At 46.2% G+C, this 144179-nt stretch overlaps 1 protein-coding gene and 2 pseudogenes across 2 annotated transcripts; all 3 read right to left on the bottom strand.

The window, feature by feature from the left end:
- Positions 1–69379: 69379 nt before the first annotated feature.
- On the bottom strand, positions 69380–112493 carry LOC146204093 (transmembrane protein 170A). 2 transcript variants are annotated; one of them, XM_084589092.1, is made up of 5 exons: positions 112187–112493; positions 108883–108954; positions 106441–106593; positions 88576–88746; positions 69380–75385 (listed from the first exon to the last, which is right to left on the bottom strand). In XM_084589092.1, exons 3-5 carry the CDS (start codon positions 106532–106534, stop codon positions 75255–75257), a joined length of 396 nt encoding a protein of 131 aa, XP_084445218.1. In that variant the 5' UTR covers positions 106535–106593; positions 108883–108954; positions 112187–112493; the 3' UTR covers positions 69380–75254. The 2 variants fall into 2 exon arrangements, with proteins under 2 accessions (XP_084445218.1, XP_084445217.1); XM_084589091.1 differs by lacking the exon at positions 108883–108954 and having other exon boundaries at positions 69381–75385.
- LOC146204094 (protein GVQW3-like) lies at positions 99051–99941 on the bottom strand (annotated as a pseudogene).
- A 16428-nt stretch (positions 112494–128921) lies between the features above and the next one.
- On the bottom strand, positions 128922–135112 carry LOC146204092 (uncharacterized; annotated as a pseudogene).
- Between the last annotated feature and the right edge of the window lie 9067 nt (positions 135113–144179).

Below are 144179 nucleotides of genomic sequence, written 5' to 3'. Positions count from 1 at the left end.
CAGAAGAGGTATGCGCAAATTCTAAGCTGAAGTAAAAAATATTGTAACGTTGGCAAACAAGCATGTGAAGGCCGCAGAGCCGGTAACACAGAGAGTCCGGTGTTGGCATAGTCCAGGGACGTACCGTCCGAGCGCGAGACGGGAACTTCGTCGTCCTCTGCTTCTCTTCCTTGTCGTTTTCACACTGGCATCATTAACTCCCCCGGTGAGGAATTCATGGCAATTCACGGACTCACATGGAAAACGTCCTCGCGTGATAAGGTTTGAGGCGAACGACGTGGACCATCTCTGGGCGTGCGGCACGACTTGATCGTGGGGCCTTGTGAGGAACAACTTTGTAGTTGAGAGCACCTACGTGGCGCAGAACTCAGTAAGGACCGAAGTAGCGACTCAAGAGCTTTTCGCTAAGTCCGCGTCGTCGAACTGGAGACCAAACGCAGACAAGATCACCCGTCTGATATTCAACCTCGCGGTGCCGCAGGGTGTAGTATCGCGCATCCGGCACCTGCTGTTCACGGATGCGCAGCTTAGAGAGCTTGCGGACATCTTCGGCACGTTGCAAAAAGTACGCAGCAACATCATTGGGGTAATCTTTGACAATCGACATGGGGCAGCATGGCGTCGAGTGTTGCGGTGACTTGGCGGCCATAAATAAGGCTAAATGGCGTCATATTGGTCGTTTCTTGGATGGCTGTATTATAAGCGAACGTTACGTAAGGTAGGACTACATTCCACGTTTTGTGCTGAACGTGCACATACATTGAAATCATGTCGGCAACCGTTCTGCTTAAACGCTAAACGTCCGGTTAATCCGTTTGTTTGGGGATGGTAGGAAGTAGTCCCGCGGTGACTTGTGTGACTTTAGTCAAGAATATGCTGCATAAGCTCAGCAGAAAAGGCAGAACCTCGGTCCGTGATCACAACCCGAGGAACACCGTGGCGCAGGACGATTTGCAGTACAAAGAATTTTCAAAATCGTGCAGCCAGTCTGGAGTGATAAATCAGTCCTCTCGAGGTCCTTCTGGTCTACCTCGATTTGCCAGTACCCAGATTTGAGGTACATGGAAGAAAAATAATTGGTGTTGCATAGGCGATCTAAAGCGTCATCGATTCTGGGCAGGGGCTAAACATCCTTTGTAGTTATATTGTTCAATCGTCGGTAGTCAACACAGAACCGTAATGTTCCGTCTTCTTGACAACGACGACAGGTGCCGCCAAGGGGCTCTGAGATGGTCGACTAATGTCGCAATCAGGCATGTCCTTAACTGGAGTGATAACTGCGGCACATTCTTTATATGAAACGCAATAGGGTGACTGTCGGAGTGGTTGTACAGTATCGTCCGTAATAATACGATGGTTTGCAAGGTGTGTTCGACCGACGCGCGGCAGCGACGCGAACGCAGTTCTGTAGCTATTGATGAAGTTCCTCAGGATATCTTGCTCTGTCTGCTGTGGTGCCGGGTTGATGTCGTACTTTAGGTTAGCGACTTCCTCTTGTTCCGGTCGCGAATCACAAGTTAAACTGCGCACGCACTGTTTCAGCGATGGCATCAATATAAGCGACTATTGTTCCCTTATTGAGATACCGGTGTTCGTTGGTGAAATTGGTGAGAAAGTAAGTCGACTTTGCCATCTTCGAGGATGACAACAGCCCGGGCAACAGCAATGCCGCGGTCGCGAAGCAAAGGCGGTTTACTCTCGACCACACCTTCAACTCCCCAGAGGCTGTGCGCACCGACGATCACCATTACACTGTAGCGGGGAGGAACAGCCAAGTGCTTGTCGAGAATGTGGAGCAGCGCCGGCAGAGCACACTTAACTTCGAGGGCATTCTCTGTCGAAAACTGAACCGACTGAGATTGCAGGTCGATGATGGCGCCGTTTTCCGTCAGGAAGTCCATACCCAGTATAACGTCCCTGGAGCAATCCGCTAGCACAACGAATGTTGCCAGGAAGGTTCGCCTTTGAAATGTGACTCGCGCTGTGCACGTTCCTCTAGGTGTAATCAAATGTCCTCCAGCGGTACGTATCTGTGGGCCGTCCCAAGCTGTCGTATCTTTCTGGAGTGCCACGGCGAATGATCCACTGAGCATGGAATAATCGGCCCCAGTATACACCAAAGCGGTTACGGCGATGCCGTCAAGTGACAGGTCTAAATCGGCTGGCGGTGACGTCTCGCTGCGGCAATGTCGAGGTGTCTGGTCTCGGCTTCGATGCGTTGAAGAGGTGCGGTGTCGAAGAGAAGCAGTCGGGCTACGCAGTTGGACGGGTTGTCGGCTTGCCGTTAACTTGGGCGGCTCGGTAATCGTCGTTGTCATCTCTGGGTTGTTCGCCGTCGGCGAAGTGGTTTGCGCCGCTGGAGGGTCTTGTACTTTTCGTCGTCGAGCAGCCACACCTCCAGAGGCTGCAGTGTCTAGTTTCCCCTACGGGCATTTCTAGACTGGTCCCGCGGCTCGGAGGAATCGTAGCGGCGGGACGGAGGTGATTGGTGGCGCTGGACTGAGTACGGGTTAGAAAGGTAGTCAGCAATCTCCCGTGGGCGCTCTTCCGACTACGTGCAGTGAGCACCGATGGGGCACCCGCGAAGACCCATCTCTTTGTACGGGCAGTGACGCCAGACATTCCCAGCTTCGCCACAATGGTAGCACAGCGGCCGGTAGTCCGCGGTTCGCCAGATTTGTTTGGCAGCGCCTGGGTGGCTGGTGGAAAGTCGACTGGGAAGGTGGCATCTGGGGAGCGGCCGGCACAGGCGCTTCGTAACGTGGTGTTGAAGGCGGCCTAAAACGGCTTGTGACGGCGGCGTAAAAGGACTTGCAAGGACCGGTGAGGCACCCAAAGCTTGTTGCACTTCTTCGCGAACAACATCGGTGACCGATGCAACTTGAGGCTGCGCCGGCGTAGGCAAGAGTTTCGCCAGCTCTTCGCGCACAATGGCTTGAATGGCCTCACGCAGTGAGTCTTCTGATGACACGGTGGATCTCTCGGTACATGTGGACAGCATCGACACAGTTGTGCGCTCGTACTACCGTGCCCGTATGTCAAGAGCTCTCTCGATGGAAGTAGCTTCCGTGACCAAACCATCTACGGTCACTGGCGGACTGCGAACGAGGCCGGAGAAGAGCTGTTCCTTCACACCTCATCAATAATCGCATTTTCCGCTCTTCCGACATGTTTGGATCTGCGCGGCGGAACAAGAGCTTCATATTCTCCGCGTACACCATCACACTTTCGTTCGGATGCTGGATGCAGTTCTGAAGTAGAAGATCGACCTTTTCTTTACGGAAAGTGTTAATAAATGCCTGCAATAATTCTGCTTTGAACTTTGCGGGGTCCTGCGCCACATATCTTTAGGGCTCAAGGCGCTCAAGTCGATTCAGCGATCTCTCCCCTGGGAAGGCGAGCACGTAGTGGCACGGTTTGCAACCGACACTACAACCTGAGGACCAGGTAAAACCAGTGCCTCTTGTCTAACCCCCTCTCTGCCCCTCACCCAGGCGGTATCCCAGCGCCCCGGTCGTGGGCGCCCGCCAGGTGCACGAGCCACAGAGGCTGCCTGGAACGAGTGGGCGCGGTGCCCATCGCCACCGGCCTGGAGAAGCACTGGAGGAGCCCCCCTCCCAGTTATGCGGGACACGGAAAGCGTTCAGGAGGCCCACCCCCGGCCCTGGAGCCGCAGTCCAAGCGGCGGACTGTGCGGCATACCGCCACCTGGACCACGGTCGCCGACGGGGCGGCGGTCGCCTACTGCGCAGGGTCCAGGTGGCGAGACCAGGCCAGGCCTCTCCGCGGAGAGGCCCAGCAGTCGGTGCCCCTGCCGTTCCGGGGCCTTACCTTAGAGGACCGGGACGACGAGCCCCCGGCCCACTGTACAGAAGAGGAGCGCGCAGGCCTGTGCGGTCTCTGCGGCACCCTGCTGGTGTGCCGCGCCATCCCCGAGGCCGGTGCGCTGCATAGGAGCCGTGCAGAGGCGGCGGAGCGGCGGCACCGGGCAGTGGTCGCGGCGACCGCTTTGGCAGCCGGACGGCCCGTCCAGAGCGGCAGCCCGGAGGAGGCAGCCCTACGCCTCCTTCAATCGAGCCGGCCCGAGCTGCTGTCTACGGCGGCGGAGGCCTTCATCGCCCAGGCGCGGGCAGGGCCCCCAGCGCCCCCTTCTGTCTCTACGGACGCCATCCCGGACCCGGACGAGTTGGATCGCCTGCTGGCGGACTCCGGGTCGGACGCTGAAGGGGGGGGGGAGATGTAGGGCCCTTGGCGCGCCGCGCATTCAAAGGCCGCGCCACTTCCCAACCCTCCCTGCGCGCTGCCTATTTCCGTCTCCCCGCTCGTTCGGGGATAACCGGTCCCGCGCGAGGCGGTTATATAAAGGAAGGCACTCGCCGCCATCTCGGGCTCTTCTCTACCGGACGACCCGCGGATCGCTGCCTGCCCGCCCAGACGACGACCCCGATGACCTGCCGCACCACCATGGACTTCCGGACGTGAGATTTAAGATGTTTATTACACGGCCCGCTGTGTATTTGTCTTGCGTATCCCTCGGGCAGAGGAATCGCCCACAACGTGTCCATTCTTTGCAGGCGAGACTCATGATTGACGTTGTTGTGCCGGTGGGGTTATCACACAGTAGCCCACCGTCAACAGGGTTGTGCCAGTGGATCCTGCAACTGCCACCAATGTTGTGCCGGTGGGGTTATCACACGGTAGCCCACCGTCAACAGGGTTGTGCCAAGGATCCTGCAACTGCCACCAATGTTGTGCCGGTGGGGTTATCACACAGTAGCCCACCGTCAACAGGGTTGTGCCAAGGAGTTGGTAATGCAGCGCTCGTCACCCGTTTCGTGAACGAGGGCTGTCAGCTTCCTGGGCGGTAGCGATGAATCCGAGTCGGCGTTGGTGAGATGAAGAAAAGGCTTTATACACTATTTACAGGTATTTACAAAACAAGATCGGCTCTGGGGCCGAAAGCTAACATAGCCATACGCGACTGTTCTCGCGCAGCGACGGCCGGGGAGATTCCGCCGCGTCCGCACTGTCAGGGGGCGAACTGCTCCCGATGGACGCTCGTGACGAACTCACACACTCGGAGTCTCGAACGGAAGCACTTGAGACTCCGTTGCCGAGAACCGTTGACGCTCAAAATGGTCCAATCCGACGGCAGCACTTTCGCAGGGCCAATGGGAGAGCTTGCTGCGCTCTCGCTTCAAATATGCCGCGGGGCGAGAAGGGGTTCACCGTCAGGGCCACGGCGCGCCGTGCTGTCTGGACGTTCAGCGCATGTTGAAACACGTCGCTTCTGTCCCTTTGGTACGGCTCGCCTCCAGTGCATTGGTGCTTTGCAGAGAAGTATCCAAAGTTTGTGAAGGAGGCGTTCGCCGAAGAAGTTTGGCGTCCGGCTGAATTTCTAGGCGGCTTTGGCCAGGCACAACAGCACCCCCGCCATCAGACAATGCGCCGGGAAGACGAGCTGCTCGCGTGTGGCTCGGATGCCGGGCGCGCTCGTTCGCCAGGTTCCTCCAAGCTCACGTACAGTGTCCGGGCGCCAGGTAGCCTCAAGTGCCTCGGGTTCCACTCGCCAGGTCAGGATCTCTGCCGACAGCCTTGTTGCCGGGACACGCCGATCAACTTCGGCCGGGTCGCTCCGATGCCCTTGCCACTCGCCACTGGTAACGGTAGACTGTTCTGCTGCTTGCAAAATCGACCGACAACAGGCAACACCCAACTCAAGCAAGTACCCTCGGTCACCCGTCAAACACCAGACAGAGGCAAAATTTTCAAATTCAATTAGCTAAATTGTTGTCCCCTTTTTGCTCCCACTACAACAAGAGACAAGTGTATAGGATGCAGTGCACAAGGTTCAAACAACAATTTTGCACATTAATGATACATTAAATAGGATTAATCAATAATGGAAAAGAGTCTCCTTGAAATCACTTGGTCCGTAAAGCACAACTGAGGAAGTAAGGAGGTCATTCAATTTTACCCCGGTCTGCCTACAACATTACCGTTAGCGACGAAACACTCGTCGAAGGCAGCTACGTTTCCAAAGCATGGCTCTAAGCATCCGAGTTCGCATTGTGCTGCTCTTTTCCGCAAGCGGCAGAATGCGTAGCAGTACTCGGGCAGTTTGGCTCTCCTCCCTCCGCTACAGCCTCGGCTGTCCATTTCTCTACGAGACCTTTCTTTCCACTTCGTGCGTGAAAGAACAGACGAGCAGAAGTTACTCGCTTTGTTGAACGATCTGTCTCGTTCCTTACGCTTTGCGCACCAATCGCGCATTTTCTCAGCACGGGTGCATTTGTGCCGCTGAGATCGCCGCTTCTTTTCCTTTCGCGAGCGTTTGCGTTTTCTCACCTGTCGGTGACAGCATTCTTTCATGCACCTGCCTTTCCGCTCTTTTCGGCGGCTGCACTTGAATTTTTGCTTTCTTTCTTTTTGTGCCAACACTTTCAAGCTGCCGGTAACCGGAGCGGGTATGGCGACGGCATCGTCGAAGTGCGGTGCCGCGCCTACATCGCGGCCAGCAGCGCATGACTCACTGCCAGTCGCGTCCGAACAAGGACAAGGCTCGCTCACATCAGCCCCCAAGCTAGGCATATCCTCTGCAGGCTCGCCACTCAAGTTACACTGATTCGCCGGTGTGCCGCATCGCTCAGCGCTAACCGGCGCACGATCACGTTCGTCCAACAGCTGCGGTGCTTCGGATCGCGTGAGGTCCATGTTCTCACCAAGGTTGTTTTCGCCAATATAATTGAGCGCGTCAGGACAGGAAGATTCATGGCTCCTATCTAGTCGCTCGCTGTCGACTTCACAGGTGTGGTTCTCGACAGCGTCCGCGTCATGGGTTTGCCTTCGCTGTTCACCACTCGTGGGCTGCGCAGTTTCCATGAACGGCACGTCTTTCTGTGCGTCATGATCTACGACAACGCTGATTTCGGAAATCACCCATTTGTCGTCTCCTAGCCTGACTACATCTCCGCCACGTTGTACAACTGCTGCTTCTGAGTTGTCAGGCGGTTGATTTACTGCCAATTCCCCACTCTCGATTGGTGGAATCGGATTGCTTACAGCTACGTGAGGCGGCGTGCAGAACGGTGTCACTGCGGATTTCTCGCCGATGGAGTCGGCTCCAACCGTCTCAGCTGCCAGTGGCTCGACCAAGGTAACCCTAGACACTTCTGTTCGAGGCTCGATCGACTCGCTGCTGCTATCGGGTTGCTCGGCCGCTTTCCCAAGCTTGGTCTCATTCTCAGGTGGAAGTACAATTTGCTCCGAGACTTCCTGACTGTCTAGCCATTCGGTTACATCGGCTTTCAATTGATACGCCAAATCCAAGAACGTTTTGGTACAATTTTTCTCGCGCCGATACCTGTACCCAAGCTCTATTGGTGACAGCCGATGTCTTTTCAGTAAAGACTCTTTCAAGTAATCGTAGTTTTTCAAGTCAACGCCTAACACGCGCTTGATTTCTTCCGACACCTCGGCGGAGAGAAGAGCCACCAATTGTTGTGCCCAAGTATCTCGCTCGAAGCGCTTACTTTTGCAGACACGCTCGAAATCTGCCAAATACTCTGCCATATCCTCAGCAATGAGGAATGGTTGCAGACACTCTCGCGGCTTCGAACTGTTACCTTGAATGGTAAATAAAGCGTCATCCCTTTCAACACTTTTTTCATCTGCCGAACGCTCGAGCTGGATAAGCTTCTTTAAGCGGGCCAACCGCTTTTCGCGTTCTAACCTACGCTCATCGTGCTCTAGCCTTTCACACTCATCGCGCTCTTGGAGCTCTAGCTTTTTACGCTCCTCACGCTTTTGGCGTTCTAGTCTTTCACGCTCATAGCGCTCTTGGCGTTCAAGCTTCTCACGCTCATAGCACTCGAGTTCGTGCTTTTTACGCTCTTCGCGCTTTTGGCGTTCTAGCCTTTCACGCTCATCGCTCCTTTGGCGTTCTAGCTTTTCACGCTCCTCGCGCTTTTGGAGTTCTAGCCTTTTGGCTTCCTCCTTACCTTCTCTCTCTTGAATATCATCCCAGGCCTCTGCGGCTTCCTCAACCGTCACTTCCTCTGCCTTCATGATCTCAAGAATATCCTTTTTTCTTTTCGCTGAGCCCAAATCGATGCCCAACTCATCACAAATTTGGAGAAGTTCTTTGACCTTGTAACTCTCCATCTTTTACCGGCCTCTTGTTGTTTGCCTTTTTAGAATAGTGTACTATACGTTCGCTATCTCGCTCCTAGCAAGAGATGCGCAAGCCTTTCTCACACTGATTCCCTTCTCAGCATCCCCTGGTTTTCAAAACACTTCCTGTAGGCTTGAAACACGCAAGGTTAACACAATGCTACGCTCAGCCTTTCTCTAAGCTACCCTGTGTGTTAGAGAAGTCTGGCGTTTGAGGGAAACTTCAGGTACTCACCGCGCCGAGGTGCCTGACGCCGGTCAATCCCGCAGCTGCCATCCAATGTTGTGCCGGTGGGGTTATCACACAGTAGCCCACCGTCAACAGGGTTGTGCCAGTGGATCCTGCAACTGCCACCAATGTTGTGCCGGTGGGGTTATCACACAGTAGCCCACCGTCAACAGGGTTGTGCCAAGGATCCTGCAACTGCCACCAATGTTGTGCCGGTGGGGTTATCACACAGTAGCCCACCGTCAACAGGGTTGTGCCAAGGAGTTGGTAATGCAGCGCTCGTCACCCGTTTCGTGAACGAGGGCTGTCAGCTTCCTGGGCGGTAGCGATGAATCCGAGTCGGCGTTGGTGAGATGAAGAAAAGGCTTTATACACTATTTACAGGTATTTACAAAACAAGATCGGCTCTGGGGCCGAAAGCTAACATAGCCATACGCGACTGTTCTCGCGCAGCGACGGCCGGGGAGATTCCGCCGCGTCCGCACTGTCAGGGGGCGAACTGCTCCCGATGGACGCTCGTGACGAACTCACACACTCGGAGTCTCGAACGGAAGCACTTGAGACTCCGTTGCCGAGAACCGTTGACGCTCAAAATGGTCCAATCCGACGGCAGCACTTTCGCAGGGCCAATGGGAGAGCTTGCTGCGCTCTCGCTTCAAATATGCCGCGGGGCGAGAAGGGGTTCACCGTCAGGGCCACGGCGCGCCGTGCTGTCTGGACGTTCAGCGCATGTTGAAACACGTCGCTTCTGTCCCTTTGGTACGGCTCGCCTCCAGTGCATTGGTGCTTTGCAGAGAAGTATCCAAAGTTTGTGAAGGAGGCGTTCGCCGAAGAAGTTTGGCGTCCGGCTGAATTTCTAGGCGGCTTTGGCCAGGCACAACAACGTACCAGGTCCTCGCCGAGTCCTCCAGGGCAAAGGAGACATACCGCATCTTCGCGTTCGTGTCCCAAGTATTAAAGGTGGCCACCCAGTCGAACTTCTCCAGCCAGTCCTCGGCGTCTTCATGGGGAAGACCATGAAAGCGAGGGGGGTCTCGCTGGTAAAACAGGACATTGGCAGCTATCTCTTGTGTGTTCATAGTGATAGCCTGTGTGCTTGTAGACCTTAGATCAGGAAGCTGGCTGAATTCGGAAGATAGGCCACGTAGTCGCCGGCTACCCTGGTGAACAGGCGTTTCTACCCTGGAAGTGCATCCTTGGTTGCAGTCGCGGCTTAAAAGGGGCATCAGGTACATGACAGATCTACCCAGCACTTCTCCACCAGATGTCACATTGGCAAAAAGGCATGTGAAGGCCGTAGATAGATGGATTTATTGAAAGGAAAGGCAGAGACGTTGACCGGAATGATTAAAATTTGGCCTGCTGCTCTCACTGGGGAAGGAGAGGAGAAAGAAGATCATGATGGGTAATGATGTGGGAGAAGGCATATAAAATGTACACGTACGGCAGCTTGCTTTACAAGCTCGAATAAAGTCCGATGGCACACAAAACCCGCGAAGAGCCCGCACTGCCTGGAAACCCTCCCCCTTGTCCTACCAAGCGCCCAACAGCAGTTCCTCCGACAGAGGCTTCTTGTCCAAACACTTCAAGGAAGCGGCTAGCACATTTCTTTCACACGCATACACTAGGCACAACAATAATATATGGCCCACAGTCTCGGGGATGCCACAAGTTGAACATTCCGGGGAGTCCACCTGTCCAATTAAATGTAAGTACCTGCGTGTGAAAGCCACGTTTAAACGAAATTTATGTACCAAGCATGGATGATGACGCGGAATATCACGCGGAACATAAAATTTCAATGTTCCATCGAGCCTTTTTAGACAAATGTGTCGGGCGTCTGGCTGGGCCCAGTAAGCTGCTATAGCATTCTTCATACAGTTCGTAAGAAGACACATATATCTGTTTGGAAGCCATTGCTGAGAGCGCTTTTCGCTTCAACATCGGCCTGTTCATTTCCATGGAGCCCGCAGTGGGCAGGGATCCATTGAAACATTATCCTGTGGCCTTGTAGTTGGGAAGATGTGAGAAGCTCCATAATGTTTAGTGCCAGGTACTGGTAGGCAGTGTGGCGTAAGTTTTCCAAAATTTGCAATGCAGTGTTTGAGTCTGTGAATATACACCATTTTTGAGGTGGTTCCCCGCATGTGTAGCGAATAGATTCCCGAATGGCTACAAATTCAGCAGCGGTTGGTGTAGACGTATGTCCCAAAAGGAAATGTAGAGTCGTTTTCTGAGCTGGTATGACCACAGCAGCAGCGGATGCCTGTGCTGAGACAGATCCATCGGTGTTGTTACGTTTCGCCACTGACAAGTGCGACAGCTGACGCGGCCACCCCATAGCAACAGGCAGAACAGCGAACGGTTCAGCCATTTCGGTGCCGTCCAGTCGGCCGCCCAACGCTTCCTCCCGCGGGCAAGTCTCGGCATGTTCTTGCCACGCACCAAATCTGTGTGCGTGCGTGTGTGTGCAAACGCTGGCCAAGCCCGGCGCTCGAGGGAAAGTGCGTCGCCCTCGCCCGTCTGCAGGAGGTGGAAAAGATGTGGTCGCGCCACCTGCAATTGAGTCATCTCGTCTTGCCCAAACATGTAGGGCTCTCCCTTTCCCTCTGAACTGGCAAGCCTATAAAAAGCAGCGGCAGACTCTGCTGAGACAGAGACTACTTTGACGCGCCGTAGAGACGACGCTAGACACCAGCTGTGTGAGAGTGTCTGTATTCTCTCCGGGTCAGCTTCTCTGCCCATTCCTTCACGACGCTGCAGTAAAGGTTGTTTCGTTAAAAGACGCCTCGTCTTTGCTGGGACCGTTGATGCCGTCCGCCGAGCCACGGAGCCGCCAGGCCAACACTACCAAGGGGCCGCGAACCGTATGTAATAACACGCGTCAGCGGCGGGCTGAGCACGCGCAGCCCAAATGTAATAACTGGTGGCAGCGGTCGATACCTAGGCGCGACCCCCAAACCTAATAACTGGTAGGCAGCGGCGGGACGACCAAGCAGTAACCGTGGTCGGTGGGACGATTCAGACGAGCCAGGCGATACCGTCGTCCAACAACTGGTGAAGAGCGGAGGGACGACGACGACCAAGCCGTGACTGTGGTCGGTGAGATGACCAAGGCCTGACCGAGGTGCAACCTCAGGTCGAAAGAGCGGAGATATCCCAGGCGTGACCCGTGCAACAAGCAGCTGAGCGGAAAGCCGGAAGCAGTGCAACGAGCCCTGTGTGATGACTGGTTGCCGGCAGAGAAACGACTGCGTTGGATTCTTGGCTGCGAGGTTTGGTAAGTGCGGGACTTTCTTCTGAGTTTTGCCAGGCTTTTGTTAAGTAGAAAACAGAGTTGGTAATTGTGTTGTCGTTATTGTTGGGTTAATTGCAGCAAGGCAATAGTGGGCAGTAGAAGGCAGCACTCGGAACTGCCATGAATTTGAATTTGAAGTCACTGCGCAAACCGAAATTGCTGGAGCTTGCGAAGGAGTTGGGTCTGAATTTGTCAGAGAAACTCAGAAAACCAGAAGTATTAAAGGCTATTCTTGCATTGAAAACTGAAGATGACGAGCTTTCGGAATGCCTTGAGATCATTGACGAACGTCAAGAGAAAGAGGAACATGAACGCCAGGAAGAGCTAAAGAAAGAAGAACGTGACCGTAAGGAAAGGCAAGAGAAGACGAGCGAGACCGTCAACTCGCTATGAAAATGACACGTCTCGAAGTGGACGCGGGACGCGCTGGCAGTGCAAGTCGGGCTCACGGTGCAGGAGAACGGGAATCGTTCAAAATGAGTGACCTGATGCGGCCGTTTACGCTTGTAGAGGACATTGGTTTGTTCTTGATTAACTTCGAGCGAACGTGCGAGAAGAATTTTCTCGGGAAACGTGGCCACAGCGCTTGCTCACTTTGTTACCCGGTGAGGCAGCAGGCGTAATCGCTCGCTTGACAAAAGAAGAAGCAGAGGATTACGACAAAGTGAAATCGAGTCTGCTAAAAAAGTACAGGCTATCAGCAGAAGCATTCCATTGGAAGTTTCGGGAGTATGAGAAAAGCAAAAGTGAGTCGTATACAGAGTTTGCCTACAAGTTCATGTCAGATAACATGTATGAGTGGCTCAAAGAAGAAAAAGCGTATCGTAACCACGATGCTATAAAGTTCTGCAGTGTTTCGGGCTGGAACAGTTTTACAGTCGGTTACTCGAGAACGTGCGGTACTGGGTCATGGATAGGCCAGACTTTAGTACGGTGGATAGAGCCGCCGATCTAGCCGAAGAGTTTCTGACGCGTCGGGCTCGTGGAGCTAAGTACGATCAACAGGGGGAATTCGGCTCTAAGTTTGAGAGGGCGAAGTTCACGCCCTTTAAAGCCAAGGAGAATAAACGTGGTGCGGATGCGAGTGAAAGCAGTCCGGCCGACGATAAAGCGACGGTGGTAGCCGAAGTCAAACGGTAAAAGAGGTTCGAGGCAAGGCAATCGCGCGCCTGTTATACGTGCCAGAAGCCTGGTCATTTTTCGGCGCAGTGTCCAGAGACAAAACCAAAAATCGTGTTTTTGTCGTTATGCAGAAGTGACGAGAGCATGAAGCTTCTCGAACCGTACACTCGAAACCTCCTCGTGAACGGGAAAGAGTGTCGAGTGCTTCGTGATCCTGCGGCTACCATGGATGTGGTTCACCTCTCTTACGTAGAACCAGAGATGTTCACGGGTGAGTGCGCGTGGATCAAACAGGCCGTGGAGGTTAGCAGCGTGCGTTTGCCAATAGCCAAAGTGCTTATTGAGGGACATTTCGGGGCACTTGAGACAGAAGCGGCGGTGTCATCTGTGCTTTTTTTTGTACGCAAGCTTGACATAAGGCATATTATATAAACTCATGTAAATGGTTTTCCGTGAGGAACCGGAGAAGGCTCCCGCTCTTAGCGTTGTCGGTGAGCCATTTAGAAAAGTCCTCTTCCCTTGTTGTGGTTAGTCCCACTTCGTGCAGAATCTGTGTCCTTGATGCCCTTGTCCCTGCACAAGTCCATAGCAGGTGGCGAACATCCACTTCTGCAGCTGGTGCGGAACACTTCGGCTATGTGGTTGGTCCGATGTCTGCTTGCGATTCCCATCGGCATTTTACCGACGAGGTAAGGGCCGCCCCAGCTCTTGTCCTTCTAAGGGAAACCTCCTCCAATCTTGTTAAGTTACGAGGGAGTGGGAATGTACACGGGGGAATGAGGGCATGTGTACTTTTCCTTAAAGAGGATGCTGAAATGGAAACAGCGGAGCGGGCATCGGAAGGGAGCCTGGTGGGGGGCGCATCAGTGTGTGGAACTTCGTGTGTGAGGTGGTCAACTTTTCTCTGCTCAGCGTTCTCAGCATTGTCTTGTGTCCAATGTATCTGGATGCTTATCTTTGTTTTTTTTTTTGAGTGCGTAGATTTCCTGGGTAACACATAGCGTCTTCGTCACTTTCTTCAGTTGTTTTATGGAGGCTAAGGAGTCTGTATAGATGTGGGCTTCTGTTATCGAATCTATTTTATTTATGGCCCCCATAGCATCGCGGATTGCATACAGTTCCATCACAAGCGGGTCCGGGTATTCTAAAAGATATTCTTTATGTACCTTTCGTTCGCTGCGTGTTGGACTAGTAGCTGCTGTTCTACCGCCATTTTCTATAATTGATGCGTCCGTATATGCAATGCAGGTACCTGGAAGTGCATCAACCACAGGTCGAGATGCCAGCTTTTCTTTGCGACGAAGCCGAGTGGTCTTGTTTGTCGTAATAGTCGTGAATTCCCACGGAGGGGGGTCAACCATTGGTGGTGTTCGAACTGCCACTTCGTTGTACAAGGATGCTATGGGCGTAACGTACTTTCGCTTCATATTCCTTGTTGCCTATCGTTGTTCAATTAATTCTGTCAACGTATTTATCTGTGCAAACTCTTGGAGAATAGGGATAGGGGTAAGTTTTGGTAAGGCCGTGATAGTGCGCATTGCGTTTCTATTTATTGTTTCCAATTTCGCCCATTGCCGCTTCGTGAGTCTTTGGAATTGGGCCTGGTATAGTATCCTCGGCTGTAGCACTGATTGTACAAGACGTCTTGCCATGTCCGCTCGAGCTCCTCCTCCCCTAGACGAAATGCGTTTTATCAAGTTTAAGGAAGTCGCAGCTACTTTTTCACCTTATGAAGCCATTGTGTTCCTCTGCCGGATTTGTGAATTTCTAGGCCAAGAACTCTCAACTCATCCACCTCTTCCAATGCCTGATTTCCAATCTTTAGGGAGACTCTTTGCGTTGCAAATTGTTTTCTTCCATTCTTGTTGGCAACATGAATGTAACTGGACTTTTGAGGTGATAATTCCAGGCCTGCACCTTGCACGTACTCATCTATGGTATTTAAAGCCTCTTGCAGATACCGATTCTGTCTCTCAAGTTGTTTATGAACAGACCAAATCGTGACATCATCTGCGTATATCATGAACCGCACTTCTGGTATTTTAGCTAATTTCCACGCCAATGGGATCAGTGCGATATTAAATAATAAAGGTGCTAACACTGACCCTTGTGGCCCGCCTCTGTTCGAGGTGTAATTGCCAATTTGTTTTCCGTTTATCCGGATAGAAAACGTCCTGTCCTTAAGAAGATTATGTACTGCTTTTATGACCTGCAAGGGAATGCCCATACATTCCATGTTGCTAAGAATCTTGGCATGTAACACGTTGTCGTATGCCTTCGCCATGTCGGTAGCCATTACAGTGCGCACTAGGTGGCTATAAGGCAACACGTGTATGACCTCTTCAGCGAGCACCGCCAGTCCATTTTCTGTCCCAAGGTTTGTTCGGAACCCAATTTGTCGAGCATGGTATTTTTTATTACTTTCCAACCACCATGACAGGCGGGTGGCTATCATCTTTTCATAGATCTTGCAAATTGTGGGTGTTAGCGAGATAGGCCGCAAAGATTCTAGACTTGTGGGAGGTTTCCCAGCCTTTGGTATTGTTACCACCACCGAGTGTTTCCAGCCGAGTGGAATGTCTCCTCCTTGCCATACCTCATTTACCACATCCAACAAGCCGTCAACTGCGGCTCCTTCTAAATTCTTGAATACTTCATAAGGAATATCGTCATGTCCAGGCGCAGTTTTACCATTCGCTTCTTCTATAGCAGCCAATAACTCCAATATGGTAAATGGTAATGTTAATCCTGCTTTATCAACTGCATCCACTGTCGGTGAAGGCGCCGGATAATGTGCGCGGTTCGGGAAGAAAAGGGCAGCAGCCCGATCTGCAAACTCCTCTGGTGTAAGCTGTAATGCGAGTCTAATACTTTCTGCGTGATCTTTAACCTGCCGCCTCTTTTCCATGCCATAAAAAGTCCTCCAGAGGGCCTTGTTAGTCGTTCCTGAGTCCAAACGGCTGCACCACTCATCTAGTTTGTCGCGGAAGGACAAACTAGATGTTTTATGGGAGGGTCCCGCAGAGGTTGTAGAGCAGATTTCGGACACTATGTTGTTAGAATGCCGGGAAGACGCAAAGAGGTGAGAATCTACCACACCATTTTTTTTGAAACCGTACAGACAGAGGGAAGCCGTTGTGCAGCTCGCTAAATGTTCTTGAAGAGATGGAAAATGATTTTTGTTTCCCAGAAGTACAACTAGATTCCGCACTCGAAAAACTTTGCCAGAAAATTGAATGCGACGCCAAACTGGAAGATAAACAGAAAGAAGAGCTAGAAACGCTTCTGCGAGAGTTCAGAGATTGCTTCGTTGACCTGCCCGGCAGGACTAACTTGATCGAACATGATATTGAGCTAATTTGCGACAAGCCCATCCGGTGCAGGCCTTACCGGGTTTCACCCCGGCAGAAGGAAATATTGGCAACTGAGATTCAGCGGATGTTAGACATGGGGCTGATTGTACCATCCGAGAGTGAATACACGTCCCCCATCATATTGGTTGAGGCGCCAGGTAAAGACCCTCGTCCATGTATCGACTACCGCCGTCTGAATGAGATCACACGTGATCAGAGCTACCCGATTCAGAATCTTGAGGAAAGGGTTGAGGCCATAAGTGGAGCTCATTATATATCCACACTGGACCTCACTAGGGGGTACTGGCAGGTGCCTCTGGCCGAGAAAGCGAGCCGAATCGCCACTTTTATTTCCCCTCTAGGAACGTTCCGTCCTCTCGTCCTTACTTTTGGCCTCAAAAACGCGCCCTTTTGTTTTACCCGTCTCATGGACCGTGTGCTGCAGTGTCTGGGGGACTATGCTCTTCCATATTTAGATGACATAGCTGTCTTTTCTAAGAGCTGGGAGGAACACCTCGGTCATTTGAGGGATGTACTGACACGATTACGTGAGGCAGGCTTGACTGTGAAAGCGGATAAATGTCAAAGCTCTGCTGTGTAGGGCCACCCAAGATAGACAGGTCACGACAGAGAGTTCTGACAAAATGTGATTCACTGGAGAAGGTAATGGCAACCCACTCCAGTATTTCCTGCCAAGAAAACCCTATGGCCAGTCACAATACCATTAATGATATGGCGCCGGAAGATGAGCCCCCCAGGTTGGAAGGCGTCCCACATGTTACTGGGGATGAACAAAGGGCGATTCCTAGTAGCTCCATGACGAATGAAGCGGCTGGGCTAAAGCCAAAAGGACGCTCAGTTGTGGATGTGTCGGGAAGCGACCGGAAAGTCCGATGTTGCAAGGAGATATATCACATAGCAACATGGAATGTAAGATCTATGACGCAAGGTAAACTGGATGTCGTCAAGCGAGAAATGGACAGATTGAACATTGATATCGTGGGTATCAGCGAGCTCAAGTGGACCGGAATGGGAGAATTTAACTCCGGCGACCATTATGTCTTTTATTGTGGGCACGAATCCAAGAGAAGGAATGGGGTCGCTCTAATAGCAAACAGAAGAATGGGCAAAGCAGTGCTAGGGTACAACCCCAAAAGCGACCGAATGATTTCACTTCGGATCCAAGGTCACCGTTTCAACATAACAGTTATCCAAGTCTATGCACCAACCACTACTGCTGAAGAAGCTGACGTTGAGAGATTTTATGCGGACCTACAATGCCTTATAGACCCACACCATCATCAGACGTTTTTTTCATAGGAGACTGGAATGCTAAGGTCGGGAGGTAAGAAATATCCGGAATTATAGGCAAGTTCGGTCTTGGCGAGTCAAATGAAGCTGGGCAGAGGCTAGTAGAGTTTTGTCAAGAAAACAACCTGACCATAGCGAATACTCATTTTCAACAGCACAAGAGGCGCCTGTACACATGGACTTCACCGGACGGTCTGTACAGGAATAAGATCGATTATATTCTTTGCCGGCAGTGATGGAGAAGCGCTATACAAGCAGTAAAAACAAGGCCTGGGGCCGATTGTGGCACCGATCATCAGCTTCTTGTTGCCAAAATTAAGCTTCGATTGAGGAAAACGCAGAAAACTAGAAGGCCTTTCAGGTATGATCTGGATCAAATTCCATTAGAATATGCTGTGGAAGGGAGGAATCGATTTCAAGAATTAGATCTAGAAGCCAGAGAGCCCGAAGAGATTTGGACTGATGTTCGTGATATAATACAAGAAGTTGCTACTAAGGTAGTTCCAAAGCAAAAGAAATGCAAGAGAGCAAACTGGTTATCTGAAGAGGCTTTGCAAATAGCTGAGGAAAGGAGTATGGCAAAAGTTATGGGGGAAAGAGAAAGATACAAGGTTCTCAATGCGGATTTTCAGAAAATAGCAAGGAGAGATAAGAATGCCTTCCTGAACATACAGTGCAAAGCAGTTGAGGACAACAGCCAATTAAGGAACACAAGAGCTCTGTATAAGACAATCAAAGATATCAAAGGAAGCTTCTGTGCTAAGCTGGGCGTGATAAAGGAAAAACGAGGCAAGGACCTCACTGAAGCCTCAGAGATAAAGAAGAGGTGGCAGGAATACACAGAAGAACTGTACAAAAAGGACCCGAATGTGCAAACCCGACATAAGACGGTTGTGATTACTGATCTCGAGCCGGGCATCCGGAAGAGGGAAGTTGAATGGGCCTTAGCCAGCCTTGCTAAGAACAAAGCCAGCGGAATTGATGGCATTCCAGCTGAGGTGCTTCAAAACCTCAACCATGACGACGCTGTTAACATTGTGCATACATTATGTCAGAAGATTTGGACAACCCTGCAGTGGCCACAGGATTGGAGGAGGTCAGTTTACATCCCCATTCCAAAGAAAGGCAGTGCCAACGATTGTTCCAACTACCGCACGATCGCGCTTATTTCGCATGCTAGCAAGGTGATGTTGAAAATCCTGCAAGGTAGGCTGCAGCAGTATGTGGATCGGGAGCTTCCGGGGCAGATGAACTAGAGACCAAATTGCCAACATTCGCTGGATCATGGAAAAAGCAAGAGTTCCAGAAACCCATTTACTTCTGCTTTATTGATTATGCGAAAGCGTTTGACTGCGTAGATCACAGCAGATTGTGGCAAGCTCTCCAAGAGATGGGAGTTCCAATTCACCTCATTTGTCTCCTCAGGAACCTTTATGAAGGACAAGAGGCCACAGTCAGAACTGGGCATGGTCTTACTGATTGGTTTCCGATTGAGAAAGGAGTGAGGCAAGGCTGCATACTGTCGCCCTGCCTATTTAACCTATATGCAGAGTGCATCATGAAGAAGGCCGGTCTGGACGAGTCTTCAGCTGGAGTGAAGATTGCTGGAAAACGTATCAACAACCTTAGATATGCGGATGATACCACTTTAATGGCAGAAAGTGAAGTGGAACTCAAGAGACTTCTGATGCGCATACAAGAAGAGAGTGAGAAGTTTGGGCTTAAACTGAACATTAAAAAGACAAAGATCATTGCGTCTTGCCCTATCAAGTCCTGGAGCATCAAGGGACAAGAAATGGGAGCTGTGACAGATTTTCTCTTCTTGGGCTCCAAGATTACCTCCAAAGGAGACTGTAGCCATGAAATTAGGAGACGCCTGCTTCTGGGAAAGAGAGCAATGGTTAGCCTTGACCGCCTAGTAAAGAGCAGAGACATTAGTCTGCCAACCAAGATCCGTATAACTCGTGCTATGGTCTTTCCAGTTGTGATGTATGGATGCGAGAGTTGGACTGTGAAAAAGGCTGACCGCCGCAGAATTGACGCGTTTGAATTGTGGTGCTGGCGAAGACTCTTGAGAGTTCCTTGGACTGCCAGAAGATCAAATCAGTTGATATTGTCGACCATAAACCCTGACTGCTGATTGGAAGGTCAAATTCTAAAGTTAAAGCTCAGCTACTTTGGTCATCTGATGAAAAGAGAGGAGTCGCTGGAGAAAGATTTGATGTTGGGAAAGGTTGAGGGTCGCCGGAGAAGGGGTAGGCAGCGAACGCGATGGTTAGATGGCATCCTCGAGGCACTGAAGATGAAGTTATGTGACGTTAGGAAGGTAGGGAGAGACCAGAAAGCGTGGCGGGACATGGTCCATAGGGTCACGAAGAGTCTGACACAACTGAACGACTGAACTTTACCGTTTCTTGTAGAGACTGACCATTGTCCTTTGACTTGGCTTCGTAATATGTCGGCCAAAATGGCAGGCTGCTTCGTTGGAGTCTAGCCTTGCAGGAGCACGCATGCATTTGACGTGCGTTATAGAAAGGGGCGCGATAATGCTAACGCTGGTGGCCTCAGCCAAAGTTTCGCTGGGTAAAGCTCTCTGGTTGGGCTCCCAGATGTTAACTGGCTACGCATATCTTATATTTTTCTGTTTTCTTTTGCTTGCGTAGTTTTTTTGTTGTTGTTGCTGCTGCTGTTCTTACTATCGTTTACCTACCGCTCCACCTTGGGATATGTTCTCACAGGAAGTGGCCTTCTATGGCATCTTTCATGTTACGACATGGATCAAAATTTTAGCTAGCATATTTGCTAAAAAATCTTGTTTTTTTCCTTGTTTCTCGGACATGGTCTCTTTTGGAAGAGAACTTAAAATTCTCTGGACGAATTTTATTTTGTCTTCTTTACTTTGAAATGGCAATCATTGTTTGAAGGCAGCCTGGCACTTCTCATAGTTTGTTTTGCGCTCGCTGCTTGCTGTGTTTTGGGCTTTGAGAAGCTGAGTCTGCTAGCGCTGTTCAACAAGGAAGCAGGAACCAGATGGCCAGGTTTGACATTGCCAGAGCGACCAGGCTGAACCGACTCCAGGTTTCTACGGGGTGCAGCGTTGGCTGCTAACACTACGAGACCTTTTCGGGCAGCGGACGGGCTGTTGTGACCGGAGTTCCGGCCGAGGTATGCGCAGACTCCAGCAGATGACAATGGAGGCGTACTTAGCGGACGCCGGCGAGCGACCGCGAACAAATGCAGCGAAACGGCGGCGACGGCAGGTGTTTCCGGCTGCGACGACCAACCCTTCCCGCCCCCCCCCCTCTTTCAGGATAGAGACCAGCTGTCCTTCGAGCCTTAATCCCCGTGGCGCCGCGACGGCGACAACAGGGCACCTACTCTTGTGCTTAATGGGCACGAAGCGCGTCGCCGAGCAGCATTGACCCCGCTCGCCGAATGCTCGAGACAAGCAGGTGACCCCCTTGGAATTTCGCGGGGTGAATGACCACCGTCAAACGGCGACTTCTCGGACCATTTTGCTCTGGTACCGAAACTCCATCGCCCGCACAAAATCGTCACCGACATCAGGAGATTTGCCCTCGCCACCGGAAGAAGTGCAAGGAGGTTCACCCTCGGCAGTGGGCGGCACTTCGAGTGATCCCTTGCCCCCATTGATTGGATATTATCGATGAACTTTGTTTCCCCAGCTAGGGAATTGGGGATAACAAACCATATTTAACTGACGGATTTTGTTTGGACAGATAGCTCCGGTTTTCCTCTCATGACTTGTACCTTCTTCAGTATGTAGAAAGTGTATATAAACGTTACTTTTTGCCTCTTCTCCCTGGCTGTCTTCCGCCTCGATGCATCGTCGCCTCCTGAGCCCGCTGCGGTGAAGCTCGCCCCCTGAACCCGACTCACTTCATCAGGAAATTTGCACGTTTCTCCTAGGTTCATGCTGGGATGGAAAGGGATCCGTTGCAAATTTGTACAAAATGTTTTCATCTTAATTTCTCGACTCTTTCGCACGTATAAGTAACATATGGTTTATTGTTAGTTCATCTCCACACTTCTTGCATATTTGTTTGTCCTCTTTCATAAGTATGAAGCTGTGTGTGAGGTATGGGTATGTGTTTTGTGAAGATGACCTAAAATGCCCTCCATGTTGTGTTTTTGATGACAGGTTCGACAAAGTATAGTTTTAGTTTATTTCAATGTTTCAAAAATCCTGCCATTTCACTCTCACTTTTCTTTCTATAAGCTAATTGGTATCTTCATGCAGCATATTCACCATCTGTAATTTAGCATTGCGGCAAGGTAACCTGGTTATTTCTTTTCATCAGCTTTCTAGACAGCTGTTCCGATTTCATAAAGTGTAGGGTTCCTGACGACAGGAACTCCTTGGAAGTCATAGAAATAAATGAGATCCACAATCATGAGCTATCTAGAGTATGCATATACATGTCCATCGCTCAGTGGAATGGTGTCAGTACGCTGTTAGAACAGGTTTTGTGGTAGCAACAACCATTGTCTGAGGTGGTCCTTTAATGGGCATTAAAATGCCATGTAACTGCAGGTACTGACAGAACTCTTGATCATGTTATGTGATGATGCCATCCTTGCATAGGTATACATTTCAGAATCTGCAGTGTGCCGCTTGACCATTTGCCACCAGTTTGTTCGAAAATTTATTTTTCATGCAAATTATTCAGTATTTAACAGATGGACCCTGTGCACAAGCCAAAAGTGCCACGAGCCAAATGTCACGAGGCCACACGACATAGCAGGAGCAGTTAAGTCAAGCTTACAAAGTTATATTTGAAATATTTTCTGGGCCGTCTTAGCTCCGATTAAGAAAGTTTACTCCTAGGCCATGGAGGCATGTTTGTGCAGTTTGGTTAACGCGAGGCTTGCAGAGGTCAATGCCAGGTTGTCTATCACATTAAGAGGGCAGCCTACGACCGTATACTAATGAGTATGTCTGAGAACAGAGACATGAATTAAGGAATTAGTAATTAAGTTTGTAGCAAAGGGCATGTATATTAACGGGAATCCACAGTGAAATATGCAGACAAGAGCCATTAAGGCTGGAGCATCATACCCTTACAGGTGGAGATTAGGTGTCTGCCTAATTTTATTGTCTGCTCAAGGCTTGTCATTTTCTTCGTTCTTCCAGGTGAGGAAGATGTGACAATGATAGCATCGAGAATGCCAGAGACCATCGTTAACAAGGATGCTGATCCCACACCGTAAAAAGGAATTTCAGAAAAGATGGGTGACTAGTAATGCTATCAACAGTTGAAGCTAAGTGAAAAGGCATGAAACTGAAATGCAACGTATGCAGAGATATGTTGCGAGACGACCAGTCTGTGGTGTGGGACATCTGTCTCTGTTAGTTTCAAGTGACTGGAGAAAGCAGATGGGGCTTGCGGTTTTGTGATGAGTGCAGTGTAGTAGCATAGATGCAACCTTGCTCAATAACAATTGGAGTGCAGTAAGTGCATTGTTTTGTTTTTGTAATGTTTGGCCAAGTAACAAAATGCATGCCATTACATTTCCTTCTAGCCTGTGGTTTCCTTCAGAGAACTGATGTATACAAGGAAAAGTAAATAGCAAGAAAACACTAGATTTATTGCACATTATATTCGCATTTCAGCAAACATTATCTAGGAAGAACTTTCTCATGTTTGCATGGAAACCATGAACATGGTTTTATATATTATTATATATATTATATATATATAATATATATATATATATATATATATATATATATATATATATATATATATATATATATATATATATATATATATATATATATATATATATATATATATATATATATATATATATATATATATATGTATATATAGTTGTATGTACATAATTGAGGCATAACTTTTAAGGTGAAAAAGCGACTGAATGAGCCAAGTAAACGACACAGCAAATCTTCAGCACTCCCTCCGCTGCCTCTCAAGCCAAACCAGCCCGTACCTCACAGCTAGGGATAAATGAAGAAAGAAAGCAAGCGAGCATACTGCTTCAGCGAGGGCCGCTCCAAGCCGTCACTCGTTTGAAATCACGCTGTCTACGTTGGCTAGCCTGCCCGCCCCTATTGAGGGGCTTTACCCGCCCCTCCATTCAACCTATTTCCACAAACAGGAAAAAAATACAGAAGAAAGCGTGCGCGCTGTTAAGTGCGGACGCCTAGATGCTTTCCCTCCGCCAGCTCGAAGCCGCGCGCTCCGACGGCCAAGCACATTTCTCACTGCCCCAGTAGAATAAAAAAAAAAAAACATCGACAGGACACGCAGAAGTGACGTAGTAGCTCCACGTCACTTTTGTGTCACGTGATTGCGCATTCACGATCTGCAAAAATACCCTCCCGTCGCAGCCATTGAGGAAGGAAAGAACTTAGGAGAGGCCCTGGCGTCATTTTTTATAAGCCGGCGCGGCCGCGCCGCGACCGGACGCTGCAACATCTCTCCTCCCCGTTTACCCTCCGCATTCTCTTTCTCCGCGACACTCACGTACCTAGGGCCCTTAGCAACGCTGTTGCTAGTGGCCCGAGTTTTCACAGCAACAGCGTCGCCGTTGCTAATGGCCCGACTTCGCTAACCCTTAATTTTGACGTCCCTTTCGCCGCACTTTCTCCAATGCATTGGGAATGGCAAGGGCCTCTCCTAAATTGTTTCTTTCCTCCATGGTCGCAGCCAAGACCAAGCGACTAAATGCCTTCTAGGCACTATAAAGCGACCAAGCATCGTGAGAGTGGTGCCCTCTGGATAGGTCGGTTTGAGCCGCGCGCAATGCAAAATCAGGTGCTCAGCGACCTCTTCTTTCTCCCTGCACGCCCGGCCGAGGCCAGCTTGCACCTCCGGGCTTGTGTCGACGCGTCGACGGTGCACGAAGGTGCGTAGTACCCACGCACGCCTCGAAGAGGAGCCCACTGCCGCCGCTGTTGTACAATCTAGTCAGCGTGATGGATGCCTTAATGTGGACTTTCCCTACATAGCCTTCTGCCATTGGGCAGTTTCCTCATCCTTGACCCGCGATCTCACTGCCTTGGCCCACTTGAACTCACTGTCCTCCTGGATTGGGTGTGCGAAAAAGCCAAATTTGCATCTAAGTGTTTAAACACTTGAGCGCCACCGTGTTCTGATATTTGCGAGGTGGATGAAACGAAACACCCGACGAGCCCACCTTGCGCCGTCCATCATGCGCAAGAGCCCTTCGAACGCCACCTTGCTGCTGGCTTCTTTCGCCTTAAAGGAAGACCATCCTATGTCTCCTTGGATGCTTCTACAGCCACGCGTTCATGGCATCCCAGGGCAACTCGGCCAACTTCGTGTTGCCCACGCTCCAGCCACCCTCGTGTATTTGTAGCCAGACAGACAACGGCATTGGCGAAAGCGAGGCCTGGAACATGTACTGCCTTCCACATCTCGCGTACCATCATTGGGCGGTTACAGCCCCACATGCTGCGCCGTCGAAGCAGACTGCTAGCTCTTCGTGAGGCCTGGCGAACATGCTCTTCATGAGGGGCCATGATGTCGTCGGAAGTCATGAAGCGTATTCCTAGATACCTATATTCAATGGCCCACGGTATCTGTTCTCCATTGAGAAGCGTTATCGTTGTGGTCTTGTGCAACCCGGCGAAACACAGTATCGCTGATTTCTTGACTTTGAAGTCGAGGCCGAATTGTGATAGGTTTTTTGCAGCCACTGTCAGCAGTTTCTGAACGTTGGTCACATTCTCAGCGAGCAACATATAGCGGAGAACAGGAGGCCTAGCGGCGCCCATGTGTTCGGTATATACCGTCCATTCCATACGTGAAGCGGAAACCGACACCACTGTCAACAAGCGCGCGTTCCACGTCCGAGACATACATCATGTACAGTAATGGGGATAGTGGGCATTCTTGTTTAAGACCCCTTTGCATCCTCACGGGCTCAGTTCGTGCTCCGTTAAAGAAGGCAAGTACGGAGCTATTGGCGTATAGCCTGCGAAGGAGGAATATCCAGACCGTGGGCACGTTCAATTCCACCAAATAAGCGATGTACCATCTTGGCATGCGGTACGCTATCGTACGCTTCGGCCACGTCTAAAAAGCATACCAGGGGTCATCGCGTTTCCTTCCGCGCTACCTCTATTGTCTGGCAGAGGGTCCTCGAGCCGGCGGTTGCGGCGGAATCCCCTCTACAGTTGAGGGTGAATAGGTTGCCCTCGAGCCGGCGGTTGCGACGGAACACATTCTGCAGTTCTGTTAGAGCTCCGTGTGATTCCGCCCAGACGCATAGCCGCTCTTTCACAACCTATGCAAACAACCTGTAGAGTACACTCGTAACTGTGAGTGGCCGATAGTCTTTCAGGAGTCCCGAGTCGCCTCCTTGCTTGGGAATGAGAGTCACGCGCCCGCACAGCCACTCGTCCGGGATGGGATCCCAATCTATAATTCAATTACATATACCTGTCAGACAGCCCCAGATGGGCAGCGCCATCTGTGAAAGAAAAGCACAAACTAGGACGTCACCGGTTCAGCTCCCTGCCTTCGCATCATGCACCGCGCGCTTCCTCTCGCACGTGCATGCCCGCGCAGGCGCATCGCGACATACCGCCTGCATTCCATCTTGATGCTTGGGCAACCTGTCGCGTATTTCCATTGAGGAAATTTAAAGATGAGAAACTTTATTCACGTCTACACTGTAGAGCAGGCGATAGACAGCGATGAGTATACCATTGATCGTGAAATGCGTTTCCCACGTGTGCGAAAACATAGTATAGGAAGTGCATCTCGAGTCCGCTACGTAATTATATTTTCGTATATATTATGTTTGAAAAATACAAAAGTATTATCAGCACTGTGAAATAAACCGGCTCGCTCGTTGACCATCGTTTTGGGCTGCAGCATGGGTTCTATATACGGTTTCAGCATACGGGCTTGCCGTGCGCTGCAGGCGACATAACCGGCTCGCTGGCTCGGAAGGCCGGTGAAATACAAGCTTGTACTTCGTTCTTGTTTTATCTCGGTTCTTAATAAATGGTTGTGATTCATTTGTGGTAATGTTTGGTTTGCACTCACGAAGCCTGTGATGCGAGTGGGGTGCTCCGTGCGAGTATTGTCAATCGAGCCATAGCTAGACCGCTTTTGTATTTCGCTTCTGACATATTTTCGTTATGGCTGTGGCTAAAGGTACGTCGGACGGACTCGATCAATGGTCTTAAAGGTACGTCCGACGGACCCGGTGCGTTTTTCTAAGGGATACGTCGGACGGATCCAGGAAATATTTTTCAGAGGTACGGCGGACGGACCCGATCAGGTGTTTACGTCGTCGGGAAAGCCGGATGGATCCGGGAAGTGTACTGCGGACGGACCCGATCGATGGGGTTCGTCCGACGGACCCAACGCATTTTTCTCCGATATGGGCCTTGGGATCCGTCGGGAAAGCCGGACGGATCCGAGATCCCCAGATATGCTTTTAGCAACAACTTGGTAGCCATATGTAGCTAAATCGAAGTTGGTACGAGGTGTGCGAGGTGCAAGAAGTATGTACCATACTGCATGCGTGAAACGTGAACAGAGGTGGGCATTTGACCTGAAAAAGTGCAACCTCACCTCAACCTCAATAAAAATTTCCTGACCTCACTCAACCTCAACCTCACGCTTTGAGGTTGAGGTTTGACCAGGTGACCTCACCTCAATTTTTCTGATGCCACCACCGACCTCACTCAACCTCACCTCAAACTCAAACTGTGAGTTTGAGGTCGGTCGCTCGACCCCAAAAAAAAGAAAAAAAAAGGAAAGGTTTCTCACTTGAGAGCACTGACTATAAAACGTCATGGCACATGTCCTGTGCGGTGACATGCCAGAATGACGACATAAATTTTAAACAACATTGAATATGATGAGGCTTACTTGTAAAGTAAAAAAATTGAAATGAACATTTGCCAGCGGGGCTACTGATTCATAGCAGGCTGACCTAATAACGGCAGTATAATTGGTCAGTTTCAACTCTTCAAATTTTGTTTTTATTTGTTTTGATATGGTGACTTTTGACCTAATTCCCGCTGTAATTCTTGTGTGTCGTTGGCGCTGCTGGATGCGAGCCCCCGGAGGTCTGCAGTGAAACGTCGCACATATCTGTGACCGTCAAATAGTGTTTCCTCATGACAAGCAAGTCAGAATTTCTTGGTGAAGACATTTTCCTGCGATTTGAAATCGAATCGGATGACAAAATCACAAGCAATCTAATGTTTCTTCAGTGTTACGTCTCTGATACAAAAACAAAAAGTAGATCGACCACTTACGTATATATGGAAGTTGTAGTACCATAACATTCTTTTATCAAATTGACTTTTGACGTGGGACTTATCATAAGAGGCGAACAGAACAAAATGTTGCCATATGCAGAGACGCTTAGTTACGAAAAGGTAAAGCATGCTTGACTTTTGACATTGCGCTACTTTCGATAGTCCTGACGAGTGGGTTCTGCTGTATAGAACAAACGCCGTGACAAATTATTGGAAAGATTACCCTCCCTTCTACTTATAATTAACGGTGAATTTGCAGCCCCAAAACATTCATTTTATCATTGATGTAAGTTAAAGAAATAATACGTTGGATTAGGGATAATTCACACATTACCTTGAGATGCCGAGAGAAGCTCAAAAGCTGGTTTCCTTGTCCACAGAGTTTCTTGTCGCAGTGAATGCATTGCAAGTTTACAGTGCTTTTCGTTTCTTTTGCGTAGCTATTGTAACGGAAATGGCCTTCGATGTCTTTGTCAATTCGACAACTGCGCGCGCACACATCATCGGTATATTTAGATTTTTTCGCTATATCTGCCATAACCACACCTGCCATAACTGCAACCATGTCATGCACTCTCGACGCCGAACGCAACAATGCGATAGACCTCGAAGAAGAAGGGCAGACTTCAGATGGAAAGGGCGGAAACTTCCGTCACAAATTATAGCAAGTCGCCGACCACGGCATGGCTGCGTGTCTTCGCTTGAAAAAGACGGCCACGGTAAATGGCGAAGAACACAGCATGTTGTTTAGATGCTGCCTTTTTTTTTTTTGCCAATTTCGGGCGGTTCACCGACGCCGTTTGGGGGCGACTTGCAAGCAGACGTTCCAGGAACGATTGGTGTCGATGAAAACGTGGGGCTGAGACACCAGCTTCCACTCGCGACGAGAGAACCACGCCCACTGGGAGAATGCAGCGCGAACACTTAATCCATGCTACGGGAGTTGTTTCGTTTTTCTTCGACTGCACAATATTCGTCAAGAGAGGAAGACTAGCGGGTAGTGAGGAGGGTGGCAACGCGTCTACACGGAGGAAGAGCAGAGTTTGAACACTGACTAGCGTGTCCCTCCTGCGAAACGATGAGATGCCTGCATGGTCGACAAGCGACAGAGGTCCGCGCAGCCGCCGCGGTGTTCCGAGAAGCGAGAAGGGCCTGTCTTTATATTTCTTTAGACCAACAGGAATATGCCAGTCGGAGGTATAGCGCACAACCAAGAGCTAAAGAAGCAAAAAAAAGAAAAGAATGTTGCGAGAGGAAGAATCTGAGAATTGTCTCTTCTGATTTTTTTGTCTTTTTTTTGCTTAGGCGGAGGGGGGGGGAAGGGTGACGATTGGCCGTACCGCAGAAAAGCAGCTGGTTGTGAGTAAACGCGGGTGCACAAACGCGAGAGGGGCACTGGTAAGTGACCACACAAAACGAAAATAAGAAGTAAGGAAAAATAGGGGTGGTGCAAGTGTACTGAAAAACTAAAGAGAAGAGGAGACGCAGATCTTCACTCGAGCATTCACACGCTTGAGCACCGAGCACACATCTCGCTTTCTCGCCCACACTGCCACTGTCTTTGTAACTCTCGGCCCCGTTGACAGAAACGCACTTAAAAATACCTAAAACTCACAAACCCTCAGAGGCGCGCGTATGTGCAGTGGCTTACTTTCCAAGAAATGCCGAGGGGTTCCCGGGTCCGCGCTTTGTCCGCTAGTTGAGATCGGACACCGGCTGCGGAGCTGAAAGAGCAGAAGCCAGTTTACGAAGAAAAGGCGCGCCCGCCACTTTGGCTGCAAGCTGTAAAACGGAGGGGAGGCCCTCAATAAACAAACATGTAAATGAAAAAGGCGCAAGCTCACGTAGGGTATGAGAAAGGAATGACTGCAAGCAGTCGTCAGTCACCTGTCTGTTCTTCAATGATTCTTCGAGAAGGGCATATTAAATTTATCTTTTTATGTAAGGGTTAATTTAATGTCTAGTGACTAATAATAATAATAATAATAATAAAAGAGTGGATTGCACTGATACAACTACAATCTACCGTCCTATTGCTTTCTTTCGTTTTAACTCGTACCATATACAATAGCAAAAGCAGATTTTATTTACTAAAATACAGTCTTCGTGGGGTGACTTCTCGTCAAGCCATTTATCTCTCGTCTCTTCTGCATCCTTGTTCTTTCCATATGCCTCTCTGAAACCTCCTCTCTCGTGCCATCCTCCCCAAGCAATTCCTTGGTTGCTGGATCTTGCGCTTCCCTCTTTTCTACTATTCTAGCTTTTTTTTTTCGAGAAGCCGACACACCCACGTAGGTCTGGAAACCCTTCGAGTTTGCGCAGACTTTCTTTACTTCCCAAACTCGCTCGGAATGGTCGCGGGATCTTGTTTCACCTTCGCTCGAGTTTGCAGCCGTCGTCCGACCCCACTCGTTTGCCGCGTTGCACTTTACGCCCCCCCCCCCCTCCTTTTTTTTCGTGTCGAACGCAAACGCACAGACGCAAACTGTTCGTTACGTGCGCGTTGGTAGCCAAACGAGTGTACACGACAGGCATTATGAAAGGTGTTTTGCCGGCTATTTTATCGCTGTGGGAAACAATAATTTCGACCTCACAAGCCGACCTCACTAAGTTACGACCTCACTCAACCTCAAACTCACGCATGAGGTTGAGGTCTCATTTACTGACCTCACTCAAAAATATTTCAGGTGTTGCCGACCTCACCTCAACCTCACCTCACTCCGTGAGGTTGAGGTCATTTTGAGGTTGAAGTTGCCCACCTCTGAATGTGAAATTACAAAGAATAGTACAGTGGCAAGAATAGTGCCTAGAATAGGTGATAGACTGATAGACTACGTGATGGCGACATGATGATAGGTTTACGTGAGTTGGACCGCGGCGGGGTGGCAAGCACTACCAGAGCGCAAGCGCATGTAATCGCGGCGTTGACGGCCAGCCCGCGGCCAGCACGCCCGCTCATTTGGTCCTCGTTATCATGTGGATTAACGTCTACGACTGTCGTTATGTAGTTATGTAGTTCTGATTCTTCGCCTCACTTCCATCTGTGATGAGATGCGTCACGTAACGCATCGCTTTCTGCTCGCATAGAGGTTTGGTGCTGCAAGTTCTACATACCTATACAAGCGGCGCTGAAAAAGCTGGGTACCGCCGGAGTGTCTCTAGCCCAAGCATCGCGTCATTCGTGTTTGTTGTACAACTGGAGGTGTGGTTTGTGCTTACCGTGAGATGTTGTGATGTACGGATTACGTCCTACGAGAGTGCTGTGTGAGACTACGAGAGTGCTGTGATGAGTGCGCCGATGTCCGGACGGACATCAGTGTGTCCGTTTATGATCGGCGATGTTACAAGTGCATGTCAGTGTTTATTAGGTGCGGTGGTAATTTATTTACACGCGCTGTGAAACAGTCAGACGAAAATAAGTCATCGACAATTTGTTATCAGGCTGCACCACACAGCTCAAAACTCGGAAAAGGGGAATGCACATGATGCAGTTTTCGCATGTTGGAGTTGACCGAAAAATAAGTTCTCAGCCCACACCACCGAGATGCGCATTACTACAAGTGAAATGGTTCAGGTTTCTGTAAAATAGCTGCCTGGCACAGCACCTTCCTAAATGTGCAGGCTTTAATTGTACTATTGTTGAATGCCACTTTATCATTAATAAAGGAACGAATATGTTTATGTGTTAATGATAGTGCTTTTTCAATATATTATATTCATTTTTTTTTTCATTTTTCCTTAGTTTCTTTTGTTTTTCATGCTAAACAAACACAAATGGTACACTTTTAAACTTGCCAATTCAAAGTTGAACATGAATATCTGCCATGCATGTGATAGCTTTAATGCTGGAAAGGTTGACGTGTATAGCATGTACGTACATGCTGCGACATCTCAGCGGCACGATCGGCTACTTGCCCCAAGGTTGTGATGTTTAATGCCTGTGATGGCAGTCGCATTTTGGTGTAGATGTTTCCTGCAAGATGTCAACGCAAAGTACAAAGCCCGGGCAGTCAAATTAGTCTGGATCTCTCCACTACAGTATTCTTCATAGCTACATATGTCACTTTAGGATGTGAAAGCCTACATGCCACAGGTAAGATGTGATTTTTTTTAGATTTTGTAACCTCTCATATACGTTTTGCAACATTTGGCTAAGTTTAGTTTTCAAACAGTTGTTAAAGATGAAACCGAAGCAGTTCTTGGCATGGTTTCTTGCTTGGATTAATTTGCTAATTGCAGTTCTTTGAAACTTGCATCAATGCTGGACAGTTCAAATAGCAGACAGTTGAATTACAGGAATGATGTGGATCATGGATTTCAGTTCTGACAAATGGAAAGTAACGGTCCCCTCTATGCATGCATAGGTGCTCTTAGACAAATACATACTCGGGTGTGTGATTGTGACTCATATCAAGCGTTGACAGAACGCCATGTGGAGCCAGTGTGACATTCTTCATGAAGGCTAAAATAAAATTGTACAACAGCTGCTATACCATGCAGAAAAGAATTGGTCATTTTGTGTATGATTAACTGACCATGAATAGCATCTTACACAGAGTATGATGTGATATATATTATCTGGTTTAGCATCCCAAAACAACTATGGCTATGAGGAACACAGTAGTTGAGGGCTCCGGTATAACTTCGACCACCTGGGGTTATTTTACATGCACTGACACCGCACGGTGCATGGCAGCCTATTGTTCCGCCTCTATTGAAATGCCCTTGCTGTGGCTGGAACCAAATCTGCATCTATGGGTTCAGCAGCCAAGCACTCTAATACTGAGCCAGCACAACGGGGCCAAGTAACAAAATGCATGCCATTATATTTCCTTCTAGCCTGTGGTTTCCTTCAGAGAACTGATGTATACAAGGAAAAGTAAATAGCAAGAAAACACTAGATTTATTGCACATTATATTCGCATTTCAGCAAACATTATCTAGGAAGAACTTTCTCATGTTTGCGTGGAAACCATGTTCATGGTTTCCATGCAAACCAAACATTACAAACATTACAAAAACAAAACAATGCACTTACTGCACTCCAATTGTTATTGAGCAAGGTTGCATCTATGCTACTACACTGCACTCATCACAAAACCGCAAGCCCCATCTGCTTTCTCCAGTCACTTGAAACTAACAGAGACAGATGTCCCACACCACAGACTGGTCGTCTCGCAACATATCTCTGCATACGTTGCATTTCAGTTTCATGCCTTTTCACTTAGCTTCAACTGTTGATAGCATTACTAGTCACCCATCTTTTCTGAAATTCCTTTTTACGGTGTGGGATCAGCATCCTTGTTAACGATGGTCTCTGGCATTCTCGATGCTATCATTGTCACATCTTCCTCACCTGGAAGAACGAAGAAAATGACAAGCCTTGAGCAGACAATAAATTAGGCAGACACCTAATCTCCACCTGTAAGGGTATGATGCTCCAGCCTTAATGGCTCTTGTCTGCATATTTCACTGTGGATTCCCGTTAATATACATGCCCTTTGCTACAAACTTAATTACTAATTCCTTAATTCATGTCTCTGTTCTCAGACATACTCATTAGTATACGGTCGTAGGCTGCCCTCTTAATGTGATAGACAACCTGGCATTGACCTCTGCAAGCCTCGCGTTAACCAAACTGCACAAACATGCCTCCATGGCCTAGGAGTAAACTTTCTTAATAGGAGCTAAGACGTCCCAGAAAATATTTCAAATATAACTTTGTAAGCTTGACTTAACTGCTCCTGCTATGTCGTGTGGCCTCGTGACATTTGGCTCGTGGCACTTTTGGCTTGTGCACAGGGTCCATCTGTTAAATACTGAATAATTTGCATGAAAAATAAATTTTCGAACAAACTGGTGGCAAATGGTCAAGCGGCACACTGCAGATTCTGAAATGTATACCTATGCAAGGATGGCATCATCACATAACATGATCAAGAGTTCTGTCAGTACCTGCAGTTACATGGCATTTTAATGCCCATTAAAGGACCACCTCAGACAATGGTTGTTGCTACCACAAAACCTGTTCTAACAGCGTACTGACACCATTCCACTGAGCGATGGACATGTATATGCATACTCTAGATAGCTCATGATTGTGGATCTCATTTATTTCTATGACTTCCAAGGAGTTCCTGTCGTCAGGAACCCTACACTTTATGAAATCGGAACAGCTGTCTAGAAAGCTGATGAAAAGAAATAACCAGGTTACCTTTCCGCAATGCTAAATTACAGATGGTGAATATGCTGCATGAAGATACCAATTAGCTTATAGAAAGAAAAGTGAGAGTGAAATGGCAGGATTTTTGAAACATTGAAATAAACTAAAACTATACTTTGTCGAACCTGTCATCAAAAACACAACATGGAGGGCATTTTAGGTCATCTTCACAAAACACATACCCACACCTCACACACAGCTTCATACTTATGAAAGAGGACAAACAAATATGCAAGAAGTGTGGAGATGAACTAACAATAAACCATATGTTACTTATACGTGCGAAAGAGTCGAGAAATTAAGATGAAAACATTTTGTACAATTTTGCAACGGATCCCTTTCCATCCCAGCATGAACCTAGGAGAAACGTGCAAATTTCCTGATGAAGTGAGTCGGGTTCAGGGGGCGAGCTTCACCGCAGCGGGCTCAGGAGGCGACGATGCATCGAGGCGGAAGACAGCCAGGGAGGAGAGGCAAAAAGTAACGTTTATATACACTTTCTACATACTGAAGAAGGTACAAGTCATGAGAGGAAAACCGGAACTATCTGTCCAAACAAAATCCGTCAGTTAAATATGGTTTGTTATCCCCAATTCCCTAGCTGGGGAAACAAAGTTCATCGATAATATCCAATCAATGGGGGCAAGGGATCACTCGAGGTGCCGCCCACTGCCGAGGGTGAACCTCCTTGCACTTCTTCCGGTGGCGAGGGCAAATCTCCTGATGTCGGTGACGATTTTGTGCGGGCGATGGAGTTTCGGTACCAGAGCAAAATGGTCCGAGAAGTCGCCGTTTGACGGTGGTCATTCACCCCGCGAAATTCCAAGGGGGTCACCTGCTTGTCTCGAGCATTCGGCGAGCGGGGTCAATGCTGCTCGGCGACGCGCTTCGTGCCCATTAAGCACAAGAGTAGGTGCCCTGTTGTCGCCGTCGCGGCGCCACGGGGATTAAGGCTCGAAGGACAGCTGGTCTCTATCCTGAAAGAGGGGGGGGGGGGGGGGCGGGAAGGGTTGGTCGTCGCAGCCGGAAACACCTGCCGTCGCCGCCGTTTCGCTGCATTTGTTCGCGGTCGCTCGCCGGCGTCCGCTAAGTACGCCTCCATTGTCATCTGCTGGAGTCTGCGCATACCTCGGCCGGAACTCCGGTCACAACAGCCCGTCCGCTGCCCGAAAAGGTCTCGTAGTGTTAGCAGCCAACGCTGCACCCCGTAGAAACCTGGAGTCGGTTCAGCCTGGTCGCTCTGGCAATGTCAAACCTGGCCATCTGGTTCCTGCTTCCTTGTTGAACAGCGCTAGCAGACTCAGCTTCTCAAAGCCCAAAACACAGCAAGCAGCGAGCGCAAAACAAACTATGAGAAGTGCCAGGCTGCCTTCAAACAATGATTGCCATTTCAAAGTAAAGAAGACAAAATAAAATTCGTCCAGAGAATTTTAAGTTCTCTTCCAAAAGAGACCATGTCCGAGAAACAAGGAAAAAAACAAGATTTTTTAGCAAATATGCTAGCTAAAATTTTGATCCATGTCGTAACATGAAAGATGCCATAGAAGGCCACTTCCTGTGAGAACATATCCCAAGGTGGAGCGGTAGGTAAACGATAGTAAGAACAGCAGCAGCAACAACAACAAAAAACTACGCAAGCAAAAGAAAACAGAAAAATATAAGATATGCGTAGCCAGTTAACATCTGGGAGCCCAACCAGAGAGCTTTACCCAGCGAAACTTTGGCTGAGGCCACCAGCGTTAGCATTATCGCGCCCCTTTCTATAACGCACGTCAAATGCATGCGTGCTCCTGCAAGGCTAGACTCCAACGAAGCAGCCTGCCATTTTGGCCGACATATTACGAAGCCAAGTCAAAGGACAATGGTCAGTCTCTACAAGAAACGGTAAAGTTCAGTCGTTCAGTTGTGTCAGACTCTTCGTGACCCTATGGACCATGTCCCGCCACGCTTTCTGGTCTCTCCCTACCTTCCTAACGTCACATAACTTCATCTTCAGTGCCTCGAGGATGCCATCTAACCATCGCGTTCGCTGCCTACCCCTTCTCCGGCGACCCTCAACCTTTCCCAACATCAAATCTTTCTCCAGCGACTCCTCTCTTTTCATCAGATGACCAAAGTAGCTGAGCTTTAACTTTAGAATTTGACCTTCCAATCAGCAGTCAGGGTTTATGGTCGACAATATCAACTGATTTGATCTTCTGGCAGTCCAAGGAACTCTCAAGAGTCTTCGCCAGCACCACAATTCAAACGCGTCAATTCTGCGGCGGTCAGCCTTTTTCACAGTCCAACTCTCGCATCCATACATCACAACTGGAAAGACCATAGCACGAGTTATACGGATCTTGGTTGGCAGACTAATGTCTCTGCTCTTTACTAGGCGGTCAAGGCTAACCATTGCTCTCTTTCCCAGAAGCAGGCGTCTCCTAATTTCATGGCTACAGTCTCCTTTGGAGGTAATCTTGGAGCCCAAGAAGAGAAAATCTGTCACAGCTCCCATTTCTTGTCCCTTGATGCTCCAGGACTTGATAGGGCAAGACGCAATGATCTTTGTCTTTTTAATGTTCAGTTTAAGCCCAAACTTCTCACTCTCTTCTTGTATGCGCATCAGAAGTCTCTTGAGTTCCACTTCACTTTCTGCCATTAAAGTGGTATCATCCGCATATCTAAGGTTGTTGATACGTTTTCCAGCAATCTTCACTCCAGCTGAAGACTCGTCCAGACCGGCCTTCTTCATGATGCACTCTGCATATAGGTTAAATAGGCAGGGCGACAGTATGCAGCCTTGCCTCACTCCTTTCTCAATCGGAAACCAATCAGTAAGACCATGCCCAGTTCTGACTGTGGCCTCTTGTCCTTCATAAAGGTTCCTGAGGAGACAAATGAGGTGAATTGGAACTCCCATCTCTTGGAGAGCTTGCCACAATCTGCTGTGATCTACGCAGTCAAACGCTTTCGCATAATCAATAAAGCAGAAGTAAATGGGTTTCTGGAACTCTTGCTTTTTCCATGATCCAGCGAATGTTGGCAATTTGGTCTCTAGTTCATCTGCCCCGGAAGCTCCCGATCCACATACTGCTGCAGCCTACCTTGCAGGATTTTCAACATCACCTTGCTAGCATGCGAAATAAGCGCGATCGTGCGGTAGTTGGAACAATCGTTGGCACTGCCTTTCTTTGGAATGGGGATGTAAACTGACCTCCTCCAATCCTGTGGCCACTGCAGGGTTGTCCAAATCTTCTGACATAATGTATGCACAATGTTAACAGCGTCGTCATGGTTGAGGTTTTGAAGCACCTCAGCTGGAATGCCATCAATTCCGCTGGCTTTGTTCTTAGCAAGGCTGGCTAAGGCCCATTCAACTTCCCTCTTCCGGATGCCCGGCTCGAGATCAGTAATCACAACCGTCTTATGTCGGGTTTGCACATTCGGGTCCTTTTTGTACAGTTCTTCTGTGTATTCCTGCCACCTCTTCTTTATCTCTGAGGCTTCAGTGAGGTCCTTGCCTCGTTTTTCCTTTATCACGCCCAGCTTAGCACAGAAGCTTCCTTTGATATCTTTGATTGTCTTATACAGAGCTCTTGTGTTCCTTAATTGGCTGTTGTCCTCAACTGCTTTGCACTGTATGTTCAGGAAGGCATTCTTATCTCTCCTTGCTATTTTCTGAAAATCCGCATTGAGAACCTTGTATCTTTCTCTTTCCCCCATAACTTTTGCCATACTCCTTTCCTCAGCTATTTGCAAAGCCTCTTCAGATAACCAGTTTGCTCTCTTGCATTTCTTTTGCTTTGGAACTACCTTAGTAGCAACTTCTTGTATTATATCACGAACATCAGTCCAAATCTCTTCGGGCTCTCTGGCTTCTAGATCTAATTCTTGAAATCGATTCCTCCCTTCCACAGCATATTCTAATGGAATTTGATCCAGATCATACCTGAAAGGCCTTCTAGTTTTCTGCGTTTTCCTCAATCGAAGCTTAATTTTGGCAACAAGAAGCTGATGATCGGTGCCACAATCGGCCCCAGGCCTTGTTTTTACTGCTTGTATAGCGCTTCTCCGTCACTGCCGGCAAAGAATATAATCGATCTTATTCCTGTACAGACCGTCCGGTGAAGTCCATGTGTACAGGCGCCTCTTGTGCTGTTGAAAATGAGTATTCGCTATGGTCAGGTTGTTTTCTTGACAAAACTCTACTAGCCTCTGCCCAGCTTCATTTGACTCGCCAAGACCGAACTTGCCTATAATTCCGGATATTTCTTATCTCCCGACCTTAGCATTCCAGTCTCCTATGAAAAAAACGTCTGATGATGGTGTGGGTCTATAAGGCATTGTAGGTCCGCATAAAATCTCTCAACGTCAGCTTCTTCAGCAGTAGTGGTTGGTGCATAGACTTGGATAACTGTTATGTTGAAACGGTGACCTTGGATCCGAAGTGAAATCATTCGGTCGCTTTTGGGGTTGTACCCTAGCACTGCTTTGCCCATTCTTCTGTTTGCTATTAGAGCGACCCCATTCCTTCTCTTGGATTCGTGCCCACAATAAAAGACATAATGGTCGCCGGAGTTAAATTCTCCCATTCCGGTCCACTTGAGCTCGCTGATACCCACGATATCAATGTTCAATCTGTCCATTTCTCGCTTGACGACATCCAGTTTACCTTGCGTCATAGATCTTACATTCCATGTTGCTATGTGATACATCTCCTTGCAACATCGGACTTTCCGGTCGCTTCCCGACACATCCACAACTGAGCGTCCTTTTGGCTTTAGCCCAGCCGCTTCATTCGTCATGGAGCTACTAGGAATCGCCCTTTGTTCATCCCCAGTAACATGTGGGACGCCTTCCAACCTGGGGGGCTCATCTTCCGGCGCCATATCATTAATGGTATTGTGACTGGCCATAGGGTTTTCTTGGCAGGAAATACTGGAGTGGGTTGCCATTACCTTCTCCAGTGAATCACATTTTGTCAGAACTCTCTGTCGTGACCTGTCTATCTTGGGTGGCCCTACACAGCAGAGCTTTGACATTTATCCGCTTTCACAGTCAAGCCTGCCTCACGTAATCGTGTCAGTACATCCCTCAAATGACCGAGGTGTTCCTCCCAGCTCTTAGAAAAGACAGCTATGTCATCTAAATATGGAAGAGCATAGTCCCCCAGACACTGCAGCACACGGTCCATGAGACGGGTAAAACAAAAGGGCGCGTTTTTGAGGCCAAAAGTAAGGACGAGAGGACGGAACGTTCCTAGAGGGGAAATAAAAGTGGCGATTCGGCTCGCTTTCTCGGCCAGAGGCACCTGCCAGTACCCCCTAGTGAGGTCCAGTGTGGATATATAATGAGCACCACTTATGGCCTCAACCCTTTCCTCAAGATTCTGAATCGGGTAGCTCTGATCACGTGTGATCTCATTCAGACGGCGGTAGTCGATACATGGACGAGGGTCTTTACCTGGCGCCTCAACCAATATGATGGGGGACGTGTATTCACTCTCGGATGGTACAATCAGCCCCATGTCTAACATCCGCTGAATCTCAGTTGCCAATATTTCCTTCTGCCGGGGTGAAACCCGGTAAGGCCTGCACCGGATGGGCTTGTCGCAAATTAGCTCAATATCATGTTCGATCAAGTTAGTCCTGCCGGGCAGGTCAACGAAGCAATCTCTGAACTCTCGCAGAAGCGTTTCTAGCTCTTCTTTCTGTTTATCTTCCAGTTTGGCGTCGCATTCAATTTTCTGGCAAAGTTTTTCGAGTGCGGAATCTAGTTGTACTTCTGGGAAACAAAAATCATTTTCCATCTCTTCAAGAACATTTAGCGAGCTGCACAACGGCTTCCCTCTGTCTGTACGGTTTCAAAAAAAATGGTGTGGTAGATTCTCACCTCTTTGCGTCTTCCCGGCATTCTAACAACATAGTGTCCGAAATCTGCTCTACAACCTCTGCGGGACCCTCCCATAAAACATCTAGTTTGTCCTTCCGCGACGCAGTCAGTAAGAGCACTTTGTCTCCAACAGCAAAAGTTCGTTTTCGGGCGTTCCGGTCGTAATATAGTTTCGCCTTGCCCTGAGCTGATTTCATGTTAGCCACCACTAGCTCGCGACATGACTGAAGACGTTCTAGTAGCTGCAACACATACTCAACCACTGTGGGGTCCTCTCCGCGCCCTTCCCATGCCTCGCGGAGCATCTGAAGCGGGGGCCTCATAGAACGGCCATACACTAGTTCTGCTGGGCTGAAGCCGGTGGCCTCATGTGGCACGGATCTCAACGCAAACATGGTAGCTGGTAAGGAAGCCTCCCAATCTGTTTTGTTTTCATGGCACAAAGCCCTTAGCACTCTTTTCAACACGGAGTGCCAGGCCTCTGCACTGTTGCTCTGTGGGTGCCGCACGGAACTGTGTATAATGCGAATACCGCATCTCTCAAGGAAGGTAGTTGTCAGAGCGCTGGTAAAGGCGCTGCCCTGATCACTCTGCTCTTCGGCCGGAAAACCCACTCGAGAAAACACAGAAAGCAGCGCTTCGACCACCTCTACCGAGCTTACTTTCTTAAGTGGGACGGCTTCCGGGAATTTGGTGGCCGGACATATCATAGTCAAAATATATCTGCAACCTGACGTAGTTACAGGCAACGGTCCCACTACATCTACAACAACACGCCGAAAGGGCTCTGTGATTATGGGCACTAATTTCATAGGTGCCTTTCTGGTCTCGTGTGGTTTGCCAATTCTCTGGCAAGTGTCGCATGTCTGAACAAACTTTTCGACGTCTTTAAAACATCCGGGCCAGCAGAATTTTCTCAGCAGCCTGTCTTTAGTTTTTTTTATATCCAAGTGACAGGCCCAACCTTTTCCATGCGAGAGGGCGAGAACTTGAGCCCTATACTTAGACGGGACAACAAGCTGGTCGTGTTCTACTCCTTTCCTGTCCTTATACTGGCGATACCATAGGCCAGACCGGCGCTGGAAAGCGATGTTTTTGCATGACACACCCTTTTCTCTTTGGTCGCTCAAGTTTTGCAGCGACTGATCTCTCTTGCTCAGCGGCAAACATTTCTCGGTCCACCTGAAGGAGCTCGAGAAAACCCTCTGAATGTGGCAGCACCAGATTCGTCCTGACTTCCTCTCCTGGATCAGATTGAACAGTTGCACATAATTCGGGACAGTCAGTGCAGCCAGCACCGCTATCGGTGCTTTCTAGATCAGCGCTATTAGTGAGTAAATCCTGTTGCTGCTCGGCACCGTGATCCTGCACTTGGCTTACAGTTTCATGCTTACCATTTTCCTCTAGCTTCGTCTGCGCTGCGATTTCTCGCGCCTTCGCACGTGTGAGAGCCTGGACAGCATGGTCTCCAAAACTCAGCCCCTTTTCCCTGAGCAGCATGTACGAGCGATTGGAAAATATGTAGGGATACTGCTTGGGTAGGTTTTGAGAGACGGCTGCCTCAGTGTGAAGCACCCCGAACGGTCCCTCGATCTCGACATGGGCAATCGGCAGACATACGCTATTCTCCTCGACCACCTGCCGTATCCAGGCGCATTCACCCGGGAATTCTCCAGCCCTAACGTATTCAGGGTGGATGACGTCCATTGTAGCAGCGGAGTCGCGGAGAGCTTTGCATGGTTTGCCATTTACGGTCAGATCCCTAAGATAAGGCTGCAACAATCGCAAGTGTTCGTCCTCGTTATTCAGAAACGAAAGCACCACTTTTGGATTACGGCAGCCGGCCGCTACGTGCCCAGGCTGCTGGCAGCGGAAGCAGACGACTGGTTTCTTAGATTCGAAAACCTTTTCTTTCCTCGCGTCTTCCTTCGAGCTGCTTACTGCACCTTTTGGTTGTGCAACAGGGATATTAGACGACGCAATTCCCCCTTTTCCCTGTGTGTGAGAGTGCGCCCGATTATCCCTACCGACTTTCACACTAGATCTGATGCGTGCTTTCTCCAATTCTCAACGGGTCGCGAACTAGTCAGCTAATTCTGCTGCGCGTTCCAGTCTTTTTGCAGGGCCTGTCCTGAACCCATTGCCACATTTCCTCTCCCAGGCTACCGTAAAACTGTTCAAGGCAGATTACCTCAATGACCATATCACAACTGTTATAAGCCTCTTCACCTTTCAGCCATTCGATCAGATCTGCTTTCACTTTGTACGAAAAGTCCTGAAACGTCTCGCCTTGCTTGCGCGCTGCCTCTCGAAAGCGGCGCAGGAATGCCTCAGCTGATAACCGGTACTTTTTCGGAATAGCCTGATTGTTAAAATTATTTCCGACGCTCGTTGCCTCAGCAATTTGAAGATCTAACTGATTGAGTGCCATTTTCCTCTCCTCTGCTTTCTCCTGAATGAAATCCCAAGTCTCCGAAATTTCATTGCCATACGCCCCACACTCCTGAATAGCCTCAATAAGCTGTGGCCTTCTGTGGCTTTTCCTCACCTCAATACCAAGCTCTTCGCAAAGCAGAACTGTTTCTTTAACTTGCTGATGTCCATGGCCACTTTTGAACGATGACTTTCGCAAAACACTGCTGCTTCATAAGCACAAAATGAAATCTACTAGTTTTGATAAAGTCCCTGAATTATCAAACCTGGCAAATTCTCAGAGAAAGTCAAGCGCTCACCATTTCGATGCCAGGACCAAGCGTGGACGATCCCACCGCAGCCAACCAGTTGAAGTGAGTCGGGTTAAGGGGGCGAGCTTCACCGCAGCGGGCTCAGGAGGCGACAATGCATCGAGGCGGAAGACAGCCAGGGAGGAGAGGCAGAAAGTAACGTTTATATACACTTTCTACATACTGAAGAAGGTACAAGTCATGAGAGGAAAACGGAGCTATCTGTCCAAACAAAATCCGTCAGTTAAATATGGTTTGTTATCTCCAATTCCCTAGCTGGGGAAACAAAGTTCATCGATACTAACCAATCAGTGGGGGCAAGGGATCACTCGAGGTGCCACCCACTGCCGAGGGTGAACCTCCTTGCACATCTTCCGGTGGCGAGGGCAAATCTTCTGATGTCGATGACGATTTTGTGCGGACGATGGAGTTTCGGTACGAGGGCAAAATGGTCTGAGAAGTCGTCGTTTGACGGTGGTCATTCACCCCGCGAAATTCCAAGGGGGTCACCTGCTTGTCTCGAGCATTCGGCGAGCGGGGTCAATGCTGCTCGGCGACGCGCTTCGTGCCCATTAAGCACAAGAGTAGGTGCCCTGTTGTCGCCGTCGTGGCGCCACGGGGATTAAGGCCCGAAGGACAGCTGGTCTCTATCCTGAAGGAGGGGGGGGGGGGGGGCAGGAAGGGTTGGTCGTCGCAGCCGAAAACACCTGCCGTCGCCGCTGCTTCGCTGCTTTTGTTCGCGGTCGCTCGCCGGCGTCCGCTAAGTAGGCCTCCATTGTCAGCTGCTGGAGTCTGCGCATGCCTTGGCCGGAACTCCGGTCACAACAGTACGCCTCCATTGTCAGCTGCTGTAGTCTGCGCATACCTCGGCCGGAACTCCGGTCACAACACTGCATTTTTGGTTTCCTAAATTGTTCTTAAACAAGCTACATCCTAAAGAACATAACACACAAACTAAATACATTAAACCTTGGTATTGGTGCATGGCAGCATTAGTCAGTTATGCGCCATAAAAATCAACACAATGCTGTAAGGTACACCTTGGTTAGCTATGCTATATGAGACAAGCTTTCGGTCTGGTGTGGTCCTTATTCACGTGACAGCGCTGTCATGAGGGTCTATATCCCAGCGATCGGAAAATGACCTTTTCCAATAATTTTAAAAACTGAAGGCAATTTTACAAAAGACACGCGGATGTTTGGTTTCGACTGGAGTGCTCAACTGCTTTATCAGCGTCCGCCTGCTTTGACAGCCTGGAGTGAAACTGTCAAAGAGAACACATTTTGGAACATTTAACGAGTTTCTGAAGGCGTTGCATTCAATTACGGGGCCCATAAAAAGCAGCTGAATGTCAAACGTCGCCTAGGTAGGCTTTCTAGCAAGACAGCGGTGTAGTGTGAAAAATCGCTCCGCCGGTCTATCGCTGGCGCCGCTGACTTGAAAAGCGAACTGTTAAAACTTATAGCTACTGACCACACCTGAAACACTGAATTGTGCAGAATTTCTCTAACACTGAGCACTGGTAGCTATCGATTTCGCGCCCAATATTATGAAAATCCGTCCTTTCTTCGATCATTGATACGTCCACGGTTGAACCTTTATGTGCCTCGGGGTTGGCCAGCCGTGGGATCATGGATGCGTGGTTATAGCAACGATCACTTGCATGGCACACTGCAAAATTCCAAGAGTCAGCTCCTGCAACGAAATGTGCAGCACGCATTTCTACCGCGTACCAGTCCTGCGACGCATACATATCTCCCGCTCGTTTCAAAGCTGCGCGGCCGTTCAGTCGGGTCACGCTAACCTCGAGCATGCGCAGGTTTAAACTACATGCACGCAAAATTCAACGACGAGAAAAGGATGCAGGCTGAGCACTTTAGTCTAGTCTTCCCCTTAATACCAAAGAACATTGCTGTTCGTAGGGAATTCGGATCATTCGCGCTTGCGGCTTTCCGGTTGTGCACTCGTGTATTTCGGTGCAGTAGGTCTTCGCCTCGACGAATCGATGTGCAGCTCGGCGCAGTGGCAACGCAGGCCTCTAGTATATTCGGCATGTCTTCTGCCACAACTCTAGGGTAGAATTTAAACGAAGAATTTAACCAGAAACATCCTGTTTCCTCTGTCTGCATGTGAGGAACGAGCATAATGCCATTTCACATACAGATATGCATGCTTTGGGCTGCCGAATGTTCTGCACGGCGAGGTGTGTGCGTTGCGCCGGCGCTAGATCTTCGGAGGTCGATTCAGGACCTAAGACAGCGTAAATGCTAGGAATAGCTCGCTTGCATTACGGGCAGATCAAGGTGATAGTTTAGTACGAAGCGAAAGCTGCTCGTGAATGTGCGTATCTCGATGCCAAAGTGGAGCTGTGCAGTACGTCGCATCGCCTGCAGCTATGTGCGTGACAGCGATGCTTGCCGTACACAATCCTGAGTGAAGACCGTGATCTATGTTAGAACGGATGAACTCTTCGTAGCACCTCATCAAGAGTCGCCGTTAGCTGATATCATAGAGGAGTAGCAAGCTTCATGGAGGAAGGAAAGGTAGCATGCGGAATGTGGCCAATGTGGCCATACGCGCTCGACGTGCATATAGCCATGAGCCTGTATATCGATGTCCGCCGTATCTTCACGAGAATCGAATGGGTACGTCGGACGTACCTTTAGACACTTCGAATCTGTAAACGCGTCTCAGTAAGGCATGTTTTCTAACAAAAAGGCCTCGTTCCTCGACATTTTCTTGGTCGTTTTAGAACTTAAAAGGCAGGGGCCCCTTAGAGCACTTTCACACATCACCGTCGATCGCGGACGTCGCGCTCTCGATATCTGTTGATTTGGTTGGTTTCAGAGCACTTGCAAACCAGGGAGAGATCACAAAAACAGGCAAAACAAGACCCACGGGGAGCGAGACGCAAGATAATAATCCATCCCCAACATATGGAGTCTTCTACGTGGACGCCTCCGGCCCGCACAATGGCGGTTGGTGCACGGCCACAGTCGTCTATCAAACGCTAATAAACAGACTCATTTTCCGTGCACACAACACACGCGGAAGAGCTGTTGCCATCGCGCTAGCCGCCGCAGATCAGGACTGACGGGTCATCTTGACGTTGAGGGGTGCCTGTCGCAATATCGAGCAAGAATACATATCGTACTTTCCCAGCAAAAGTTTACAAAACAGCGAATATCTCGATGCCCCCGCGCATCGAGCGATTATCTGGACTCCGGCTCACACTTTCCTCGAGGGAAACGGAACGGCCGATGCCGCAGCCCGCGCGTTCACTTTCCGGGCACCAACTCCGTCTCCCACCGATCCGGACTCCGAACCCAATCCCACCTACACTTTCAAAGAAATAATTCAATTCTATCAATCCAGCCAATCCAATCTATCCTAAGCCCTGCAAGGGCCTCACAAAGGCGGGGGAGCGCATTCTCCTTCACCTCACCGAAACTTTACTGTGCCCGGCATTAAAATACTCTGACCCCGCTCTCACGGGGAAATGCCCGCACTGTGAGGAAAAGTCCTTGGACATTTTCCACATGGTCTGGGCATGTCAAAAAATACCCAATCTACCCTTAACTGCCCATCACTTCCCAGGAGGACTGGGTGGTGGCCCTCCTCAGCTGCTCTGACCTGACGGCGTAACAAGCCTTGGTCCAGCGGGCTCGAGCCGCGGCCGACGCCAATGGGCTCCCGTATGAGGGAGACCACTCAGTAATTGTAAGGGGTGGCCCCTTAAGGACCGCTCTCGTACCCTCCTTGTAAAAAAAAAAGTTTTTCATCATCATCATCCCTCAATTTCTAGGCGTGGTATTAAATCATTGTACTCTTTCGATGTCAACTGTCAACATTTCTGAGTTTGCGGAGAGGAGGTAAATTGGCTCTTTTCTTTCGCACAAATAATGCGAGATTTCTCAGTACGAGGCTATTCGGTTGGAAAGCAGGTCATGCGGAAAAGCTTACAAAGGAATCTTGAGTTTCACACGCAAATCTCGTCGTTTAGCGCTTCGCCAGCTGTTGTGGCTGTTTTGCATCGGCGGAAGCGTGACAGGAGGCTAGCGGAGCGTCTGCTCCGGCGGCGACCCGTCATTTCACATTTCCCACCACGCTAGGAATGCAGTGCTGCCGTCGCGTGGGTTCCCTAGCACTCAAATTGTCCAATTCAGAAGCACCATTGACGGTGTCCAGAGAGGTCCAATCAGTGAGTGTGCTGGTCGCTCGCTTCAAATCTCCCGCGGTGCGAAGGTGACTCGCCGCCAGGGAACCGGCGCCCGGGTGATGATGATAAACTCTTTATTTACTCCCAAAGAAGGGGAACCAGCCGAAAGACTGGTTGCACTGCTTAGAGAAGGTCAGCAGGGATCCCTTGGGACTCTGCGGCCTCCAATGCGCGCAAAATGAGCTGGCGCTGTTGGGCGAGCTCGGTGGTACGCAGGAGGGACTCCCACACATCCATTGTAGCTGTATTGTCTGCGTTGTGTCGTATACATGTCCACACCATGTGAATGAATCCCCCGTCGCCCCGCTGTGGTTGCGGTTGCATTGGCACCGCACCGAAATTGGCACAACGCCTGCAGTGTCCTCAACGCCGCAACTGTTACCACCGCAGAAGAGGTTGCCATCGCGTTAGCTCTGACCGACCCCTCCACCAAAGTAGTCGTTAGCGATTCCCAACAGGCAATTCTAACTTCGATGCAGGTCGTATATCCCGACAGGCACACACTATCCTCCGATCTCTCCCATTACCGTCTACACCTCGTCTTCTCATATGGACCCCAGCTCATGAGGCGCTCAGCGGGAACGCACAGGCGCATGCTCTAGCCCGAGAACTCAGCTACCGGGCGGAGCACCCTCCTCAGCCTGCCGCTTCCTCTGACACGCCCCAAGGCACTCATTCACGCCTTGTTACATACACGGACATCCTCCAGCATTATCGGCTCGAACGGTGTCTATACCCCCCTGCACACCGGGAACTATCCCGGCACGAGGCCGTCCATTGGCGCAAAATACAAATAGGAACCTTTCCCAACCCATGGCTAAATAGTAAAATTTTCCCAAATCTTATTGCACCTAGCTGCAAACACTGCTAACAACCGGCCACATTCATTCACATGGTGTGGACATGTACACGACACAACGCCGGCGCCCGGGTGTCTGGCATTCCAGACATGTTTGATCACGTTGACCGCCCGTCGCTTCCTGGCAATGCGCCGCTGCCTTGAGGAGCAGCACTAGAGCAGGCAAAGAGGCTAGGGTGTCAGCAGGAGAAGCCCGACGTTCGGCTGAGCGGAATCCGGGTGGCTCGTCCAGATGCACGGTGCAAGATATATAGGTGGGGACACAGCAGGCCGCCCCGGTTCCAAATAAAGTCCTTCAGTTCTTCTAAGCCGTACTAGATGGCAGTTCGCTCAGCGGCCTGTGACGTAGTGGGAGGCAATGTTTTTCTATGGTGAATACACTCTTTTTGAGAGCCATTTTCTCGTAAACTGTGGCAGATGATGACAGAAAAATATTTTTGCCGTGTTTTTTTTTGTCTAGGTCCATTATTAAGCGCAATTTTGTGAATCTGTGGCTTCGTGAATGGTTAAATAAAAGTGCAGAAGGCGAAGAATTTTTCGCGCGGAATTTGAACCTGCTGCACGAATAAGCGGCGGCACATTGACAACAAAGCATTGTTTCAATTGTTCTTTGGCTTTGCATCTTTGGTTCGCCCATCAGTGTGCCCGATCATCTTCTCGCCCTCTCGAAGCGCACTCATTTGATCTTCGGTTTGCTTCTGACTTTATTCCTTCCTTAAATTAGAGGTCCTCTAAATGGGTTCTGCTAGCTCCCACTGAACTACTGAACTTCCTCTCTACCATTACTTCTCTTAGCTTCTTTCAGGGCACAGTACGGAGGGGAAGAGAATTTCACAACAATTAAAAAAAAACACCAAGTATAATTTATTCAATACAATTAACAATAGAGGTAAAATTATGGTTAACAGCTTTCTTGAATCTACATCAGAGATTGACGAGCAGTAATTTATTTATTTATTTATTTATTTATTTATTTATTTGTTTATTTATTTATTTATTTATAATGGGATGTGGTGCGTCCAAGCAGCATATAAATCAGTTAATGAACACAAATAGATAACTCAGTGTGGTATGATACTTTTTGAGTTGGATGGAATGAATGATGATAGTTAAAAATGCGGGCATGAAATTATATAATTAATTACAGGTTCTTAGGAAATATGATTGCGAAGTGTCTAAAGGTACGTCCGACGTACCCATTCGATTCTCGTAAAGATACGGCGGACGTCGATATACAAGCTCATGGCTATGTACAGGGTGGTCCACTCTAAGCGCGAACACGGCTCCGCGTGGCCGCGCTCCGCGGAGCGCCAGCGGATCCGGCGCGTTCGCGCATCGAAGCAAAGCCGCGCAGGCGCACAGGGGCCCGGGGGAGGAGCTTCGTGTCGTCTGCTACAGCACTGGCGCGCACCTCGCTTGCATTGCTGGAAAGCAGACGACAGGAAGCTCCTCCCCCGGGCCCCTGTGCGCCTGCGCGGCCTTGTTTCGATGCGCGAACGCGCCGGATCCGCTGGCGCTCCGCGGAGCGCGGCCACGCGGAGCCGTGTTCGCACTTAGAGTGGACCACCCTGTACATGTCGAACGCGTATGTTACGCTGATATCAGTTAGCCGCGACTCTCGATGAGGTGCTACGAAGAGTTCATCCATTCTAACATACATCACGGTCTTCACTCAGGATTGTGTACGGCAAGCATCGCTTGTCACGCACATAGCTGCAGGCGATGCGACGTACTGCACCAGCTCCACCAGCTGGCATCGAGATACGCACATTCACGAGCAGCTTTCGCTTCGCACTAAACTATCACCTTGATCTGCCCGTAATGCAAGCGAGCTATTCCTAGCATTTACGCTGTCTTAGGTCCTGAATCGACCTCCGAAGATTTAGCGCCGGCGCAACACACACACCTCGCCGTGCAGAACATACGGCAGTCCAAAGTATGCATATCTGTATGTGAAATGGCATTATGCTCGTTCATCACACGCAGACAGCGGAAACAGGACGTTTCTAGTTAAATTCTTCGTTTAAATTCTACCTCAGAGCCGTGGCAAAAGACATATGCCGATTCTACTAGAGGCCTACGCTGCCACTGCAGTGAGCTGCACGTCGACTTGTCGAGGCGAAGACCTGCTGCACCGCAATACATGAGTGCACAACCGGAAAGCCGCAAGCGCAAATGATCCGAATTCCCTGCGAACAGCGATGTGGTATTTAGGGGAAGACTAGACAAGTGCTCAGCCTGAATCTTTTTCTCGTCATTGATTTTTGCGTACATGTAGTTTAGACCCCTGCATGTTCGAGGTTAGCGTGAACCGACTGAACGACAGCAGCTTTGGAACGAGCGGGAGATACGCATGCGTCGCCGGACCTAGGTACGCGGTAGAAGATGTGCGCTGCACATTTCGTTGCAGAAGCTGACTCTTGGAATTTTGCAGAGTGTGCCATGATAATGATTGTTGCTACAACTGAGCATCCATATTCCCTCGGCTGGCCTACCCCGAGGCGCATACATGTTCAACCGTGAACGTATCAATGATCGAAGAGAGGGCGGATTTTCATAATATTGGGCGCGAAATCGATAGCTACCATATGCAGTGCTCAGTGTTAGAGAAATTCTGCCTTGACCATGCACAATTCAGTGTTTCAGGTGTGGTCAGTAGCTATACGTTTGAACAGTTCGCCTTTCAAGTCAGCGGCACCAGCGATGGACCGGCGGAGCAATTTTCCACGCTACACCGCTGTCTTGCTAGAAAGCCTACCTAGGCGACGTTTGACATTCAGCTGCTTTTTATGGGCCCCGTAATTGAATGCAACGCCTTCAGAAACGCGCTAAATGTTCAAAAATGTGTTCGCTTTGACAGTTTCACTCCAGGCTGTCAAAGCAGGTGGACGCTGATAAAGCAGTTGAGCACTCCAGTCGAAACCAAGCATCCGCGTGTCTTTCGTAAAATCGCCTTCAGTTTTTTTAATTATTGGAATAGGTCACTTTCTGATGGCTGGAACATAGACCCTCATGACAGCGCTGTCACGTGAATAAGGACCACACCAGACCGCAAGCTTATCTCATATAACATAGCTAACCAAGGTGTACCTTAGAGCGTTGTGTTGATTTTTATGGTGCATAAGCGACTAATGCTGCCATGCACCAAGAACAAGGTTCAATGTATTTATTTTGTGTGTAATGACTAAAATGTTCTTTAGGATATAGCTTCTTTAGGAAAATTTCAGAAAACAAAAAATGCAGGGAATTGGCACGTGTCTCCTAGGATCATATGCTAGGATGGAAAGGGATCTGTTGCAAAATTGTACAAAATGCTTTCCTCTTATTTTCTTGAGTCTGGCCATAGCCTCCTTTATACACTCTGTGACTGGCGACTCCGCGCTCCGCGGCCGTCGCCGCCGCTCCTCCTCCGTTGACAAGTTACGCCGCTGGCTGCCGAGAGATGGCGAAAGCGACGTAGGGTCACCCTCTCCAGGCGAGTGCCGGGTGCACCGTGTTGCAAAGTGGTCCGGATAGCCACGCACTGCCGCTTTCTCGCTGTTTCGTGGACTGTTTTGCAGTGTGCAAGGTCGTGCTTCTACTTTCCTCTGCCTTCGGGTGCTGCAGAAATACCGCATTGCACCAACTGGTGCTTTGCTTTATCCTTCCGGCGATCGCTGCGAAGTGTTCAGCTGTTTTGAGGCTTGTAAAAAATAGTGACAGCACCAAACACTGTGTTTATTAAACGTCAATACTGGAATTTTAATGTTAAATGTGCACCTGTGCTTTCTGGACTGCAATGCTAATTGCTTCCCTGCCTAGCTCATCTGCGTAGTGTGTTAAATGTGCTCCTGCGAAGTTTTTTTTTTTTTTTTTTTTGCAGTATACGCTAATTACGAAATTTTGTGATAAAATACAAACACAAGATTTACCTATTGTGAAGATGTCTACTTTAAAGTGAGATAAACCAAATCGTGCAAAGCCTGTATTAGTTTTCCTTTTTAACTAAATCGCTGTCCCTCTCTAGCATCGGAAACCGCAAAACTCGTATTCAACCGCATTAAGACCCGTGAAAAATAATGACAGCACCAGAAGTGTGTTTATTACGCGTCAGTAAGGTAATAATAATATTAAATGTGCTCGTGTATTTTCTGGACTGCAATGCTAACTTCCTCCCTGATTAGCTCGTCTGTGTGGTATATGTTACATGTGCTCCAGCGCAGTATTTTTTGTTTCGCTAACTGCGCAAATCTATCAAAAAATAAAAACACAAGCTTTGCCTATTGTGACGATTATTTTGGAGTGATCGAAACAGAAAGATGCAACGCGTATGTTTGTCGATCCTTGTTTTTCAAGTTAAAAAAAAATCGTTTGTACGACGCGCTGAATCATTGAAAGTAGCATCTGATACCAAAACTGTTCTCCTTACAGATCTCAATGGACATAATGCGATGCAGTTGTTCCAATCATCTATAAATCAAGCTGGCTTCTGAAGTGCTATCAGTGACAACAGTCACCGCGAACATTTTTTCCTACTTGTGGCAACTATTCATCACACCACTTCTATATGGTACTCTTGTAGCACAATTGCTGTTGTGAGATGCGTAAATATTGCAGCGTAGACTGGCATTGTAATTTTTCTATTACCATTAGCGCTAGCGGAGCAGTAATGCAGTTTTTCGAGCCATGCGCAATTTCTTGAAACTGCCTGACATAAAATGTCATATAGCGTTGGTGATATATCCTAACAAGTATCATGATCACTTCTTATACTTAGCGGATGTCGGTCTTAGAAGGAAATATGCTGAATATGCACGATTCATGCTTAGGAACACTTATCACGCTAGCGAAAACAGCGCTCCCGCCCCGCCCCGACTTTCGTACCCGCGCGCCTCGACCCCACGTCAGTGGCACCCTCAGCGAGGAGAGCGGCAGCGCCGCGCAACTTTACCCGACGGCGCCGCTCTATTGTTCGCGCGGCGCGTTGACAGGCACAGAGTATAAAGGAGGCTACGGTCTGGCGCACGTGTAAGTAATATATAGTTTGTTGTTAATTAATCTCCACACTCCTTGCATATTGGTTTGTCCGCTGTTGTGCCGGTGGGGTTATCACACAGTAGCCCACCGTCAACAGGGTTGTGCCAAGGAGTTGGTAACGCAGCGCTCGTCACCCGTTTCGTGAACGAGGGCTGTCAGCTCCCTGGGCGGTAGCGATGAATCCGAGTCGGCGTTGGTGAGATGAAGAAAAGGCTTTATACACTATTTACATGCATTTACACAACAAGATCGGCTCTGGGGCCGAAAGCTAACATAGCCATACGCGACTGTTCTCGCGCAGCGACGGCCGGGGAGATTCCGCCGCGTCCGCACTGTCAGGAGGCGAACTGCTCCCGATGGACGCTCGTGACGAACTCACACTCGGAGTCTCGAAAGGAAGCACTTGAGACTCCGTTGCCGAGAACCGTTGACGCTCAAAATGGTCCAATCCGACGGCAGCACTTTCGCAGGGCCAATGGGAGAGCTTGCTGCGCTCTCGCTTCAAATATGCCGCGGGGCGAGAAGGGGTTCACCGTCAGGGCCACGGCGCGCCGTGCTGTCTGGACGTTCAGCTCATGTTGAAACACGTCGCTTCTCTCCCTTTGGTACGGCTCGCCTCCAGTGCACTGGTGCTTTGCAGAGAAGTATCCACAGTTTGTGAAGGAGGCGTTCGCTGAAGAAGTTTGGCGTCCGGCTGAATTTCTAGGCGGCTTTGGCCAGGCACAACAGCACCCCCGCCATCAGACAATGCGCCGGGAAGACGAGCTGCTCGCATGTGGCTCGGATGCCGGGCGCGCTCGTTCGCCAGGTTCCTCCCAGCTCACGTCCAGTGTCCGGGCGCCAGGTAGCCTCACGTGCCTCGGGTTCCACTCGCCAGGTCAGGATCTCTGCCGACAGCCCTGTTGCCGGGGCACGCCGATCAACTTCGCTCGGGTCGCTCCGATGCCCTTGCCACTCGCCACTGGTAACGGTAGACTTTTCTGCGGCTTGCAAAACTGACCGACAACAAGCAACACCCAACACAAGCAAGTACCCTCGGTCACCCGTCAAACACCAGACAGAGGCAAAATTTCAAATTCAATTAGCTAAATTGTTGTCCCCTTTTTGCTCCCACTACAACAAGAGACAAATGTATAGGATGCAGTACACAAGGTTCAAACAACAATTTTGCACATTAATGATACATTAAATAGGATGGAAAATTAATAATCAGTAATGGAAAAGAGTCTCCTTGAAATCACTTGGGCCGTAAAGCACAACTGAGGAAGTAAGGAGGTCATTCAATTTAGCCCCGATCTGCCTACAAAGTTACCGTTAGCGACGAAACGCTCGTTGAAGGTAGCTACGTCTCGAATGCACGGCTCAAAGCATCCGAGTTCGCATTGTGCTGCTCTCTTCCGCAAGCAGCAGAATGCGTAGCAGTATTCGGGCGGTTTGGCTCTCCTCCCTCCGCCACAGCTTCGGCTGTCCATTTCTCTACGAGACCTTTCTTTCCAGTTTGTGTGTGAAAGAACAGACGAGCACAAGTTACTCGCTTTGTTGAACGATCTGTCTCGTTCCTTACGCTTTGCGCACCAATCGCGCATTTTCTCAGCACGGGTGCATTTGTGCCGCTGAGATCGCCGCTTCTTTTCCTTTCGCGATCGTTTGCGTTTTCTCACCTTTCGGTGACAGCATTCTTTCATGCACCTGCCTTTCCGCTCGTTTCGGCGGCTGCACTTGAATGTTTGCTTTCTTTCTTTTGGTGCCAGCTCTTTCAAGCTGCCGGTAACCGGAGCTAGTATAGGCAACCTGCAGTGGCCAGGCGGCGCTAGTGGAGCGCAGCGTTCAGCGCCGCCAACGGCGGCGCCGAGTAATCTGAGTAGGCCGGCGCGGTCGGGCTGCGTTCGCGTTGTACGGCTGGAAGCATCTCGGCTCTCATTTTCTGCGGTTTTAAGGCAATCGAATGTCTTCAGAGCTACTTCCGAAAACCAATACTGACGAAAGGACACCGCCTGTTCGAGAATGCTCATGTTTAAAACGTGAACGGTGTCGACGTCACCGCGAAGTGCGTGCCGCTCGCGACGGAACACCCGCGCGCACAAATTTGAATTTCGCGTGAGTAGACAGAATTTTTTTTAACGAAATTTATTCTCTCAGGGCATCAGTCGGATATGTGCTGACGAATTACGAAATAATTAAATGAATGAAAAATGTTGTAAACGTAGCTTTTCATTTACCTATTGCGTTCACACCTCATACCCAAACATTGAAAGTGCAGAGAGAACCTGAGGAGAGATTGATCGCCGTTTTTTCTTTTTTTGTTCTTGCTGTTTGATTACAGCAGCATAATAATTTCCTCACGGTTTTGCTTTATAGTTTAATACCATGACGAACCCTTTTGTTCGTGGTGCACTTTTCAACAGTGCCGCGGAAGTTACAGGAGGCATGGTGCGGTACCCGCTACGGATGTGGCGATTGCAAGCACTGTGCGGTTGTAGCGTGCGTCATCAACGAAAACTGTGCGTGCCGGGGGCGGGGAGTAGGGGGTCTCCTACACCGTTGGAAAAATAAAGCTCTTAACAACAACAACAACTGGCATGCATTTTGTACCTCCGTACCTCAATCTTGGGGAAAGCCGGCGGGTAATGCTGGCACTCAACGGCAAAGCTTTCGTAGAGGAGGGTCGTTAAGAGTTAGAATTTTTTACTGTTGCTACTAATGATGAAATAGTCTATCGTCTGGGACAAGAGACTCTTGAGTAGCTTGAGCAGTCGGTGAAAGAAATATTTGGCGCGGAACGATAGAACGAAGTTCCATTCTCAGCGTACACAGTATCACGGGCCTCTACGCTCCGCCACTTCGACTTTTTCAGCACCTTAAGAACTAATTTACAGATAAATATGCTTATTGGAATCTGTAATTGGAAGTTTTTGAGGTATTTTGGCTTTGTGGTTCCGAATAGACACCGCATTAGAAATCCGGTTCACAGATCCACGAACATTTTTTTTTAATTTCGCCTCCGTTGAAATGTGGCTGGAATACAATGCTGCGGCTGCGCGGCTTTGTTGCTTTTCTGGACGTATGCCACTCGATCTTGCACAGCATATACCAGTACACGCCAAATTTTACAGCGCGGAGCGCATACTGAGTAGTGTGCCCCAACCAGCGTGCGACTCCCCGAGTCAGAAGTTATACCGTTTCCTCCGCTCACGGGCAATCGTCTTATTTTAGCTTCTTGGTGCCTGTACACCAATGGCCCCATAACAAAACGAATTTCAGTTACATTACTCTCTCGCAGCCAATATCTCCTTCTCTCATCATTCTCCCCAGGTTCTCCCAGCAAGCGGTACGCTTAGGTTTCCTTCGTGATTGTGGCAGTCTTTCTCGCCGCCCTTGCGCTTATTTTTATTCTTGTTCACATCCGTAGTAGTCGAAGCATCGCATGAGACCACTGAAGTCACTAAATGAATAAATCACGCTCACTGGGATAACAAAACGCGAACGCAGAAGGAACACAGCGGCCGCAACATATACGGCGTCAGCTTCTGCGCCGACTCAGTATTAGATCCCGTCGGCCTCCAGGTGGCGCCACATGTCTCAGCAAACTCCATTGCAGGTTGCCTATGGCGCCGACATAGTCGGAGTGCGGCGCCGCGCCTACATCGCGGCCAGCAGCGCATGACTCACTGCCAGTCGCGTCCGAACAAGGACAAGGCTCGCCACTCAAGTTACACTGATCCGCCGGTGTGCAGCATCGCTCAGCGCTAACCGGCGCGCGATCACGTTCGTCCGACAGCAGGGGCGCTTCGGATCGCATGAGGTCCATGTTCGCACCAGGGTTGTTTTCGCCAATACAACTGAGCGCGTCAGGACAGGAAGCTTCATGGCTCCAGTCTAGTCGCTCGCTGTCGAGTTCACAGGTGTGGTTCTCGACAGCGTCCGCGTCATGGTTCTGCCTTAGCTGTTCAACACTTGTGAGCTGCGCAATTTCCATGAGCGCAACTTCGTTTTTCTGTGTGTCATGATCTACGTCGACTCTGACTTCGGAAATTGCCAATTTGTCGTCTCCTAGCCTGACTACATCTCCGCCACGCTGTACAACTGCTGCTTCTAAGTTGTCAGGCGGTTGATTTACTGCCAGTTCCCCACTCTCGATTGGTGGAATGCTTACAGCTACGTGGGAAAGCGTGCAGGACGGTGTCACTTCAGATTTCTCGCCGATGGAGTCGGCTCCAACCGGCTCAGCTGCCAGTGGCTCGACCAAGGTAACCCTAGACACTTCTGTTCGGGACTCGATCAGCTCGCTGCTGCTATCGCGTTGCTCGGCCGCTTCCACAAGCTGTGTCTCATTCTCTGGTGCAAGTACAATTTGCTCCGAGACTTCCTGACTTTCTAACCATTCGGTTACATCGGCTTTCAACTGTACGCCAAATCAAAGTACGTTTTGGTACAGTTTTTCTCCCGCTGATACCTGTCCTCAAGCTCCATTGGTGACAGCCGATGTCTTTTCAGTAAAGACTCTTTCAGGTAATCGTAGTTTTTCAAGTCAACGTCTATTACGCGCTTGATTTCTTCCGATGCCTCAGCGGAGAGAAGAGTGACCAATTTTTGTGCCCAAGTATCTCGCTCGAAACGTTTACTTCTGCAGACATTCTCAAAGTCTGCCAAATACACTGCCATATCCTCTGCGATGAGGAACGGTGGTGGACAGTCTCGCGGTATTGAACCGTTACAATGAATGGCATTAAAAGCTTTAATCTTTTCCACGCTCATTCTATGTGTTGAAACCTCCAGCTGCATCAGTTGCCATACACGGGCGTCCTCTTTCTCGTGACGTTCCCTACGTTCACGATCCTTTTTCTCGCGACGTTCATCGCGCTTTTGGCGTTCTAGCTTTTCACGCTCCTCGCGCTTTTGGAGTTCTAGCCTTTTGGCTTCCTCCTTCTCTTTTCTCTCTTGAATATCATCCCAGGCCTCTGCGGCTTCCTCAACCGTCACTTCTTCTGCCTGCATGATCTCAAGAATATCCTTTTTTCTTTTCGCTGAGCCCAAATCGATGCCCAACTCATCACAAATTTGGAGAAGTTCTTTGACCTTGTAACTCTCCATCTTTTACCGGCCTCTTGTTGTTTGCCTTTTTAGAATAGTGTACTATACGTTCACTATCTCGCTCCTAGCAAGAGCTGCGCAAGCCTTTCTCACACTGATTCCCCTCTCAGCATCCCCTGGTTTTCAAAACACTTCCTGTAGGCTTGAAACACGCAAGGTTAACACAATGCTACGCTCAGCCTTTCTCTAAGCTACCCTGTGTGTTAGAGAAGTCTGGCGTTTGAGGGAAACTTCAGGTACTCACCGCGCCGAGATGCCTGACGCCGGTCAATCCCGCAGCTGCCATCCAGTGTTGTGCCGGTGGGGTTATCACACAGTAGCCCACCGTCAACAGGGTTGTGCCAAGGAGTTGGTAACGCAGCGCTCGTCACCCGTTTCGTGAACGAGGGCTGTCAGCTCCCTGGGCGGTAGCGATGAATCCGAGTCGGCGTTGGTGAGATGAAGAAAAGGCTTTATACACTATTTACATGCATTTACACAACAAGATCGGCTCTGGGGCCGAAAGCTAACATAGCCATACGCGACTGTTCTCGCGCAGCGACGGCCGGGGAGATTCCGCCGCGTCCGCACTGTCAGGAGGCGAACTGCTCCCGATGGACGCTCGTGACGAACTCACACTCGGAGTCTCGAAAGGAAGCACTTGAGACTCCGTTGCCGAGAACCGTTGACGCTCAAAATGGTCCAATCCGACGGCAGCACTTTCGCAGGGCCAATGGGAGAGCTTGCTGCGCTCTCGCTTCAAATATGCCGCGGGGCGAGAAGGGGTTCACCGTCAGGGCCACGGCGCGCCGTGCTGTCTGGACGTTCAGCTCATGTTGAAACACGTCGCTTCTCTCCCTTTGGTACGGCTCGCCTCCAGTGCACTGGTGCTTTGCAGAGAAGTATCCACAGTTTGTGAAGGAGGCGTTCGCCGAAGAAGTTTGGCGTCCGGCTGAATTTCTAGGCGGCTTTGGCCAGGCACAACACCGCTTTCATAAGTATGAAGTCCAGCAATGGCTCCAGTTGGACAACGGCTTCTCATGAAGGTGGGCCGGCAGTGGAACCGATTGTGATCATGAGAAGTGGACAATGGACAACCACTACACTGCCAACCTCTGCGAATACCTAAGTACAACTGGACTTCACTCCTTCTTTTAACTTTCTATCTCCTGCATCCCATTCCCCCTTTCTCAGCTTATGCCTTTTGGCAAACTTTTCGAATAAAAAAAATAGTATGAAGCTGTGTGCCAGGTGTGGGTGTGTCTTTTGTGAAGATTACCTAAAATGTCCTCCATGTTGTGCTTTTGATGACTGTATGATTTCCAATCCTCGATGATAGGTTTGACAAAGTGTAGTTTGTTGTTTATTTCAATGTTTCAAAAATCCTGCCATTTCACTCTCACTTTTCTTTGTACAAGCTTCTTGGTATCTTCATGCGGCATATTCATTCTCTGTAATTTAACATTGTGGCAAGTAACCTGGTTATATTTCTTTTCATCCCATTTCAAGACAGCTGTCCCGATTTCATAAAGTGTAGGGTTTCTGACAACAGGAACTCCTTGGAGGTCATAGAAATAAATGAGATCCACAATCATGAGCTATCTAAGGTATGCATGTACATGTCCATCGCGCAGTGGAATGGTGTCCGTACGCTGTTAGAACAGGTCTTGTGGTAACAATAACCATTGTCTGAGGTGGTCCTTTAATGGGCATTGAAATGCCATTAACTGCAGGTACTGACAGAACTCTTGATCATGTTATGTGATGATGCCACCCTTGCATGCATATAGGTATAGATTTCAGAATCTGCAGTGCACCACTTGACCATTTGCCACCAGTTTGTTTGAAAATTTATTTTTCATGCATATTAATCAGTATTTAACAGATGGACCCTGTGCACAAGCCAAAAGTGCCACAAGCCAAATGTCACGATGACACATGACATGGCAGGAGCTGTTAACTCAAGCTTACAAAGTCATATTCGAAATATGTCCCGGGATGTTTCAGCTCCGAGCAAGAAAGGTTACTCCTAGGCCATGGAGGCATGTTTGTACAGTTTGGTTAACGCGAGGCTTACAAAGGTATATACCAGATTGTCTATCACATAACAAGCTAGCCTACAATCGTATGCTAATGAGTATGTCTGAGATAACAGGCATGAATTAAGGAATTAGTAATTGAGTTTGTAGCAAAGGGCATGTATATTAACGGGAATCCACAGTGAAATCTGCAGACAAGAGCCATTAAGGCTGGTGCATCATACCCTTACAGGTGGAGATTAGGAGTCTCCCTAATTTTTTGTCTGCTCAAGGCTTGTCATTTTCTTCGCTCTTCCAGGTGAGGAAGATGTGAAAATGAAAGCATCGAGAATGCCAGAGATCATCGTTAACAAGGACGCTGAGTCCAACAGCGTAAAAATAAATTTCAGAGAAGATGGGCGACTAGTAATGCTGGCAACAGTTGAAGCTAAGTGGAAAGGCATGAAATTGAAATGCAACGTATGCAGAGATATGTTGCGAGATGACCAGTCTGTGGTGTGCGACATCTGTCTCCGTTAGTTTCATCAAGTGATTGGCCAAAGCAGCTGATGGGGCTTGTGGTTTTGTGATAAGTGCAGTGTAGTAGCATAGATGCAACTTTGCCCGTTAAAAATTGGAGTGCCGTAAGTGCATTGTTTTGTTTTTGTAAGATGTTCATGGTTTCCATGTAAACATTATGAGAAATTTCTTCCTAGAGAATGCTTGTTGAAATGTGAAATTAATCTGCAATAAAACTAGTGTTTTCTTGCTATTTACATTTCCTTGTATACATTAGTTCTGTGAAAGAAACCACAGGCTAAGAGGAAATGTAATGGCATGCATTTTGTTACTTGACCCCGTTGTGCTGGCTCAGTAGTTAGAGTGCTTGGCTGCCGAACCCACGGATACAGATTTGATTCCAGCCACAGCAGGGGTATTTCAATACAGGCAAAACAACAGGCTGTCCATGCACCGTGCAGTGTCAGTGCATGTGAAAGAACCCCAGGTGGTTGAAATTAAACTGGAGCCCTCAACTATTGTGTTCTTTATAGCCGTAGTTGTTTTGGGATGCTAAATCAGATATTATATATCACATCATACTCTGTGTAAGATGCTATTCATGGTCAGTTAATCATACACAAAATGACCAATTCTTTTCTGCATGGTATAGCAGCTGTTGTACAATTTTATTTTAGCCTTCATGAAGAATGTCACACTGACTCCACATGGCTTTCTGCTGACCATTGATATGTATTACAATCACACACCCGAGTATGTGTCTAAGGGCACCTGTGCATGCATGGAGGGGACCGTTACTTTCCATTTGTCAGAACTGAAATGCATAATCCACATCATTCCTGTAATTCAACTGCCTGCTATGTGAACTGTCCAGCATTGATGCAAGTGTCAAAGAACTGCATTTAGCAAATTAATTTAAGCAGGAAACCATGCCAAGAACTGCTTCGGTTTCATCTTCAACAACTGTTTGAGAACTAAAACAAGCCAAATGTTGCACAACATAGATGAGAGGTTACAAAATCTAAAAAACAACACATCCTACCTGTGGCATGTAGGGTTTCACATCCTGAAGTGACATATGTAGCTATGAAGAATACTGTAGTGGAGAGCTCGAGACTAATTTGACTGCCTGGGCTTTCTACTTTGCATTGACATCTTACAGGAAACTGATGCATTTGCATTTCACCTGCACCAAAGTGCGACTGCCATCACTGGCATTAAACATCAAGACCTTGGGGCAAGCAGCCGAACATGCCACTGAGATGTCGCAGCGTGTATGTACATGCTACACATGTTAACTTTTCCAGCATTAAAGCTGTCACATGCATGGCAGATATTCATGTTCAGCTTTAGACTGACAAGTTTAAAAGTGTACCATTTGTGTTTGTCTGGCATGAAAACAAAAGAAACTAAGGAAAGAGGTAAAAAAATGAACATATTATATTGAAAAAGCACTAGTCATCAACACATAAAGTATATTCGTTCCTTTATTAATGATAAAGTGGCCGTCAACAATAGTACAAAGCCTGAACATTTAGGAAGTTACTGTGCCAGGCAGCTATTTTACAGAAGCCTGAACGATTTTACCCGTATACTGTGCCAGGCAGCTATTTTACAGAAGCCTGAACGATTTTACCCGTAGTAATGCGCGCATCTCAGCGGTGTGGGCTGGGCACTTAATTTTCTGCCCATTGCAATATGCGAAAACTGTATCATGTATCCATTTTCCGAGTTTGGGGCTCTGTAGAACAGTCGGATAACAAGTTGTCGATGATCGACTTATTTTCGTCTGACTGTTGCACAGCGCATGTGAATAAATTCCCACGACGCTCTCTTTACGCGACGTTTTCGGACTTACTACACCTAATAAACACTGACATGCACATGGTACATTGCCGATCATAAACGGACACACTGATGTGCGTCCGGACATCGGCGCACTCATCACAGCACTCTCGTAGTCTCACACAGCGCGCTCGTAGGACGTAATCCGGACATCACAGCATCTCACGGTAAGCACAAACAACACCTCCAGTTGTACAATAAACACGAATGAAGTGATGCTTGGGCTAGAGACACGCCGGCGGTACCCAGCTTTTTCAGCACCGCTGTATCTATGTAGAACTTGCCGGACCAAACCTCAATACGAGCAGAAACCGATGCGTTACATGATACATGTCATCACAGATGGAAGTGAGGAAACTTTCAAGAATCAAAACTACATAACTACATAACGACCATTGTAGATGTTAATCCACATGATAACGAAGGACCAAATGAGCGGGGCGTGCGGGCCGTCGACACCGCGATTACATGCGCTTGCGCTCTGGTCGTACTTGCCACCTTGCCGCGGTCCAACTCACGTAAACCTATCTTCATTCCATCACATAGTCTATCACCCCATTCTACGCACTCTTGCCACTGCACTATTCTTCGTAATTTCACGTATGTAGTACATACTTCTTGCACTTCGCACACATGCTCGCACACCTCGTACCAACTTCGATTTTGCTACATATGGCTATTGCTACCAAGTTGTTGCTACAACCCGGGGATCTCGGATCCGCCCGGCTTTCCCGACATATCCCAAGGCCCATCTGCCTGCTACACCTTTCTAATCCCGGAGAAAAACGCGTCGGGTCCGTTGGACGTAAACCTGAACCCCACCGATCGGGTCCGTCTGCCGTACCCCGAAGAAAAACGCATCGTGTCCGTCAGACGTAAACACTCCGTCCGCCGTACTTCTGAAAAATATTTCCCGGATCCGTCCGACGTATCCCGAAGAAAAACGCACCGGGTCCGTCAGACGTACCTTTAAGACCATTGATCGGATCCGTCCGACGTACAGGGTGGTCCACTCTAAGTGCGAACACGGCTCCGCGTGGCCGCGCTCCTCGGAGCGCCAGCGGATCCGGCGCGTTCGCGCATCGAAGCAAAGCCGCGCAGGCGCACAGGGGCCCGGGGGAGGAGCTTCGTGTCGTCTGCTACCGCGCTGGCGCAAGCGATGCAATGCAATGCAAGAGGACCAATGCAAGCAATGCCAGCAATGCAAGTGAGGAGCGCGCCAGCGCTGTAGCAGACGACACGAAGGTCCTCCCTCGGGCCCCTGTGCGCCTGCGCGGCTTTGCTTCGATGCGCCAACGCGCCGGATCCGCTGGCGTAGGGTGCCTCGATGTAGCGCTGGTATCGAGGCACCCTACGCTGGCGCTCCGCGGAGCGCGGCCACGCGGAGCCGTGTTCGCACTTAGAGTGGACCACCCTGTACATTTAGCCACAGCCATATGATTGTGCACATGTCACCTTATTGCGATGGCGCACTAAGACTTTTTGTGGTTACGACGATAAGAAATGAAGTGTGGTGGTTGCTGCGCATACGGACCATGCAGAGGGCCTAGCTCATTTAAACCTAATCTAGAGCGTAAAGCTTTCATCACCTCCCTAGTTGGTCACTTTCTCGCCGTCGGCGTAGGCCAAAATTCAGTGCGCTGACGGCTTGTTATATTACTGGTGAACTTGGCAGCGTGCCAACTTGCTTCGTCACTACCTGCGTGTCTACAACATGGTTAAGATGTTTAAAGGGGGCATGGCGCGCACAATTGGTTACGCGTTTCGAGGATCGTGCAAATATTGATGGCATTTGGGCTTGCTTGAGGCAAAAAAATGCCTTATACTATGTTTTCGTGCAACTCGTCCGTACTTTTGTTCGCTTGCTTATTCCAATCTTCCACTCAGTCGTTTGCACACTGATTTGTGCGGTATAAAAGCAGTACGGGACGCTGTTGCATTTCCTTCATTAAGTGGTTAAGAATACCCTCAGAATTTTTATATTTTTCTCCCATTCGCCCAATCAAATGCAGGATTCTTTTCTTCGCTTCGTTGTTAGGATTTAAATTACGAGTCAATAGTATCAAGCCAATAAATTATTCTGGACTTCACTTCTGCAGTGATGCAATGAGCACACGGCCGGTAATGCATGGCGACGACGGAGAAACAGTTCGGGCCACGCAAACGGCTCACGTAGGAGAAACGCGCCGTGCGATATCAGCAGGTTGCTATCGCAACGGCGCCGTCGATGTATGTGCTTTTTTTTTTCCTCCAGCGAAGATTCACCTCTACAACGACGCTGACGCTGTGATCAGCGGACTGGTTCGGAGGACCGTCTGGAAACTCGAGTCCAGTGCCTCGCCCGTGCGTGTCCCCACCTAAATATTCTTACACCGTGTCCGGATGATTGCATGGCCCGTAACTTACGTCACCCGTTTCGTGAACGAGAGCTGCATGCATGACACCAATTCTGCAACAAAATGGGCAGCGGAGGTCCGTCGGCGTGTCGAGGCAGCAGAGAGTGAAATGTGGCGGGATGCAATGAGCAACTACCTTGGCGGTAGCGATGAACCGAGTCAGCGTCAAAGAGATGAACACAAGGCGTCATTATACATTATATGCAGGGCATATTTACAGCAAAATCGGCACGGGGGCCGATCACTAGCTGACAGCTATACAAAAACTGTAGTCGCACAGCGACGGCCGAGGAGACTACGACGCGACCCCTCCTTACGAGCGTCACGGCACTCAATGGACGCTTGTGTAGGTCGCACTCTCCGGAAGCAATGCGCTGGCTTATATAGCGTGGAAAAGTTGTTAGCACTCAAATTGTCCAATCCAGAGGCAGCACGTGACTGCGGCCAGAGATAGGTCCAATCAGCGAGCGCGCTGATCGCTCGTTTCAAATCTCCCGCGGTGCGAAGTGACTCGCCTCCCGCATCCGTCAGACTTTCCCGACGTACCCCGAAGAAAAACGCATCGTGTCTGTCAGACGTGAACACCTGATCGGGTCCTTCCCGGATCCGTCCGACGTATCCCGAAGAAAAACGCACCGGGTCCGTCGGGCGTACCTTCAAGACCATTGATCGAGTCCGTCCGACGTACCTTTAGCCACAGCCAAGTTTTATTCCATTAGTTCTAATTGGTCCAAAGGGAACATTTTCTATTGGGAAAGTTCAAGCATATCAGTGGCGCCGTGAGGGGCATGCGGTCCGCACCAGGTGCAGCACTCAGAGGGGTGCATATCTGGGCAGTGAGCGGGAGTAAAAGGAGCAGGGAGCGAAATGAATTATTGTGGAAAGACGCGACAATGCGTGCAAATTAGTGCCGTTGAGACACTGTCTGGCAAGTGTGACCTTCTTGTAGAACGAAATATTTTGTTGTGAGGAGTGTTTGAAAACATACGCCCAAGTTTATGCCAGAGACTCGCCATTTAACATTGGACCAGCCCGACCTGTGTTCGTGCGTGTATCCTGGAAACGCCTGAATTAACCCACACCCATCGGAAACCCCTGCGCAGGAGCGTCTTAGACAACACCCGTCGGCGGCCGCTCCGCAGCATCGCCTCTCTTTGTGTATGTGCAGTGCACTCTCCTTTCCCAAGCGAGGAACGCTGGCGGGATCTCTCCAGCAGTCTTTTGTCTTTTTATCTCGTCTTTCTCGCTCCTCGGCCCATGTAGTCACACGTACACCCCACACTTTCAAAACGCCGAAAAGCATGCAATGCCTTTTGCTCATTGGAATGGTAAGTCTGATCACTACAGAGGATGTACAAAGGAAGTTACGATCCGGCCCGGCCGTGCTTAAAACGCGGGGACGGCGGGGGGGGGGGGGGGGGGGGGGAGGGCGTAGGTGGTGGTGCCGCGCTGATTGTAGTGCGGGTGACCCAAGCAACGCCACTGCCAAGCATGATATCCTTGACTGAGATATGCACATGCTACATACATATTTGTATAAAAAGATAACAGTGGAAAAGTTTAAGTTATAAAAAGTGCCACTACAATCTTCGTAATTGATTTTATCGCGTCTTTCGCCATTGCGGGCGTAACTGAATAATGGAGAATTGATTGTCACTGGCACCAGTAACACTGTCTAACGAATGGAGTATACGAGTCTCTGCAAAGTGTCCTGCGGGTATATACCAAGTCTGTGTTAATTTCGTGTCATGCGCGTGCTTGGCTCTCATGATTTCTGTAAAAACTTCTCCAAGAAAGGGTCGAAATTGAATGTCCGTTTTTTTTAAAGTTATGAGAGTTCAAACATTTAGGCTCAATTGGTGAACCATTTGACCTAGATAGGTGACCGATGGCAGCACCAATTCATAACAAATGGTCGGGCCCAATGGGTGGTGAAAACACAATTGGTTGACCAATTCATTTCAACTAGAAAATTTTGACCCATTGATATTTCTTTTTACTAGGTGATGATATTACAGCTGGGCAGGTGGGGTTTCCAGGACCCTTACCCACATTAAGGAACACTCTTACTGGCCAAATATGCATCGAACAACTCAGTGCTACGTCGCCTAGCTCCTGTGTGCAGTGCCATGCGGCTCAAACTTCTTACTTCTCCGCTGGGCCACTTACATCCGGAGACACCACAAGTGGCTGTTGACCTCATAGTCCCGTTCACTGGGTTATCAATGTGTTGATCATCTCACACGTTACTGTGAAACTGCTGCCATCCCTTCCCCCCCCCCCCCCCCCCGCCGCTTTTCTTTCTTCACGCTGTCGTCCTCATGGGCCGATACATGGATGGGCTGATCCTCGCATCATTAGTGACCATGGCCACCAATTTGTGACAGAGGTTGTGGAACAGCTTCTGCGCTTTTGCACTTGCCAATTGTGTCGCTCTACACCATACCACCCCCAGACAAATGGCCTCATTGAACGTACAAACCAGATGCTGACGAACATGCTTGCGATGCATGTCGACTCTCATTTCAAGAACTGGGATGACGTGCTTCCCTTCATTACCTCGACGCATAAAACAACTGCTTATAGTCCATTTTTCCTTCTCCATGCCCGTCCGCCTTGAAGTTCTCTCAACACCATTTTGCTGTTCTCTCTCAACACCGAGCCTCGTTTCCAACACCCTCTGCCATGCTGAAGAAGCTCGTCGGCTCGCCCGGTTATGCACTCTGGCCTTGCAGGACCGCTCTAAGTAGCGCTACGATCGTCGGCACCAGGATGTCTGCTACCTTCCCGAAGACTTGGTATGGCTTTGGACACCTTGATCTCCGAAAGCATGCTTTGTCCCAGAAGCTGTCACACTACACAGGCCCATTTATTGTGCTAACGCAGATCAACGACTTGAATTACGTGGTCTCGTCAATCTTCCTAAGGCCACCCCTCTCCGAAAACACAAGTTGTGCATGTCGCAAGAATGAAGCGCTGCCACTCTCGGGACTCCGACTGACAGTCCTGGGGGCTTCATCTAGCAGCAAAAGGGGAAATGTCAGGCAGCGCTGAGAAGAGAAGCAGGAAGTGTGGGGAGAAAGAAGCTCGCCACCTTTCATTGAATTCACCAGGCTAAGGTGCAGCCACCCCTGTAATAAAAAAAACTTAACAATATGTTTACTTCCTGAAACAAACAAGGTCGGTCACTACACAGGTAGCGCAAAATGTTATGGTATTTGTTATGATGAATTGATACTTCTTATGCAAACATGCTAACTTAATATTAAAATGTAACCTGTAAGTTACAGGGAAAGACAATTTACATTATTCATTGTTTCAAACATTACATTTCAGATATAACTAAACAATTACCTTAGCAATAAAACGTTTGTATAACAGCAAATAGGCCTTCAATGTTCAGACATTTATATTACCTTACGTTTTATACTGGAAATTAGCAGAAAAAAAAGGTACAGGTGTAACACTTAAATACACAACAGATTATAAATCTGGTTTACCATTAACTATTCATGAATAATAAAACCATTGCAATGCAATATAGGGTAAGTCAAGACAAAGCTCTTCACTAACATTATAAGTATACTTTAGCAACATTTATGTAAAACTAACTTATGTGAAAATGTTACGTTAAGAAATGTTCCATCAACATAAGCTCAAGCATCAAATTTACCACTGTTCAATTGCTTTTTCTCACATTCCGGGTATAACACAATAAACTTCAAATAACAAAACAAAGCCTTTTGGCTTTGTGCCAGCCACAGAGAACACTTCAAATATTTTCAAAAACTACTTATTTACAATTTACCACCAACACATTTGAAGGCACGTTTAGTGGGTAGCCTATATAAGCATGAGCCCCGGGATAGCAACACCAGGGGAGTCGTTGATTGCGACATGCCTTACAGTTGTAGTATGTGCTACTTTCGCAATTGTAGCATTCTTTACAGAGAGATGTTTGAAGCTGCTACTGTGCATGCACGCAGTATTACAACTGCTGGGTAATTTGAAGCAACTGAATTGTTATATAAATGTTATGTCAACACATTATAATTACGCTTGTGTGTAACAATTCAGCAACACTAGAAAAACTGACATCAGGGAAGACTCAAATGAAGAATGTTTCAGTGCTACCCTGGTAACTCCGGGGTAACTAATGCCTAACTTCTCCGACTTCTCACACCCATGTCTCTAGCCGCTCAGGACGGACACACTAGGCACTTACTCGCTACCATAACAAGTGAATGGCATTTTACTAATGCGAACTATATTGTTTCTTCCTCCACATGAGAATGACAGCGACAGCAATCAGCCGCACTAGTGGATTCGGCTTCGCTTTGATTGGCTGCATGACTGACAATTGCGATGCGGCTGCCGGTTTCTCTGTGCCGTTCTTGAAAAATCCATTCTTGCGCAGGCAGAGGCCATTTATCGGGAGAATTAGGGCCGTAGTCGTACAATTATGAAGTTGTAGTCTCCAGGGCAAATCGGGAGGGTTGGCAGGTATGGCTGTGTTTAGCTGTATGGCACATACCTTACCTGCTTCTTAATTGATTTTTGCTTCAACATGACGGAGAAAGATGAAAAAGGCATATGAAGACACCCGACAGAGGTCTGTGCTCCTCATGTAGCATGACAAGGAATTTGGTAAATTAAAATAACAGTTATAGTCTGATATCAAACTTTTTCCTTGCAGATGACTAATGCAAGGCTTTTTTTCCCCCCTTCCATTGGACCAGTTAAGCGATGTAAAATAACCCAGCCATATATATATCTTGGTTAATCCACAATCCTCAGCAGCATAGCCTGCAAGAACCGAAATATTGACCTCACCTTTACCGTAACTCCACAAATGGAAGTAGTTAGCAGTAAGAAAAAAGCTGCGAGATTTTAAACTCTGCACAGCAGCAACACGCCAGCTTTCTTTTTCAGCTTTTTCTCTTCTTGGGTTCTTTTATTCGACAAAAATAAAGCACGATGCCTCAGCAGTCTGTACCATTTTCTTGTCCATTCATTGTAGTGTCACAGATTGCTTCTCATGGCACCACTGACCTCCATAACAACTATTTACAATATTCACAACAAATACACTTCACACAGCATCCTTGGGTGTTCCTGGTAGAACAGCTCTGCCTATGAACGTTATGTACAATATTTACACACCGGCCTCGTCCCAAGACAGAGACACACTGTACACTTTAATACAAGTAATCTTTGTGACCTCTCCTGCCTCACAGTTCACTGCTCACATTGTCTTGTGCTATGACATCGACTGTGCTGCCTTTTTCCACAAGAACACTTCTCATGAGGTCTCATCATCAACCACACTACTGACAAAAGGAACTCAGTACCACTAACAGTAAATTTAGCACAGCCTAACATAGGTCAGTTTGAGGGTACAAACACAGGAGCTGAAATGCTTATTGCAATGGTACTCAGCCCTCTAACATGGAAGGCAGACACTTGGTGAGAAACAGACAAGCATATAATTTGAGATATGGCAGTTGGCGCTAGCCATTGTTGCCTCTATACATGACTGCAACTTCTTTTGAGTATTAAATAATTGGCACCCCCACCGATCCCTTTCCTAAAGCCCCATTTTGAACAATTTCCCCAAGAGGTTAAAAAGATGTACGCTAACAAAACTCAACTTTGAATTCATTACGGTCGTACAGATGTTACAAAGAAATTAACAGAACCAAGATGGGCTTACAAATAAAATGACCTCTTAGAAAAAGTTGTCAAAGTTATACTCGACTAAATTTCTTCCCTTTAACTTTGGGCTTCTTTCCACATGTTACCCGTAAACTCTTAAGTTACAATGCAAGCCACAAGCACAGAAGCAAAATATGCAGCATGTGTTTTCAGCTCCTGTTGCTACAAAAGCTGTGCAGGCCTCACTTGAACATGTACAAAGAACAAAAGACATAGCAGGTTTCCCTAAAGTGGGGAATAAAAAGGCATAGCAGCCTTCTACAAGCTTGTAAAGACAGTTCAGTACAACTGATTGCCCTATTACTTTTAAGAACACACAAAAAGATGCCAAGCAAAGTGGATTGTGAAAGTAAATTTCAGTCGGAAAGAGTCACTCATCACAGTTGCTTTTAAACACATGTGCACAGCACAATATAGCAATGTACCATGCTAGCAGGTGCAATGCAGCACTTTACACTTGCATGTAATTCAGAGCTACAAAAGATTTTTACACAACAAAAAAAAACAAAACAAAAATAACAGACACATCCAGTTCCTTGTCTTTTAGCAATCATGCGACTTCTGCACCAAGATTAAGATTGGAGTAATATTAATTGTGCAAATATTCTGGTCAATTCACATAGCATCAAGAAAAGAAATTCAATTAAACGGACATGGCTTTCGTAATTGTTTTGTCTTTATCAGATGGTAAGCTTCGTATTTGTAAACATACCCTTTGTTAAAGCAAATTTTCAATTTTTATCTCTGTTGACACATCGTCAGAATGAAAAAAAGAAAGATAGATTCTCAGAGTAAAGCTGTTGTAGAACACATGTCGAACTGATTGAGGCAGGGAAATAAGTATTCCGTTAGTAGCACAAAGTTGTTGCAGCCAAACCAGCAAATGTTCAGCTTCGTGCAGCCATTTTATAACAGCCTTGGCAGCAACAGTAATTACAAAGTTATATCTCGCCATTATGCAGTCTTTCCCGTCACTGACACAACAAGGTTTTCATACTTTTTTTTGCATATGCCTTGCATAGGAAAGATAAAAACCTTGATAATAAGGCCATTCACGCTTGTGACAAACTGCTATGCACTTTAAAAGGACACTAAATACAATTTCACACATATCCATTTGCATGCAGATACTGTAGGTCATTCTCTCCAGGCCATGCTTACTTCTTTTCACGTGCAACCAGACACACAATTTCCACAAGAGGAGCAAATGCATGGAGGCTGTTAGCATAGCATAGCATAGCTAGTGACATTATCTGTGGCATCAGTGTGAAAACACTGTACGCAGCAAAGTGGTATATTACTGACTCAGCTTGGTGTTGTTGCTTAGCTAGATGCACTTGTGGCTGGCGAGTAAAAAAAGAAGAACAATTAGGCACGACCAAATGAACATGCAAGGCAACGGACAGTAGTTCAAATAATGCCCAATAAATTTCATGAGTAACCTTTTTCTCCAATTGAAAAATGAGCCAAGCAGTGGAGTACAGCTCTAAGTCATCTTAGTAGGGTTGTGTGAATATTGAAAAGTTTCAAATATCGAAGTGAATAATTCAGTATTAGATTCGAGCGTCAAGCAAATAGCAGTGTTCAAAAACACTGAATGATAATAATAATAATTGGTTTACAGGAAGGGAAAGGCGCAGTATCTGTCACGCTTGCTTCTGTGGACGCCTGAACCGCGCCATAGGAAAAGGGAGGGCGGTGTGAGTGAAAGTAGAAAGAGAGAAAGAGGAGCCGTAGTAGAGCGCCACGGAGTAATTTCGACCATCTGGGGATCTTTAGCGTGCACTGATATTGCACAGCATGCGGACATCTCATTTTATCTCCATCGAAACGCAGCCGCCAGCAATCGGGATCGAACCCGGGTGCTCCGGCACAGTAGCCGAATACTTTTTGAGTATTTCTAAGTTCTAGAATTAAGGAAAATAAACTTTTGGAACAAGCAGTTGATGGTGTTATGTTTACTCCGACACCGTCACACAATCGCACTAATCTGGATAACGAAACGTGTCACGCACACGGTGCAGTGACAGCATCCAAAATTTGGCCTTTCACGGCTGCGTGGTTTGGCACATCGTCCACGAGCCCATGTGATGGGGCAAGGCCCAGATGCGAAAGCGAGCGCACTGCAGTGGGAACTGCGCTAGTATTTGCTGCATGGAAAGCCTGAAAGACGGAGATGACGAAAAAGATAAGAATGCAGAACTACAGTCATGACTGAAACGAGCACTTAATCAACATTGGCTCTCACAGCTTCAGTGTCACTGGAAACAAACTTCGAAACAGGCAGCAGCTTAATATTTACTTCCTTCGGCACTTGAAAGTAAGAGGAGAATAAAAGTCACTTATTTTAGGTACCGTGATCACAAAGACTGCACTGAGAAGTACTTTGACTCGTGTGCACAATCTTCATTACGACTGAAGAGGGCAGCCATTTTCTCACACACAATTTCATGATGTAGAGGTATGCCTTTCCTGCACTTCTCTGCTACTTTTTCGCGTGATGAAGTGCAAGTACTTGCCTCAGAAGAATGCAATTTAAATGTGCTTTCTAAGGATAGCTGAATCCCGCGCCGTCACGCAAAAGTACGTTTGACAGTGCGAGATGGCGTGCTCAAGTCTCCTTGTGCGCCTCATGCTGGCCCATTCCAGCGGTGCACTTCCATTTGGAGCAGTGCTACACAAAACTAGTCTAGTGCACCAGACACTTCATTTGGGTGTATGCAGTAACTGTGCAGGTAACAAATGTGCATGCACAGAACACTGCATACCTCGGTGCATCTTGGAGGCATGCTGTGGGTGCACTACTGAGATCTGCTTACGGCGGTGCGCTAGTTGCCCGCTTCAGAAAAAATAAGTAGCGTCGATGCCTCTCCTGGTCTACGGTTGGGCAAGAACCCTTGCTAGAAATCAATGGTTCATGCATGTGTTATGGCGTGTACGCACTGACATCAGACTTTCGCGTAACAGGCAATTTACGCCAAAGCCTCCTCTTTAGCAGCACTAGAAAAGCGCGATCACACGCACAGCTTCGTCACGTGACTCAAGACGCAAATCAAATTTGAAAAAGGATTTAAGGTGTGAGATGCGATGCTACTGAGACTTCAATTGCGCTTGTACACTCAACTCTGTGGGATGCCTGACTCAGTGCAGCGCAAGTTTTGGTTATAAATCATGTCTAAAAATATCTCTGTGCCTTTTATATTTAAAAGCAGTAGCATGCTAAGAATCCCACAGTAAAGGCTTGAGACTATGATGCTTATTTCATTTCGATTTGTTGCCTTTTGAACATACCTAATGCAAGCTTGAAATAATATTTACTCATTCAATTGTCTCAATTAATGCTGCAAGCATATTTTAGCAAGTTCTAACGAGCACTATCTCTCTTCTCTTTTTTTACTGTTACATTTCTAGTCACATAACTACTTATTTCAATGCAAAAATATTCACTTCATATTTGCTTCAAAGTGAAAATTTCCTACTCGCACATGCCTAACCTGTAGCCATACATAACTCAGTCCACAACAGCCAAAACTTGTAACTTACTTTAGTGTCCCTTTAAAACGTTATGTAGTGTGACATATTTGAAAAGAAATATAATGCCAATTTCCTGCCCAAGTCAGAACAACCCCAAAAGCCATGTCCTCTATAACAGTTATAGAAAGGTCTATTAGGCCAGAATTATCAAAATGTTTAGTTGATTTTTCCTCGCACCACAATGAGCATGCATATAACAGCATTTGTGAAAGCAAGCATAATAATTTGTTCTTATGCACCCTACACCACACCACCATTTTGCAAATCAAAGACATCATACCTGTTTAGGCAGTAAAAGCTTAATCACAAAATGCTTTATATAAAAAAACAATGTCATGAAAAAATTGATGGAGATCATGCCGACAAAAACTATCAACACTTTTCGTCCATCAGAGGAAAATGAAATTATGGTAAAAAAAGAAATCTAACGTCCAAACTAGAAGAAACCTGATGCACCTGTGCACAGCAGGGATACAGGACCAGCGACACAATTCATAATGACTCATATCTTCCGGACCCAAATTCCCAAAAATAAGGCTAATGCAAGCCCCTTGTGAGCTTTGCATTTAAGTCCACAGGTGCTCTCTTTGAATGTAGCCACAGACACCATTATGAGAAGGGTATGCTCCAGCAACCCTCTGTTTCTCCTTGCTGTAGCACTGTGCCATGCTGGTGCAAACTTGGCCGCACAAAGTAATACTGTCTGCCTAAACGCTCACAAAAAATTGACTAATAAAGCCATTCTGTGCAAGGAATGAGCTTTACGGGCGGTGTTCCCACTAGAGTGCCAACCACAGCGCACCAAGCAACAAGCACAACTGTCCACATCCAATATTTCCTAGAGGTAATAAAAACGGTCAACGAAGGTTATGCCATGAGATGTAGTTCAACTGGCATAGCTAAAACTGTGCACTAGCCCCGGCACCAAATTTTTCTGGCTGCATATCCTGTAGGTGCTAAGCCCTGCTTCTGACATTGCAAGGCAATGGCTAGTGTGCTAAAACAAAAGTAAAATAACTGCTTTTAACACGCTAAAAAATCATCCATAAAAAGTGACGTTTCATAAATGATGCCCAAGTTGACATTGCAAGACAATGAATGGCTAGTGTGCTAAAACAAAAGTAAAATAACTGCTTTTCACGTGTTAAAAAAATCATCCGTAAAGTGACGCTTCATAAACGACGCCCAAGTGACAAAAACGTCACGCCATGAATAAACAGGCGCAGGGCTGTGTCAGTTTGCACGTGCAAACAGTGACACAGCCCTTTCAACACAAATTGTAGGAGGACACGCAAACAGATAACAGTGCAAGCAGCTCGAGGCTTTGGTCAGGCAAAATGTGGAGCTGCATAGCCGAGCCAATGAATTGGTAGCCCGAGAGGCGAACGCTGCAGCAGTCTACTCTGCAGTGCACAACACCGGCACCCAGAGTTGACATTTCCAGCAGGCTGTCAGGCAATAAGGTCAGAGGGTGGCCAGGACTCGGGTGTAGGACATGACGACTGCAAACACTGTCTGCCCACAGCCCCACAACAGTGCGTAGAAGGGCATCATGTGAAACCGAGCTGCCCGGTACACACCCGCTATCACTGCACCTGCATGGAGGCACACAACACACGAATATGAGCACCACCACAGGGTGATGAGAGATGACCATCATATCAAGAGAAAGCAGTAAATTTACGAACCCACTCAAGGCAGAGCCATATAAAGCAAACCATATCACCATACAGCTGCTCTCACAAGGCTGCTAATATACATATACATATATATATATATATATATACACACACATACTGGGTTCCCCTGCTAACTTGAACCAAGAATTAAAAAAATAAAATATGTGATGTAGGTCAGGGAAACCATTTGCATTCAACTGCCAGCCGCCTTGCGCACCACATGCATTTTTTGTTTTGGAATTGCTTTATTTACTTATTTAGTAATACTGCGGAGTCGTTTGACTCCAAGCAGGGGTGAGCAAAGATACAATTAAAAAAGGTACGACAAAGTTACACGAGCTTCATGGAAGAGAAAACAGATGATGCAAAAAACAAAGGTTTCACATGCGAGAGGCTCTCAAGTTATCAACATTTCTACATTCGGGCTGTTCACTACACACATCGGCAGATCATCCACTTTGCAATTGTTTTGACAAAAAAAGAATGCTTAACCTCGCAATTCTCGCAATTCTTCTAACATTTCTCCATAATTAAAATGCATACTTGCGCGCGAAACAGGAGTAATGTAATCATGGGAGTTAAAGGTCCACAGAAACGGCCCCCAAGAAACCACTGATAAACGTGTTCAGTGTGTAGAACACATCCTTTTGAGCATTAACGCAAAGTATAACTCCTTGGAACAAAGCCAGCGATTTATTATTAATTTTTAAAAACAGCGTTTTTTGAAATTCGCGGGCAGAGGGAATGTCGCTTGGCGGTATCGCATGGAACGATTTCCTAATCCCGTGACGTCACGGGTCGGTTGACTGGCAAGGCTTGCTAGAAGCTGCCATTCGCTGCGGTCACTGCAACCATGACGTCACGAACACACTTCCGGTAGCTGCGAAAGTCGTCTGCTCGTGCGCTGCTCGAACTCTGTGCGGGCTGTTACAGCTCACCGCCCTTATCGGTTAAGTGGCCATTGCCCATTAAGTGCAACAACCGAAGCGACGCAGGGATCAGCAGAACGAAGCTGCATTTACAAATATCTTATTTATATAACGTGGTTTCAGGAGTATCGGAGTGTCGTCCGACGAGGCGTCAACAGCACGGTCAAGCACCGCACGATGGCAGCACCTCCTTGACCGCCGTAAACATTGCCGCTGTGGCCCCTCCTCCCGCATACCGTTCGCGAACCACACGGCGGATCGTTAGCACCGATGTACGAAATAAACCGTGCTAAAGTTTGTTGGCGTCTGGAATACTGAGCCGAATATCAAGTATGAAGCCCTCGTGAGGATCGCTGACCAGCAGCAAATTGCTGGTAAGAGCGATAGCCGTGATAAAAATATCTTCGCGGAAGACGACAACATCTGGCATTAAAGAGGAATAGTCGTTTGGCTTAGGAGGAAAACTAGAGTTTTTATCAGCATACACAGATTTAAAATACTCATTGAATACATTAGCAATGCTTTTTGGTCCTGTGACAGGTGAACCATTGACTATTAGTGACATATTGCATTGTTTTGTGCCATTTATGTAACGCTATAACTTTTCTGGAGCTTCTTTGAAAAAACGACCAAGCGTATTAGTAAAAAATAAGTCCCGGGCTTGCTTGATATTACTTCTTAATAAATTGCCCAACATGCTCACAATTGCCTCATTCTGTCTACTAGAACGCCGCATCCGCTTTAATTTACATTTAGTGTGGATTATGTCCCACGTAATCCATGGGTTATGTTTCTTATTCTTCACAATATTAGGGACATACATTGTCAAGCAATCAAGGCATAGTTTTTCAAACATACACTATAATACATTTACATTCTTCTCAGCCTTAAAACTGTCCAATATGAGTCTCTAGAAAATCCAAGATTCCCACATCATCAGCTCTATTAAAATTTTTCACGACAATGGGTAGTTTTTCACATTCAACATAAGCTGACATTGAAAAAGCACAAAAACGAGATTATGGTCAGATACACCTTTCAAAACATCAACAAAAATACAATTGAGGGCATGGCTTTTGAACGCTAAATCAAGAATGTGGAATACAGAGGTACATATTCTGGTTGGTCTCTCAACAATCTGCGTCAGATTAACATGTAAAGGCAATATGCAAAAGGAGCTCAGAATGACTATAATTGGCACCCATAGCATCTTTGCGAGACCAATCGATATCAGGCAAGTTAAAGTCGCCAGCTAAAATAAACTTCACTCGGTCACTATGAAAGCGTTCAACGTTGAGCGTTGAATTAGCATAATGAACTAATCATGCTAATTTTTCTAGTTTACTAAATAATGACTTAAGACCATAAATGTGAACTGGAAAGTTGGAGAGTGCCTTTCATTTACTTGGGATAAAGAAAGCGTCATTGGTATCTTTTTTCCCAGGCTCAAAAGAAAGCCCGCAAAATACAAATAAAATCACGTGACTATTGCATTCACGCGCAACGATTGTGGTGCTCTCATTGTGGTGGTTTGAGTAAACGAAATCAGCTACGGCCATGTTTCTTCAGCCCCGTTGCAGCGGCAGGCCGATATGCTTGCGATGGTTTATTCGCCCGCGTCAGCCAGCCGGCGCACGTGACGGTGCAAGCAGCGACAGCGGCCAGCCGCACTAGTGGCTTCGGCTTTGCTTTGATCGGCTGCATGACCAACAATTATGATGCGGCTGCCGGTTTCTCTGTGCCGTTTTCACAAAATCCATTTTTGCACAGGCAGAGGCCATTTATCGGGAGAATTAGGGCCGTGGTCGTACAGTCATGAAGTTGTCAAAAATCTGTAGATTCCAGGGCAAATCTGGGGGTTGGCAGGTATGGCTATGTTTAGCTGTGTGGCACATACCATACACATTTTATTGTGCAAGCAATACTACTTTAGGTTTCGAGCCTTTAGTGTAGCGCGGCCGGTAGCCACGTCTTACCCACGTGACGCTGTGACGTCACACCCCACGTGGGCTGGCAGGAGCTGCCAACTTGGGTCTATCGTTTCCCATGAGACAGTTGTGTCACAATCAGCCTGCTAGGCCCATGGCATTCACGTTACCCCTATAGGCCACTAAGGCACGTTCATACGACTTTTAAAGCGGGGCTTTATATGTGGGCTGGGGAAGAAGAAAAAGAGAAGAAGAATGCTCAGTCACCCGCAGCTAATACTTTCGCTCAATATTTGGTTCAGCAGCGTTGAACCCCTGTAATCTTTTTTAATTGAGTTTTGCGTCAAATGGAGGAGAAACAGGAGAAAGGCATATAAAGACACCCGACAGAGGTCTGTGCTCCTCATGCAGCATAAGGCATTTGGCAAATGAAAATTACAGTTGTAGCCTGATATCTGACCTTTTCCTTGCAGATGAGTAATGCAAGGTTTTTTTCCTCCCCCTTCCGTTAGACCAGTTAAGTGATGTAAAAAAACCCAGCCATATAGATATCTTGGTTAATCCACAATCCTCAGCAGCATAGCCTGCAAGAACCGAAATATTGGCCTCACCTTTACAGTAAATCCACAAATGGAAGTAGTTAGAAGTAAGAAAAAAGGTGCGAGATTTTAAACTCTGCACAGCAGCAACACGACAGATTCCTTTTCCTGCTTTTTCTCTTCTTGGGTTCTTTTATTCAACAGAAATAAAGCACGATGCCTAAGCAGTCTGTACCATTTTCTAGTCCATTCATTGTAGTGTCACAGGTTGCTTCACGGCCGCAGCTGATTTCGTTGCCTCGAATCACGACTGAGAGCACCACAACCGTGGCGCGTAAATGCCCTAGTCACGTGATTTTATTCGCATTTCACGCGCTTTCTTTTGAGCCTGGAAAACAAGGTACACGTGAAACTTTATTTATAGCAATTAATGAAATGGGCGTTTCTGAAGGTGCTCTCCGACTTTCAATTTACATTTACGGTCTGAAGTCAAAGTCAGTAAATTAGAAAAATTAACATAATTAGCCTGTGGTGCACAAAATGGCTCGCAGTTGTATGCAACTGGTTTCCCTGGACTACCTCAAATATTTTATTTTTTAACCCTTGGTTCAAGTTAGCTGGGCCACGTGTGTGTGTGTGTGTGTGTGTGTGTGTGTGTGTGTGTGTGTGTGTGTGTGTGTGTGTGTGTGTGTGTGTGTGTGTGTGTGTGTGTGTGTGTGTGTGTGTGTGTGTGTGTGTGTGTGTGTGTGTGTGTGTGTGTGTGTGTGTGTGTGTGTGTGTGTGTGTGTGTGTGTGTGTGTGTGTGTGTGTGTGTGTGTGTGTGTGTGTGTGTGTGTGTGTGTGTGTGTGTGTGTGTGTGTGTGTGTGTGTGTGTGTGTGTGTGTGTGTGTGTGTGTGTGTGTGTGTGTGTGTGTGTGTGTGTGTGTGTGTGTGTGTGTGTGTGTGTGTGTGTGTGTGTGTGTGTGTGTGTGTGTGTGTGTGTGTGTGTGTGTGTGTGTGTGTGTGTGTGTGTGTGTGTGTGTGTGTGTGTGTGTGTGTGTGTGTGTGTGTGTGTGTGTGTGTGTGTGTGTGTGTGTGTGTGTGTGTGTGTGTGTGTGTGTGTGTGTGTGTGTGTGTGTGTGTGTGTGTGTGTGTGTGTGTGTGTGTGTGTGTGTGTGTGTGTGTGTGTGTGTGTGTGTGTGTGTGTGTGTGTGTGTGTGTGTGTGTGTGTGTGTGTGTGTGTGTGTGTGTGTGTGTGTGTGTGTGTGTGTGTGTGTGTAGGACCGCTCAATTCCAAGTTTTATTTTTAGCAAGATTTGAAGGGGTTAACAATGCTAACACATATTTGGAGCCTTATGCGCTTGTCACATTTTGTTCCATCTCTCCTTTTGTGTAGCTGGTAGCATTAAAGGCTTCAAATTTGTAGACGTCAAATAAGGGCACTATATATATATGTGTGTGTATATATATATATATAGATGAAGGAAAGAAGCCAACAGTCGGACCAGACGCGATATTCGGAGGTCGTGGGTTTGGTCCCCACCATCGGCACATTGTTTTTTCTTCTACTTTGTGTTTAATTATCTGTCCCCTAAGCAGATTACATTACTCATTTCTGTGATTATACAAGTAAAAATTAAAAAAAAAGACATAAAACCTAATCCCCAATGCTTTCCTTGGCCTCGCCGACTGTTGGCTTCTTTCCTTCATCTATTATAACGAGCACCCTCATTTCCCCTTCATATATCTGCTTGTAGCTTGCAGGGGTCTCGGTTCTGGCAGTCTTGAAGCCATAGCTAGCGTAAGAGGGTTCTAGCACAGCTTTCGCCCTCCCTCTTGATCACGTTCTACGGGACGCTGGCGGTAACACAGGACGTTCCACATCCGCCGCTATGGTTGAGGGTGGCGCTGGTGAACACTCTCAAGGTTCGTATACAGACAACATTAATACCCGAGAAAGTAGCAGGGCGAACAGCGGCCGATGTAGCTCAGTTGGGAGAGCACCGGACGCGATATTCGGAGGTCGTGGGTTCGGTCCCCACCACGTTTTTTTCTTCTACTTTGTGTTTAATTATCTTTCCCCTAAGCAGATTACATTACTCATTTCTGTGATTATACAAGTAAAAAAAAAAACATAAAACATGATCCCCAATGCTTTCCTTGGCCTCGCCGACTGTTGGCTTCTTTCCTTCATCTATTATAACGAGCACCCTCATTTCCGCTTCATTTATCTGCTTATATATATATATCATCATCAGCCTGACTATACCCACTGCAGGGCGAAGTCCTCTTCCATATTTCTCCAATTAACCCGGTTCTGTGCTAGCTGCATCTACTTGACCACTGCAAACTTCTTAACCTCATCCGCCCACTTAACTTTCTGCCGCCCCCTGCTACGCTTCCCTTCCCTTGGAATCCAGTTTGTTACCCTAAGTGACCATCGGTTATCCTCTTTTCGAACGACATGTCCGGCCCATGCCCATTTCTTCTTCTTAATTTCCACTAGAATGTCGGTAACTTGAGTTATTTCTCTAACCCACTCTGCAGGCTTCCTATCTCTTAATGTTACCCCTACCACTTTTCGTTCCATAGCCCTCTGGGTTGTCCTCAACTTAAGAAGAACTCTTTTGGTTAGCCTCTACGTTTCAGCCCCATAGGTGAGTACAGGTAAGATGCGACTGTCGTATACTTTCCTCTTGAGCGATACCGGTAAGCTGCTAGTCATAACCTGCGAGTGCTTGCCAAATGCACTCCATCCCAATCTTATTCTTCTTGTTATTTCCTTTTCATGGTCCGGATCTGCGGTTACTACCTGTCCTAAGTAGACATATATTCACCTACTACTTCCAGTACTTCACTACCTAATGTAAACTGCTGTTCTTTCCCAACGCTGTTGAACATTACCTTAGTCTTCTGCATATTGATTTTCAAGCCTACCTTTCTACTTTTCCTGTCTAGGTCATCAATCATTATTTGCAGTTCATCCCCCGAGTTGCTTAGCAAGGCAATGTCATCAGCAAATCGCAGATTACTGAGGTATTCTCCATCTACCCTTATCCCTAACTGCTCCCATTCCAAGTCTCTAAAGCAAGCTGTGAATAGTACTGGGGAGATTGTGTCTCCTTGCCTAACACCTTTTTTTATGGGAATTTTGTTACTTTCTTTATGCAGAACTATGGTTGCTGTGCAGCCACTATATATATCTTCCAGCACTTTCATGTACGGCTCGTCTACCCCCTGATTTCGCAATGCCTGCATCACCGCAAGGGTTTCAACTGAGTCAAATGCTTTTTCGTAATCAATGAATGCTATGTATAAGGGCTGGTTATATTCCGAGCATTTTTCTATCACCTGATTGATGGTATGGAAATGATCGATAGTAGGGTACCGTTTCCGAAAACCTGCTTGATCCTTTGCTTGATTGCAGTCTAAGGTTGTCCTGATTCTATTAGCGATTACCTTAGTAAATACCTTATACGTAACAGACAGTAAGCTGACTGGTCTGTAATTTTTAAGGTCCTTAGTGTCCCCTTTCTTACGAATGAGGATAATGTTTGCATTCTTCCATGATTCCGGTACCATCGATGACACCAGGCACTGCGTATACAGGGTGGCCAGTTTTTCTAGCATGATATCACCCCCGTCCTTCAGCAAATTTGTAGTTATCTCATCCTCTCCAGCTGATTTCCCCTTTTTCATAGTTCTAATGCTTTCTTGACCTCGTCCTTCGTCACTGGTGGAACGTCGGACTGTTTTTCCCTACCGCCAATCTCATTATGGTCCTGACTACTTTGGCTACTGTAGAGATCTGTATAGAACTCCTCGGCTACTTTGACTATCTTGTCCATATTTGTGATGACGTTGCCTGCCTTGTCCCTTATTGCATACATCAGGTTTTTGCCTATGCCCAATTTCTTCTCTACCGCTTTAAGGCTTCCCCCATTCTTTACAGCATGCTCAATTTTCTCCATGTTATACTTCCTTAAATCGGCCACCTTGCGCTAATTGATTAGCTTTGATATCTCGGCCAATTCGATCTGGTCTGTTGGATTGGAAGCTTTCATACTCTGGCGTTTCTTAATCAAATCTTTTCTCTCCTTAAACAGTTTACCGGTATCCTCTCTAACTATCCTACCGCCTACTTCTACCGCGCACTCAGTAATGATATCTCTGAAATTATTGCTCATTGCTTCTACGGTAATGTCGCCATCCTCGGTTAGAGTTGAATATCTATTCTGTAGCGAGATCCTGAACTCTTCTGCTCTCCCCCTCACCGCTAATTCGTTGATGGGTTTCTTTCTTACTAATCTGTTGCGTTCCTTCCTCAGATAGATATATATATATATATATATATATATATATATATACACACACACACACACATACATATATATACATATCTTTTTTTTTTTTTTTTTTTTTTTTTTTTTTTTTTTTTCAGGTCAGGTTTGGGTACAAGTCATGGTAACAGAACAATTTTCATAACTTTTCTTTTGGGGGAGGGGGGGGGGGAGATTTCTTTTTGCAGCAAATGTTTACACTACTGTTGGTGAAGGACATGCAAAGCTTCATTTCTTGGTCAATAGTTTCATAAGGGACCTAAAAATGGCAGGTTGGACAAGAAAAATTGTTGCAAAAGGAATTATTAACTTCTGCATTAATTTCTGCATTCTGTAACGTACAACTGTACCCTGAGGGTATTATAAATAAATAAATAAATAAATTTGTCACATCGATTATCACTATCTTGTAAAGCATTGCCATATCTCTGCTGCATTTATCGGCTTATGCTTGTAGAGGTACAACTAAATTATAGCAGAGTATGCTTCAGTATTTCAAATTTTCTGCCACACTCAAAAAAGAAGAAATAATGGTTCCTTCGGTTCATACGCAAGTGCACCAGTGGCATGCTAACATAGAAAATTATTTGCAATTTCCACTAGATAAGACGTGGCAAGTGTTTGATTGTGGAATCCCGCCCTGTAACATAACTGTTGGGACTGTACCTGCAAAATAAATCCGTCATCATGATAGCCATTCGGAACTTACAATTGCCTTGGAGCAGGACGTCAGTTATGTGAGTAGCATTTCATAGAATAAGCTCAAAAATACTTTGGATAAATTCCTGTGTTCTGCCCTCAACATCTTTTAAGCTTATCCTTAATTAAGATCCATGACAGACAGCAAAGGCTAAAAAGCATAAAAATTACGAACAGTTAAGCGAAAACAACATTCTGCATCAACTAAACTACCGTGCCCTGCCTTTAGCTATGTTCACAGGCAGGCTACAGACACCTTTTTGGGTACAAATCAACTTCCTTAAAAAATCTGAATTAAAAAAAAAGTCTACCAGAGATGCAACAGTCTGGTGAAACTGGGTTTTTCTCTAAAATGAAGGACCCTACAAAATGCATTCATGCGTGTAAATATAGACAAAGTTTCATGTATATGATGAGAAGAGCATCACATCTTCATACAGGCTTCAAACTGCAACCCTTCACAGTTTACAAGTTTCAGGATATTTTTGTTGAGCTGACGTTATTGTGACCAACCATGTCAGACCCTGCATATGCATGCAGATAAAGCAATGATAGCTGAAGAGGGGAACGAGCTTAAAGACAAAGACAAGAACAGAAACGTACACCATGATGACTTTTTTTTTTTTTTTGTTCCTAGTTTTCGGCTGGTTCCTCACTTCATAATGTGCCAACTGGCCCAAATTTCCCCTCTTCTGCAATGATAGCTGCCTGCACAGGGAAAGCCTGGAAGTGACATGTTTCCATGCAGTGCAAATTCTGCCTTGTAAAGGTGTTGAAGTCCTTTTTTCACATACGGCGAACATTTTTCAGTGCTTTCTTCAATGGTGTAGGATAGGAAATCTTTTTTTCAAGCACCCTGAAGCCTAGACCGACAATGTTTTACAGCAGGCCTGTGCAGTCTTATTTCAACAGATCCTACAAATTAAGCAAAAATTGAAAAAGCAAGGCACCCGTGCACTGTGCGATGTCAGTACAAAGAGTCTGAGATAGTCAAAATTTCTGAAAACCTTCAATGTGGCACCCCTCATAGCCTGAACCGCTTCATGATGTAAAACCCTGTCAACCAACCAAACCAAGATTCATTGTGATGGGTCCTCAATGTTATCCAATCAGCTGGAATTTATAGCAACTTGTTCTGGACGTTGAAATTGGATCTGAGCATGGCATTCATGGAATTGCAATCTACCATATGCAGCAACATGTAGCAGGCTCAATGTAAAGCAATAATGAGACACAATTGGTGCAACTGCACTTATACAATGCGAGTGCAATTTAATGGTCATCCCTTCTGCATAACCACTCTGCATGGTGCAAGATATATAGGTGGGGACACAGCGGGCCGCACCAGTTCCAGATGAAGTCCCCTAATTAGTCTAAGCCATACGAGATGGCAGTTTGCTCAGCGGCCTATGACGTAGTAGGAGGCAATGCTTTTCTATGGTGAATACACGCTTTTTGAGGGCCATTTTTTGTAAACTGTGGTCGATGATGAGAGAAAAATATTTTTGCCGCATTGTTATCCTCTAGGTCCATTATTAAGTGCAGTTTTGTGAAACTGTGGCTTCATGAACGCTCAAATAAAAGCGCAGAAAGTGAAGAATTTTTCGCGTGGAATTTGAACATGCTGCACGAATAAGTGGCACCACTTTGACAACACAGCATTAACCATCGGTCGTTTCATTTGTTCTTTGACTTCGCATCTTTGGTTCGCCCATCAGTATGCCCGCTCATCTTTTCGCCCTCTAGATGCGCTCTCGTTTGATCCTTAGTTAGCTCCTTATTCTTTCCTTAAATTAGAGGTCCTCTAACTGGGTTCTGCTAGCTCCCACTGAATTCCCCCCCCCCCCCCTCTCACTTCCTCTATACCATTACTTCTCTTAGCTTCTTTTTTTTCTTTCTCTTTCTTTTATCCTCAGGGTACAGGGTACAGTACAGAGGGGAAGAGAATTTCACAACAATGGAAAAAGACCATCAAATATAACTTATTAAATACAAAACAATAGAGGTAAAATTATGGTTAACAGCTTTTCTGAATCTACATTAGAGATTGACGAACAGTAATGTGATATGGTGTGCCAAAGCAGCATATAAATCAGTTGATGAACACAAATAAATTACTCAGTGTTCCATGGAACTTTTTGAGTTGGATGGGATGAATGATGCTAGTTAAAAATGTGGGCAAGAACTTCCATTAATTACAGGTTCTTAGAAAACATGATTGTGCACATGTCACCATATTGCGATGGCACACTGAGACTTTTCATGATTACGACGATAAGAAATGAAGTGTGGTAGTTGCTGTGCATACGGACCATGCAGAGGGCCTAGCTCATTGAAACCTATTTTAGAGCGTAAACTTTTCATTACCTAACTTAACTAGTTGGTCACTTTCTCGCCGCGTAGGCCAAAATACTGTACGCTGACGGCTTGTTATATTAACAGAGGCGCTGGTGGCCGCAGCCCGCCCGGTGAACTTGGCAGTGTGCCAACTAGCTTTGTCACTACGGTCACTACCAGCGTGCCTACAGCCCGGACAAGATTTGTAAAGGGGGCATGGCGGGCGCAATTGGTTACGCATTCCAGTGATCATGCAGCCGTTCGTGCAGTTGGGATTAGTGCAAATATCGATGGCAGTTGGGCTTGCTTGAGGCAAAAAAGCCTTAAATCACGGCAGCATTAGTTCTGGTTTTCGTACACATAACTCACCCATACTTTTGTTCGCTTGCTTATTTCATTCTTCCACTCAGTCATTTGCCCGTTAGTGATTTGTGCAGTATAGAAGCGGTACGGGGCGCTGTTGCATTTCATTCATTAAGTGATTAAGAATACCCTATGAATTTTTATATTTTCCTCCCATTCGCCCAATCTAACGCAGGGTCCACTTTCCCTGCTCTATTTATGCTATTCAAAGTGAGAAAACTGCTTCCCTGGCACCTTCGATTGAATAACAATGACTTAATGGCTGAATAACGTAGTACTCACTCCCCCATATTTCAACATAAAGTGCAACTTCAACCGTTTCTTAGCTTCGTTGCTAGCATTTAAATTACGTCCATGGTATTGAAAAGCCAATAAATTATTCTGAACTTCGCTTCTGCAGGGATGCAATGGGCACTGCTTAAGAATAAAGTGCTACGGTGATGCTTCTGGCTTCGACGGAGAAACAGTTCGGGCCACGCAAATGGCTCATGCAGGAGATATATGCCATGCGATATCAGCAGGTTGCTATCGCAACGACGCCGTCAATGTATGTTTTCTTCTTCCAGCGCTACATCTACGCTGATGCTGCGATCAGTGGCCCGGTTCGGAGGAGCGTGGCTGGTACTTTACCTGAAAACTTGCGTCCAGTGCCTCGCCCGTGCTGTGTCCCCACCTAAATATTCTGACACCGTGCCCCTGTGTTTACTGAAATGCTTCTTATTTATATTGCACAGTCTATCGCAATACATTCTTTGCTGTTCCTGCTTACAGTAGTCAACTGTTGATACTTAGAACGGAGAATATGTATGAGGGCGAGTCAAATGAAAGTGAGCCAGTACGAGTATATGACAAACGGGGTACTTTATTTAAAAGTAGTCTCTATGAGCATTTAGACATTTGTCCTATTGACTAATGAGTCGCGTGATTCCTGCCTAAAACTACTTGGGTTGCTGCTTAATAAAGTCTGTAACTGACTCTTTCATGTCATCATCCGACACGAATCTGGTTCCCTTGAGCAGTTTTTTCAATTGACCAAAAATGTGGAAATCACAAGGCGACAGGTCTGGGCTGTATGGCAGATGTTGCAGCATTTTCCACTTGAACTTTGCCAGTTTTGTGTTAACCACATCAGCGACGTGGAGCAAGATCACCTCATTCGTCAATTTTCAACGTAATTTGTTCCTGATTGCAACACTTAGCCGATCCAGCATTTCAAAATGTTGGAAACGATTGATAGTCTCTCCAGGTTTAGCAAATTCGATCACTAATGGCCCCTGAAGATCGAAAAAAAAAAGTCAGCAGCACCTTTCCGGCAGAAATAACGGCCTTTGCTTTCTTTGGGGGCGGTGAATTCGAACGTTTCACTGTAAGCTTTGCCGTCGTGTTTCCAGTGTATGAGAGCATTAAAGAACATTTATCCTCACATCTGTCTGTCACTTTCATAAATGAGAGATGCCTGTGTGTTAAGCGAATGCTTTGCAAATAATCGACCGAACCATTACTGTGCAGGGTGGGTTGGCACACTTTTATTTGACTCGCCCTCGTATAAAAGAAGTTAGGCCGAGTTTGAATGAAGTGAGGCTGAGTTTGAGCGGAGGCCTGTGAAGACAATTTTTATTTTTGTTGCTACTCTGCTTATCAACACTCACGAGGTGCGATTGCACACCAGTTTAGTTAGTTTCGTTGATGCTAGGACTATAATACTCTCTCTCTATATTTTCGCCTATAGTATTTCCGGACTTTGAAAATTATGTTTGTTTAAAATCTGCAATAAAAAAAATTTGACACTGGGGGTAAAATTTTGTCTGACACTCAAAGGGTTAAGTGAGCAGAGACCATTAGGTATAGCTGAAGTCACTCTGAACAGAGTCTATACATTTTGACAAGTTCCAAGGAGCCAGAGCAATAGGAAATTTTCAGAGTTCAGTAATAAGTTCTATAACTGGTTGGTCTAGGTGAAGACAAAGGAAGACAGAAGCAGGAAAGGCTCACTTGTGAGGGCCCCTCCCGTCAAAGGTGCTATTAAGCCCATGAGCAAGATGACCAGCGGGCTGAAGCGGCCAATTTGCTGCTTCCTCAGCATGCTGAAGGCCACCAGTGCAGCCACCAGGTGAACAAAGAGAGACGAAAACAGTGCCCACAGGAACACCTGGTACCAGATCTCTGCAGGATAAGAAAAACACGCAAAAATTGCATACTGCCAACTCAGCAGACCCTCACGATAGTGAAAGCATGACAAAAAACCAATTATGGCAAACCTCAAACGTAGGCAATTATGGCCATGGATGTCTGCCTTGTATAGGGCAGGTACTTCAAACCCCTGGTACCACTGGAACCCTAGCTCTTACAATGAATACTGCCATTCCCTGCCAAGGTGCCCAGCTTTCCCAGAGTTTAAAGGGACAGAACACTGGAATTTAGGTCTAGATTTTTTTTACGCCGCAGTGGAAAGATTGATGTCTAAAATATTCTATTCCATAACGGTTTTGTTAGAAACGCTGTAGAAAATTTTTATCGGGAACTTTTCGATCAATGTGTGCACCTGTTTTTATGTAGTCCGATGCTGGAAACCATGAGCAACGACCGCAATGACGACTGGTGGTCGACAAAAAAGACGTACCGAAAACAAATATAACTTTCACTCGCCAGACAGTAATCAGACATTTTTTGCTTAGACTAACGTCCTTTTCAGTTTCGCACTCAATACTGTTACGGCACAAAAACGCACGTCCTCGTCGTTGAAAGCTTTAGTGGGCACTGTCATTGCTTCATTCACGAAATTGCGAACACTGTGGCGCCATCTAGTGGCAAAACCTGAAAGCATACCTCTAGCAGTGCGAAAGCAGGGGTAGTTTTTATTAAAGGACGCACTGGAAAGAGCGCAAAATATAAAATATGGCAAGCACTCCTAGAAGAAAAAAGAACAATATGCAGTAAATCAGCGGTATTTTGCTGACATGTAGTCACGTGGGGGGCTACACTGAAAGTACTAGGGTTTCTCCGCTAGATAGCGCCTCTGTTGTTTTCAAGCAACTTTCAATGGCATATTAAAATTGTAAAGCCTCTTTGATATTGTAGTGCTCGATCTGTACTATATGAGGCAACATCTTTTCATCTCCACCATAATCTCATGACATATTTTGGACAGTCTTCTGTCCCTTTAAATGCTTGCAAAAAGGCATTAGCCAGTACAAGACAGTACAGCTGCATTGAAAGGCCAGTGAGTTAAATCTACCATAACACTGTATAAGGCCACCTCCCACAGTAAATGCAGCAACCTTATTTAAATATGCCACCCCTCCGCCCCCCCCTCTTTCAGAGGCAGCGAAATACCGCCTCGGGGGACAATTTACTTATACGAGACTGAGAGGGGGGAAAAATACCACTGTATTGATCCCCACTTCAGCAGCATTCAGCATTTTCATTGTCAACACTTTGTTCTTTAATATTTTTTTGCTGCTGTGCTATTTTACAAATGCAATTCTTATTTAAGCAGCAACTTAGCTCTTGCTAGGTGGTGTTACAAAGATATGGCCAGATATGTATTTATAAGGATCTGTAAATATCAACACTCCTCTCAGACTGTCACTGCTGCTGCCGTGTCTTATGGTACCAAGACAGAGTTAGGAGACAGGATTCTCCTTTTATCGTGGTTTGCAGGAAACGTGCTATACTGCCTAAAGTACTAACAATGCCTGTAGTGGGGATAGCCAAGAGCATTTTGGAGCAAGCTTTGTAGCAGGTGAAAACTCGATTTGGAGCAGGACTCGGATGGTGTAGGGCTGTAGGCAGTCACCTTGGCTAGATAAGAAACGGCCGGTCTCGAGGGAGAGAGCGCTTCTCTTCTCTTACGGCCTCTCCAATTGGGTCTGTTTCCACCGCCCGTCGCGCCTCGGTGGGGTCGCCACCGCCCCACTGCTGCTCCTTGCTACAGCCGTTAACGCGCAAGGGAAACGCGCGTTCGCTCTTAGCTTCGCCCGCGTCAGTTGCAACCGGCAGGTCCCGACATTTCGCCCCTTATGGTTTATACAAAGACCGTAATCAGCATCGAACATTTTTCGTGTACGAGGGATAAAATACAGTCAACAATCCGCTCACGCGCGCTCCTTCGTCAGTGCGGCCGTGCACGGTCGAATGAAGCTTCGGGTACACTTCAACATTTTTTACTCCTAAGTTTTGTACAAAAATAAATTTGCCAGGCTATGCAATGTGCCTTTGAATGTTTTAAGCAGGTGTAGCGCGACCTGACGAGAGTGCATGGTGGACTGTTCAGTGGAGATTCTGTCAACCGCTACCGTTTTAGTTTAGATCAGATTCAGAGTAAAGAACAAAAATTTATTCATATAGTAAAAATTTCACTTGTCTAGTGGAGTGGGCTGTTCTAGCTTCGTTCAAAACATATCAGTCGATGAAAGACCGAAGATGTATATGTAGTCTCGCGACTACTTTTAATCAAGGAAATGGGCATAAACAGTTAAGCAGAATCGAAAAGAGCGGCAAACAATAAAAAATTGTCCTTCAAAGCTACAGATCGCACTATATGTTCATCAATCCATCAAAATGCGACCTGCGTCTAGAAAATTCAGTCTCAAAATCTTTCTGCACGGCTTGTGCACATAAGAAGTTGGCCTCTCGGTCTTCTCTGTCACTTTCCTGGTATAATTAATTGAGGAGAAGAATTCTGAGAAATGTTTCAAATATCAAAGAAGCGGACCTAATAACATAGCTGTTGTCAATTCCTTTCGGGCAACTCAGTGTTGAATTCTGAAATGCTGAATGAATCAGGATCTTAAGTACTTCGAGAACATTTGTGTGTATAGTAGGTGCACGGCAGCTTTTTCGAAAAAAAAAAAAAGAAGCTTGTCCAATAGGGCAACAAGCTCTGGCTTCGGATAATGCAGTCCATTAGAATATTGTCCTCGTAGAAGAGCGTACTACATGGGTCTGCTTCTTTCGCTAGTTTCAAGAAGAACAGCGCAAGCGTCACACCCGAAGTTGATTAACTAAACGATATATCCAGCGGCGTAAGGTAAACCGGAATATGTGACAGTGGGAAATGGGATGGTAGGAGATGCCATCACTTCCTTCAGTGCCTTGATTTTGCTCTCAGATGAAACGTCCGTCCTGGCAATGTAGTCATGTGCCGCTAGCTGTTACGGCCCTCGCATCTAGCATATATCATTCCCTTCCGCACATTAACCTTACTTTCCCGAAGAGAGCCTCAATGGGTCGCTACATAGGGCTTGAAATGAGTCTTCAGTGAGAGTGTCCTTCTTCAACGCTTTAGAAGTTTCTTGCATACTTTCGAGATAGCAGGTGAATTTATTTGTAAGTGACTGCATCGAGTATCGCCTTCATCATTTATTGGCCTCTTTTTACCACTTCGAGCACAAGTGGTGTCATGAATATCAAACCATTTTTATTGCTTTCATAACAAGCTTGATATCATGTAAAAATTTCATTAAAACAATGTTTATTTGCAAAATTAAAATAGTGTTTATAATACTACACATTGGCTAATATATGAATTGTAATAACATTTAAAACTCAACCCTACAACATTTACTTTGGCTGTTATACTAATACTTTATATCATCCAAGCATTTTGCAATTTACATTACATTTTTTTATGAAATTATTTTCATCTTCGGTGTTACATGAATGGTTTCGCATCTAGCGCTATGACGGTTTTGCTGTAGCAGACGAGTTGCTGTCATGTTAGCCTTGAAGAAGCTTTGATGTGATCACTTCTCATTCAGTTTTTTTTTTTTGTTCCTATTCTTGTACAGGCTTGGGAAAAATTCGGATTAAAATGGACAAAAGTAGCTACCATGCCGCAATGTATGCCATGCTTGTCGAACGTTTGCTGGACGACAGTGTTTTTTATATCCGTTCACGTGTGTAGTATGTTGACGACATGCCGCTGCAGCATCTACCTTCTGTGTTCTTTAATTTCGGGGCTGCACTCACCACGAAACTCGCGAGCGACAACGCGAAACCAGGCAAAAGCCACCCACCGCCGCTAAAACAGACGCGGAGCGAACAGTGAGCAGGTCGCGCCCCTTGCGGTGGCGGAGAGCGCAACTCAAGGAGAAAAGTTCCCATTGTTCCCGCGGCAATTGAGAAGGCCATAAGAGAGAGCACGCGCTCTCCCCCGAGACTGGCCGTGGATAAGCATACTATTTTATGAGTGCCAAACCAACCCAAATCAGTGGTTCGAGAAAAAAAAAAAAGAAAAGCAAAATTTTGACATTAACATTAGCCCAAATTTTTATGTGAAAACATTTTGGACAATGTTCCATCCAATACAGCTGTTTCATTCACTATAACTTCAGCGTAGTTTCATTTTTAAAACTTAAGAAGCCTACAAGATTTTAAAATCTGCACATGACATTGTCATAATTTTAGCATTCCCAAATGCACTTCGATTGAACAAAGTTAAGGAAAGCTGGAATGAACAAAGAGGCCACTGATCACACCGAATGTTCTGACATGAGTGAACAAGCTTCATTAATGCTGACCAAAATGAAATTACTTTCCAACGGACAGCCAGGAAACAGCTGTACATCATTGATCTAGCAGGGATATATATATATATATATATATATATACATGTTCGCCGGCCAGCCAACCTCTGGAAGCAGTGAATAGGGCTCATAAACCAAGCATGCTCCTGCTCTCAGCTTTTGCCCACCTCTTTTCACTTGCCCAGGCGGCCGGAGAGAACACGGTCATGCAAGCAGTGCTCATCATCATGTACAATAAAGCTTCAGAATAACCTTATCACAATGAACAGCTGGAGTGCATCCAGAAAGTTTCTTTTAAGACCACACCATTGTTGATGGCATCTTGCGCTATCACGAGAGAGCAATATGAACCACTGCAGAATCACTATCAGTAACTGCAATGCTGCAGTGACCTCAGCTGTGTATTCGTGGGAGCACGAACTCATATCAAAATTTTGATTGCCCCTTCGCAGACCTGTCGCAATATTAGTACTATTACTCTATGCCTATCACCTTTCCTAAGCCTTTGTTCATGGGTTCGGCCTTTTGTGTATTGGCATTGCTTAATTTTTTCTGTTAGCAGCTGCCACATCAACACAATGAGAGTCTAGTGTTTCATGCTGTGTTTCAGCTTCATAATGCGATGGTGTGTTCAAATCTTCGACATTACTTTGAAGTGTTTTTAACACTGTGCACACTAAAATTGGTTATTTGCACCGTCGAAGAAAGGAAACAAACTGCTTTTGTACCATGTGTAACTGTGATGTGACCATTTTACACCATTTCACATGGTGACAAGGATGAGATAAAGGTCCAAATCGATTTGCAAATACGACAGACATGTGCAGGCCATGGACACCCAGCTCAGTACTTATTCACCTGAGAAAACATGAGCTAGCTTGCCGCAGAAATAAATCACTTAAAATGTTAAAAGAAGTGCACCCCTCCCGCCTTCACCCACCACAAGGATTTTACAAATTTCAAGTCTTCAGGCTGGCAGCTATGCACATCCCATCCACCCCCCTGATATAAACACGCGGGTGACACACTGATTTTTTTCTATCCCCACAACATACATATTTCCCTCTGGGTGAAGAGGCAACCGATAGGGATTTATTGTGATCACTTTTCAGGCCTTACACCATTCAGAAAGCCTTTAATGATGCCACATTTTTTTCCTTGTTTGTTGATGAAAACAATGATGGTTTTAAGTGATGGTTAGCAGAGTTTTCTGGAGTGGAGAATAAAAGAAGAGATAATTTCTTCCAATTCTTTAAATTTCATTCATTTAGGCACTTTCCAGTTTTTCCCCCCATTGGACCTGACCACATGAAAGAAGGATTTCATAAACAACTCCTGTTAAGCATACCACAAAATGTGAAACATACAAAACACTACACACCCTTGCGTTCTCTGCACATTCTTCCCAATTAACCATTTTACAAATGCGTTAAAGCTTGAAAGGAGTAGAAAGGAGCAGAAAGGACAATCTTGACATGGAACCCTTGGCCAATTTCCTTCTTTCTGCGCAAGGTGCTTGTAAGCCAGGCAAGACTGCAAAACGCTTCTTTTCTTCAACTTCAGTTGGTAGATTGCAGTTAACCCTGCGTTCGTGTCGCATATTAGGAAGTAAAATCAGCCTTTTCGCATTCACTGTGGCTTTCAGCAGCAAGATTAGTATTCTGCCGCAATTTCATCAAAATCCACCAATCTGTAGTAGCATGAACCAGGTTCACTGCAATGGCACAGATTAGCACCATTGGTGCAGATATCACACTACTGGAAAACTGAAACTAAAGGAAACTAGCATATATCCTTCTAAAATAATCACCCACTGAACTCCCACTGCAGATGGTAGAGATGAAGCCTTTGCACAAAATTCAGGCTCAAACTACTGTTGAGACACAGATTATATGAATGCTATAGCAGAAGCTGAATTACAGCGTACCTAAAATAAATGAATACCTCCAGCTACTTCACCATGCCCAGAACTTCATTTTCAACAATATATATATATATATATAGATACGAGATTCTTGCCGCAAGACAAGCCATGATGAACACATGAACTTTATTGGAAGCATAATAACTGCTTCACTGAGAGGTTTTTATAACATTCACACGAACATGCCCATGTGCAAGCGAGGCATCCACTCAACTGCAAGCTGGCTACTGTAAAGAAAGTTGTGTATACACTGCACAAAGTTCATACACAGTTAAAGCTATATAACTGTCAATGCACAGATGTGGATGTGGTTCTTACTTAAAATTGCTGTTGAGTACATGAAATCTGAATGCTGGAGGCATGGTCTGCAGAGTTTACCATCCTAAAGCTGTGCACAGGCTGTGGGGATCCTGCAGTGGACAGCTCTGGACTAATTTTGATCACATGAAGGTCATTTAGTTACAACTTGCTCTGACATCCCCCAGCACACAGAAGTTCATGCACTTCACCTCCATCTAAAGTTAATATGTTGGAACGATCTGATTTCCAGCACAATTCAGGTACAAGTGGGTTCATTCAATATGCAATATATTTAAATACAACAAACACAACTGCTGAAATGACAAACTAATGGTTTGCATTAAGCTGTAAAGGATGATGAGTCGTAAACTATCACACCTGATATTTTTTTTGTATTGCTAAACCCCAAGGAGATTTTTGGGCTCATCATATTTTTTTTTTAAATATATATATATCTGTTAGGCCAGCAGCACCTTTATTTTTACAATGCCTGCTGAATATGGCCGATCCGACCACCCACAGCCCTCTCCTGTCGCCCTTTCCTACTCTCCTCCATTGGCTACCTTTTGCACCTGCTTTACATTTGTCGGGGAGAGATACCAGTTGAGCGGCGCCACATGGCAGAAAGTGGAAAAAGCAATTTTTTATAACATTCTTTTTTTCTTTCTTTGTGGGGCAACGCTTTACACCCCTCAGTCATCAGGCTGCCTGTCGGGTATTTACACGTCACAGAGTGCGCCATTTGTGATGCTGGTTATCGTTAAGTTGCTGAAAACGCTGGTTTTAAAAAGAGGCAGAGTCCACATCGGCGTTGGCTGTGAAAGGCTATGGAAACTTGTTCGAATCATTTATGTCCTTTAGCTACAAGCTGAAAAATATTGGCAGTGGCACTGAAACTGCTGGGCAGAAATATGAACTCAGGGGGTAAAGGTAGCTGCTATCGTTACTGTGACAAAGATTTTACTCTGTCCGTGGTAGCCTACCACTACAATGTTTCAAGAAGCAGAAAGTGAAGTCCGATCTCAGATGCATGGTGCTGCAGCTCATGCTAGAGCACTTACTGGCTGTTAATTATCAGCTTGGCATCTCTTTTGTAACTGCTGTGCAGAGAGGATTCATTTGCAGTCAGGCTAGTTGGTTCCTAATAAACGCAAAGGAGGAATTGCACGAGCGAAACAATTTTGTGGCCGAAACGAACGAATGTAACAACTTACAACTCTTTATTTGCCTCACAAGGAACAGCAATAAATGACGAAAACACTTGAAGCTACGCCTTAAGTATACCAGCCGCGGCACTCAAGTGATAAGCGAATCAAACGCCGCAGCCACTTCTGCAAACGACAAGCAAAGCTGCCGCTCCAGATGGGCATTTGAGAATCATGGACGAAGCGGGAGCTATACCAGAAGGGGTATGAAACAAGAGTCTGGCAGACGTGTGGTGTATGAGTGGGAGCGAGCGCTAATCAGAACACCAGCTCCGTGCATCCAGACGCAGGTATGACGAAAGCAGTCCTACCCTAACTGTAGCACCCCATGCGGCAAACCGACGGCGTCCATTGCAAAGCGGGCAATTCAGCTGGCATCGCAAAAATAGAGGAGGCGCTGGTTAGGCATAATACGCAAATGGAGGACTGCAGTTAAGGCAATTTAATACTGAATAGAGTATGTTTTATACATACAATTCTAAAAAGGAAACTAAGGAAAATGATTTTGTTTACACAGCCAACAGCTCAATTTTTTCATGAATCAGTGATATCCTTTGAATTACAAGTTTAAACAATTAAATAAAGGTTGTTACAAGTGAAACCCTATGAAGTGAATCTGTTGCATGAAATTTTCGCTAAACATGGTAGAAGTTGGGCAGTATAGCCTTGTCGCTATTAATACAGCTGACATAAATGGCAAATGTACACATAACAACCATTCACTGAAATTTGCCAATTTTCACAAATCAGAATTATTAACCTGTAAGAAAACGATGCATGAAAAGCCACAAGGAGACCCCCATTTCAAAGTCTGGGCTACTTTCTACGTTTAGTCGATGAATTTCCTAACTATATTATGATGCAATAGTATGAAGCCCTTCGTGGCATGGATTTGTCTGCAGCCTCATTGTTTATGAAAACATGCCAGTCCAAAAGGTGGATAAGGATCTGTGAAACAGCTGCTCTCACTTGATATAATTTTATGGTGGCTTCTCATTCAAGCTCTTAAGGACTCAACTCCATTAATGTTAAGTACACGTTTGTCGTGGTGATGAGTGCATGACTTGTGCAATCCAATGATTTGCACGTCTTGCAAGGGTACTTGACAGAGTGTAATTAGTTGGCAGAACACGTTTAAACAGAGCAGGCTTTTCATCAGCAGTCTTGATGTGCCCATTTCTTGTCATGTATATGTTTCTATATGTTTCTACAAAATCAACACATACTAGTCTGACTCGAATGACCAATCAGCATTGCAGTGAAGAATAATGACCTGAAAAACTTCAGACCGATCTCTGTTTTGCCTCTATTTTTCTATGGTTCTAAAATATTTCATACACAGACGTCTGAAAGCCTTTTTTGTTGCAAAACATGTATCAACGAAGCAGTGTGGGTTCCAGAAAAGAAAAGCCACTGAAAAGGTGCTCATACATATTAAAGGTAAAATAATTACAAATACTGAGCACAAGCTTCACATTAATGCAATGTCTTTAGAATTTCAAAAGGTAATTGACTCCCATAAGACAACACAATTTGCTTACAAAACTTGGACTAAGCGGCATTAGGTGTACTGCACTGAAACTAGTGAGGAGTTACCTTGAGCCACATTTGCAGTCTTTCATTGGGAACCAGACTTGGGAAACAAAATTAAATATAACACATGGTTCTTCGAACTTGATATCTGATGAAATGTAAGCAGACTTGAATTAAACGAGAAAACAAAAGAATGCTTATGCTCTTTTATGCAAATAAGCTAATAGATTATGACATTAGGCTCTGTTACAGTTCTTGCGACCTGGAATGTGTTGCTCCACATTTTTTTCTAGAAATTAAATTTCAAAAGAACCCAGGATGGACCAACCACATATGAGGTCTGTAGGAAAAGTATCAGACCTCTGGCCGAAGAAAAAACTTGCATAACTGGAGCACTGAAAACCTAATCAACCTCTAAGCAGTCTCCTTGGGACTCCACACACATCTCATAGTGGTGCTGCCATTGTTGGAAGCATTCCGAGAAGGCCTCTTTCGGAATGGAGTTTAGCTCAGCTGTCACTGCAGCCATAATATGCTCTCTTGTCTGAAATTGCGCTCCTTTCAATACCTCTTGATTTTGGGAAACAGCCAGAAGTTGCAGGGGGCCATATGAGGAGAGTAAGGACCCTGTTTAGCTACAGGAGTCTGGTTTTTCGCCAAAAAAAGACTGAATCAAGTGTAGGAATGTGTTGGAGCATTGTTGTGATCAATGCGCCAATTTCCTGTTGACCACAAATCCGGTCTCTTGTGCAGCGCAGCATCATGTAGGCGACGGAGGACCTCCCTGTGGTACTTTTTGGCGACTGTTTGACCCTGTGGTGTACCATGGTGTACCACACCACGGGAGTCAAAGACAGCAGTCAGCATCACTTTGATGTTGCTACACACTTGGCAGGCCTTCTTTGGTTTTGGTGATGTGGAATGCTTCCACTGTGATGACTGGGATTTGGTTTCCAGGTCGTACCCGTACACTCAATACTAGTCACCAGTGATTATGGTGTTCATGAAGTCGGGTAACTGTTTGTGGAATCCAGCATGTCCTGTGAGACTTCGACACGCGAAGTTGCTTTTGCTCCACCGTGAGCAGCTTTGGCACAAATTTCGCCGCAACTCTCTTCATGGCCAAATCTTCGGTGATAATGGAGTGTGCAGAATAAGTGCAGATGCCCACCTCTTCTACAATTTTTTGTATTGTCACATGACGGTCCCGCATCATCACAGCGTTCATTTCGGCAATACCTGGTCATTTCGGCATGTTGATGGTTGATCGGAGCATGGCTCGCTCTCCACCAATGTCATCATCATCATCAGCCTGACTATACCCACTGCAGGGCGAAGGCCTCTCCCATACTTCTCCACTTAACCCGGTTCTGTGCTAGCTGCATCCACTTGACCCCCGCGAACTTCTTATAACCTCATCCGCCCACCTAACTTTCTGCCGCCCCCTGCTACGCTTTCCTTCTCTTGGAATCCAGGTTGTTACCCTAAGCGACTATCGGTTATCCTCTCTTCACACTACATGTCCTGCCCATGCCCATTTCTTCTTCTTAATTTCCACTAGAATATCGGTAACTTGAGTAATTTCTCTGACCCACTCTGCACGTTTCCTATCTCTTAATGTCACCCCTACCATTTTTCGTCCCATAGCCCTCTGGGTTGTCCTCAACTTAAGTAGAACTCTCCTGGTTAGCCTCCACGTTTCAGCCCCAATGTGCGCCATCTTTAAACCGGCTGTACTACTGCTTAATCTGTGTGCGGCTCAAATCATCATCATAAAAAGCCGTCTGAAACTTGAATGGTTTACACTTGGCTGTCGCCCAGTTTCTGACAAAATTTAATGCAGTAGTGCTGCTGCAGTCGCTCCGCCATTTTCCTTGCAATAAAAACCGATGAGAGCACTGCGCACTACCTCACTCAAATGCTGCATTCCAGTGACTGAAGTTATCGGAAGGCAAAAAAAAAAATTTGCGCATGTGCACGAAGGTTCAAGGTCGGCTGATGCAAGCGCGCTTATCTCATATCCTTCAGATGTTCACAAAAAAAAAAAAAAAAATGAAGGTCGGATACTTTTTTAACAGACCTCGTAGATACTATACAGATTATGGTAGCAAGAGCTATTAGAATGCTCTTTCAGCTTCATTACCTTTTACTTGTCACATTAAAGCAGTTGCATTTCTGTTGTAATCATCCTTGTATCAGTTATTGCCTGCTCTTCTCGGGCATCAGCAACAGCATGAAAAAAAAAAATACAAATTGCGTGCACCTCACTTACTTTTACTTGCAAGGGCTCACACAAACAGCTCCTGATCTGTAATAGATTCCTACATAAGCCTGTTAAAAAGTATTTACAAACAAAAACTATGCCTGCTCATTTTCTCAACAAAATCAAAACTAGCTGTAAAACAATCATTAAAGGTATACTGAATCAAAAAATTGCCGCCGAGATTTCCAGCGCAGATGGTAGTTATCGCATTGGAAGTGACCAAAACAATTAACTTTATGAACAGAAATGAGCGGAAAGTAAGTATTTTAATGAATATTTCTCAAATCGCTGCACCTAGTGGGCTTCTATGAAAGCTCTGACAAAACCGGATATCACGTCACAACACCCCCATCGCGGCCGGTTGCAGCTGTTCATTTTTCCTTTTCACCGTAGCACTCATAAAGCGCAGGGACGGACATGCTTTTTTTTTTTTTTTTTTTGCGGCTCGTGTTCCTGTGCACAATTCATTGTTCCCTCCCTGCGCGCTAACAATTGTCCGCAATACGCGCCCTCCGTACGCGTCCCCCTTGACCTCCCTCGTGTTAAGCATTCCACACTTCGCATCACTGTTCACGGCGCGATGCGGGGGAACCGACACTGCGTGTAGATGGTCAACCAACTTCAGGTGCGGGGGTGGCGGCGGCGGCAGGATCGCGGAGCCATGACATTGCTGAGGGAAGTTGTGACGTCACACCCGTCGGCTAACAGTCGGGAGCGCGCTGTTTCTGACCCGGCTGCCACTCAGAAAACGTCAAAAACGCAGCAATCCGCTCAAAACTAAGCCGAATTATGCATCTGTACTAGTGTAAACGTGTCTTACATATGCAATTGTGTATCTGTACTAGTGTAAACGTGTCTTACATATGCAATTGTGGTGCTTTCTCAATATTCTTGGATATTTGTTCAGTATACCTTTAACAGAAACCTAAATGTATCGAAGTAAAACTTTTTGCTGGGCTAGTTTGTGCATAATGATTTGAAAAAACTTCAGCGCAAATTAAATAGCCCAAAGGCGAAAAGAAGAAGGGACAGGAAAGAGCGCTCTTTCCTGTCCCTTCTTTTCGCCTTTGGGCTATTCTTTCCTGTCCCTTTTTTTCACCTTCGGGCTATTTCATTTGCGCTGAAGTTTTTTCTAAATGTATCCACAGCCTAACTCCTGCATCAGACTTGAGTTACAGTGAACAAGCCCTAAACAAACTACGAAACTCAAATATTACACTACCACGCCACACTGCTCTGTAACACATATCCATAACTTATAGATGCTGCAAAAAATAGTCTCACGCCAAATGATTGTAAACATGTCTGTTCATCTTTCTAATGTGTACGATGTTTTATACATGATAAAATCTCTAATACTTGTTATGTTAGATCTTTTTTATTATTATTCACAGTTGAGGAAAAACCTTTGTATTGATAGCAAACTTTGTGTGTAACCTGCTAAATGTTGTCGTAAAAATAATCTGGCATATATTTTCACCTGCTTTACAGTATTTGTGACCTATGTTGCTACCATATGCATTGCACATTAAAATAAATGACACTGTCAAGGGTACTATAATTAGTGCACAGTCTTGAGACTTGCAAAACTGCTCCTGCTGCCACCACCCCATGAGGACAACACCCATTCAGGAGGTCAATCACCTCCTTTTGTCTTGCCTCGTGGGCAATGTTACCTGAAGAAGAAAACAAACAAAAACCCTAGACACCTTGAAAAGAGGACAGTCCAGTAATGTGCAATGAGGATATAGTTTAAAAAGAACCAATATAATAATACCCTTGTCACACGGGCAGTCTCAATGCCCATTCAATCAATGCTGATTGAAATTTTCAAGGGCCGTTGAGCTGCACCGCTGCCAAACAGCGAATTTCAATGACTATTTAGTAGTGAGCATGTGATCCAACAGAGGACGCCACGGTAACAACACTGAGTAAAAATAACAAGTAAAGCAGGATTAAACAAGGCGGATATGGGACTGAGTACTATCTTTAATTGAACGCTTGTCGAAAGAAGGATGTTCAAATAACTCATAGCTTGGCATATAACCCAAACAAAACAACGGTGGAATGACAATGGGCTAATAATGCGTGCTTAGTTTCAGGCCAGGGCCCTTCACTGGACCTGCAATATGCTCAAATAAATAAATAAGCATTCATTTTGCACTGGCAAAGCTGCCACAGCTTGGTGGTCATTTTTGCCACATTTGTAGCTGCTGTCACTGCAGCACTTTTGGGATTCTTTTTGGTCCTGGCTGTTGCAAAGCGTGCTCAAAGGCGAACATGGTTGAACCGCTGTGGCACGCCGCACTGCCACATGTAGACGAACAGCATCTGTTTGTCTACATCTGACCAGCTTATACTCTGCACAGCGGTAACTTTGATTGCCAAAAAACTAGCTGATGAATTTGTTAATGTAGTCAAAAATTCTGTAGTACTTCAATCAAAAAGAAGTTTTGTTTCTTTGAAGTTTTTGTCTTGTTTTTCAACACATGGTGAGTGCGAGGAAGCTCTCACGCCCTTGAGGTTCCAATGGTCATTCGTGTACCTCACTAAGCCAATGCCCATCGAGGTCAATGGTCACTGAAAACTGTCGTGTGGCAGTGGCCGCTCCCCACTGAGCTCGATATCATAGACTCAACAGGCATTGAAACTGCCCATGTGACAGGGGCAAACTGTTTACGTTTGTGAATTCTTTGTTATATATGAATGACTAGTAATATGCATAAGAATGCCTATGCATTATCAGTTTATCCCTACCCCTCATCACATTGTGTCTCTCACCAATAATATTATGCCAAACCTGGTAAACCAAAAGTGGAAAGTATAATAAAAACTAGACTCTTCGATCAAATATGCAGTTATCACCCATTGTGAGGGTATACATAGGTTTTAAGTGCAAGAGTTGTAAAACTTCCTTCGGGGTGTAATGCCGCAAGCAAATGAAATGCCATGTGTCAGAAATAACTGCCAACAGTATAACTAGAAATTGCCCTTTATGAGTGCTTTTTCAGAATTCAAATACTGCCCAAACAATACCTTGCTTCCTTCTGAAAGAATACAACGGATCTTGCATCATTTCTAGCAAGGGACATTGCAAGGGATGTGCAAAAGAACAGCACAGTGCAGAGTTCTTGCACAACGAAAAGAGATAATATTACTTTCTCAAGTTGCTTGTAGCCTTCTAAAATAGTGAAAAGAACATCTACTGGAAAATACTACTCATGGCATGCACACAACCACCAGCCTTTCTGCTCAGGTGATATGCAATGGTAATAGAAAGCCTCAATTTCAGATATTATAAAGTGGCAACCTTCCAGTGGGTGAACAGGAGGCACTCAAGAGCACTCCCAAAAGTATTCTCACGAGAACTGGCACCTTTTAGTAGGTAACCAGGAGAGGGAACACACTCATCCAGAGGTAGAACTGGTATAGTTATGCTTCCTAAAAAAAAAATCACTGTGAAAAAAAGTCTGATCACAGAGTCATATCATAACATTCTTGCTTTTTTTTTTCTCTTTTACCACTATACAAAGGAAAGAATTTGCGGAAGAAAGTTGTTTCCTTCCTTTATGCACTGGTGACCAATGTCAATCATTTTAGCAATGACGGCAATGAAGTGTTGTTGGCCTACAGATGAGTAAGAAGTTTAGCGTGGCAGTTCGAAATGCTTCTTAGATGCGGGTGCACGTTGGCTCCTCTACTGGGAAAGGGTAAAGAAATAATGAGTTTTGATAATAAACACCCGTGTAAAATTGCCTGCCATTTCTGGCAAGTTGAGATGGAAAAAGCATCCTTAATGGTCATGTGGTAGCCAGCCCATATGGAGAAAATGGTGGAAAAAAACAGGAGCAGTCATGTGGCATACCACATCTGTAGCCCAGTAACAGGTCAAGTAGCAGAAAAAGTACTGCCTTCTTTAATATGCTACTGCTCTACTCTTCCTTGCTTATCACCTCTGCTCCTGTTTGCTCACTAGAAAGTACTATAAACAATTGTAGCAAGCATATTTTCCTCAATCCTGAAAAGCCAGAATATATGCATGTTTCACCTGAACAGGCTTAAACTGCTTTATCATGCATTTCATCCATGCTTCTTTTCTACAACAAGCAAAACTTAACAGACATGCTGAGCGACAACTATTCCCCAAAACAGCGCCCATTCATATAAGCACGATCACTAGAACCATATTAAGGATAATTATTGGCTGTTCAAACAAGACTGCTCATTCAGCGTATGCATATTATCAATGGTGCCAAGCTGCAGAGGACAGAAAAAGTCCAAAGTAAATTACTGCTTGTAACAAAATCTATGTAGGGTACTAGTAAAGATATCAACCCTCTTGGATTTACGACATGGTACATGCAGCATAAATGTCTCACAACTAAACATGATGGCACTGCATGAAAATGTGCCACTCTTTTCAAGCGTTCAACTAAGGCCACTGAATATGCTGCTGCGACACACAGCGAGTATCCAGCCCCATCACTCCTAATTCTAAGCTCTGAAGGTATGAAAAGAAAGTTGCTTCTCCCTTTCTCGAGATATTTGCAATGCTGGGAATATTATACAAGCTGCACTCTGCCCCAAAAGAGCCTTACAATCAAGGAACTTTTGAAAAAGGATAACTAATTTTGCACAAGGTTTGTTTTCATAAGCTTTCCACGTGGGTCAAAATACTTAAGCATGATCAGGAGACTAAAACTGCAGCATACAAGGGTTTTAGTTTGCTGCGATGTTAGTCCCCTGAAGTTTTACCAATACGTCTACATATCTACCCACCCAAGTTAAGCATGATACACTCTTCATGCCCTAGCAACAGGCGAGCCTTTGTGCTTGCTCAGCTATACAGCTGTAAGAATTCAAAGAGAATATATAATGCTGTTACTCTCACTCTTAATTTTTACACCCAGCAACAAAATGCTACTGAGGAGAACAAAATTGGTCATGTTGGTCACTCATATTTAAAAAGAAATAGTTTCAAAAAGAAGGCAGGATGAATGGCAAGACATAGACAAGCACTTGTCCGTGTCTTACCCCTCGTCCTGCCTTCTCCGACGCTTTAAGTGCAGACTGCACAGCAATGTTCTTTTTAAAGAGAAACAAACACAAAGAAACACAAACAAACATAACATCTTTAAAAAAACACTCAAGATGAATGTGTTTCAATGGATTCAAAAGGCAAATTTATGCACTGCGTGGCCTTTCATACATACTGAGATGCATTTCTAGATGAGAAATTTCATTCAGCTTTACAATGACACCTTTCCAAAGGCAATACTTGTAACAGAAGCCATCTGTACAGCCCAACATGGTCACTGGTTGAGATAACGGCATGGACACCGGCTCAGTCAACAAGGCGAGAATGAAATGCGAGCCGTTTTTATGCCATGCAAAAGCCAGTGCCACTATAATTTTTAGTGTGTAGCACTACTAGCCGCAATGCCTATGTCTGTCCAATGTTGCCCTCTGTCCCTCCATCAGAATGAGGCACGAAAGAGAAGGTGTTGATGTGCACATCATGTGGCTTAGTCAATGAGGAGGTGGAGTGGCCGCACAACTGCAGCCAATGAGAGAGTGGCATGTACCACATTTGCAGCCATCATTGGGGAGTGCTGTACAAGCACATGTAACTTCGGAGAGAACAGTTGCATGCCACTCGCATGCCCTCAACTTTGGCCCCTCTCCCCTTAGCCTTCATGGACAGCAGACGCATTCATGCAGTTCTCCGAAAACCTCAGCTCCCTGCTGCTTGCCACATTGCTAAGCAGCTTGTCCTCACCTCTGTGCTTAATGGGCACTCGTCTTCAAGAGCACTTCTTTGCTCTTCGACAGTGTAAAAATGCATAGAAAAGTATGGCAAGACTAAGTAGTTCTAGTGCACCTACTTTGCATTCAATTAGCTATACAAATTGGCCGTAATTTTTTTTTTTTACTTCCACATTTGTTAAATAAATTAAAGCTCTCAAGCATGGCTGAATTCATCAACAGTGTCTCATGCAGCTAATTCTGCCAAATGCAGCCTTAACTGAAATTCACTTCAGTGTCCCTTCAAGTACAAATTATGACACGCCACTAGCTGCAGAGCTACATGCAGAGCTAACGTACCAACAAAGGTGTCAAGAGGGTCACTCGGTGTGAGTCCAATGACATTGATGACGGAGTCTAGGTCCGCAGTCTCAAACTCCGTTCCAGTGGCCATTGGATGCTCTTGCTTTGCACCGGGGCTGTGCCAGGGGCCCCCTCAAAAACAGTCAAAATCTGCAGGAGAAATGCAGATGCAACAGGCTTTCAAGAACACAGCCAGTAAGATAGCGAAACAACCCAATACAGGTAACAATGCCATGAGTTGCAGACCCAGCAACCTGTCATAAAGTAAACTTTTTTTAAAAATTCACGTCTAGATGAAGTAACAGCCGTTGAATGCACCACTTGTCCAATAACTTATCCAATATCCAATTACTTAGACAGCCTGCAATGTTACATACTTTAAATGGGGATGCATCCATTAACATAAAAAAATGCGTAACAACAGCCCTCAACCATTCAGTGAAACACTTTTACATAAAATCTCAACATTCCAAATAGGCAGCATGCCAGATAACATGACTACTTATTTAAATGAACAGCTACAAGTACAAAAAATCATTTTAAAATTCTACTGAATGTGGCTACGATTATAACGACACAAACGCAAGACTTGCTGAATGTCTTCTGCCAGAAACTTGCTCAATCATTAACCTTCTGGTTTGTGATCTTATGGGAGATTAAGAAACGATTTTTGAGCTGAGGTCTGCATATTCATGTACAAAGTGCTAAATGGATATTTATGCTAAGGATGTATATTCATATAACTCTGTACACAAAATATTACATTTATTTGTTGACTAAGACACTGGAAATGACATCATCAACCAGACACTAAGTGAATAAGAGAAAACCTGGTTTGGGTTATGATTAATAGTGCTTAATGCCCCAAAACAAATCAGGTTATGAGGGACGTTGTATTGGAGGGCTTCCAAAATTTCGACCACCTTAATCTACACTGACATCACTCACAGTACACAATAACCTTACTTTCCGCCTTCGTAGAAAACTGGCTGCCGCAAGCAAGGTCAAGCCCATGTCCTTGGGATCAGCAGTCAAGTGCCCTAACCACTGAATCACCGCGGAAGGGCAGATAGAGAAAACTATGCAAAAGTGATACCTTCAGGTGCATTCAAAATGCTAAATATAACCAAGAGACAAATGTCTTACACTTTGCTGCAATTACCCAAAAGTACTAAATACCTAAGCTTATATGACTTGAAAACAGATTACGTAGGTAAACACAGACATAGAATGTACCCACTTTACTTTCTAATGATAACAACATGAAACTGTTGCTGACATTAAAACTGCAGCTTTCAGCCTTTTCTGCTTAAAATGATATGTGTGCAAAAGGTGAAACAACAGCCGCTTGGGCTGTTTGGAATGTATGGAACTGCTCATAACAGAACATCGGAATGACCTACTACTAAATAATTCGTACACGTTTATTCTCAAGTTTTTCTCCACAGTGGCTTTCACTTTGACTTCGCAAATAAAGGTGCCTATTGAGATGTCACTACTCTGCAGTTGTGCATCTCATGCTAATTATGGAAGCTCAAATAATGGAGAAACTTCAATATGTTTGCATATTCAATGCATTCACACATCACCTACTGCTATGATAACTGAGCATGTGCACCTCATGGTTTCTGCACCTGCTTTATGATGTCGCGGCACTCTTCAGAGCAATGTATGGCAGTTTAAAAAACCAACATCCCGTTATTAAAAATCCTTTTATAAATTAATAATTAACTTCTGGTGAATCCTGCCCTGAGACTTGGAAAAGAGACTAGGGCACTTTCTACGTAAGCAAGTACAACTAAAAAATATTCATTCTGTATAAGTCATGAATGATGGTTGCCAGAAGTCATGCATTAGATACAGCCCATCAGTAAGTCAGAAACAGGATAAATCCAGTAACTAAGAGGTGAAGGCACAGTTGTGTTCAGATAGGCAAGGGAAAGAAGGTTTTTACAGGTGTATACCCACCTGCAGTATGAAAGGAAAACAGTTTACGAATATACAGTCAAGCTTGCATCTGCAGTTCACAAAGCTGAAGTTGTACACTTTACAAGTGTCAAAACGAATTACAGCAACAGCAGTGTGAACCTCAGTGGATGATGCCAGAATGCAAGCGTGACATGCATGAAGGCTGTACGATGGTAGTGCAAAAATTGAGGTAAGCATATCATCAGGAACGGGATGCCACAAAAAAAGAAAGAAAGAGAGAGAAAAAAAGATGAAGTACCCATTGTGGCAGCTCAGTGGTAAAGAGGCTCAGCTACTGAACCGAAGAATCCAGATTCAAACCCGAACGCAGTGGCTGCATTTCAATGAAGGCTGAATGCAAAGGTATCCATGTGCAGTGTGATATCAGTGCACGTTAAAGATCCTTAGGTGGTCGATATTATTCCATAGCCCTCCCCTATGGCACCTCTTTTCCTCTTTTTTCACTCTCACCTTCCTCCCTTCCCTCACAGCACGGTTCAGGTGTCCACCAAGATGTGTGACAGATACTGCGCCTTTCCTTTCCTATAAACCAATTTACAATTTATAAGAAGATGAAGTACATCAGCAATGACACGAGCGTAAATCTAACAAAAGTAGACCAGGAGTGGCACATATGAACAGGGCAGTCAGGAATGTCCCATAGAACTTTCTTTTTACATCTAACATATGCACACCCTCTGGAGTAAGGGAGTGTGTGACTGCAGTAATCATCACGCCCCCAAAGCAAAAATGAAAAACAGAAGCAAACAGCATCACAGCATGCACTAATAGCAAGCAGACAAAATACCAACAAATGTGCACACTGAAAAATAAAATTCTTCGCTACTGTAAGAGAGGCGCAAACATCATGCAATTTGCAATATTATATAAATATCACAGCTGATATTATGGGTAATATCTTTCAGTGATTTTCATGGAAAACACCAGAATTGTATTGTGGATTGCAGCTGTAGAGACTGAACAGTGTAAACTTGTGCTGCTCTGCAATGTGTTGCTGTACACTCCCAAATAAAAAGAAAGCTTGCTCCTCCGGACCACTATTACTGGTGCAAAGAGAAGCAAATACATAAATGTATTTCGTTGCCCTTGGCTATCTTGCACTATCCTTGTATAAAAGGCCTCTCCTTTTGTGGAGTGCCAAGAGACAAAAAAAAAAACGTATGCACAGTGCATACTTCCCACACTATACTTATAGCAAGAATTTGTACAGTGCTTCAGTTATAATAAATAATGTTTGTTTTTTAAACTGATTCTTTTCAGTAATATTTAGGGGTGCTGTAACTACATGGATGCTACTTAGCCATTTAGCGCATGTGCGTGAACGTTAAAAATCAGCTAAGAAGGCCTTAAAGCGTAAGAGGTAGCAATACACTCTAGTAAGCAAATTTGTAAGCAAGTAATGCATATTTATAAAGTAAATGTTACACTGCAATGAAAAATTGCCATCAAACAAAATCATGACTTTACATCTTAAATAAAAAAAAGAAAAGAGCATGCACAACAATGCAGCTGAATATACTTTTACTGAAACTAGAAAGCATCACACAAAATAAAAAGCACAAATTTAGCATTACAAATTACAGAAGGCAGTACACTTTGAGAGCACAGACATTGGACCACAGAGATAACAGAGTGGTAACATGATATACCAGCACCTAACAGCACACATAACATGCATTTGTGAAGTGTGACGAAGTCACCTGCAATTATGAAAAGTACTAAATGTTAGTTAAACAAATAGATACCTACAGGCCACATAAATATTGACGGCAGTGCTCATTTTAATTAGCACTTCCCTAAATCTCCAATAAATGCTAGGAAGAACGACATGGTTAGGCTGCAACCTCCAATGAAACATGGCCAACTCTACTTGAATTAGTTTTCCAACATTTTACACTAACTCATTACTATACTGGAAGGCCATGCCAACGAAATGTAAAGAGGGAAAAAAATAAGCAAGACAAAAACTCCATGTGACTTGTGGAAAGCACTTGATACTGCCTTTTTCCACAAGAATGAGAAATCTTTCGCACTGCTGTTTTAGGAACCAAAAGCTCCAAAATATTACCAAGCAAAACAATGAGCTGGCCTCACCACATGCAGATGTGCGAAATAATTGTGAGCAGCCCCACTTAACCTCAGCAAGAACCTCCCTCACAGTCCAAGTGATAAATTTAATAATTGTCTGTACTTAAAGGCTGATTTCAGTACAGTGGTTCACTACATCATAAAGCTGCATTAGAGACCTGCACTTCAACCCGTTCTATCCAACCAAAGAAATGGGTTGCCCTGTATATACTAGACACTAGCGCAAGTTATGTGAGCATGCTGTTTACGCTCAAACACAGCAACTTTTGATTCAATAAAACACAGTGCACTCTTGCTACTTCCCTTAACTTGAACTTTTTGTCTTGCACTTTGGCACCATCAAAATCAATCAAGTGATCTCAAAATAACAGCTTGAGGGGCATGTTGGTGCTGCATAGTATCCAGAAATGTGGCGCAACAAATGCAATTACATGTGCGCCTGTGTTGTGTTTCTTCTCATGTGATTGTGTTTGTTACGCCACATTTCTGCGTACTATCAATCAAGTGCTTTAAATAAGCATTTCAAATTTTTGGCCCCCCTTTGAGTTCAAATTATGAAAAACTAATAGAACAAAACCATGACAACCACATCAATTAGGCACACTTGTAACACATACAGTTCTGTGAGACAAACATTCAGCACAAAAAACTATGGCCTGCCATTAATTGACATTCTTAATAAATTGCCAACTACATGCGCACAACTATGATAAAATGACATGGATGCTTACATGGAAGTCTTAGAACCTCTGAGAATTTTAAGTTCTACTCTTTCATAAGCCTTCAACTCGCAGGCCATCTGGGCCACATGCGACCGGCCACAAATTACATGCTGGCAAAAGACAACTAAGAAACAAGACTTCTATTTTTTTTTTTTCTGTAATCCGTGATAGGAGAAGAATTTAATAAGCAATTCTGGCATCACACTCGAGTTTGCGAAAGCGCGACAGAAAACACACTCATATCTAGACGCGTGACATGACAATCGAGACGCTCTAGTAACCTAAACCCTCGCCCTGCAGTGCGTTGACTCAACAATCGACGCCTTCAGAGTCCCTGGCTGTGAACATTACACCGGCCCAAATGTATGACAGAAGAAAAAAACAAACAAAAAGGTGACTGCGGAACGCAGCACGATTGCTGTCTGTCTAACACAGCGCGCATTTTTCCTCCTTTTTGCCAACCAACAGTTTCAAGTTTGAAAGGTGGCACCTAAGCATCGTTAGCCACATGATGCATTCCAAAGGTCACCGCTTCAAACAAAACGCTCGTCACAGTTAAATGAACTTCTACATTGTTCGACGCGCTCAAGCTGGCAGGTCAAGCAAGAGCACATCACATGCAATACTTTGTGCCGAAGCAACTTTCGGCATGCGTCCTAATCGAAACCGTTTTTCAGGAACACGAGAAAAGGCCGTTACATTAACTCGTATCTCGCTAGAACCACTACAGTTGCTAGGCGCTATAAGCAGAAAAATAAGGAGATTAGAATAAGGTTTTAAGCTGCTAATAAAAAAATGTACACCACAAGCGCCAGATTTTCCACTGAGTGCCTACTTGGAACAAGGTTACCGCGAAAACGAAACTCCCGAGCTGCGCAAGCCTGCTCAGTCGTTAGGTTGCAAGTACAGCACTCGTCATCACTAGAGACCGTAAGAGTACTTACCATTTTTAAGGCATAACAGGACTAGCTTCAGTACATTATTCATACAGCCAGCGAAGAAGCTTAGTTCGAAAGGTCTATTGAAAATGATCAGTGGCCAATCCCACGGTGGGTGTATCAACGATGTATACGGTGACCTTAGCCTAAGAGACAAATGTTCGCCGATAGTCCGCTATCCTAATAGAAGGTTTCATAGCTACCGAATAAATAGAGGACCCTCAAAAGATTCACATCACAACGGGGAAGACGCATAATATCAAAATACACGGGAACCGAAACACTAGCGCCTGTATGGTTGGGCACAGATAACGGCTAGCCCTGGACATATATTCTATAAAAAAAACGTCATTGCGGCGCTCGTAATACATAACATATAATTCAAAAAAATTATGTGTAAACATATAATAATATTCAACTTACTTATTTTGCATAATTTTAATTAATGACTTAGTGCATTTGTTTAGAAATATTTTGTAGGTGGCAGCACTAAAATTGTAATTCGTGCGGAACGAGCGTTGCCCACCGTGGCGTTGCCGTTACCTTAAGTCCTTCAATTGCTTCAATGCTTTCTCCAGTTGAAACTGTGAGATCTACATGGGAAGAAAATCCAAGGTAGATATACCTTGGAAAATCCTGCACCAATCCTCGCTGTGTCCTGAATTCATCGCTGCTTGTACTTGTTAGGCTTGCATGAAGATGCGTGTTGTGTGTGAGGAGGCCCTTTGAAGCCTTGAAACTCTGTAAAGGATCGTGTGGCTTGTTCTTTATTTTGCCCAGGAACTGTGGCCACAGAAATTTTTCTTCCTTCGTATGGTTCTCGCCCGTCGAAACGCCTGCTTTGTTGTGTGTGGTCGCTGCGATCGACAAACGATGTGAAGGCGAAAGTAGAGCGCGGAAGAACATTTTTATGGCCAGCCGATGGCCGTTCGTTTGTCCGTTTTCTCGAATGTTTCAGATATGGAGCATTTCAGAGATGGGCATGCAACGCTGCTCCAGACCTAGTAAAATTGCTCCAGACCATGCTGCTCCAAACTATTCCTCGCTACATGGCGGCCTCAGTGAGAAACCCCGAAACAGGGTAGGCGCAGTAGTATCCGACAGATATATTTTGCTCGTGGTTTTAAAGAGTGCACGGCTATTTTTGCGGTTTCGTGTCATCACGAGCCAATGCGCCAATGCCTCCTGAAATGCTCCTGAAGAACATGTACATTGACCTTGGAACATGCCTGAAGCGTCCCCTCGATTTCAATGGCATCTCACACCGATAGCCGCGACGTTACACGGTTACACGGGCTGGCCGCTACGCGGCGCTCAAAGATGACCCTCAGATATTGTGCCGCTAGCTGAGAGTCTGGAAGAATTGCAAACTCGAGTTAAGTATTGCGGAGACGAAGGGGACGCTCTAGGCTTCAGTTTCAGCGCAGTTAAGTCGGGTCTGATGATTTTCAACGGCTCAGCTGATCAGGGTCTTAAAATACAAGGCCGAAATACCTAGAGTAGCAGAATATAAATATCTGGGGGTGTGGGTAAACGAAGGATTGGCATACATTGGAAAGCATGAGCAATCACTTAAGGCCAAAGGGCGAAGGAATGCCGGGATAATGAAGCATGAGGCATTGTGGGGATACAATAGGTATGAGGTTTTGAGGGGTATTTGGAAAGGAATTATGGTACCCGGACTTACTTTCGGAAATACGGTTTTGTGCCTAAAATCAGAGGTACAGTCGACATTAGAAATAAATCAGAGATCCGTTGGACGATTAGCACTAGGTGCCCACGGCAAAACTACAAATGAGGCGGTACAGGGAGATATGGGCTGGGCATCTTTCGAAGTACCGGAAGCTCAGAGTAAAATATTACATGAGGAACGCCTGAGGAAATTGGACAGTAACAGATGGGCAGCTAAAGTATTTAAATACCTGTACTTAAAAAGCGTTGACTCACAATGGAGGAAAAGAACTAGGGAACTAACTAGTAAGTATGCTAGTCACAAGGACGGAGAAATAAAGAGCATTATAGCAACAGGTGGAAAACACAGAAGGTAAAAATTGGATAAATTCGATGGAAAAGAAACAGTGTGTGGAATTATACCGAAAGTGGAAAATGCAGATCAGGAAGGAAGATTTCTTTGATAACTCAAGAGGCGGTGCCCTACTTTTTGAAGCTAGATCAGGATGCCTTAGAACACGCAGCTACAAAAAGAAATTTAACAATGGAGATGACGCATGTGCTGTATGTGGTAATTCCAGTGAAGCAATTGACCTTATACTCGAATGTAATGGTATCCATCCGGAAGTTGATGCAGGCGCAATCACTGTCCTCCTATATTCCATCCATCTATCCATCCATCCAGTTTCGGTTGTAATGGCTGGAAGACTATACTGATTATACTATGGTGCGTGGCGCTCTATCCTGCCGTTTTATTCCTTTTTGAGAAATTCGAGGCTCTAAATTTTGGTTTTTGAAGATGTGAAATGTATTTTGAATACCTCAATGTATAGAAAGTGATGTTACGATGTTACATTGTGCTAAAAATGGCCATCAGTTTCGGTTTCGGGTTTAAAAACGCGTACTGTGCTACCTTTGACTGGTGTGACCATGTCGTTGGTACCTTCTGCCTGTGGCCTGAAGAGAATAGTATGGGCAGTTTACGAAGAGGGCACGTTAGAAACGTCTTATATTTTAGGAAGTACTTCAAACGGCTAGAAATGCCTCAAAATAGGTATTTAAACTGCATGCATGGTGCATGGATGTGTTGTAATTTTGCAAATTACTAGAAGTCAATTAATACGGAGAAGCAGTTAAAGAAGGCAAATAATTCATGACAACAAAAGTCGAAAAATCTATGCTATAATCCGGAATTACCTGAGCTCTCAAGTTCAGCTAGGTGACCCGTGGAAAAGAAGAGCTGCACGGCGTGCAATCGATGGAAGCCTGGGATGTAGCGAAGGTAAGCTGACTGCATTGACAGTGCAGTGGTGTATGTGTATTAGAACCAAGAGGCGGAGCGTTGTGAAAGATATTTCTAACGGGCGAAGCAGATCTTGGAGAGCAGCTAACCTGCGGCGTACGAGGTCCTTTTTTCTGGCGAGATTTCGTCGGAAGGTACCTCCTTAATAAATAGAACGTTTACTTACCTAAAATAAAGCCATTTGCCTGTGTTTTATTATTTTCGGAATAAACACAGCTCACGAGGTCTCTGCGAGACGCACACTCGTACAACGACGTTAAGACACTCCAGGTATTGATCTAGTTTTTCCGCTTAACAATTAAGAAGCTTGCAAGCAAGCAAACGCTTTGATAAGCAACAAACAGGACGACCAATTTCTGATGTTCCTGACCTAATTGTGCTTGAAGTGGGTCACAATTTAAGGTGTAGGTTTCACCTCTCTCTCTCTGTATTATTATTATTATTTTTTTTTTTTTTTGCACGCGTAGGTGCGCTTCAGTCTTAATTCATATTGTGAGCCTTCCGTGGATGTTCTTTAATTTGCACATGCCATTATCTTCCTCTTTCATTTGTACATACCATCATCATCGTCCCTCGGCGCCGGCTCCGGCACGCGCCTGGGTTTTGTCACCGGATTAAAACGCTAGACAAGGCATCGCTGGCCTTGCCGTCACGACCTTGCCGTCTCAACCTAGCCTTCTTTCACAAGTGGTGGAGGTCGAATTCGATCCCCTTGCTGCCTCTTGCTGGAGCTACGTTCCGGCCGCCGTTTGGCAACTACCACCATAATTATGTCCACCGAGAGCAATCCCGACCCGGCCGGACCCTCTACCTCAGCTGCACCGATGCCTCCGACTCTGCCCACACGTCAACGCGACCCACCGCTGTTCGCTGGTCGTCGTGACGAAGACGTGGATGACTGGCTTGACACATATGAACGCTGCAGTGCCTATAACCGGCGGGACGATGCTTTAAAATTCCTCAACGTTTCGTTCTATCTAATTGAGGTCGCCAGAAACTGGTTCATTAATCGCGAACCCCACACTACTAACTGGACCACTTTCAAACAGCAATTCCGCCAATACTTCGCCGACCCGGCAGTTCGGACTGAGATCGCGAGAAACAAGCTCGCTTCCCGCCTTCAATTGGTCCCGATGAATCATATGCGTCTTACATAGAGGCTGTTCTTGCACTTTGTCGGCGCATTAGTCCCACCATGACGGAACCTGAGCGTGTGCACCACGTCTTAAAAGGGATCAATGCTATGGCATATCACACCTTAGTTGCCCAGAATCCTTCAAGTGTTGATTCAATTATTACGACCTGTCAACGCCTCGACCAGCTGCAGTCCTCTCGATTACAGCCCGGCTTCGCAACTGGTCCGACCTCTGCTGACCTTGATCTGCGGGCAATGATTCGAGCAATCATCCGCGAGGATCTTCAAGCCCTCAATCCTTTCTGTCGACATGGGTGCGATCATTCTTCCGCACCTCCTAATGACGCCGTTCTCCGTCACATGATTAAAGAAGAGTTAGCTACCATCAGCCGCCCTATGACATCCGAACCTTCTGCAATCCGCCCAGCGCCGACCTACGCGCACGTCGCTGCATCCCCCCTTCTTTGGTTCCCCCGCCCCAACCAGCACCAACATACAATCACGTCAATGCAATGGCGATGGCTCAACCTACACAACCCAATTACGCGCCTTGGCGTCCCCCCCGACCAGTCTGCTATTACTGTGGTATTAGAGGACATATATCCCGCTTCTGTCGTCGCCGCCTTCAGAACGAGCGCCGTGGTTACGACACCTTCGAATGCGACATGCCTTCAACCTCATATTATCAACGCCGGTCTATTCCAAGCCCACCTCGACGATCCTCCCCACCTCCAGTATCTTCCTCTGAGCCTCGTGGGAACCATATATCCCGACGCCGGTCCACATCCCAATACCGCCGCTCAGTTTCCCCTCTCCGTCCCGCAACCGCTGTCCCTGTCCGCCATCCGGAAAACTAAGTGTTGCAGTTTCCGGAGGTCGAACAGCACTCTGCGAACTTACTAAAAGTCCTCCTGATCGCCCGTATAACGTGATTGCTGTTATCGCTGAAGGTTTACCGGTTGAAGCTTTGATTGATACAGGGGCTGCAATTTCTGTCATTCACGCTGATTTGTGCTACCGTTTGCGAAAAGTGACAACCCCATATGATGGGCCTGAACTCCGTAGAGCCAATGACGTCCCTTTGCGCCCTTCAGCGAAGTGCACCGTACGAGTTGTTATCGACAGCATCCGCCATCATGTGCAGTTTGCTGTGCTCTCACCTTGTGCGCATCTCATGATTTTCGGATGGGATTTTTTGTCAACCGCTTCAGCGTTAATTTCTTGTGGTGACCGTGTTATCCATATGACAGACAGCGATTTTTCATCTGACTTTTCTGAACGACATCATCCCCTCGTTGCCGCCGCTGATACTGTTTTGCCTCCTCAGTGCGAAAAACTGCTTACTGTTGTTTCTGACCACATCACTGACGGGGACGTACTCATTGCACCATCATATAGTCATCTTCCACGCGGCATCGCCTTCCCGTCAAGTCTTGTCCGGTTCCACAACGGCTCAGCGACAGTAGTGGCCACTAACACTTCACGTGAATCCCTCGTGCTCCCAAAAGGAACTTCTCTGAATTGTATGGTGGATGTTCAACCTTTTTCCCTGATGGTGCTCACCGCCCCTCTGCCTCAGCAACGTGTTTCGTCAGACGTCTCTCTTTCTGTTCTCGCAAAGACTATTAATCCTAAACTCCCGCCGAACCAACGCCAAGAACTGCTGACATTGCTTCGACACCACCAAGCCATTTTTGATGCCACTTCCACACCTCTGCGACGGACTAGTGTTGCGCACCATCGCATCATTACTGAAGGTAACTCTATCATTCGACGACGGCCTTATCGGGTTTCCCTCTCTGAACGAAAAGTAATTGAAGAAAATGTAAATGACATGCTCCATCGCAATATAATTCGTCCTTCAACAAGCCCATGGTCCTCCCCAGTAGTGCTAGTTAAAAAAAAGGACGGCTCGGTACGCTTTTGTGTTGATTACCGCGCACTCAACAAAATTACCCGCAAAGATGTGTATCCGATGCCGCGAATTGATGACGCCCTTGACTCCCTCCAAGGCTCCGAATATTTCTCGACCTTGGACCTTCGCTCAGGTTATTGGCAAATACCTATGCACGAGGACGACAAAGAAAAAACCGCTTTCGCAACACCCGATGACCTTTACGAATTTAATGTTATGCCTTTTGGACTTTGTAACGCACCAGCGGCATTTGAAAGAATGATCGACACTGTACTTCGTGGCCTAAAATGGAGAACCTGTTTGTGTTACTTGGACGACATTGTTATCTTTTCGGCAACCTTTAATGACCATCTCACGCGCCTGAATGAAGTCCTCACCTGTCTCGCTTCGGCAGGCCTTCAGCTCAACACCAAGAAGTGCCACTTTGCACAGAAGGAAATTAGAATATTGGGACATCTGGTCAGCCATGACGGCATTCGCCCAGATCCTGAAAAAATATTCGCGGTCTTGAACTTTGCTCGTCCACAGCGGACTACAGATTTGCGCAGTTTCCTCGGCCTCGCGTCCTATTTCCGGCGTTTTATAAGGCATTTTGCAACTATTGCTGCACCACTTCATGAGCTACTAAAAGCACGCAGCCCTTTCGTGTGGACTGAGCAGTGCGAAACTGCTTTTAATGACCTCAAGCACGCCCTCACATCAGATCCTGTTCTTGGCCACTTCAGTGACAGCGCTCCAACTATCCTGCACACCGATGCCAGTGGTCACGGTCTTGGCGCTGTACTTCTGCAGCGTGATGCAACATCGCGTGAGAAAGTGATTGCCTTTGCCAGTCGGACTCTCACTCCAGCTGAGAAAAACTACACCATTACCGAGCAGGAGTGTCTTGCTGTCGTCTGGGCTGTCCAAAAATTTCGCCCTTACCTATACGGTCGGCACTTCACAGTTGTGACCGACCACCATGCTCTTTGCTGGTTGTCTTCACTCAAAAATTTGACAGGCCGACTTGGCCGCTGGATTCTACGCCTGCAAGAATACCATTTCGACGTCACTTATATATCTGGTCGCCAACACCAAGACGCCGACGCTCTCTCTCGCTGTCTCCTTTCGGAATCCACTTGCTGCTTTTCTTCCCAATTCATTTCCACCTCTGACCAGAGCCGACCACCTCTTTGCCCGACTTATATCCCAACCGTTTGTTTTGACGACTCTGAGAACAAGCACGCTCTCCGCTCACAGCAATTAGCCGATGCCTACTGCCGTCCTATCATCGACCGCCTTATCGGCACTTCGGACCCTCCCAATGCTAGGCTTCGCCGACAGCTTCGCAATTTCAAGCTCGAAGATGGCATCTTACTCCGCTACGTGTATTGCCCTGATGGAACTCGCTGGATCCCAGTCGCGCCGCGTGTGCTTCGCCCACGTATACTGGCGGCTCTCCACGATGACGCTACTGCAGGTCACCTTGGTTTTGACAAAACCTACGACCGCGTGAGAAAACGATTCTTTTGGCCTGGCATATCTTCCACCGTTGCCAAATACGTCGCATCCTGCCCTCTGTGCCAACGTCGCAAACGGCTGACTTCTTCGCCCGCTGGCCTTCTACAACCTCTTCCTTGTCCCACCACGCCATTCGACGTAGTCGGCATCGACTTATATGGTCCCCTACCTCTCTCCTATGGGGGTAACCATTGGATTATAACAGCTGTCGACCACCTCACACGCTACGCTGAGACAGCACCTGTACCGACTGGTTCCGCTGAAGAAGTAGCAAATTTCTTTTTGCGATCAATTGTATTGCGTCATGGCGCTCCTCGGGTGCTCCTAAGTGACCGCGGTACAGCCTTCTTATCGAAAGTCGTTGCCGAAGTTCTTCACGCCTCATCCACCCTTCATAAGACAACCTCAAGCTACCATCCCCAGACTAACGGTCTGACTGAGCGATTTCATCGCACCTTGTCGGACATGATATCAATGTACATCACACCAGATCATCGAAATTGGGACACTATTCTACCATTCGTCACATTCGCCTATAATACAGCAGTACAGCGAACTACCGGTTACTCTCCATTTTTCCTTGTTTACGGCCGTCCTCCCACTACAATTCTCGACGCCCGACTACTCCACATCAGTACCTACCCATTTTTTATCTCGTGTGGCCAGATGCCGTCATCTTGCCCGCCTCAACACGGCAGCGTGCCAGGAAGTCCGCAAAACTCGCTATGATTCTACACATCGAGTGGTCTCTTTTCGTCCTGGTGACGAAGTACTGCTTTACACACCATTGCGCACCCCTGGCCTTAGTGACAAATTCCACCACCGCTACGTAGGTCCCTATGAGGTCATAAGCCAAACTTCTCCAGTGAACTACAAAGTTACGCCTGTTGATCCCCCAGCTGATCGACGCCACCGTGGAACTGAAATTGTTCATATGTCTCGCCTGAAACCGTTTGTGCGCCGCGATGCATCGGTTAGGTAGGAGCGGCCAGGCTGGCCGCTTCCGACCTCCCGGGCAGATTGTGTGAGCCTTCCGTGGATGTTCTTTAATTTGTACATGCCATGATCTTCCTCTTTCATTTGTACATACCATCATCATCGTCCCGCGGCGCCGGCTCCGGCACGCGCCTGGGTTTTGTCACCGGATTAAAACGCTAGACAAGGCATCGCTGGCCTTGCCGTCACGACCTTGCCGTCTCAACCTAGCCTTCTTTCACAATATTCGTGAATTCAAAGCGCGTAATGCCTCGTCACACCAAAGTTTTGGCCGCGAAAAGCTGCTGACAATCTTAATTTTGTGCCTACCGTCGAATCATCTTCATGCTTTCTCTTCTTTGTGCTGCTGTCGTAAAGAGATTTTGGTGGTGCCGGCCTTCGGTATGACGGGCACTGATTAAAGGTGATTGGCATGAGATCCTTTTACACATGTCGGCCTTACGAAAGTCATTTCGCTAGAAACGTAAGCTGCAAACTACAGAAAAACGATGTAGTGCTTGACTGCCAATTTCTTCTTCGAATGATCTTCAGCCACCTTTTCTGGAGGTCTAAGCTGGCAGGAACTTCATGAAATGAAGCGCCGCGGGCTTCTTCGTTCACCGGACATCCGAAACGGAACGCAACAGCCACGCTTTTTATTTGCTCAATATTCGTCCCGGCAACTGCACTCATCGGTCCGCCAGTAGTTGAATGATAACGCTAAGCGTAACACAGAAACAATACCAAAAACAGCGCACCACAAAGCTTACTTTTCGCTGCAACGACAGTCGCAGGAGCATTCTGCGCCACAATCGTGTCGTCTGCTAGAGGGTAATCTGACAGCGCCGCCATATGGCGAATGCGAGCTCTCCGGCGGACAGAAAAAACCCTGACGCTGCAGGCATTTTCTTCAGGAGGCTTGCACGAGCTTGTCCACACAATTGTGTCCAAACGAGAGTTTATAAGAAAAGGAATGGTTGCATCAGATAGAGAGATCTCTTATGGGAAATCGGGAGGTGCATGTGGGCTAATTAGTTAATTTGAGACAATTAAGTCCATCACACGTCGAAATAGCCGGGAAGGGTATAATGTAGACATTCGGAGGGGGTCACGTTGCACTCGACTTTCGCTGACGTAGGCCTATCCTTAGGGGGGGGGGGGGGGGGGGGGGGATTTAAAATATTTAATTATTTATTTGTTTAAGAAATACTGCAGGAATACCATGTCCAAGCAGGAGAGGTCGTATGCATCACATGTTATGTAGTTCGAAAAACAATAAAACAATAAAGAATTTTTCATAGTGAAGAACTGATAATACAAAGAAACAGTAGAGCATAAGACACTTCAATTGGGAGGTGATAAAAACGGCGATTCAATCGGTAGGGCGTTCCAGTCAGCGATTGTCTGTGGAAAAAAACGAGAATTTGTACATGTTAGTTCGGGCAAATATAGGCGATAAGGCAGGACAGTGCTTATGGCGAGAGGGTTTGGAGGAATTTTTTTTTAGGTGGGTTTCAGGTTTAATGCCAAGTCTGGAAAATATAACGATTGAAGGAAAGCTAGACGGGCTTTCTTTCTCCTTTCATTAAGTGGATCAAGGCCGGCAAGAAGAATCATAGATGAAGGTGAGCCACGGCGTCTGTAGCGATTAAAAATAAAACGTGCGGCTGAGCGTTGAATATTCTCAAGTTTTGGGGTGTTATTTGATGTATAAGGGTCCCATTCCACACAGGCATATTCAAGTGCGGGTCTGATATATGCTTTGTATGCCTTAACTTTAATGGGCTTGGGCACTCACCCATGCGATGTTTTAAAAACTTCAGCTTTCTACGTGCTGTAGAGCATATACTGTCAATGTGTTTTGTCCATTCTAGTCTGGAAGTAATCGTTACGCCTAAGTATTTATAGTCACTTACCTGCCTGACTAGGTTTCTGTTTGTTATACTGAGATTAAAATTTATTAGTTCTATTTGTAATGCTAAGTACAACAGTTTTCTCAAAGTTAATGGCCATCGCCCATTCATTGCACCATCGTTCCCAAAATTGCAGATTTTCGTTTAGAGTTATTTGATCATAAACGGATTTCATATCTTATAAAATTATACAGTCCTCGGCAAATAATCTAATTGGCTCCAGTGCTTCAACCAGATCATTTATATAAAGATTAAACAGTGTAGGCCCTAAAACCGAACCCTCGGGAACGACAGAAAAGACATCTAATAAACAAGAGTTAATTGACACCATCAACAGTAACGAGCTGTTTGCGCTTTGAGAGATAAGAAAATATCTAATGTACAATTTTACTAGCACACCAATGATTTGCATTTTAGTGATCAGCTTATTATGAGGCACTCTATCGAAGGCTTTTGAGTAAACTAGGAAAACTATGTCAACTTGTCCTCCAATATTTATGATTTTATAAATTTCATCGACTGTTGTAACTAACTGTGTCGCAGTGGAAAAGCCTCGTCGGAAGGCGTGTTGCGCGTTGGTTAATATTTCATTCCGGTCCAGAAATTTATTTAGTTGAGTAACCAATATGTGTTCTAAGAGTTTGCAAACGGAAGATGTTAATGAGATAGGGCGCTAATTTTTGACGTCTAATCTGCAACCCTTCTTAAATACAGGAACAACCCTTAACACTTTCCAGTCATCGGGTACGATGCCAGTCTCTATGGGTTGCTCACATAGTATTTCTAAATATGGTATTAAAAATTCAGCGTACGTCTTGAGAAATGAATTTGAAATGTCATCCGGTCCCGATGATGTCTTAGGATCAAGGCGCATAAGTAGGTTTAAAACACCTTCTCTGGTTAATTGAAATTAACCGCACTTGGACTGCCTTGAGTGACATTGCTTATGTCATCGTTTTTGGAAAATACGCTGTGGAAATAGCGATTGAAAGCATTTGCTATCTCATTTTTATCGGTGACAGGGCGGCCATCAAGAACTATTTTGTCGAGCTTTGAATTACCTTTGCGGGAAAGAAACCGCCGGAACTTCCCTGGATTTTCTGTTACGAAACATCCAAGTGTTTCCGTAAAGTAACGGCTCCTACTTTCGCGTAATTTAGTGGCTAGAGTTGACTTAAGGTGCGCAATTATTGCTGAGTTGGCACATTTATTTCTACGACATCGCCGAATATTACGTTTTACATGGAATATTTCTCTGGAAATCCAAGGGTTTGTCCTGACAACCTTCTTTCGCTTGTTGGGGGTGAAGTTTCGCAAACAGTATTGTCGATTGGACCAGAAATTTCTCAAGAGTGTGTGAATGTCATTGGAGTGAAATGTGTACTAGAAATTTCTAAGTAATGGATAATGTTAATATGGTCAGCCAAAGCGAAGTTTTTTACAGTGATGTATTTTTCTGTAGTGGGTTTTGAAAATCTTGGAAGAAGCCAACTGAAAGATACCAACGTATTGGCCTCGAGATCGAGCAGAGTCGCCACCTTGCGGCTCAGCGGCGAAACCTACTCAGTGTGGATGCGTTTTCGCGTCGCGTGCCAGCCTGCAGTGATTTACGCGCGCGTGCGGCGTGTACAGGAGTGTTTTTGTTTGTTTCGCTGTTCCTTCGAGCTTTTGCTTACCTATATGCCTCTTGCAAAATAAATATGAACAGTCTATAACCCCACGCTTCATTAAAAAAAAATACATGTCCGTATCGAGCATGTCATGCTTGGATAAGGACATCATCCATCGCGGTCTTTGGCGCTTGAGATCCTTTGACATGCAACGTCTCAAACGAAGTGGTACTGTCGTTACCGCCGTGTCAAAGCAAAACAGGTCGCTGCCGTCAATAAAAGTTAATGCAAACACTCAGAAATCGCATATTCCCGTTTCTGTTTGGAATACTGCGGCTACTAAAACATATGCCACCGCAGACTGCTTCATATAGCAGAATGCAGTTTGAACAGACCACTCTATGCCTACTATGCCTTCTGTATTCACGATAGAGTTGTGTGAGTACTTTCTTTTTTTCTTTTTTTTGCTTTTAAACCTCTGTCGCAGTGTCTCAATGGTAAGGGCGCTCGACTGCTGGTTTCGAGAACGGGGGATTCAATCACAACCGTTTGGAAAGGCGCTCCTCTGCTGTGGGATTTGACTGCACAATAAACAATCGCACGTGGAAAATGTGGTGTTAATAATGAAAAAAAAAAAAAACGACACCAAAACCACCCTCTGCAATCATCCGTCATAGCCGATGCCGCTTTCATGAGTTAAACCCGGGCCAATATGCATTTCTTTTCTGTTTTTTTGTTGTTGTTGAAGGCTTCTGTGCATCCGTAAAAGTTTTAGTGAGCACATTTTGCTTTAGAGAAATGCTCGAATGTTTGAGAAACATTTTCCCTGCACCTAATGTTAGCCTAAAATTTACATAATACACCTAGATTAATGTACTTTACTGGTAGCCTATTATAATCATTATAATCCCTTTTCGTATAAGTGCTGTCTTCAGAGCAAAGTCGTCGTTTCTGACAAGGGGAGTAAAACAGCTTCTTGTGGACTTAAATATCAGTGTTTAGTTCGGGAATAAATACATCTTTATAGTCGCATGATAAGATGACCTCCATTTCTTTCGGAATAGTTTTATATCCGGCATCTGTTTTGGAAGTAACCCTAATATTTTACTTCGCATAAGGTTTAATCATTGCTACATAATTACTGATAAAGAAATTTTCAGCCTTTAAAATTGCTTCCCAGAACATGACAGTGCCCATGCGCAGTTTATAACGATTTCATCGCAGCGAGTAATTGGTAGCTTGCACTTTAACGTTACTGAAAATTAATCGCTGATTATTGTAAATTCTGTCAAGTGTGTAGAAGTTCTCTCACACGGTGAAATTTATTGTCATTGCAAAACAAAATAATTACACTACTAATTTACCGTTATATATTAACATCACACACATCAGAAATCCCTTATACTTTCCTCGGTTTCAGGAAATCATTTACAGTAAGTGGCGCATGCAGTAATACACTATCACATTCTATGACAGTGGCCGCAAAAAGCATCTCGGCAAATTCAATCCACTCAGCGCTGTACACGTGAGCAATCAGCTTTCCTGTGCGGCGAGGTTTCCTGTATAGTGTCGGCGTGATCTCATTTTTGGGGAATACTTGTGCGTGGTTGTCTGCGCCAGAGTTTATGTGCATTCAGTCTAAAGCAACTCGCCATGCAGTGCGCTGCCAATGCTACATTTAACCTACTTAATCCTCGAGTCAAGTACGATATAATGAACTAGGCTTTCTCGATTCAATCTAAAGTACTGCAGGTATCTGCGTGGGCTTGACACTCGCATGAGACACGCGCAAACTGTTTAAAAGTCGATAAGAAAAACAAAGCAGTCATTAGGCAGGCCCAAGCATTAGGCGCGTGAGCGCGGTACAGCGCAAGAAACGTGCAAAGTAAATCTGGAAGTCTGGTGGTTGCGTGCTTTGAATTCCTAAAATCCGCTCTGCTTCTGCTGCATTGGCGAAATCCTTCGATCTTTTTCTGCAATATTGCAGAAAAACTGCAGAAGACACGTTTTCATCGCCAACAAACCCGCCGTAAACTCGGAAGCAGACCTACGCAGCGTGTGTGGCTGCGAGCGCCGCCGGCCGCCGATCCACACTACCGGAGTGACGGTGGCGCCACCTCTAGGTCGATCTCGCGGCGAATAGTCCGATATTCCCTCATGTATATCTGTATTATAGTTACTTATGCTATTGGAACAAAAAACTAAATCTAGTATTAGGTGCTGCAAACGAATTCTTGAATGCCACGCAGTACGCACTGCCAAGACAAATGTAAAATATTAACTTTATTATAAAAGAACATATATGTATGTGACAAACATTGTGGCAGAAATAACTGGCATCAATGCTTCCCTGATTCTGTCTGTTGAATAAGTACAGAAAATATTAAACGAAATCTAGAACTATATCAGTTCGAAACCAGCAAAGCAGTGCATACCGCTGATATGAAAACGTAAAGGCCAAGAAATGAACACTTTGACGGGAAATTCTTTATTGAATCTGTCATCCAAGACACTTGTTTACATTTTTGTACACGTCCAACGGCCAATGACGCTGTCCTTTTTTCCATTTATTGCACAGGAACACCTGTCACCGGTCGTATACTGTGGGTAATTTAAGTGAAATTATAGTCGCAACAGAGAGCGCACAGAAAAAGCAGGAGAGTTCCGAAACATATGTACATACAAATGCGAAGATATAATCGAATATTATAAATGAGATGATACAACTTGATGAGGGCAAAAAATTACCGCTGGAAACGAACTTCACTAAGTGTATGCACAAAACCTCGCAACATGACATTTAAATATACGTACAAGTCTCCAATATATCTATGCAACTAAGCAAAGTCACTGCATATGATGCGTCAAACAAGGCACATAAATATGTTGCGCAATCACAGATAGTAAAGTTTAAGCACAGAAAGACAGACGATCTAGGCAAGAACAAAGCTGTGATCGCCACGCTTCGGTCGCGACAGCACCATATGGGTAGAATAATAGAGGAAGAATGGAAAAATCAATACATTAAATGTAGATTTTAACTGCCTGCACAGCGACAACAGTTATTCTGTACCCAAAATTAAAGAAGGGTATTGCTTTGGTTAAAAAAAAAGTTGCAAAAAGCAGGACAGGTGTGTTTAGAAAAAGTTTTATTACACATTAGACATTCAGATTAGACAATCACATGGGCGCCGACAAATGACCGAAACAGGAAATGCACATGATTAAGAACAAAGGAAAGTGCACATAAAATACAGCCTAACGAATAAATACATCACAAATCAGTATTTACATGGAGAATGAAATTTAAAATAAAAATAAAAGTATTTACATGGAGAATAAATCTACAAGTAGCATGGGCCCTACCGCGTCGTCGAGCGCACTTATCCAGTGAATTACATTGTTGAGCCGCTTACGCCTTCTTCCAGTTTCCACCGCCGTGGCCGTGGCTATACATGTGCAGCGCCTTAAGCCGTTCTATGACCCCATTGTATCTTCGTCTGTTAAGTCGCCAGGATGGCTCCTTTTTATCTGAGGGGGCATTGTGAAGAAGAAGATGGACTCCTTCGCTGGACGCTGACGAAGAAGCAGTCTGTGAAATTTCTATAGCGCAGATCGTGCTCGTCTTGATCGCCTCGCTTCCTAGCCGACCTTGGCGTCCTTGTTCTGCAAATGCAAGAACTTAGAGGCAGGAAAAAGATGAAGACCACATCAGAAGAAAGGAAGCCGTTTGCTGTCATACGGTACATTCATGGTTCCTCCTACAACCTCAAGAAGATAGGAGAAAAAGTTGGCGTGCTGATATCAGAGCCTAACAAGTTAAAGAGCATGTGTACCAAGGTCAACAGTGAGCGAGAGAGAAAAAAGCAATACCAAAAGACGCACAAGAACATGCTCATGAAATGTACAAAAAATGTAGTGTATCAGGTACTCTTGTCATGCTGGCGCACCCTATATCGCTCAAACAAGGCTCTGTTTGAATCAACGGCTCCAAGAGCACAAAAGATCCTTGAAAGGCGCCATCAACAGTGAACTGGCAAAGCACTGCCGAGAGCATGAATATGTTCCCCAGCTCGGCAACAACACAGTCTAATCGTCCTACTTAGACCAACGGACCAGAGAAATTCAAGAAGCCATATCATTCGGCAAAAGGACGAAGTGTGCGACAGCGAAGTTGATTATCTGTGCGTGAACGCATATTCTTCTGTCACATTTCTGTCTTGCGTTTTTGTGCTTGTATTTTGCTTTTTTTCTTCTTTTTGTACGAACTAGAGGTATATAATTGACGAACGTGCAATAAAAATCTGGTTGTTAGTCAGCTTCGTGACCCCCTCTCTCTGCTTCGTTTTGTGTTAGCGCGCCACAAGGTCGTGCACCAACCAGCCCAGATTTCCACCCTGTTAAAGTGTTGAGCTACAACGTTAATTCGTACCTCCCGTTCTGGAAGAAAACTGCGTATGCATGTATACGTTGATGTGGTCGGGGTTCGGGCGCCTATAGGCTTCACCTCAGTGGAATCATGAGGAGCCGAGATGACTGAGCAGAAGCAGCCAGGGAGGAGAGGCACCGAAAACCGTTTTATGCAACTTTTTACATGATGAGATATTTACAGGTAGGAAGAAGAAAACGGAGCTCTCTGTGGAGACAGTTTCCACCATTTAAATACGGTAGGTTGTCCCCACTTCCCTAGCTGGGGAAACAAAGTTCAACGGGTGCAGTCTAATCAGTGGGGCACAAGAAATCACTCGGTGTGCCGCCCACTGCCGAGGGTGGTGCTCGAACCATCTCTCCCATCTTTCGGTGGCGAGGGCAAATTTCTCCGATGTAGATGACGATCTTGTGCTGGTGGTGGAGATCCTGCACCAAGGCGGAACAGCCCGCGAAGTCATCCGCTAGCAGCGGTCATTTCCCCCGCGTAATTCCAAGGTCACCCGCCTTCTTGGAGAATTCGGCGAGCGGGGTGAATGCTTCCCGGTAACGCGCCTCTGGTCCATTCAACACAACGACAGGTTCCCTGATGTCGCCGCCGTGGACGAAAGGCAGCCCGCCTCCGTCCCGAAGGGAGTGAGGCGGGGAGGGTTGGCCGTCGCAGCAGTAGGCAAAGGGTCACTTCCCCGCCGTTGCCACCGCTTCAACGCATTTGGCAGCGGTCGCATGCCGGCGTCCGCTAGACCCGTCTGCTGGAGAATCTCCTCCAAACTTCGGCCGGAGCCCCAGTCACAACAATGTCCATGACTCGCATTTAATGGCTTGGAGATTATCGAGTATTGTGCAATGCTTCTCATTATGAAATGCTCTCTTCAGGTGTAATGCGAGAGCAGCTCTTTTGCTGTTTTATATTGTTTTCTGTTTGGATTAGGGTTTCAGTAAATGCGCTCACTTTAGGCTCTTCTTGTGTTATGATGCCGGTTTGCCTATTGTCGGGTTCGTGCCCTTGGGCATTATTAGTCCCCGCCGAGGTACTCTACCGGCGTCGGTGCGCCGCAGGCTGCCGTGACCGGTGCTAGGCCTTAAAGGAACCACGAAAAGCTATTTGCTAAACCTAGAAAGCGCGCACCAGCGATAGGTGTGCCGTCAGAGCTCTCCGCAACGCAAAAATTTCTTAAGCTTGCTTCATATTAGTGCCGAACATATCAACGGCCAAAAATCATGCACCCCCTCTCGCTCCTCAGTCAGCGCACAACGGTGCCCCAGAAAAAAAAAAAGAAAAAAAAAAGTCACGACAGCGCCTCACCAAGTCCCGGCCCAACAGCGTCTCTTGGGAGTGTCAGATGAGTGGGCGCGCTCAGCAAGCCCCTATGACGTCATCGGAGAAGGAACGCGCGGAAAGGTGTCGCCCTAATCAGTTTCGAGCGGCCGCCAGGAGCACTTTTTAAAAATTATTTGGAGATTATAGGCTCCGCGGAAAGCTTTTAAATTCGACTCGACCTAATACTCACTAGGAACACTTCTACATATTTCGTGCATTAGAATATTACTGCGCGTATTGTTTCAGGGTCCCTTTGGCGCTTGGGATTGACATCCCCTTTGGTAGACATGAGCTGTTCGGGCTTCTTCTTTTCGGAAGATTTTTCATTGAAAAGAAAAAAATTTCCGAGAGCTTTGCAGAATCTGCAGTTGAGAAATGCGTAAGCCTAAGCTTTGCCGCATTGTCCGCGAGATGTGCCGGCGGGATTCCGCGAGTGATAGATACTGGGCCTTTCCTTTCCTGCAAATCACTTAATTGTCTCTAATAAATAACTAATTAACACACACCAACAATTATGTAAACCACTGAACTGGCTCTGATTAAGTTTCGATGGAGGCGAAACGAAGAAGCTTCCGTGTGCTGTGTAATGTCAGTGTACGTTAAACATCCCCAGGGGGTCGAAATTACTCCGGAGCTTTCCACTACGGCACCCTTTCCCTCTTTTCGCTTTCATTCTGTAGTAAAGACAGTGCGAACTGCGCAGCAGCAGGAAAGATGCCTTTGCTAGTCAGCACAAACCAAAAATAAAACACTCCCATCATCCTCCCTTCCTTTACGGCGCGGTTAAGGTGCCCACAGAACAAGTGTGACAGACATTGCGCCTTTCCTTTTCTGTGAATGAACTATTAATGCTATTGGCTCTAATTATTTACCTAATTAAACAACATCAACCATTTTGTCACTTGCACACCTATCCTTGACGCTCTATATCCAATGGTACCATTATTTTTCCAATATAGAAACTAGTTCCTCTTTTACAGCGCCGGCAAAGTCATGCCCAAGCGAAAACCATCTATATAGCCATACAAAAAAAAAAAAAAAAGGACTGGTTAGCTCAGTTGCGACTGCCGCGAATAGGTACCGGGTTCGAGCCTCAAATCAGGAAGATTTTTTGACTACGAAGTCGTCGGTGAAACCCGTATAGCTTTACTTTGTACGGCTGAGATTGGCTGGATGCTAATGAGCCACCAGTCCCTGAAAACTAAATTATTGCGCTAATACCGGGGGTCCCCTGCAATTAGCTTAACGTAAGAAATCAGCTGCTTTCTTCGGTGTGTTATAAAGGCTCTTTTCGTATCTGTATACCATTTTTGGTATCTTCCGCACTAGCTACAGATAAAACAAATTAGCTATAGCATTCTGGCTCCTCTTCATAACAGCTGATGATTTGCAAGGATTACTTCCCATTATTTTTAACAGACTGCAAAATAAAATTTGCGGGGTTCAATCCGGCTGAACCTTGTTAACGAACGTAAGCTCTTTTATGTATGGTTTTGACATTGACGGCCCAGGCACCGGATCATCCATGGCTAGACTGAACAAGCGAGCCGCAGTTAAGTAACTTATATGTATATGTTTTCATAGCAGCTGTCATGTAGCGGCGAGAGCACCGGTTTAAATTAGCGACGAGGCAGAAGAGGAGTGCACGGCGCCGCTGGTGGTCACTTAGTCGAAATGCTGACGTCACTCGCGGTTCGGCCGGCGGCGAGCCGAATTAGTGAGCGCGCGGAGCAGCTGCAGCGAGTCGCAGATGAAACCGGCGCATGCGCAGTACCTAGTTTGCGCAGATGAATTACCTTAAGGAATGGTAGCAGTAGAGCTTATACTCTAGAAGCGTCCACGTGTCAACTGCTGGCTAGCGCATATCCCGCCCTGCGCATAACCAAACAACACTTGAGAAATGCAGATCAGTGTTCTCTAAGACCCGGTTTGAGACACTGAAGTAGCTCCGCTCTCATGTGGCAGATTTTGTCTTTTCAGGAATCTTTTTCGAGGCCATTAAAAGAAAAAAATTATAAAGAACACTAAAGCTCCGTCTTTAAGGCTATGGCACGATAGCGTAGATGGCCACTCGACATATAAAGCCCCGCTTTAACCAAGCCGTATAAACGCGAGTGCGTAGCCTAAGTATAGCGAGCCTGTCTCGGCATCCAAGAGCACTAGAAGGTTGATCCTTATTTCACCTTCACATATCAAATGAGCAAACCTGAGTTAGCGAATTGGCATCTTTTCCCAACTTTCTGATGTTATATGGTCCCGTTAAGTCGTACAAAACATCTAAGAAACAGTGCTCGGCGATGTCAGCTGAGAGCTAACACCTGCCAGCGCCATGCCCGTGACTTTTCACTCACAACGCCGACGCTGGACTTTATGAGTAACGAGACCTTTGACGCTTTCTCGTTAAAATTATCTTGGAAACCGGTGATTCGCTGCTATTACCTTGTTAAGTAACCCAGGGGGCAAATTGCAAAGCATGATCAATAACCCTGATAGAAAAGAAGAACAAAGGGCCTAAAAAAAAATCGACAGAAAACTAAAGTAATGTTCAACATCCTCGGAACGAAACAGCAGTTTACAATAGGCAGCGAAGCGCTGGAAGTGGTAAGGGATGTCTATGGGGGAGTAAATGTATATTCCCGTACCACTACCAACGCTTAGATAGGGAACGCAGATGTGGAGCACGAAAGTGAAATAACTGGAAGAGTAAGAAGGATGTGGAGTGCACTTGGCGGGTGCTCTAAGATCTAGGATGACAGTTTACTAATGACTCCAAAAATGAAGTATGTGTATAACAGCTGCATCTCACCTGTAGTCAAGTATAGGGCGCAGAAACATAGTGGGTAGAAACGAAAACGTTTGTCATATAGCAAGCTTGATATACGTTATGAACGCAGTTTTGGTGCTTGTTCTAAGGCTGCGCCATAAAACACACACACACACACACACACACACACACACACACACACACACACACACACACACACACACACACACACACACACACACACACACACACACACACACACACACACACACACACACACACACACACACACACACACACACACACACACACACACACACACACACACACACACACACACACACACACACACACACACACACACACACACACACACACACACACACACACACACACACACACACACGCACGCACGCACGCACGCACGCACACACACATATATAAATATATATATATATATATATATATATATATATATATATATGCAGATCGTCTTTTGATACACAGGTAGATTTGTGTTGGTGTGAGTGCTTGACAAACTTTACAGCCAGGTACTGATATCGGCAGTTCAATTTAGTTTATGGAGTTCAATGTATTAAAGCAATCTTCCAAAGCACACAGGTGACTCGCTGTTCGCTTCCATCGAAAAGCGGCCGCCGCCGCCTGGATTCGATCCCGAATTCTTGGGGCACCGCAGTAGAGCGCCCTAAGCACTGCACCATCTCAGCGACTGATTGAAATCCCATGCGCGTCATGGATGGTGAGGGGGCATTTTGAACGGGAGGCGGTAAGGCTGCCTCCTTTTATTCAGTTATTCCTGGAGGCAGCTGGAGGCAGTGTGCTTATCGTTAGCTCTGTGGCGTCGATCGCCGAGCAGCGGCGCCTCCGAGTCCTGGACAAACTGTAGGAATGCGAGCTCGATTGCCCAATCTGCGAGGCATCGGTGCAGGTTCAGGTCCCTAGAAGAGGGCCATCGTCCCTGCTTTATGGTGACCAGGGTTCAAAGACGAGATGGGGTGTAAAGAGGACACACCAACAACAGTTGGCCCAGGTCCGCATGGCAGTTGTACCTGCATGGAGCAAGACCCAGAAACAGGTGGCGTCATGCCGCTCCGAAAAAAAACAAAAACGGTTCAGCAAGAAAGGCGGAAGAATGGTACAGCCTTTGCCAAAAGTAGTGCCCAGGGGATGTGCTTCTGAGCTGTGTAGTGGCGCTGATTTGGCATTAGTGGAGGTCATTCGCATTGGAGAGGGTAGGAGAAAAAATCGTCTTACCATCAAGAGATACGGAACACTGGAAATGCATTACAAGCCGCACGAAGTGGCTCCGAAGCAGACCTCATTGGCTCTACATTTTTGACGGACTGTACTTGTTTGTATCCGCCGCAGCAAGACCGATTCTCGTCGGAAGAGGTGAAGAGCAAGTATAGAGGAGAGCTATCCACTGCCGTGAGGTAAGCGGCGTGATGTAGTTTGGTAACATGCATCTCCGCGATCGGAGGAACGCGACGGACGGAGGAAGAGTCTCGGAAGCTCTGACTAGCACAATAGAAATGAGCGTGTACTACTGTATGAGCCATCTCGTTTCCAGGGACGGCGCAGTGCGTGGGGATCCAAATGATGATAAATGTTGACCGCGTTCGCGGAGCAGGCAAGCATTATGCCTTTTCTGTATTACAGGGTCCGTATAAAGAACGTTGGCGGATGCCGGCGATAGGCAGCTTGACAGTCCGTGTGCGCACGATGGTGAATGGGGCTATTTTCAGAAAATGTGAGAGGCGATTCCAAATAGTCTAAGATGACCATTAGCATGGCTCGGGCACTGAATGGCGCTTCCACCGATTTATGGTAGTATCAGCCCTGATTCTTGGTTGCCTGGTCGTATCACGCAGTGACGTAGCAAGTGTGACTGCTGCCGTCTGCAGGGAGTGAAGCGTCTATGTACACAACACGTTCAGTTGAGGGGACTGAGCTGGTAGCCTTAGCATACGCATCTTGGCAATAGCCCGGCGCCACATTTGCTGATGCGCATCCATATGTAGCGGAAGGGGCTTCCCTCAGTGAGTGGCGTGGTCTCTCAGGGCGGCGTCTTGCTGGACAAAGTGTGCAACTTGTGTGTGTACATCGTGACCGAGAAGTAAGTGTGTGCCACCCGCCTTTCGTGCCGCTAAGTGTCATTTGCTGCGTTTTGGTATGCATGTCGAGAAGCTCTGTGGGGTCGTTGAGCTTACTGCAGCTCTTGAGCGCATCCAGGCGTGTGTACCTCGGAAGTCCTGTGACGGCGATGCGTTTGGCTTCATTAAGTAAGCGCTCAGGCGTGAGCAACTGCACGCGGTTAACAGGATGATGCGGCAGCCCTACACGATGCGGGCGACGCGAATCTACAAATTGTCGCATTTCACGTTCGTGTACTTCATGGGTCCGATTACTGATTCTCTGTAAAAAGTGCAGAATTTGTTTTGTAGTCTTTGTGAAGCGTTGGATGCCAATGTTCGCTGAGCTGTTCTCGTCCAAGGGCATACCAAGTATTCGGATAGTCGGTTTTGGTTGCCGATGGAACGTTTAAAGGCCGCTTCTCTTCCTGTTCGGTTATGGCGTACCTGCCCTACCAACGTGAATGACGACGAACTCAGTTTTACCGTGGCCAGTATGTAAACCACTCTCCATGGCGTTGTCGTGGATGATGTCAAGAGACCTTTGTAAGGCATCCTCCTGATAGCCGATGCACCCCTGATGTGTCACACGGTGACGTCGTCAGCATACACCGCGTGCTTCAGGACAGTTACGTGCGCAAGATGCCTAGCTCGGTAGTTGGTGCATATAGCTATATTAAAGTGCTGGGAAGATCAACAAACCCTGAGGGACCCCTACTAAGTTGGAGTAAGTAGAACTGAGGCCCTGACCAACTTGGACCTGGTAGCTTCGCCCTGCTAGGACACCAGCTATGAAGTTGTATATTTTAACACAATAGGACGTTAAAGGCCCCGTTCACCGAAAATCCGGCGTCGGCGTTGTCACGAGCATGCGTTGGCAGGCAATAGCTGGCAGCTGACATGACCGAGCATGAACTGGACGTAGCCTGACATTACGTTTGGCAGGAGCTGCCATACTCGGGCCTCTTCTTTCATATGGGAGGGTGATATCGGAATTATCCTGCCAGGACCCTTGCATTCACGTTACCCCTAGGCCACGCAGGCACGTTCATATGGCTCGGTTAAAGCGGGGCTTTATATGCGGGCCAGCAGGCTACGCTATCGCGTCATACCCTAAAAGCGGAGCTTAAGTATTCCCTATCATTTCTTTCTCTCAGTCCAAGGCGACGAGCTTTTGTCACGATGGTGCTGTTGTGGGACGCCATCAAAAACCTTGCGTATGCCCACATCGACAACAGCCCGTGGGGTACACCGAGTTAGCGTCGAGGGTGTCCTCTTTGAGGCGCGCGGAGCAATGCATCCTGTGTAGATAGTCCAGGGCAGATTCCACACTGTGTGACAACCAAAAGGTCGTTACCTTCAAGGTACCACGTTATTCGTGTATTGATAATGCTTTCCATTACCTTACAGAGGCAAGAGGCTAGGAGATTGGACGGAGGTTGGATAATGTATGTGGACTACCACGGCGGGAGATATCAGAAGCAGTCTATCCCAACTGTTATGTTTACAGGATTAGATAGTTGTCTAACAATTATTTTCAAGGATGTAACCCATAGGTTTTCATTTGTTTATCTACTTTGTTTGAGCGCAGGACAAAATTAAAAGCAAGAGTTCGCTACGAATCGGAATACTAGACAATTCTCACTAATATATTCATAATAGTACCTTACACTATTCCACAGTTTCCTCAATGACAGTTTCCACCATGACTTAGGAACCAGGATACGGCCTGAATTGACGTCAACGCCGCAAGCTATGATCGAAAATGTTAGGAAACGAAGAGAGCAGAGTGAGTCGGGCTACAGGCACCAGTTAATGATATCTGAGCCGAAATCAAGAAGAAATGGGAATAGGAAGGACATGTCAGGCGACGGCAAGATAAAAAAAAGACAAACAAACAAAAAAACGATTGTCTTTAAGGGTTGTTAAGCATCTAGGCGGCTGTTTTTAAAGGCAAGCTGAAAATTTCCCTTTAAATTTGATTCCTGAAACCAATACATTTGTGCCAATTAGTGTTTGCTTATTAAGTTACCATAAGTAAATAATTACTGCTAGCTAGGTCACACGGCTATCAACAGCACTTATCTTGTTTCACCTGGCAAGGAAGCTCCATTTTTCCTTAAATATTGGTTTCTTAACTGGGATTCCAGGTATGACCTAGCTAAGCTCGGACACCGTATGTCCGCGGCTTTCAAAACTTTATGAAAGAAAAAAAAAATCGTTCGAGGTCACTGCTGCACGCGCACTGCAGGAATGTGTAAGCATTTTTTGTGAAAGAAATAAGAGACACGGAAGAAGTGACTTTCGGTTTATGACGTCCCACTATGACATAACACCCTATGGAAGTTGGGTACCACATGACTCCCCTTGGCTATTTCGTCACCTGATTGACCTTCTTTGCTCTAATTAACGAATTACTCCGCATGCACCAAATTTTTCCCCAGCGAGATTTTTTTCATCCTGTGTTTAGTGCAGCCATTCGTTTTCCTATCACTCGTTTCGTTTGAACGTAATCCTGCCGACAAACTTCTAGTGACACGACATACCCGATGTCTAATTGACTTAATTTGCTCTAATTAATTAACAAATTTTTTCTGCATGAACCAAATTTTTTCCACACCGATATTTTTTTCATCCTATAGCTAGCGAAAATATTCGTTTTCTTATCTCTTGTTTCTTTCGAACGTAATCCTGCCGCTGGTGACACGACATATCCGACGCCTCATTTAATTATTTGGCTCTAATTAATTATCTACTTACTCCAAATGTACTAAACATTTCCTCCAGCGAGATTTTTTTACCCTCTATCTATTGCAACATGCCTTTTCTTATCACTCGTTTCGTTCATACGTAATCCTGCCGACAAACTTCTGGTGACACGACCTTAAAAGCATACCAACTTAATGCGTACGCATTAAAAGAGAGTTCCACATAAAAGAAAATATTTCCAGGAACAAATTCTCACAGTAGACGCAACTCTAAATAACTAAGACTCATTATGTTTTCAGTTAGTCGGGTTCGGAGCCGTCGACAAGCCGCCATATTGGTTCTTGAAAGAAAAAGAAATCTGTTGCGTCCTGCGGTGCGGAGAAATCCGGCGCTTTTCTCCGAAAAACTTTAAACTTAGTGCATTAGATGCGCATGAAGCCGGATGAGACTGCGATGTCCACTGATGACATGCTGCAGTGACTACGAGACTAAATTTTATCCGCCTGTTGAAAAGCCGCGCGCCATGGGGTTTGTTTTGATCTTTTTTTTTTTTTCAAAAATGTCAACCATGCAATTGAAAATGACTGTCCTTTTTTTTTTTTTTTTTTTTTTTTTTTGCAACAAGCTGCGAAGCATAGGAAGGTGTATGACGTGTCACAACAGCACATATGCAGTTCGAAATGGGCACCGCAGTAATTTTAACACGTCATGGCGGGCAATGCGTTGCTACCAAGCTTCCTGGGCGCCATGCCTGCATGGATCGTTTTTTAAAGCGTTATTATAGCGTTATTACAGCATTAGATCTACTGCGAGTTTCGCATTGTTCCTGGGTGGTTTTCTACTTATGCCTGGACTGACCTTTGAAGTCGGATATAACGAATACGTGACTTCGGTTATAGCGAAGATGTAGGCATACCAACCCGGGTTGCTCATTTTTGAGTTGTGAAGGTGGAATAAGATTCAACCGTGCAGTGCTCTTGGATACCGAGTCAGGCAAGCTACTCCTAGGCCACGCAGGCACGTTAATCCTCGTCGTCATTATACCCACTATATTCGTCCAACTAACCCGGTCCTGTGCTAGCTGCCTCCACTTGGCCCCTGCGAACATCTTAAACTCATCCGCCCACCTCATTTTCTGCCGCCCCTTGCTACGCTTTCTTTCCCCCGGAATCCAATTTGTTGCCATAAGTGACCATCGGTTATCCTCTCTTCGCACTATACATGCCCTGCCCATGTCCATTTCTTCTTTTGATTTCCACTAGAAGATAATTAAATCTAGTTACTTCTATGACCCACTCTGCCCGCTTCCTATCTCTTAACGTTACCCCTATCATTTTTCGTTCCATAGCTCTCTGCGATGTTCTCAACTCAACTTAATTAGAACCCTTTTCGTTAGCCTCCACGTTTCAGTCCCATAGGTGAGTACAGGTAAGGTGCAATAGTTGTACTTTGCCACTTTCCTTGTACAGAACTGTGGTTTCTGTGCAGCCACTATAGATATCTTCCAGGACTTTCACACACGGCTCGTCAGCTCCCTGATTTCGCAATGCCTGCATGACTGCCGAGGTTTCTGAGTCAAATGCTTGTTTGTAATCAATGAATGCTATGTATAATAGCTGGTTATATTCCGAGCATTTTTCTATCATCTGGGTAATGTTGTGGATATGATCGAGAGTGCAGTACCCTTTCCACAAACTTGCTTAATCTTTTGGTTGAATACAGTCTAAGGCTCTCCTGATTCTGTAAGCGATTACCTTAGTAAATACTTTATACGCAACAGACAGTAAGCTGATTGGTCTTCAATTTTTCATGTCCTTAGCATCCCCTTTCTTACGAAATAGGTTATGTTAGCGGTCGTCTATGATTCCGGTATACCATCGATGTCATCAGGCATTGCGTAGATAGGGAGGGCAGTTTTTCGAGCACGATATCCTCCCCGTATACTTCAACAAACCTGTAGTATACTGATCCTCCCCATACAGCTGCTTTCCTCCTTTTCATAGTTTTTAACGCTTTCTTAACCTCGTCCTTCGTCACTGGCGGAATGTCTGAATGCTTTTCCCTATACCAATCTCATTATTGTCCTGACTACTTTGACTACTGTAGAGATCAGTATACTCCTCGGCTACCTTGACTATCTTTTCCATATTCGTGATGACGTTGCCCGCCTTGTCCTTTAGCGCATACATCTGATTTTTGCGAAATTACTCCGTAGCCCTTCACTACGGCTCCTCATTCTCTCTTTCCACTTTCACTCCCACCTTCCTCCCTTCCCTTACGGCGCGATTCAGGTGTCCACAGAAACAAGTGTGACAGATACTGCGCCTTTCCCTTTATGTGAACCAACCACAAAAAAAAAAAAAAAAAACCTGTTCTTTACAGCATGCTCAATTTTATCCATGTTATACTTCCTTATATCGGCCACTTTGCGCTGATTGATTAGCTTTGAAATCTCGGCCAGTTCTATCCTGTCTGTAGGGTTCAAAGCTTTCATACTTTGGGCTTCTTTAATTAAGTATTTCGTATCTATAAACAGCTTACCGGTATCCTCTCTAACTATCCTGCCGCCTACTTCTACAGCGCACTCAGTAATGATATCTCTGAAATTATTGCTCATCGCTTGTACGCAATTATCGTCATCCTCGGTTAAAGCTGAAAATCTATTCTGTAGTGAGATCCTGAATTCTTCTACCTTCCTCCTCACCGCTAATTCATTGATGGACTTCTCTTTTACTAATCTGCTTCGCTCCCTCTTCAGATTTAGACTAATTCGAGATCATACCATCCTGTGGTTACTGTATCGCACCTTTGCGATTACCTCTACATCATACACAATGCCGGGGTTCGAACACAGTATGGAATCGATTTCATTTTAGTCTCCCCGTCAGGGCTTTTCCATGTCCACTGCCAGTTCTCCCGTTTGCTGAAGCAGGCATTTATGATTCTTAAGTTATTGTACTCTGCAAACTCAATTAGTAACTCCTCTCTGTCATTCCTGGAGCCGATGCCATAATTACTCACTGCTTGGTCTCCTGCCTGCTTTTTCCGTACCTTGGCGTTGAAGTCACCCATTAGTAAAGTATACTGCGTCTTTACTTTCCACATTACCAATTCAACATCATCGTAGAAGCTATCGACTGCCTGGTCATCATGTCTACATGTAGGCGCGTATAGGCCTGGTACAACCTTCAGTTTATACCACTTATTAAGCCTAATTACAATCTCTTCCCCCCTCTCATTAATGCTATAAATTTTTTTTTATATCACCAGCTATGTCCTTATTGACAAGGAAACCTACTCCTAGTTCTCGTCTCTCCGGTAAACCTCGACAACACATTACATGTCCGCCCTTCAGTACAGTATATGCCTCATTCGGCCTCCTAACCTCACTAAGCATTATCACATCCCATTTCATATCCTTCAATTCCTCTAACATTGTCGCTAGACTAGTCTCAAAAGCTAGGGTTCTAGCATGAAACGTTGCCAGGGTCAGTTTCCATTGGCGGCCTGTCTGGAGCCAGGGAATTTTAGCACTCTTTGCTCCGGTGCAAGTCTGACCACGTGACATCGTGGTCAGACCTGCATACCACGTGGCATCGGGTATAGCGAACAAGTCAACTCGGTTATAACAAGGACGCATGAATCCTCGTCATAACCGAGTCAACAATACACTCGATATCCATGTTCGCCACTGTCGAACTGCTTAATTTTTGGCAGCAAATTCGTTCCGCGTGTAAAACGAATGTGCATGTGCCGCATTTTGTGCCCGCTTCCTGTGCCCACGATGTTGCAAGTTTGGTGGCATGACCGCACGCGTTTCACACGCAGAGAACATTCGCGGCCAAAAGGCCCTCCATGCTGGTCAGACTTAATGCGCATAGGTTCGGTTTCGTGCGGGAAAAAACACTAGATTTATTCGCGTTGATAGGCAATTTAGAAAGTAAATTTTTCATCTTTTCAAAAATTGATATGACAGTGTTATGTGCACGGCTTTGAACTTCCTATCGACTGCAGTCACTCAACTGGGTTGCTTACACAGGTAACTAAAGCTTAATTTAGTTACCTGTGTATTTATAACAGTTTTAGAGCAAATTATATGTCCACAGTGACTGAGGGTTTGTTTCTGAAAATAACAACGCTTTTCTTTTTCGAACGCCATATTTTCAGTAATTTTTAATGTGTTCATTGAAACATTCAATACAGCCAGCCTTTGCAGAAAAGTGCTCTGGCGTTTCAAATTATTCACTGTTTTCACAGTGCAGATTGATGGTTTGACTCAAGTGGTATCTATAGCTGCTTGTAAAAGCAGCATTCCGACAAAGCTGAAAGTCAAGATTCTCTAAAATACGAGGTGTTTGTGCAGAAGCTTTAGTTTTTATGTGCGGATTAGTGGACCGCTGGAGTGCGTTTCATGGGTGGCTGAACTACATAAGAAGTCCACATGATTATAGGCCTAAATATTTGCCATTTTTGACGTGCCAACCTTTGTCAAGCGTATTTTCTGATAAATTCGGTATTGATATCCCCTGACCGCTTAATAAGTTCTTTGTTTCGCGAATTTCTTGTTTCCTTTTCATCGACCTGCGCTATGGAGATGAACGAATTAACTGAAATCAATGAAATTCTTCTCTGTACTGGGACCCACTGTAATACGATTGTGTCTAGCGAAGGCGATCAAGCGATCAAGTACCCATTGTCACTGAATATTTTGTGGGAATTAGGAGTTCTAAAACCAGGTGTTCTCATGTTCCCGAACTATCGGTCATTGTGTCGAAACTTGATTAACTTTTACTTAACCGCTGTTTCCTGAAAGTCAACTGAAAACTTTAACAGCCAGAGTACCGATGACGTTTTACTTCTCCGCATATAAATCATCGGGCTAGGTTATAGTACTAACATTCCACGCGGAACTCCTAGGCGCAGTAACCAACACTGTATTGTTTGCAATGTGCGCCACAACCAGTTGATAAAATTTTGTAATGGTTATTTACCCTCGTCACGTCGGAGCCGCACTTGAGAAATCAACGGAGCGAACGACTGTTACTGGGTGCGGGGCAGTTGCCGCTTTTAAGCATTACTGGGAGAAAAACATGCCCACAAAAATCGAACTTGTCTTGTTCACTGAAATAGTAACCGAAGAAGGCGCGGCAGCAAACGTCACAGACAGGAGCAAATAATCGCTCGTTGCTCACGGAAGCAGCCTTCTTATCGACGCATTCATGCCCTGCTTAGACATATCTACCGCATACCTTTAACGGCAAATACAAAAAGGCCTGGCCAGGTTTTCACACCACTCTCGGAAAAGATGGTGGGCTGTGAGAATGGCCAGAATTTGTAAGCTTAGCATTTTTGCACCAGGAAAAGCGAAAGACAAAGTCTAGATAAGATTTTTCCGCATAGTAATTTTTGTTCAAGGGGTTAGCGCTCGTCTCTGCTGCGCCGCCCCCTTAAATCCAGCCCTCATTTCCAAAGAGCTATATCAAGAATTCAAAATAATGATTGTAGCGTGCCACAGGCGAGTCTAGCAGGTATATCGGCTTTTCTTCGCTCCTCAGTGACGCAAGTGAGGGGCATGTTTTGTTTTGTTTTCATAGGAAGAACAACGTTCCTTTCGGTGCCGCTGTCGGTAGTTTGCTGCTGACTCCACGTACTCGCCAGTTCTCCGGGCGTGCAGGCCTGAACGCAAGACGACAGGGGGCGTAAGAGTGGGCTGCAAAGGCGTGCCGCCATCCATCGCCGGCGGTCCCTGCGGGCCCTCTTCGCTGCATGACCGAGCGGATACACGCTGTGTATACACAGCCGAAGGCAAACAGCCACGAGTGTCTCTCTCGGTGGCCTGTCAGATCGACGTCCCGACAGCGCCGACAAACGGCGGTCTCCAGGAGCCGCAGAAAGCGGACCCGGCCAGCGCGCGCGTGCCAGGCCTGCTGAATGGATCCACGCTCAATGACTCCTCGCCAAGCGGCGCTGGCTTGGTACAGGGCATAGGTTCGCATCCTTCGCCGTATACGAACGATTGATAGCCACAAAACTGAAGTAGCAGTTCAGTTCTTATTAACTTGCTTTCTTTGAGGAGAATCTGGAAAGCATAGAGGGAGTCGTCGTCGATCGTCGATGTCACCATAACCGCCATTTTGTTGCACACAGAGCACCGCGAAAGGCAGTCGCGCGTGTCTAATAGGCTTATGCCCACCTGCTACAGCCTGCCCCGCTGAAGCTGCGCTGCAAACGCCATGAAATGCCGATTGCACCATGTTAATTAAATCGAGGCATGAGGTTCCTTTAACCTTGGGGTGCACCAAGTGTCATTTCATTATTTTCGTGTGTTACCATGAAACTAAGTCACGATACATGGGATTCTACGGCAACAGTATATATGGTTCCGAAAAACGTCTATCCTGTGGGGTAGAGAAACGTTTGGGAATTTACGCTTGATGCCGCTACTGTTAACGGTGCCCCCCCCCCCCCCCCCCCCCCTTCCCCGTTCTAGAGTTGTGGCGGCGCGTAGTGGTGGAGAAAATGAACACGTGAAAGAATTTAGTAAGGTATCGACTATCGAAGCTAGTCCTTGTTCGCCACACATTCCCTACGCCTCTCCGCAA

Source organism: Amblyomma maculatum, chromosome 1, assembly GCF_055883805.1.
Source record: "Amblyomma maculatum isolate TAMU_Amacu chromosome 1, ASM5588380v1, whole genome shotgun sequence".
NCBI classification, from domain to species: Eukaryota; Metazoa; Arthropoda; class Arachnida; order Ixodida; family Ixodidae; genus Amblyomma; species Amblyomma maculatum.
This window is presented reverse-complemented; position numbering and strand designations above follow the sequence as displayed.

What these genes read in the sequence shown, in the direction of transcription:
- LOC146204093 (XM_084589092.1), bottom strand. Translation starts at nt 106,534, where the DNA reads ATGGCCACTGGAACGGAGTTTGAGACTGCGGACCTAGACTCCGTCATC. An exon ending in CCCTCTTGACACCTTTGTTG is followed by an intron (nt 88,747 to 106,440) that starts GTACGTTAGCTC and finishes CTTATCCTGCAG; the next exon opens with AGATCTGGTACCAGGTGTTC. An exon ending in GACGGGAGGGGCCCTCACAA is followed by an intron (nt 75,386 to 88,575) that starts GTGAGCCTTTCC and finishes GCCTCCATGCAG; the next exon opens with GTGCAGTGATAGCGGGTGTG.